At 27.8% G+C, this 121,496-nt stretch overlaps 1 protein-coding gene across 1 annotated transcript; it reads left to right on the top strand.

Moving 5' to 3' along the window:
• The first annotated feature begins 27,611 nt into the window (after nucleotides 1–27,611).
• On the top strand, nucleotides 27,612–107,925 carry LOC134838222 (lachesin-like). Its single transcript, XM_063853702.1, has 7 exons — nucleotides 27,612–27,804; nucleotides 103,146–103,295; nucleotides 103,365–103,883; nucleotides 103,941–104,095; nucleotides 106,531–106,677; nucleotides 107,251–107,647; nucleotides 107,713–107,925. Exons 1-7 carry the CDS (start codon nucleotides 27,717–27,719, stop codon nucleotides 107,859–107,861), a joined length of 1,605 nt encoding a protein of 534 aa, XP_063709772.1. The 5' UTR covers nucleotides 27,612–27,716; the 3' UTR covers nucleotides 107,862–107,925.
• The last annotated feature ends 13,571 nt before the right edge of the window (nucleotides 107,926–121,496 follow it).

Raw genomic sequence — 121,496 nt, 5'->3', positions numbered from 1 at the left:
TGTGACTTAAACTTTTACTTAAGCCTTAGTTAAACGAATATTTTGACTTAATTGACTTTTGACTAAAGCTTAAATTTAAGTAAAAGTTGAATTAAGTCAAAAGTCAAAGGTTTTTGAAATTTTAACCAAATTTTGGGAAAAAAGTCATTTTTTTTTGAAAATTTTTTGAATAATTTGGTAAATTAAGTCAAATAATTTGACTGAAGTCAAACTTTTGTGACTTTTTCTCAAGCTTAAGTCATGTCAAATGGTTTTGACTTTTGACTTAATAAGACCTCAGCCAGGGCTTAAAAAAAGGTTATTTCGTCCCACAAGGCTCTTGTTCTCATTTTTCTCTAAATATAGATTTTATTCATTTCCAATTTATAAAAAAATGACGTTTCTGTTAAAAATAAATTCTTTGTAGACAAAAACGACGATTCATCCATTAAATCCACTCAAAATCCGTAAAATTACTCAAAATGCAGAATAATAACTGATAGAGATATTATCAATGGCTTCTTCCAGTATTTATTCAATTACTGTTCTGACAACCAACAAAGTTAATAATAATGGTTTATTTACGTAGAAAAAAGGGTAAATATTTTCCGAGAAACAAAAAAAAAAGAAAGGAAAAAAATGCAATTTTCCGCTATCATTATTCCTATTTTAATATTTTCATCATAACTTATGAAGAAAGTTAGCAATCACTACCGCTTTAAATGCAATAACGTGCAGCACATAGAGAGACTTGTTATCTAGCATTACTATCTTACTACCATTACACCATGCTATTATTCTTCTTTTGTTAATAATATTTACTTGCACAAGTCGTGTGTGCCGCGGTTTCCACAGAAAATGGTGGTTCATTTTGACGTTGTGTCGACTTTGTTGTGCAACTTTACTTGTGGAAAGAAAAAAAAAGTTTTAGAGAATAAGAAAAATTGAAGAAAAAAGTTTCCTGTATGAAAATATTTTTTGTTAAAGTGCATTTTTTGAATTTTTTCCATTTTTATTTTTTTAAAGTCTTTAAAATTTTTATTAAAAAAAAATAAAAATAAAATAATTTAGGAAAAATCTGAAAATCGAATTTTCTTTGAAAATTTTTAAAATGCACTAAAAAAAAGGAGGTAGAAAAATTGCAACTAATTTTTTACGATTTTGCCTTTCTTCGCTGTTCCTCGCATTGTGCATTATAGCGGCACGGACTTGAGTAAATAAGCATGTAATCAGATATGTTTTCTTCATACTACTAGCATATTACTTCAATGTAATTGCACCGTGGAAGAAAAAAATTTTCATTTCTTCAAATATATTTATTATGCATTCGAGTTTGCCGGAACCGAAGCGTGAGACGTGGGAGGGAAGTTATTAGCAGAAAAATATAATTTATGAAAAAATTATAAAAAATTTCTTCTTTTGTATGTTTTGTTTTAATTACTTGATGAAGACTCTCAAAAAATTATTGACGGACTTCCCTTTTGCAATGAAAAATTTCCTTCCTCAAATCCTTCAAAAATTTGTGTTTTATGCAACTTTTATGAATTTTCACGAAAATAAATCGTTAAATGAAAATTTAATTTCACCACTTTTATCTATTAGCAGCATTTAGCAGAAATAGAATGATGAGTTTCCTCTTTTTCGTAAAATTTAAGTGCATCCATTAACGTCAATTGCCGTGACGTGAAATGCAATTGTTACGAAACACAGAGAAAATTAAGGGGGAGTTTATTATTTCATCTGATTCTTAATCAAATGGAATCAACTTTCGCAATCACTGTATCTTCACTAAATTAATCATGACTTGCATAATCCCAAGATTAATGATGGTTTTTGTACAATTTCTATATCAAGTTTTAAATCTAGACAACTTTTTTGTGTTATTTGTTCAAATCTGTCTTTTTTTGTAGGCAAATATTTGCAGACGACACTCAATGGAAAACAATTTCTTTGGTTTTTCATTATATTTGAATTGAATGAAAAGATATTGAAAAGTCGAATAAGATGGAGGGTAGACGTGTAACTTTGTACTTTTGACATAATTTTAGCGAAGAGTCATAAAAATTTGCACTGGGGCATTATGATTTTTACCACATTTCGAAGAAAAAATTGGTTTTGTCCACATATTCTCTATTTATCCCAATGCCCATTCATTGAGTTTACCCCAGTAGAATTTTTGAAATATCAACTGGGAAGTAATCTCTAAATGTTCGTTGGGGTAAATGAAAAACCGCATTATTTTCTATATTTTTCATTTATCCCAATCCACATTCAAAAACTTCACTTCAGTAAAATTTTAAAAAATATCCACTGGGGTGAAATTTTTGAATGTACATTGGGATAATTTGAAAAATCGTATTTTTACATACTTCATTTATCCAAATGCACATTTAAAGATCGTTATCTTGGATATTTGCCTATCAGGGAAAAATTCTAAAATTGCACTGGGGTGAAAACTTTGATTGTTCATTGGGTTAAATAAAAAGTTGCGTAATTCGTAATCTACCCCAATGCACATTCAAAGAAGATCTCACCCTAGTGGCATTTAAAAAATATTCACTGGGCATAAACTTTGAATGTGTATTGGGGTAAATCGAAAATGTGAACTGGGAAAATTGAAACATTTTAAATATTTGGATGAATAATAGAAAATTTTGTACAAAAATTAAAGAGTTACAGGTTCGGACAGTACTCCAACTCTTAAATATGAGGGTTGAAATAAACATTTTTGTCAAGCACTTTTTAACTCAAGACTCGAAGAGTGAACAATGCAATAAATTCCGTAAATGCCAGGATTGAAATTCCATTGGTCAGGTCAGTTTCCGATCATTTTTCTCTCCAAATGAACTAAACTCACTTGTAGGAAAATTAATTTCATAAAATTGTTTTTTTCTTCATTTGTCAGATTTTATACAGAGAAATTCACTTAATACCCAGGGAAAAAAAGACAAAACGAAGAAAATCGAGGAGAATGAGAAAATACTCTCAAGTCAAGTCAAATAATAAAGATAATAAAACATTAGCTTTATTGCCATTTTACCCATTATGATAGTTGCTACCATATGTGAGGAAATCGAGAGAAAATCAGAAGAAATAGGAAAAAATTGAACGTGATTTGATGTTCATATTTTTTTTTCGTTTCGCTTCTTCTACCAGTCATGCTGGACGTCTCCATGCTCTTATAAATACATAAAAATTGCTTACAAATATATCGTAGATGACAGTTTTTCTTCGGAAACGTATCGAGATAATTGAATGGGGAACTGAAGGGGGATTTGGCTCGGCAAAGATAGCAACGTCACAACACAAGGAAGACGCAAACGAAAAACTTTTACGAGTACATAAATAAATGGAAAAACACTTTAATAATCTATTTGATGGAAAATTTGTCACCTGATTAAATATCCAACCGATAGAAAAGTCGAAAAGTTTCTCTTCCTTTTATTTTGCTTCGCATTTTTTTTTCCTCTTCGCATTACAAGAGAGTTTAATTAACTCCACAGTTACTGTCTCATAATTTTTCGTGTTTCAACAGCGACAAAAGAAGGAAAGGAAAAAAAGGTGGGAAAAGCCTCTTAACAACAACACAATACAAAATTCAGGACACGAACACGGGGGTTTTGCTACTGGCATCGTTTTAATCTCCTAAAAATAATATTTGTCCAATTTATATTGATTAAAAGTGGATGTCCTTGTACAATTTTTCCCTTTTTTTTTTGGCGCGAACGACGCACACAATTTTAATCGTCAAACATAAAACACGGGATTTTGCCTCCAGTGTTCGATGTCGTTAAATTTATTGAGTTTTGATTTCAATATAGACAAATGCTCGATGCTGCTGGCGTTGTTTTTTTTTGTCGTAGTATAACAACTTTTGTAAAAAATGATTATTCAAATGGGATTTGTTTGTCATCGCGATGTTGTTTTTTTTTTGGATTTTTATTTTTGGCTGGCAATTTTCCCCCCAGTCTAAAGGATTTTTTTGTGTGGTGTATGAATCGTCACAAGTATTAAAAAAGTAGATATTGATGAAAAAACAAGAAAAAAATTAAAATACTAACAATGACAAGAGTTAAGAAGGACTTTGGCTTAAGAGAAGAAAATTTGTTTGTTGATATTTGATATTTTTAAATAAAAATAAACTCTTTTCCTTGAAAATTATTGAATTGCGTAGTTTATACGATTTAATAAATTAAAATAAAATAAAATAAAATAAAATAAAATAAAATAAAATAAAATAAAATAAAATAAAATAAAATAAAATAAAATAAAATAAAATAAAATAAAATAAAATAAAATAAAATAAAATAAAATAAAATAAAATAAAATAAAATAAAATAAAATAAAATAAAATAAAATAAAATAAAATAAAATAAAATAAAATAAAATAAAATAAAATAAAATAAAATAAAATAAAATAAAATAAAATAAAATAAAATAAAATAAAATAAAATAAAATAAAAACATAAAATAAATAAAATAAAATAAAATAAAATAAAATAAAATAAAATAAAATAAAATAAATTAAAATAAAATAAAATAAAATAAAATTTTGAAATTCAAAAACTTGAAAATTTTTTTGGGGCAAAACTATCAGTCCCAAGGTCAACTACCTCACATAAGAAAAATGGCCATTTGTCTGAACGCATAACTCCACAAAGCCGTAATTTGATCACATTCCTTCAAATAACATCACGCATTATTTTCTAATATTTCACTTTCACTCACACATTCGCTTTGTGTTGTGAAAGCCTAAGCTTCTCAACGAGACACGCAAAAATTATTGCCATTATCTTTATGATTGTTGCGTTTTATTTTTATTCCGACAACCACAAAAAAAAAGTGGAATAAATGACTCCACGTCCGCCGCTTCTGATGTCATTTTCATTAAAATATTATTTATATGATGATATTGTTGAAATTGATACAAAAATAAAGAAGACAAATTGAGGCACTAATGCCAGCAAATATGTCTTTTTTCGTGTGTTTGTTTTCTCATGACTTTTGATGTGCGGACAAAATCGTGACATCAAGACCAACTAAAGATTAGCTTTGTGTAGGTTATGATTTTCATGAAAAAACTGGATAAAATGGGATTTTCTTTGAATTCAAGCGAAATAGAGAAGAAGTGCAGCAGTAAAGACAAACAAACAAGCAATTAATTTGCATCATTTTTAATCTTTGTAATGGCTGTTGAAGTGCCACGCCGCAGAAAAAAGACACAAAGAGCAAAAAACAATTCAATTTAATTAAAAAGTTGCTCACTTTCCGTGTAATTGACGCAAACACATGCAATAATTACACCAATAACACTTACGTTCATTCACGAGGCACAAACAAGGACATCTGATTTGCGTTTTTTGTTTTCATCTATTTTAATGGGGTTCTCTCCAGTGCCTCGTGCCACTACTATTCGTGCGATCAAAGTGCATGATAACCAACTTAATTATTGTAATAGAGTCATTAGAAAGGGAAAAGCAAATAAACAACCTGAGCTCACCTCATCTAGCCGGCAAATTCGCATGAAAAGAAGAAAAATTTCCAAGTCAAAAATGTCACGAGATAAATTTCTTCCGCGTCGCTCTTATCTAGATCGACCCATTTTTGTGTCATCAGGAAACACTTTTTCTTCGGAGAAATCAGCCAGATGCTGCTGTTTACGGAACGAGGCTAAAGGAAGCGATGAGATAATGCGAAATGAAAAGCGAAGGAGGTGGAAGGGTAGATAGACTAGAATTCAATATTTGTAATGATGATGATATTTTTGTTGCTGTATCTGTAATGTGCGTAACAAATCTGTATATTATCTCTCATGTTATAGCAAACACGCAACGAATCAAGTCGAAATAGTCAAATATCAAGTCAAATTCCGTCAAAATGATGATGGTTATTTGAATTGATATGAATGCGTATCGCTCTTGTTTCCTCTTCTTCTAATGTCAGAAAAATTAGGTCGATTTGAATGAGAAAGTCATAAAATAAGAATGTTACTGGCAAAGAAAAATTGAGATTTAAACAAAAAAAATATTGGATTAATGTGGATTTAATATTGGCTTGAACTAGTCATGAAATTTTAAGAAGTTTCAAAAATCATTTTTTGTTTTTTTTTATACAAAAATTCGAGAAATTAGAAAAAAACGATCTTTTTCAGTAATTTTTGAAACAATTTGAAAAATTTTTAAATACGAAATTTTTCTAATTTTAATTCATTCCAATTTGAAAATTCTTCAAAATTTAATGAACATATAACACTAACACTTCGAATAAGCTAATATGAGAGGACTATATAAAATCACCTTTTTTGTTAAATTTTGTGTCATTTTTGTGATTTTTAGTGCTTCAAACGCGGATGCAATTGCCTTATTTGCCTCCCTCTGGATCCGCCCTTGGTAATTAATAAAAAAATTAAATAGTAATTTATTAAATCAATTAAAATAATTTTTGTTTGATCAATGTGAGAAATAAAAAAATCAATAAAAACTGAAAAGAAAGTTTTATTTTTATTTTAAATATTGGGAAATAATGGAATTAGACTTAAATTTGACAGAATTTTATGCTATTTAATAAATTTCGATTTTTATAATTGCAATAAAAAATAATTTTCAATGCAAATTTACAAACAAAAAAAAACACCGGCTGTTCATGTCATTATATTAATCCTCTTTAAAAGCATGTTGCAATAATTTAATTGAAAATCATTTACACCCTATTACACAAAGTACGTATCACCCACTACTGCCCCATTAGCATCTGACACACAAAAATAACTATTTAATGCCATTTGTTATTATTTAACAGGATCTCCGTTATTTAAAAATAATACTTTAATAATATCGTAATACTACACAAAATGGATATTCATTACAAAACAATCACCGAACAATGCATTCAACAAGCGTTAATGATAAATTTGCCCGAGTGATTTTTGTTTATCTAGCTTTGTTTGGACATGCATTGTGTTATTTGTTTCAGTCAACACGAAATAATTACAGCAGAGTTAGAATGTTGTTAATAAAGTCCCGAATTGCTGACTTCCTTTGATGTGGTTTGGAGCAACTACTACTGAAATGCGGATTTTGGCTGTGACCTGGAAATTCACAAAATAATTTGTAGAACAATTTTCCGCATGGATTTTGACAAGTTTAAAATTTGGCTACAAACGATTTCATGTAAAAAAAAAAATAAAAAAAAAAAAAACATTTTAAAAATAATTTTTTGAAAAAGGCTTTCAAAAATTTTTTTACTTGTACTTGAAGAATTTTTTCTTAAAATTTTAGAGATTTTTCATTTATTTTCCTTTTTGTGGCATTTTTGCATATTTAATTTGTTTTTTAATATCTTTTTTATTTTACGTTCTAGTTACATTTCACCCATTTTGGCATTTAATGTATTTTCTAAAAATTTTTAGGAATTCCGATGAAGCCCAATGCACATTTTCAAAATTTTCCCCATTGCTCATTCCACAAATTTTTCCGATAAACATTCCGAAGTATTTACCTAATGCACATTTTGACATTTGAGTCATATGAGCATTCTGACATTTGACGCCAATAAGCATTTTTAAATTTTGCCCCAATGCACATTCTCAAATTTCTTCTTAATGCTCATTCCACAAATTTAATCCAATATACATTTAGAAAATTTCGTCTAATGCACAATATGAAGTTTGAACCATATAGGCATTCTGAAATTTTACCCTAATAATCATTTTTTTATTTTACCCCAGTGCACATTTTAAAAATTTATTCCGAAAATTTGACCCAATTCATATTTTTTGAGAGATAATCGCATTAAAATATTTTGCCCTAATAAAAATTTTGAAAATTTTAGCCTAATGCACATTTTGAAGTGTCGACCGTTAAAATAAACGAAAAGCAAGAAAAACTTAAAATAATTATGTGTGCTTTGTAAATTATGAGGAAAAAGAGGCAAAAGTAACGAGCACGAATCCTTTGTTAAAACTATATTTATTGTTATTATTTTCCCCGTTTTCCGTTCCTGCGATGTTTACACGACAAACATTTAGATTAGCAGAGTCAAGTGACACTTAACTAGCCGTGGCGCGTTCTTTGGATTAGTTTTTGTCGCGTCATAATCATCAACACACGGACATCGTTGTCGGAACAATCGTTTTCTATTTCGGAAAAATAATTTTCTAATTTGCATAATATTGTTGCTGCTGCGATAAAGCTTTCTTTATGGCTACTTGACTTGTGTATTTTTTTTCGCTATGAACGCGTACTTTTTTTTCACAATTGACTTATTTTTTCGCTTGTTATAACTCAACAAGCTGCAAGTTGGAGCATTAGTTGGAAAAAAAAAATGTTGCGATAAATTTTTACGTTTATTAGTGCTACTTACACTTAAACACTCATAAATACGCACGCATGTGTCACAAAGACGCAGCCAAGCCATCGGGAATGTAACGACATGGAAAAAATTGCGCTCTTTTTACATTAAAATAAACATTTTCTGTTGCTCGCTCGTTTATTCAAGTATATTTACCGTTTGCTTTGGTAGCAGACACAAACGATTTGTTGACATGAAATTTGACGAGGACATGATTGGCGCGTATCAGCGTGAATTTGTAGGTAAACAAAGGCAATAATAAGCATAAATTGTTAATAGAAATTCAATAATTCAATGTTGTGCGGCGAGGCGATGCGTGATTGTAACGAAATGTAAGCTTTTTGTTAATTAAAGTGGATTGGACTGCGACACGAAATGTGATATTTCGAAGCAAACTTTGTGAAATTTAAAACGATTCTATTTTTCCCGCAGCACAACTGAATAGGCGAAAGAGGTGAAAACTAGAAAAAAAGGAAAATAGAATGGAAATAGAATTAACATTATCTTGAAACTTTAGTCGTGCAAAAAAAAGGAACAACAAGGAAGAGGAAATAGCAGAAGACAAGGCATCGGATTTCTTGTCTGACACGACTCTTTTAATTAAAGATAAAGAGAAATGGATTTTTTACAGCATTTCGAGGATTTTTTGAAATAAACTATTTTTATTAAAATTAAAAAAATGTAAAATACATAAAAAAAACTCATGTGAAATAATTTAAAAGATTTAAATATTCTTCAAAAAAAATAAATAAAATAAATGAATAAAAATTTTTAAAAAAATTAATGATGATTAAATAAAATTTAAAAATTTAGAAAAAAATAAGAAATGATATATATACATATAATTAAATAAAAAAAATTATTTTTAAAAGTTTCGTTTATTTAATTTTTTTTTCAAAATTATATTAAATTTATTTTTTAAGATTTCTATTTTTTTAAAAGAAAACAGTTTAAAAAAATTATAATAAATTTTATAAATAAGTTTGAGTATGAATAAAAATTCAATTTTTATTCAAGAAAAATTTTTTTCAAAACAAGAATTATTTTTTTAAAGAAATATTTAAATTTTTTTTTTACAAATTTTGTTCAAATCATGATAAAAAAATATCGATTTTGTTGGATTATTTCCTAAATGTAAAAAAAATAATTAAAAAAATATTTTTAACCCAGGGAGATACGGGAAAACCTATAAATTGACAAAATTTCAACACTTTTCACATTTTTATGAACTTTATGATGTTTTATAAAATTTAACAAAATGATCGAAATTTTAAGAGTTGTTTAAACATCAATTGTCTGTAATTGAGCTCGGATCATATTAAATTTTGAATTTTTAGATTTAGCTTGGTCTTCTCTTTCAAACAATATGTAACACATTCGATTTTATAGTTGAAAACATTGTTAATTTGTTTTTAACTTTTTTTTTTATCTTTTTTACATTTTCCTTTGTAAATCCTATAAAACTTGACAAAATTTTGAAAATTTTTACAAATTTGCCCATAAATCTTCATTCTGCATCAAATGAGCAAAAAATTTCATTAAAATAAGTTTGCAAAGATTTTTTGCAAAAATATTTGAAAATATTTTCAAAGCTTTGCAAATATTTGCAAATCTCGATTTTTAAATGGCTCTCCTGAACGCTACAGAAAGGGTATCGAGCTAAAACCAGCAAAATTCAAGAGAGCTCGCCGAGCACTATCTAACGGTGTAACACACTTAAGCTGTCATGTTTTTAAAACATGAAAAATTGAGGTCCAAAGTTTCGCAAATTTGCAAAAAATCGCAAAATTTGCGAACTTTGACCCCGAGGCAATGCCATATATCATTAGAAAGATCTCGCCAAGCTCTCTTGAGATTTGCTGGTTTTAGCTCAATACCCTTTCTGTAGCGTTCAGGAGATCCATTCAAAAATTAAGATTTGCAAATATTTGCAAATCTTTATTGTAAAGATTTGTAAACATTTGCAAATCTTTACAAATCTTTGCAAAAATTTAAGCAATGATATTTTTATGAAATTTTTTGCTTATTCGATGCAGAATAAAGATTTATCGCAAAGTTTGCAAAAATTTTCAAAAATTTGTAGCAATACATGAGAATTTTATAAGAAAATGTAAAAATTGCAAATTTTTCAAAAAGAAAAATATTTTGAAATTTTAAATGATTTTTTGTGAATTTATATGAATATATCATTTTGATTATTGAGAAGAGCAAATTCAAAATTTAGCATCCTCAAAATTCATTAAAATATATCAAATGTCTTTCAAATTTACTAAATATGTCATACCTCAAAATAAAATGTTCAAAATTTAAAGTTTTGTTAATTTATAGCTTTTCCCGTATCTCCCTGAAAAAACCCTCCAAAAATCTAAAAATTAAGAAAAAAATTATCTAAAAAACAATAAATGATGACCCATCTTGACTCCTCAGGTAGCTTGTTTTTTTTTCTAGGTATTTTATTTATTTTTACTCATATCCCAACATCAAACGTTTTAACACACATTTCCAGACACTTTTAATTCTACCCTAAAGCTCCGACATGTTCTTGGTAAACAAAAAATTTGTGCGGTACATGATTTGACCACTAAACTCATTGTTTTTAAAAATTTTTCAAATACAGAAAAAAAAAGAAAAAACAATAGAAAAACCATAATGAAGAAGAAATAAAAGAAAAAACGAAAACAATGGCATCAAAACTTTTAATGAGGTTCATCTTTTGACGTTCAATTGCTAATTTTTCATCCATAATTTTCAAAAGTTTTTCTTGGGAAACATCCAACAGCGGCTCATTCAGTTCGTTATGCGCTAAAAATAATTATTTCGTCTAATTTTAGAGAAGTTGCAACAAAAAGCAGCAAAGACGGAAACATAATAATAAAAGCTATGGAGAGAGATAAAAGTGGAACAAGAGAAGGTAGTAAAAGTTTGAGTTAAGTACAGAATTGAAATGAAATTGAATAGGAAAACTTTTTTTTTGCGAAATAAAAAAAGAGAATACAAACCAAAAAGAATTTAGTTTTCTTTTCATGAATGATAAAAATGATGATTACAATTTTGTATACATTTGAAATGGTGACCAAGGTAAATTTTTTTTTGCTCTAAGTGACGAAAAACAAAATCGGACGGTTACCGTAAATGAATGCTCTCTCAGTTTAATCAGTAGTGAAAACATTTCCCATTGCAAATAGTTGTAAAAGAATATTTTTGTGGATTATAATCCACTGTGGAAATGATGACAGCCTTTACACTTTTAGTTTATTTTAAGTTTCTTTTTTTTGTGTGCAATCAGCATACTTTTTTTTTATCTTTCGGGCTATATTTAAGCAGGTAAGGATTATAGGGAAGAGAAAAAATTTCTTTTCAATTCATTTGGCTCCGTTTTGCTTTTGTGCATTAAATATAGAAAAACTTTTGCAATTTCTTCCACTTTTTGTGCGCCTTGCAAAAAGTTTGTCGGCCTAATTTTTGTCGCTCACAAAAAAAAAATCAGCAAACTTCATTAGAATGCAAAAAGGACGGTTCAACACATTTTCTAGTCGTACTTCTTCATTAAAGTGCGGCACTCGTATCACAACTACTTAATCATTACTCCGCACTCGAAAGGGTCTCCCTGCTTCTCTCGGTCATGCGAAATAAAAAAAAAACGAACGTCGTCACATGAATACTAAATATTTAATTTTTTAATTAAAATTGACCGTGTTTATGTTAAGTAGAGCTCCATTTTTGAAACAAGCACACAAAGCTTTTAACTGGCTCATTACTTTAAATGTTCGTCTGTCTTTGCGTTCAAACATACGCAAAAAAATGCACATAATTTTCCGTTACTGTAAATTTATGCATGACCTGCTTTTAGTGTCGAAGTTTCACTTTGGTACAAAAAAAAAACAGTTCAGATGCCCAGGGAAAAAATGTTCGTTGGTCATCAAGTGTAAAATGCTGATTGTTTCCTGTTTACCTTTTTTTCTCATTTTTTTTAACAGTAATGACTCAAAGGAGAAGCATTCTTTGAAGAAAGTAATAAACAATTTTTCATTCCATTTAGAGATTATTATTTGCTGCAGTGTTTGTCGTATTTCCAAGTACTCCAAGACTTTCTTGAAGACTTTATTTTTAGAAAATAAATAAAAAGAAACGTTTCGAGTATTGCATTTTAAAGATGATTTGATTGAATTTTCTTGAACAGGTGTGTGACTTCGTTACTGGTGCAGACCTAAAAATTTAAAATAAATTAAAAAAAAATAAAATTATTAAATAAAACTTGAAAATAATTAATTTTAAATAAAAAAATTTAATGAAAATCAAAAATAAAGTTAAAATTTTTGAAAATAAAATTGAAAAAAAATTTTTTTTTGAAATACTTATTTTCATTCAAAATGACAGAGTTTTAGGAATTTTTGATCGTTGATAAAAATTTTTGTTGTTTTTTAATAACTTTCCTTGAAATTTTCAAATCAAAAATTGATTTTAGATCATTTTAAGTTAAAAATTAAAATTTCATAAAATATAAATGTCAAAAAAATTTGAAAAAAAAAATACAGTAATTTTATGGAAAATATTTTTTGAGAAAAAAATTCAAGTTTAAATATGATTTTCAAAACAAAAATTAAAATAATTGAAAATTTTTATAAATTTTTTAGAAAATGTCTTGAAAAATTACACCAAAAAACGATCAATTTTGATGAAATTTTTAACTTTTTTTTTTATTTTGCCCCATTGGATTTTTGACTTTTAAAATGGGGCATCGGATTTTATTTTTGATTTTCATTTGGAGCGGCATTAATAAAAAAAAAATAAAATTTGAAGCAAAATCAATAATAAAAATCAATTAATTAAACTGAAAATTTTACGCTATTTTTTTCTACAAAAATAGAAAAATTTTAATTAAAAAAATATTGCAAAAAATTTTTTAAATTAAGTTTCATAATAAATTTATATTTTTTTCATGATTTTTCTTAATTTTATTATTTTTTTAATAATATTTGTTCACGAATTTTTTGTTTTATTTTTTTAATATTTACAAAAAAAAAATCATCTTTTTCACTTAAAAAATGAAATAAGAAAAAATTTTTGTTTTTCAAAATTATCTTTTTTATTTCTTATTTAATTTAATTAAATTAGATTTCTATTAATTTAATTTAATTATATTTTTATTAAATTAAATATAATTTTAAAAAATAATTTTATAATAAAAATTTTGTAATTATTTTTATTATATAACATTAAATTAATAAATATATTAATTAATTAAATTTTTTTTACTTATTTCTTAAATGTTTTATTAAATATTGATTTTTAAGCTCCATGTTATTTTAAATGATAAAAAAGTATTTTTTTTCGTATTTTTAACTATATTGCTTCCAACTTTCAATCACTTGAAATAAAAAGCGGAAATACTAAAGGTGATATTTGTTATTTTTTTCTCTCAGCGATCGACACGGTCAAAGATGCCTTGAACTAAAAATAAAAAAAAATAATGAAAAGTTTTCTTATAAATCTCGCATAAAAGAAAAATATATTTGATTCACCTGTATTTCTTTTAAAAAGCATTTCATACGGAAAACATTGAGCCTCTCTTTCACATCAGACGCTTTTCTTCGAGTAAATATATAAATTTCACCTTTTTATTTTTTTCCTCGTTACTTTACTTTTGCAACATTTTTTTGCTCCTTGCTGGTTTTCATTTTCTCGCGCTGTGCTGTTCTCGTGTGCGAAGCATGTTTGTTAGTGCAAAAAGTACAAAAATAAAAGAAGAGAGTAAAAATTGGACCAGATGTCTTAAATTAAATTAATTGAATTAAGCTTCTTTTGCACTTGGTTTTCATGAAAAGAGTTTTTCCTTACGTGAATTTCTCTTTCGTTTTTTTTTCTGACGACGGCGAACATGTAAAATGGAAAACATATTGTACCAATCATGTCTTCTTTACGTACTTTTTAGACATTCAAAAGTTGCATGAAGCGAGAGATAAACAAAGTTGCAGTTCGTTGTGAAAAGCCCTTTATAATGGTCATGTTGAGAAAATGCGACCATTCATCATCGTAGCTGTAATTATTTGGTGCTAATAGCGGGTAATTCGAGATTGAGTGCGGCGATAATAAGGAGAAAATACATTTTTTGAGAAGAACACCATCTGTAGCGAAAATTTTCGTAATAGAATATTTTTTTCCGTGTTACATTTTCACTGACCTACTTTCAAATCTTCCTTGTTGTGGTGTCAATTTAAGCATTAGAGCTAAAAATAAACTCAAGTAATTTTCGCCGAAAATCCCTTTTCAATTAATTTTCTTCTTTTCTCGTAATCCAGTTTTATTTCACGTCACTTCCTGCCATGTTTCTGTCATAAATCCAACTTATCGCCATCACACATGACCTTCACCCCTTCATCACACGTTGAGTAGTTGTTGCGAGTTGACAAGTACAACGCACTTTTACCTGCGAACAATATTTTTTGTATTGTCATTTTGAGAGCGTAACCGAGTACTTTGCGGAAGAATTTATCAGATTTTCTGTATTTTTTTTTACGATGGTTTACTGGCTTTTTATTTATTTATGTATTAAGTTGTGTTGTTTTCGGGAAACATGGCATTCATTTTTATGACGATAAGTCTCCGTTGGCGTGATTAAATGAATTTTTGCGTTTAATGGAAATTTTTTACTGCGTTTCAGACTGATTTTGGAAAAAATGTTATTTTTTGTCCAGCAATCGGATATAACTGAAAATAAAAAAAAAATAAATATTAGGTATTTTAAAAAGTTTAGAAATCCAGCAGTTGGATTAAACTGAAAATAAAAAAAAATTAAAAATTATTTTAAAAAGTTTAAAAAAATAAAATAAAATAAAATTTTAATTAAAAATTAATTAATGAATAAATAAATAAAGTTAATTAATTAATAAATTAAATTTAAATAAATTTATTTAATTTTAATAAATATTTAATTATAAAAATATAATTTAAATTAAATAAATTTAACAATTCAAAAATAATAATTTTTAAAATAAAAAAAAAAATTTAATTACATATTTTTTTATTTATTTTAAAAGATAAAAATTAAAGAAAATATTTTTAAAATTCAAATCTTTAATTAATAAATTCCAAATATTCAAATTGACTAATAATTATAAGTAATTATTTTAAATTTATTTAATTAATTTTAAAAAGTTTTTTTTAATTTAAATTAATTAATTTTTAAAGAAATATTTGATTTGTCCAAATAAATTTTATTTTTTTAGATTTAAATTTTGAAAAAGCTGAAAATTGAATTAATAAATTTATTTAAAAAAAAAATTATCATTAGATTAAAAAATATTCAATGACTCAATTCGAATACGCTTTAAATGTTCATTTCATATCAATTTTCAAATTTTCTTTTTGTTTTTCTTTACAAAAAATATCCAGTCGCCCAAAATATCATAAAAATTCGCGATATTCTGTTTTTCATTAATAAAAAAGAATAAAATTGAAAGTTCCTCCATATAAATGATGATGTCATGCTGATTTTATAGCCAAGATTCTTATATTTTTTTATTGATTTGTTATTTCATTTAAATAAATATCTTTTTCAGCGAAAAAAAAAATCTACAACCAAAAAAACCGAAAATTCTTTTTTTAGTGCACCACTGAGAAACCCACACAATCCCTTTATTTGATGCTAAATTATGATTATATTCATGAATTCGATAATACTCTCGGCTTTCTATCACTTCCAGTTATTATAATCACGATAATACGCATTGATATAATCATACTGGTTGCATTGGTGCAGTCATCAAACAAATAATATTCTGAAAAGCGGATTAAATAATAATAAAATGGCAAATCCCAGTTATTTGATCAAATGTGCGTTCATTTGTGTGTGTGTACCTATGCCTTTGAGCAAAAAGACCCTCATTTTAAACATTTTAATATTAATAATATTATGTGTGCACAAAATACCACCTATTTATGGCTCCTCGTCTATATTATGTTGATCATGTTGAATTTATAATAATAAAGTTGATGTGCAAGAGAGACGTACTGTTTTTAAATTTACCTCGGCGATGAAATATTGTGAGGCAGGCCCACATGATGAACTCTTTTCACTTGAATGAAATTTTCTAATTTTCGAAATTTTCATCAACAGTTTTTTTTTCATTCTCGACACAATTTCACTTACATGCTCGACTCCATCATCATCGGGGGGACAAAACATGACAATGATGACAAAGGCAAAAATATAAATGACACAATAAATGAACGTGACATGATTATAATGAATGCATTCATTGAACGGATGAGTATGGAGATTTTTCTCATGTGGCTTTCATTTCACTTGCACACCCACTGTGCAGCCCGATGACAAAATTTCAACTTTTTTTGCCATTTTGTGCAGTTTTGTCGCAAAAAAGTCGGTGAAAAAGATACGGAACTGACGCAGGATGATGATTTTTTGACACAGATGAATAGTTTGGAAGAATAATAGTCGCTTGTCTGTCAGTCATTCACTTTTTTTCGTCATTGTTGTAACTTTTAATTGTTTTTTCGTCGTTTTTTTTGTTCAAGTGAAAAAGTCACAGTTTAGGTGTTTGCATGAAATCTGCAGTTTTCATTTTCTCTCAGATCACTGACTCTTACTCTTACTCAGAATCAATTGAACTTTATTTATTGTTAAATTTTACATTTTATTACTTTTGCTGCTGCTTGTAACATTTTTCCATAACGAGAAGAGAAAAATTTCGTTCGCAATATAAAAGTTTATGAGGTGCATAAAATTGCTTGCAAATCATTTTGCTTTATTGCTTGTTCATTTTTATTATTGTCGTATCAAAAGAAGCTGTCTTTCCTGTCTTCTTTTTTTTCATTCGTCGCCAGATGAAAAACGTTGTCAACACGTGTTCTTTTTAATTTCCATTTAAATGTAAATGTCGCTGATTGTTATCGTCATTACCGAAACAAAAACCTCCCTTAATGAGAATCTTGTTAAAATTTTAATTTATTATTTCTCTTTTAAAATAAACACGAATTTACGATGCAAATTGCAGCAGCAAAACAATGAAATGTTTGCACTCTAAATCCTTATTTCTATATATTTTCATTATTATTTGTGCTGTGTGCATTCGTTTTGGGGTATCCCATTGTTTTCCCATGAGATGATTTATGACAAGTGTAATGGTGGTTTTGTTTGTTACAGTTTTGCACATGGAGTAGAGATAAATGTAGCAGAATTGTGCAGTTTCCATTTTATAACCCATTTATTTATTTTCCCTGTTGTTATCAAGCAATTTTATACTCATTTAATTTACTTCTTCCGATTAGAAAAGGAAGTCGCGTGATGGAAGACGCAATGAAGATAAATTAGTAAATTGCATCTTCATTACTACTATCAGGAGATGTTTGTTGAAATTTCGACCAGAGGCGTGGTAGCCATTAAAATCTGAAGATCTCAAAAATGGCGCCAAAATAGTGTTGTCAAAAAAGTATAAATTCATGTATTGACCACTAGAGGGCGCATGTAAAATTTTTAAAATTCAGATTTTTGAAATTCAAGATGAACTTAATTTTACAAGTAAAAATGGGAAAATTTTTGTATTTAATTTTTTTTAAAATAAATTAATTATTTGAGGTTAGAATACTGATAATTCAAAATAAAATTTTTAAAAGTTTTTACTTCAATGTTTAAAACTAAATTTTAATTAATTTCTGTTCCTTTAATATTTACTTTCCATAAAATTCTATCAACATGCTTATACCAAAAGCTCGTTAATTATTCATTTTAATTTGATTTATTACACAAATGTTGATCGGGCATGGGGATTTACCGGTAACACACTAATCATATTCAATTAACTCCAGTGCCATGCATCTCTCTTGACTAAATGCACTCAATGCATAAATAATAACTAAAATTGATGATTGGCAAATAATGTAGCAGCATTCATTACTTGACACAGTTGCAGTATTCGGTTCAATTTTACACAAAAATTGGATTACTGTAATACGCTTCCAGACATTTCGTTTGATTGTTTGAAACTAACAAAGGATTTAATCTAAGTTTCAAAAGTGCCACAGATAAAGATAAACACGAAGTGATGAAAAAACGATACGATCTTAATGAATTTTTCGCCTTTTTTTTGCGTGAACAAACAAACAAACAACGAGAAAAAGAACCAATTCCATCTTGGTTGTTACATCTCGTGAAGCAAAGTGTTGAAGGTAATGAGATAATGTAAATTTATAAGAACGAAATTGGCTTTTTTTGTGTCGTCGTTCCGTTATAATTGAAAGAAGTGCTGCGATGAAGATGATTTTCTTTGTAGTTTCCTGCATGCAGTTGAAAGAAAAAGAGAGAAAGAGATAAAAAAGGTTTTTTTCTAATTCAAAATTAAATCAGATTATTTACGCTACTTTACAAACAAACATTTTAAGTCGCAGGTAAGGAACACATTTTTTGATCATATTGTCATCAAATGCAATAGATACCCTGTGGAAGAAAAATGGGTTAAGTTTACCTCTAAGGAGATTGTATTAACCTTTTAGTGAATTTTCTAACCTCTAAATAAATTAGTTGTACTTTTTAAAAAGAATCAAAATGGTTAATAAAGAGGATAATTTAACATGTTTTAAAATTGGTCGTCCGTAGATCAAAAAAAAAAAAATAGTCCTACAAGTTGTAGGCCTTCAAGAGAAAGAGTAGGATTTTTGGACTCATATTTTTGTTTTCCTTAAATCCAAATTCATGCAATACTTTTTCGCGAGCATCGCTTTTTTATTATTAATTTTTTAAAAATCTAATTAAAGCAGTATCTTTATTTCGGCTTATCTTAAAAACTACTTTCGAAAGTATTTCGTAAAGTTTAACTTACTCTTCGGATTCTAAATGCTGCATTTCCGTTGACAGCTACTGAGTGTTTTGCATAACAATGACTTGTCGCAGGTCCTGGACCTACTCCTACAATGCTTTTTCTAGTTGAGAAATTCGATCTTGTTCTATTCCGAGGTCTACTTGCTCTGCAGCTGCCAAATGAAAGTATGGTCGTATCCATGAAAATACTTGAACACCCGCATCCATTGTTCTTTTAAGCAACACACTGTAGAGGCCCTGAATTTCAGAGAATAAATTACTGCCAATTCAAATTTCGATGCATCTTACTGTCGGAGGTTCGGCCAGCCAAAGTTCGTGTTGTATTTGCATCCAGGAAGGAAGAGTAAATGTGGTGCATGTTTCTAACTGTTTCCTTTCTTTTCTTATACAGATGTGAAAACAGTAACGTTGACCTCCTAAGTTAGGGTAATTTCTTTTTTGATCTACGGATGACAGATCCTAAGAGAGGTCATATTAACCTCTAAAGGGCTCAGATTGATTCATTTTAAAAATAAATTACTTCCATAAAAAGGGTAAATTCTACCGGATATTTACTACAGGGCACATAGAAAGTGCTTTAGTTCTTGGCAGATTTTTTTTCGTCTTCAATGTTTACACTCACTTAAATATCCCCTTTTTGTATCTCTTTTTCATTAAAAGACGTCCTTAAGACTTTTTTTTTGCACAGTTTGCAAAATATTTGAAGAAGAAATTTAAAAAGGGTTCTCATCTCTACCGGATTTACTCGTCTTTATATTGTGTGCACAGACAGAGATTTCGTTCGCACTCAAGATTGTGGTTCATTTTTTTATTGTTATATTATTAGATTATGATACGCTCGTGAAATCCATTCAAATATGAATTTTCAAGTGGAGGATCGTTTAAATGACAGGAAGAGATCCCTCGGCTTTGGCGATGATAGGCAGTTGGGTAAGTGCGATTGTTATTTCTATACCGCAGATTGCTAGACGGATTTCTGGGAAATTTGTTTCGGATTTGGGATTGTTTTTTGTGTGTTAAGGAGATGCCATTTTTTATAAAATTAGACGTCGATGTGAGAAGATCCTCTTGAGTATTGGGTCACGTTTAAGTGCGTGCAACGACCACAATATTAATCAATGGCCGTCGTATTGGACATGATAATAAATGTGGCATCATTACCATAACCTGTTACAAAACGGCAAAAGCTCGTCGACGTCGTCTTTGTCGAAGAACAAGGCAACATTTTTTGGCATGTTAGATTATCATCACAACATGAAATTCCTTGCACGCGTGCAAAATGAAGGGTCAGCACATCCCTCTGAATGGTCGGAAGAAATTGTACATATCAATTACGAGCATATGTTTAAACATGAAAATTTTGTATCGTTTTATTTTCGTGTGCGTATGTGTGTGTGTGTGCGATGCCTCAATGAATATTCCAAACACACATTCACAATCATCATCGTAGCAGAATTTTATCCGAAATACAAATATCATAGATGTTTTACATCAATAAATAATGTTCCCACTGCTATATGAACTTTACGACTAGAGCAAATAAAAAGCTTACTTTGATAAATGATGTAAAAGCAAGTTACTTTTCTCTCGCACTCTCAATGTTGTTGCAATGACGTGATTCTTTGTTCGGGAAATTCTTTTGATACTTTTTTTTTGCATGAACGATACGAAAAAGAAAGAAGAAGTGATGTGAAGACATTTAACATCGTTCGCATAAAAAGAGGAAAAAAAGGTAGAAAACTCGTAAATGATTGTGTTAAAGGACTATAACACCTTTCGCTTGACTACTAATGAGCAACGACCTGAAAAACGACTTGAGGAGGTGGAAATATCAATTATTATTGGTAAGTATTCTATTGATACATTTTTCTTTTTTTATTTCAGATTTTAGCGGGCCCGTAGATGTGGTCAGGAGTCAGCTTAGTACAGTGGTTAGCATATCTGACTGATGAGCGTAAGGTCGTTGGTTCGAGACTCGAAATCATGAAAAACTTTTCTGACTCCAATGGAGCTTTAAATTTACTGAGATATTTTAGAAATCTTTTGGGGTCCTCTGGGTGAGCTGAGTGAATTTTGAGGGCACCTGCTTGGGATGACAGGTAAAAAGCTAAGACCTATTTCCCGGCATATGAAGTACAATAGGATTCTTTAGAGACCACGGTGCGAGCCATACTAGACCTCTAAGGGGTCTAGTAAGCCCTATGACCTAGATGTCGTTCTACTAAAGATTTTTTTTCACAACGAAGAAGCATTAATTGTTGGAGCTGAATTCTAAGAAGACTTTTAGCATCAGTTGATCAGGCTTCCATGACATATAGAAATGTATGGGCAGCTTAACCACGGCTTAACGACTCCTCTCATGCCAGTTATATCTCTCTCTCTTCACCAAATCTGATCCAAAATCCATCCACATCATATTTAATTCCACCTTTAACATCATCAGCATCATCATCTTTACTAATTTTGACATCATCTTTAATCAAAGGAGCCTGAATTAGCAACCATAGACTGAGAAGACCTTCCTTCTGAATTATCCTTGACTGATTTTCAAAAAATTTCCTAAATAATTTTCTTTCGGCACAATGGAAGACCGTCGAAAATTTCAGTGACTCACTTCTAACTAAGCATGTACAAAACGAAGTTAATGAACCCACGTGACTTGATAGATGTTTTAATTTCGGCTGAAATCGTTTTTATTTGTTATTACGTTGTTGCCTTGTCCAATAAAGGCAAGAGGCTCGTGTGACCAGACATCGTTACGGGATTGACAATTTTTGCAAACAACGACATTTGTTCATGTAACAAAATAATTTTATTCTTGTTTCGCAATACAGAAAAACCTAGTTCCACACTATTGCGAAAAACTTATTTGTGTCTGGCGTGCAAATTAATATACAAAAAGCACGAGCAACAGCATAAAAAACCGTCACACAAGCATATTTCACTCACTTATTACGTTGCCACCGCCGCGCGTTTTAGAATATGTAACAAATGTCCACAATTTAGATCCTGACACCATAAATTATTTACTCCAACTATTACAACGAAACACATGCAAAACGCGATGTGTTATAATATTTGTTTAAAAACCGTTTTTTTTTTTGGATTAGAATGTTAGGTACTCGATGTGAATGTCAATGTGGCGGGTGGGCAACACACAAGTTCGTTGTTTGTGCGGTTAAGTTGGAAATAATTTTCCGGTTGTTACTCGAGTGTAACTTTTGCTAATAAATGTCAAAAGTAAACACGGGGTATGGGTTTTTCGGAAGGTAAATAACTTTTTTTTATCGCATAAATGTGATTAATGCGGTAATTTCACTGATTTTTACACATATGTGACAAAAAAAAAACACATTTCAATAAAAAAGCATTAAAATAATAACTTTTCAAATGTGTTTCGCACAAGTGTCGGAAATAAAAGCTTTATCTTTTTTTTTTGCTTTTGATATGCATAAATGTTTATATTATATTTTAAGTTCACAGAAATATAAGCTAGAATCATGAGATATGTGTTAAAACTTCATATGAGAGGTTATTTATCAAAAGTTTTCTGGGAAAATTTCCATAGAATAATATTTTTTTTTGTAAAGTTTTTGACATATTTTACCCTTCTGGAAATTCTCAATTTCTCTCTTTGAGTGCTAGCTGCGGGCTCCGTTTCTCAGAAGGACCTTTCATAATATCTGTAACAAAAAGCATACCATAAATGCATGGAACAGAATATTTATGTTATTTATTCAGAAAATAATAATAAAAATATAGACAAATTTTACATACGCATTCACATCAAAAATTGTGAATAGAATTGAAAAAGCAAACAATATCTGTGTAATAATAAATATGTTGAGGCATAGAAGCAACAATACATGAATAGAAGGTTGCAAAGTAGATTATTTAAATTTGTCTTCTATTGACTTCCATGACACTCGGATGAAGTTTAACATATTTTTCCTGTGCCACATCCTTTCATAACGGATATTTATGTTTTGTGATATGCAAACTTTTATTGCACAAAAAAAATTAAGGAAAAAAAATCAAAAACTCGTTTAATCCGTAAGATCGTAACTGATTTTAATATTTCATCACTTTTTAATGATATCCTTTAGCACAAAATAACAGAGTTATTTTCGGAAAATTATCATAAAAATATCACTACACTCAATACACCGCACGAAAAATAACAAAACGTTGTACATTGAACTTGATTTTCCCATCATGAAGATGTTAACAACAACCCTCAACCATGAAAATCAAATAAAACAAAGATATTTCAAGTTCATGTATAATTTATATATTTGTTGGAGAAATTCAATGAATTTTTTTCCGTTGTTTTTTCCGAATAAAACAAAATATGAGAATATAATGTAAGCAAGTAAGAGAAGAAGGAGAGAACCTTGAATTATTATTTTGCTTCTTACTGTTGATTTCAACATGTATGTAAGTGTGTGGGGGTGCTTGGCATAAAGAGCTAAGAAGATCACCAGTTGTATTAAAATAATGAGATTGTATTTATTTAAATGACAAAAAAGATAATCACATTCATATGGAAATTCTTTCAATGGGATTTTTTTTATGAATTTTACTTGTTTTCGTTTTTTCTGTTGCTTGGTAAAAATCTGAAAAGAAAGGCTTTTAAGCCTTATTATAGGAAAAATTTTACATTTTTACCACATTTGAAATTTTATTTTCGTTTCTTAAGAAAATTTTCTAATATTAAAAAAATATTTTTTTTTAATTTAAAGAACTTTGTTTAACAAAATTAAGTAAATTTTATTTTTTTTTTAATTTTAAAAAAAAAATTTGTAAATTTCATATTTTTTTTTTCAATTTTTGCCGTTGACCTAAGGGCTCCAAAAAAAAATTTTTTGAACTTTTTTTTCCATTTCAAAAGTCAGAAATCCAATTGAAAATTTCATCATTTTGTCTTTTTCATATTTTCTCAAGAAATTTCTAAAAATATTCTAAAATTTTCAAAAAATTTTGTATTGAAAAAAAAACATGAATTTTTTTTTATGAAAATTAAAAAAAAAAATTACAAAATAAAATTATAAAATATAGAAAAAATAAAATATTTTTAAAAAAAAATAAATTATTTTTAAAATCATTATAATGATCATTATGATGAATGATGAAATTTTCATTTTTTTTTGACTTTTGAATAGAAAATAAAAAAAAATTACTTAAAATATTTTTTTAAAAGATTTTAAAATTTAAAAAATTTTGTTAAAAAAAAAACATAATTTTTTAATTTAAAAAAAAAATATAAAAAAGGCAAAATATTTCTAAATCCTTCAGTCTTTGTTTTCTCCTTGAGTCTAGCGAAAATTTTCATTTCTCAATTTCTAACACAATTTTATCAAACTTTGTCACGAGTCTCATACAATAGCTTTGCATATTTTACGCCGTCATTCTCATTGAAAACTACACCATCCACTTGAGCAAATGTGGCACTACTTGAAACAACATATCGCCAACTCTCCTGGGCATAAATGCGCGCCATACAATGGCATAATCAGCAACAATCCACTCTCCATCATTAATTGAAAAACAATTAATTTACTTTCAAAATAATAATTATTTCGACGTGTCGTTGGCGGTGGTGTCGCGCTCTCTCTATAATTACGCGGTGCTATTGATCGACAAAAATATTGTATATTCATCGCGCGCGTTTTTCAAAAAATAAAACGACATAATCATCATCGGTAGCGCACGTCAGACGAGGAAGGCTTTGAAAAGCTACAAATAATGACAGTAATTTCGAGTTGCGAGGAGACAGGTGCGTCAGCATGTCTATTCCAAAATTGATTGATATTCGAAACGTAGACTGTGCTCCATGAGAACATTTTCATAATCTATTCAATTTTCTACACAACACTTGTCGTTGCTTTCTCTCGAACAAACACAAACACACAATAAAATGAGAAACATGCTAAATTAAATTTGAATATGTTTGTGAGTGTGCATTTTGTGAATTATAATAAAAAGAAAATGTTTCACAGGCAAATATAATAAAAAAAAAATTGTCATCATCATCATCAACGAATGAGTCGAGTACGAACAAATATTCACTCACTTCTTTCTTCTTGTGCCGAACAAGTAGTCTAGATGATTGTCATGCTTTTTGTGGAGCGGATCCGTTGTGTGCGAGAACAACATTAGCACCGTAAGTGGATGTGAGCAATTGAATGCATTAAAAATTTGTCGTCTAGAGAGACACACACGAGGAGGACGTGGAGGAAGAGAAGTGCAATCATTATCATTATTATAAAATAATCCGGAAGTGCAATTGAATTATACGAAAACATGAGCGGAGTTGGAGGCGGATTTACATTTTTGGAACATTTTTTGCTTGATTTGGATTAATTGGAAAATTAAATTATTTTGAAGCAACTTTTCTCGCGCGGAGTCTTCAGCTTTTTCAAGAAAATTTTTCTAAATTTTAACTTTTTTTGAGAAAATTAAAAAAGTGAAAATTTGGATTAATTTTTCATAAAAATATAATTTTTAAAAAATAATTTTTCATCCTCCAAAACTTCTTTGAAAACTTTTCCAAATTTTAGGTATATCTTTAGAAAAATATATTTTTTTAACATTAAAAATTTTTAGAATTAACTTATTTTTTTTTAAATTATTAAAATAATTTTAAAATAAATTTATAAAAAAAAATTAAATTATTTTTTTTTTGTAAATAAAAATTTTGAAAAAATCTTATAAAAAATTTTAAAAGTCCATTTAAAAATTTTCTTGCTTGGTTTGGATTAATTAGATTAGATTTTAAGCTTGAAATGTTCTAAAAATTTCATTAAAAAAATACTTACCTATTTTTGGGGCCCTTTGGTAGATCCACAACTGATCGTAACGTGTATGGATGTAGCTTTGCAGCAAAAAAAAATGTTTCATCCTAATCCAAATCCAGAATATCATTTCATTTTCTCCTATTTCCTCCACTATTTATACAAAAATATTTGCCATATTATTATTGTGTTCGCTCAGAAAGACTCCGACATTCTAATGAAAATGAATAAAACATACTGGCACAAGTGCAACAACAACAACAACTGTTTGTCTGTCTTTTTATGTTTTTGTTGGGGATGGTGGCGCGTTAATGCAAAATTGCTGCAAACATTCTTACACTCTTTATATGCCGACGACGACGATGAGGATGATGAAGAGTGTCGCTGCTGCAACAATGAAAACGAAACAAATTTTAATATGTTTATGTTGCATTCAAAGCACATACGAGATAACTCCTCAAGACTTGAAAGTAGTAGATTTAAAAATTGCTGCCAGAAATGACATAAGGATTATTAAGTCACACATGTGTTCACAAAAATTTTACCTTTTTTCAAAAAAAAAAATAAAAAAATAAAATAATAAAAAATAAATTAATAAAAAATAAAATAAAATAAAATAAAAAAATACTTTCTATTCAACAACAAAATCTTCTTTAAAATTAAAAATTAATTTCTAATTTTTTAGTATTGATATAAAAATTATTGAAATATTTTTTTTTTTTGTTTTTTAATTTAAATAAAATTTTTATCAATAAAAAAAATAAAAATTTAGATAATATTAGTATTGAAAATTTATTGAAAAAAATATATAAAAAAAATTGTTGTTATACAACGTCCAATCGCATTTTCTTTGATATCAAAGAACAAATAAAAATAAAGAGAGCAAAAATAGCATCGAGAGAGAGAATCAACAATTCCCGTACGTCAAACACAAAACATTCCGTATGTGGGAAAAATTTTGTAAACAAACCGGCACATATTCGACTGTTATATCATCGCATCGAACGAACGTTATATAAAAGGAATTTCATTCTCTCTTCCACTCTCGTACGTTCTGATACGAATTTTACACCGAAATTTTTGCTCTCTCGGTGCAGGGCAGAACATATCTTCCGTACGTTCATTCGTCTGTTCGTTCCGTGATATTTCCCTTTCTTTTCGCTACATTCTGGAATTTCGACTCTGTTTACAATCAGTTGTTCGATTGATATTCATATGTGAGCACGTTCGATTGGTCCGATAAAAAAATTGATTGAAACGGTCAAGTCAACTGTCCGTTTTCCAAAAAAAAAAGTTGATTAAAAAATCATTATTGCAAAAAAAAAAATTAATAAACGAAAAATATTATTGAAAAAAAAATTGTTTAATTTTTAAGCAATATTTTTTTTTGTAAAGAAAAAAATTAACGGTACAGAAGTGAATATTAAAAAATAGAAAAAAAATATATTAAAAAAAATATTTAATAAAAAAAAGGAAAATTAAATGACAAAAATTCAAAATTAATTTAAAAAAAATTAATAAATAATTTTTATTGAGAAAATTAATTTTAAAAAATATTTCAAGTGAATCCATTTTTGACAATATTAACTTTTCGCGCAAAAAAGTATTTTAAAAAACCACTATCAAATTAATTTCTAGAATAGAATCATATAAAAAAATTCTAAAAGTATTAAAAGAAATTTTCGTGAATTTTTAAAATTTTCATAAAAAAAAATTGTGGTCCTGGTTTTCAACGAAAAACGAGCAGCAATTGAAGCACAATGTACGGGACCATAAATAAAACAGCGAGAATGCATACGAACAGGATTATAATTTATTTAATGTTGAGCCTGACATTAATCATAAAAGGTAAGAACAATAGAGAGAATTTTGTAAAAAGAGAGAGATTTGGATGAAAAAATTTTGTTGTCTGACCCTTTTTATCCCTTATCACTGACTGAATGAACTGAAATTCAGCAAAAAAATAAATTTTCGTCCATTTAAAAAAAAAGTTGAAAAAAGAAAACGTTTAAAGATAGGCACCAAAAATTAACCACTTTTTCGGATTATTTGGGTGAAGTCACAGGAGAATTATTTATTTATCAAAAAAATACAAAAAAAAGGAAGAAAAACTCGGTCAGTGCAAGATCAGAGACACAAAAGAAATAAATAAGCAAATAAAATGTAGAAGTGAGTAACTAACTACTTTTTAAAGAGTTTCATAATTTTTCACTTCAAATCCCCACAGATATCTGGCACTATAATAAATATTATTTAATGTTTTTAAAATTAATCCGTTTTGTATACGAAATTTATGCAAAATAATGTTTTTTAATTCATGTACATCTCTCATTCTCTCTCCAGTAAGCAGTACTTGGTTTTATTTTCTGGAGCAAAAGTTTTTTGTTCGGTTAAGCTTTTAATGTGGTTTAAATAAACTTTGGAACAATAATAAATTTTACCGTTGATGAGACTGCTTGAGCTACTGTCTGCCATTAAAAACTGGCACAGGATAAAACTAAATAAATTAAACGAGATTCTTCGTTTTTTGTGCCTCGCGTTTTTGTGAGACGATTTTTTTTTTTTCGTATTATATGCCAACAACATTTTTGCTCTTTTTTTTTGAAAATGATGATGATGATATTTCTTACGTTTAATTAAACAGTTTTTTTTTTGTAAAAAAAAGAAAATTTTTTTAAAGCACGAAAAAAACGGAGGTTAATTCACGTGAAAATGGATAAAAAAAAGAAAACGAAAAAGGGTTGTCATAAATATTTTTACTGTCATATTTTCCTGGGAGACTTTAAATACGAAAAACACACAAAAAAGTGAGACCAGAGAAGAAAAAAATGTTATGAAAGCAAACAATTTTCATGATAAAGAAGTGAAATTGCCTTGACCTTTTTTTTTGTGTTTGGCAAAATGTTAAAAAGTTTCAAGATGAAAAGTATTGTCGGTGTCATGAAACTTTGCGTAAATTCCGAACGAATTAAAAGAGAGCATTGTCATGCACTGTGGATCGTCGGATGATGTCGGTGTGAATTCCATCCAAACAATGATCTGATTCATTTTTCATAAATATACCAATCAACAAATAATAAACAACTTTTTACTTTAATCTTCTTATTCGCATGGAAATTGTAACAAAATTTAGCTCATCATCGTCGTTCTATGAATCGTCTTTTTTTCTTCATCTTCAACAACAACAACAACAAATAAATAAATATTCTGATCTGAATATATTATTACCACGTTATGTCTATCATCACGTTTGAATTAAAAGCAAACGAAACGACATGATCTGATCATGTAAATGTGGCGAAGACGAAGAAAAAAACGAAAAAACAACAAAGAAGAATTGTATGTGAATCTCATGGCATATCAATAAACGCGAGGCGAGTGATGATGATGACTTGTAAATGATTAATGAATTCGATTAGATGGAATTATATTTCTCTTTAAAAAAAAAGAAGTGAACAGACACTTGTGTTGCAGATTAAAATTATACTTTTATTTATAAGTACATGGTCTTTTTAATTCACCTAGTTCCCCGTCATCGTTATCGTCGGTCTTGAAATGTCTTGCGATTTTGCCGCGTTTGAGCATTGCAACAGGTTCATGATTTGTGCATCTTTAGAATAATAATATTATTTTATTTAAATTCAGCGGAAAGGTTTCAAGTGAAAAATGATAAAGGCGGATTTTTAGTGATTCATCATGAATTACAATTAAATATTTTTAATTTTATTATTACTTATGATTAAGAGATTTAAAATTTTTATATTGAGAATTGAAATATTTTTCAGTAAATTTAAATTAAATTTTGTAAATTAATTTCGATTAAAAGAAAAAAGTTTTGTTGTTTTTATTTTTTAAATTTTTTGTAAAAAAAATAGAAAAAATTAAAAGTTTTAATTAAAAAAAAATATACGAAAAAAACATAATTTTTTATTTAATTTATAGAAAAATTATAAGAATTATTTGTTTGAAAATTTAATATAATTTTTCACTCGATTTTTTAAAAAATATTATTTTTTAAAAATCAAAAGGATTAAAGTTTTATATATTTTTATTTAAATTAAAAACTTTATTTTAAAAAAATGAATTATTTAAAAAAAAAATTATTTAATAAAAACATAATTTTTTTCATAAAAATTTAAAATAAATCATTAAAATTTGATAAAAATGCAACTCGAATAAAAAATATTTAATTAAAATTCAATAAATTAAAATTAAGAAATAAAGTTAATAATTAAAGTTAAAATAATTAAATAATATTGGTAAAAAATTAATTGAAATAAATTAAATTAAAAAAGGAAACGAAAACCTTAAGCAACTTTTAAAATTATTCATTAAAAATTAACGGACTTAATACTCAAGGAAACGCACTTTTAATTTTCCTTAAAATTTTTAAACGTGTAAAATTATAGCGTGACAGTGAACAAAACTACAAAAATATTGATTCCAGCACGTCGCTCGTCACTGAGTCGTTGTTCAGCTATGTAAATAAACATTGACCTTTTTTCATTCCAACTCTTGAAGCAAAGCTTTAAATTATTTCGTTTTATTGATTTTGTGTTTAAAAAAATTATTCCAAATCCATAAAACACCTTATTAAAAATTTATGAAAGAAAAGTTTAACTTTTGAAAAACTTTCTTTAAAAATATTTTTTTTTCTTCCATTCGTTCCCTTTCGCTCCATTCAAAAACTCAAAAAAGTAATTTACGCACTTAGAAGCATTTTAATTAACTTCCTACTGTGCGATGAGACGGTAAAGTTTAAAGTGGTGATATGGAGAATGGAGAAGACGAAGAAGAAGTCTCACACCTGATATCAATCTATCTGACCTTACTTATAATTATATTTCGTGCTTCGAGAGACATTTATTCAAATTTTCTGTAATGCAGTAAAAATAGACATAAAAGCAATAAAATTTAATTTAGGACGCATTATTGGAGAATATTCTACTTGAAAAAGCAATTTTATATTAAAAATAGAAAAAAACTTGAAAGTGACGCCTTTCTGGTCTCATCTTCATCACTTTAGTTTTTTTTATTTAATTTTCAGAATATTGCAGAAAAAAGAACTTGATTACAAAAAAAGTGTATCCAATTTTTGCTTGACTAAGCACAAACCCAATAATGACTCAACATTATTAATTTTCCCATAACCGTATTTTTTTTTGTAATTTATTCAGGCACTAACAAAATATCAGCTCAGCATAGCTGGAAGAAAAATTGCTAAAATTCTCTGCAAATATAAATAAGGAAAAATGTATTTCAATGTCACTTCCCTTTTATGTTGCCTTCTTGTATGTGGCTTCGGCGGCACAACGGCAAAATATACATAAATATTGAATAAATATAAATTTTAAATCGATAAATTGCGAATGTAATATTTTACAGCAGTAGAAAATTTGTCTATATTACTCCCCGTTCCCGACTTTGAGTGTAAGACAAAGTGCGCTAGAATAAAATCGAACATGAGTAATAATCGTAAATTGAAGCGAAAAATAAAAAGAAGAAAGAAAAATATTTTTGTCCCATTTTAACATCGATTTTTTTCCTTCTTTATTATCATATTAAATTTTATTCTTATGATTTTTGAATGTTTTTTTTTTCTGAATTTACTTCCTTCGCTTGTTATGGCAACGCTCAATATTCTTCCGTCGATGGATAATCCAGTTGAGTTGGTTGCCTTCCAAATCGATTACGTATTATGAACTTGGATTTTTGCTTGTTACGGTGTGATTTCTTACTCATTTCAATTCACTTGAAAATTATTGCTGGATGCTTTGCTCGAGGCGCCCAACTTGGTGACTTGCCAAATGTTCTCGATAAAATATTTTTTGGATTGAGGAAGAAAAAAAAGAAGTGAAAAATATCCACCTGAAGAAACGGAAGTTTATGGATTTTTCATCTTTTGTGAAATGAAATTCGGAGACGAGACAATGGAAATCTAGGAGAAAAATTATTTTTATTAAAAAGTTTTCAAAAGTTCATTAGAAATGTAAATTTTACGCGCACTCACCGGAAAATTTCAACAAAATAATTCTGTTTTTGCCCTCTTTGAAGAAAAAAATATGTAACGAAAATAAGAGGAAATATTATATCCTTGATGTTTTTAATGCATAAGCGTTGAGCAAGTATCATCCATGACAACAATCTTGTGTAAGTAATTCAACTCTATCTACTGCAATGTAGTTTTCATTTGTGAAAATTTCATTTTTCGCAATTTTTTTTAGGCTATTTATATATTTTATATATTTTTTTTTTTATATATTTTTGAAATTATTAAAAAAGTTTAAAAATAGCTGTAATCTGATAACCACGTTCGTGCGTATTTTTCCAAAAATTTTATTTTTAAGAAAAAAAAGTCTGAAATTTCGTAAATTATGTGGAACTTCAATATTTATTTCATAAAAAATAATAATGAAATAAATAAAAAAATAAATATTAAATAAATAAAAAATAAATCAAAATTAAATAATAATTTAAAATAAAATAATTCAATTAAATAAAAATAAATTTGACAAATTTTTGAAGTTTTTCTACTATTTATTTTGACAAAAGTTATAATAATTTTTTTTTTGGAATTAAAAGGAAAAACGATTTCAATAAAAACCATTAAAAACTCACTGAAATTTAAATTTTTAAAAATTAAATTAAAATATTTAATTTAATTTTTAAAAAAATAAAATTTAAATAAAAAAATATTTTTTTTAAATTAATTATTATTTTTCAAAAAATGTTTAAATATTTATTTTTTTTATAAAAACTCGGAAATTCTCAACACATTTTTTTAAAATTCTTCACTTGCCATTTACCATCTCTTAAAATTTTACACCTAAAACTTTTTCACACAAAAAACATCTCTATTTCCACTAGATAGAGACACTACTAGTTGTATCATAATACCGACGACAACGAACTACGGCGACAGTAACAACAACATTTTCTGCTATTATTAAATTTGGGACAAACAAACAAATAATGAAAGTACACATAATAAAAATATCGTGACTTTAAACTTTTTTTTTGTCTAACTTTGTTAATTTTCTTCCTCTGAATTCCACTTTTTTTTGTATTCACTGCTCTATATTTTTGCTTCCTAAAACGAAAAGTTTTAAATATTTTCTGCGTAACGACAAAAGAAGCTTTATCTCAAATGATTATTATTAGCGTAATCATGGAAAATACGAACGAAGTTCTGCAAAAAAAAAAAAAAATAAAATCAAGAAAAATGATTCGGATCAAGGACATGAAGGATTTTGTGTGTTGGATTTTCGTATAGAACGATTTTTCAAAAAAAAGAAAAAAATATATTTTTTATTTAAAATTAAAAAAAAAAATCGCTCTGTAATCGAATTTAAGAGAAAAGATGATTTTTCTTCTTCTCGGTATTTTATTTAGCTTCGAATCATAAAAAATAACTGATTTTTTTGCTTCAGGCTTTCGGAATGGAGCACCCTTTATTGTTATTTTTAGCCATAAAATCTTTCGCAGAAGGTTTAAAAATTTTGATTCACCTTTTACCTCCGCCCCAATGATGAATATTTAAAAACATCTTAATGTTTTTACTGATTTATAAAAACATCAATTACGACAAATTTCCATCTTCTTCTCGCGCAAAAGTGATTTTTCACGTTCTTCATTAATATTTAAACAAAAATTCCGCGTTGTGTATTTTTTCTTTTCATTCTTGATTTAAAACAAACATTGCTCCGTTTTATTTTTTTTGCTCGATTTTCAGTGAAACGAACGCAAATCGAATCGAGCATTTGAAACAGAAACACACCAATTATTATTATCAAAACAACGAAAGATGTGAGATTTTTTTTCGTGTTTATTTACTTTTTGATATTGAGAATGATGATCGAATGCGAGTCTCTTGCGACTGATATCCGACATTTTTGACGTTATCTCGGCGAGTACAAGCGGCATTTTCATCAAAATTCATCGGAAAATTCATAAAGTTCCGCAAAAAAAAAATACGACGAAAAAAAACAATACAGTAAAAATACAATAAGTGGATTGGGAATCCCAACGATGAGAATGAAACAAAGCTTAGATGACACACGAGAATGGCACATGTTACGTAACACACGCGCACGGCAGGCGAACAAAAAATCCATCAAAATGTACAATCAATTCACTCGTTACGTTTCGTATTAATCAGGAAATCTGATTTGACAGGAATTTTCGTTGTTTGGAGTTAGTTTCTCACGTGCACCACATCACGATGATGAAGTTCGATGAGTATTTTGATATTGAATGACAGACGAATGCGAAGAATTCGAGGAAATATTTTCCGGCTTCCATTTTGGATTTTCTTCGGTGCTGCAAAAAAATAACTGTGTAAATGTAAATGTCGATTCAGTGTGATTTTTAGTGCAAAAATACAAACAAAACCGCAAAATCTGTCTCTTAACACGGGAGGAAAACAAGAAAATCCGTCCCTATCATATTGCGTGTGTTTGATGAAGTGGAATTGAAATATTCTTGGTTATGAATACATAAAGGACCGATAATCGACTGCGAATCCCCCTTTCCGAGTTGCATCTCATTACGAGAAAAAGAATGAAGACATCACAAACAGGGACGAAAAAACTTAAAGTCAAAACTATTTCAAGCGTAAGTAAAAGTCTTTTGGTCAAGTTAATTAAAGTAAGTTTTTTTTTTTTATATTTTTTTAAATAATTTTTCTCAACTTGAAACTTGAAAAAGTGATTTTCCTTTCACGCACCAGCACCACCTTTGGATTCTTTTATTGACATGGAATCACGGAGGTATCGCTTGATCCCCAACCAGGCCCATCGAATATTAGAAGCCGGTTAAGGCCCCGCCTGGCAGAATCTTTCGTAGCTCGCCCGCGCTGGGAACCCGTGATCATCCTGGTACCATGGGAATGGAGATTGACACCAGTGCCTATCAGATCCATGATCCAGCCAGGACGTCGCCTACTTATGGCACTGTCGCAGTTACTGCCATCGTGACGCCACCTGCATCCTTACGCCAAGGAATATCAACTGCCATCCGTCCCCGACTCACACCCCATAGATCGCCTTGCCACCACAATTTTCGTTGAAAACCGCGAATCAAACCAAGAGGCACCAATAGAGGAAATTGCCGCAATGGAGATAGGAGATGTCGTTGAGGAGGCAGCCGAAGGACAACCTGCAGTCGATAAACAAGACGAGCCATAAGCTAGCGCCGACCCGATAATGCGACCTCGTATGTGCTACCGGTGCCGCCAACTCGGTCACATCTTTCGAAAGTACCCAGAGCCACGCCGCATAAGAAGCGAAAAGGAAAAGTTACGCAACCGTAGGCGCAATGAGCATTTTTGGGAACGACGATACTCCGGTGATTCATCTCTCTTTATTATCATGATTTTAATTTATATAACTTGATTACTTAAATAATAATACATTAAAAAATTCCAAGTTTTTAAAGATAGGTTAGGTTATTAAGATTACATCCTATGTTTTTCCCCTCCGGAGGAAATGAATTGTGCCATGTAAGGCACTGAAGGTCAGCCGTCAGCCGATTAACTTAATCATTTGACTTAACTCATTTTAGTTTTTCCCTTAAATGGTTGAATTTTAAATTTTACTTTAAAAGTAAAAAGTTTTTTCAACCCTGATCACTAACACCACTCACGAAAATTGAAAATGCGGCGGAAATACTTGACTTTGCAAAAACTGAAAAAAAAAAGTTTTTATGATTAAAATACAAATGAAATGCACCCTCAAAGATAATAAATAAAATAAAAAAGCGGACCGTTTAAAATTCACAGTTTCCCTGACTTTTCACATTTTTTTTTATTTAACAAAAAATAAAATAAAAAAGGATATGTCCCTTCATCTAAAATTTTTGCATGATTGCATCTGACTTGCGTGATGATATTTATTTAATATCATTTTCGTGAATTTATGCCAAAAATAGCAAATGAATCACTTTCCGTTTCGATCGCATGTGGGAGAGAATGGGAAGCTGCAGACGGGAATTTTTCCAATGGGGGAAAATCAGACAAAAAAAAGAAGCGACGATGACGAGCGAAGAAAAGAAAAATCGGAAGCCGGAAATGAGGAAGTTTACTTGAATTGCTACACGAATCATTTTAATTTGATTCCGCGATGATTCGGGAAGAAATTCATTAAATTTAAGTGATTTGTTCGAGAGTTTTGTTGAATTTATGATTAAATTTTTTTTTTCTTTTATCGCGCACGTGGATGATAAATGACACAAATTTGCTTTGTCGAACGAAGGCATTAAATTTCCTTGACAAAGATCAAAAAAGTAGCAACTTTGCTCTAAATTAGTTGTGGAATGCAATAAAGTCTTTTTGAGAGACAATGTTCGACTAATAAGGCAATTTCCCTCGTCGTTTGTCATTTTTAGTACCTGAATCTAAATATAACAACTTTTTTGTTGTATTTTCCATAAGAAGAGAGGTAAACAAATTATTGCCTTTTTTCCGTCGTTCACAACATTTTTTTTTATCGTCGCGAAATTTTTTATCCTCCTTTTTTATGCTCTTTTTCTCCTCAATATTATCGCTGAATAATTATTTTTATTGATGTAATACCTTGCGTTCACATAATAAAGCAATTTATTTTACCTTATCGAACGTTAAAAATTGCATCAATTAATTTATGGCACGGTCGCAAATAAATCGCATACTTTCCGTCATTCTTCCTTATCTTGTCGCCTTATCGGCCGATTCGTTAAATAAAATGTTTGAGTAAATTAATTAGCTCAATCATTCAATTTCCATGCCCTCTGCAAATTTTTCCTGTTTTTTTCCCGTCGTCGTTCCGATGTAAACGAAGGCAAAATGACATTTTATGCGGCATCAAGATAGGAAGGCACGGAAATAGGAGGACGACAAATTTCTCACAAGAAAGAAAAAAAATTGTCACCAGAAGGAAAGTTTTCTTATCATCGCGCGGTGTCTTCTTGTTTTGGATGATAAAACGACAAGGCGACAGACAGACAAGTTGGCCTTATTTCCCATAACGTAAGTAATTTCAATCTCAGTTTGTTTTCGTTCCCTTTACGTCGACGTCTTCCTTACCCAAAGTCTGTTATTATTATTATTTTATTGAGGCAGTCGCGATGTGGTGTCGCAATAAAGCCCTTTTATACATTTAAAGGCATCTCTCGCTCTCTCTACTAAACAAATATTTCATTTTTCTACGTGAGTTTCTTTGGTACGAGCGACGACGTGCGGTAATTTAGTGGCGAATGAAGAATTATGTGCTGAAAAACAGGAAAATCTTTGCAAATGTGGTGGCAATAATGATGATGATGTTTCCTGTTTTTGTTTTTCCGAGCATGTTGCGTATGAGAGTGTCCTTGAAACATCAATGAAGCTTTTGGTAAAGGCAAAAAAAAAACGAGAGATAGCAGAAGACAAGTATCATTCCTTTTTACTGTTATTACAATCATTATTTTAAAAATGTTCACGGAGATCTTGTTATATGAGAAGTTCGAAAAAAGTGGAGAAAGAGGTAAAAACGTGTCTCAGAGCTAAAAATATATTGGAGTGCTACTGTGTGAGAATATATCAATAACAATTGATCTTTATGTTCTTCTACCTTTTTGGGTCTATTACGATAATCTCTCTCATGAAATCCGTTTAAAGTCTTCTCAATTTTCTAATTTCTAGCAAATTTTCGTTGTGAATTAAAAAAAAATACTTTTCATACTGATTTGTCTGTCTGTGATTTTATTTTTTTGTGGATAAAAAAAATCATATTTTCATATTTTTTAATAGTTTTTAGATTTTTTTTTTCATTTTTGTAAAAAAAAAATATTATAAATAATTTTTTTTTTACTTTTAATATTTTTATCATTTGAAATTTTATAATTTTAATAAAACAAGAAAAAATATTTTTTTAAATTAAAAATATTTTTTTTTAATTTTATAATTAATAACTATTTATTAAATTATTATACATATAATTAATTTATTAAACTATTTTAATTCATTTAAATTATTAAACAAAAATTATATTTAACTTCTAAATTTTAAATTCATAAAAAAATTTAATTTTTTTTCTATTTTTAAAAATTTTTAATTAAAACTTTAAAAAATTATTTTTTTTATTAAAATTTTTTAATTTAGAATTAATTTAATAATTTAAATTTTTCATTATAAAATTTAATTAAAAACTATTATTTTTAAAGATTTTTAATCTATTTTATTAAAATATTTCAAAAATTTGTTTTTTGAATTCGTAAAGTTATGAAATTCCATTTAAAGTGATTTAAGTATTTTTAAACTCTAAAAAAACTTTAAAACGCTAAAAATGCGCTTAAATTATGTAATTTTATGTTAATTTTTTAAAAAATTGTCTCTATTTCTTTTTACAAAGCAAAGGCGACTTGAACGAAAAAAAATCCCAAATCGCTGTTCGGTGCCCTAATCATTATAAAAGACACTGAAAAAATGTTACAATTGCGTCTCATTATGATTCTTTTTCGTTTCTTTTGACTCCTTTTTAAAAACGAGTAAAAAAGATGGGCAAAACGAAGGCACGTGTAAGAAAGATGACAAATAACTGTCGTGTCGTGTACTGATTTTTTTTTGTTTCGTTTTCTACTAGAGATTGTATCGCTGTAAAATGCGTATTTATCAAATAAAGTGCGTTACTGTTTTTTTCTATTTTTTTTTTCAAAATTGAATAGAATAAAATTACAAAAGATTGTGATCAACACGGAATTTGTTACAAATGTTGTGGGTTGGGACATGATAACGTAAAAATATTTTTTTTTATTAAAATAAATTAATTTGATAATTTTTGTAGATTCTTCTTTTTTTGTCATAAATCAAGAATCATCATCAAAAAAATGATAATTTTTGACAATTGTACAAGAAAGTAAATTAATAATGAAAAAATGTCCGTTTCACGCTTTTCAAATCAATTTTAGCGAGATTTTTTCCCCTCCGACGACGGTGAATTTTTTTTCTCACGCAATTACTTTCTATCTAATTTTTGCATCATTAAATTTTAACCGTCATCTGTTTCAATCTCTCTCGCGATGACCTGCGTAGGAATGGGAAACGTAATAAAAACTTTTGTGTATCTCGTTGCTTGGCAAGCTGTTGTAACACTTTTTTCATAATATTTTTTATTTTATAACTTTTGATTACATTGTTTTAATAAACAGCGAACGAGCGCGGAAATGAGCGAATGGGGGATTAAAACTCTTCTCTACGGCAAAATAAAATCCTTTCATAGGAAAAAATTTAAAGCCCATTTTTTTTTGCAACAATATTTTCATCATCATCACAATCAAGACTGTTTCATAGACAAATAATCACATTAAACATGGCAAAATGATTAAGCATTCAGTCAGTTAAGCAATAATCGCTTCAAACATCATTTGAGATCAATTATGCAGAACAAATTTCGCCTGTTTTATTTGATTGTAATCGTCTTCGTGGCACGTCGTCGTCGTCACACGTCAAACAGACAACAAAAAGGTAGGCGTTCGAAAAATAATCGGGACCCACCTATTAAATTAAATTATTATTTTTGTGTCTCTTCTTGACTGTTACACAATAATGTCAAAGGAAAAATCAATATTTTTGAAGTATCAAAGGTTTAACATTTTTCTTTTTACAAGTGCATTCTTCTGTTTTTGCTCTATGGACGAAAAACGAGAAAAATTGTTCATTTAAGAGGTCAGAGTGGTTTACCTCATTCAACTTATTCATCATAAAATTCATATGGGGTCAGTTTAACTCTAAGTAATCCATCTTAAGAGGTCAACTTAATTCCCTTGGAGTTGATCATCCGCAGACCCCAAAATCTAAAACCTTTAAGAAGTTCAATTTTACCTTTAAAATGATCAAATAAAGCTCTTAAGGGATTTAATTTTGCAGATGAGCCAATAAGCCCCTTTTTGGAGCTCAAATTAACCCCTTAGGAGTAAGCTTGAACCCTTAGGAGTAAAATTTACTCTTTATGAGTAAAATTTACTCCTTAGGAGCAAAATTGACCTCTCAGTAGTCAAACTCACCTTTTAGGAGTTTAATTGATCCCTTAGGAGTAAACTTGACTCAAAGAAGTTAAGTGAAAGAAGTCATATTGATCTCTTATGAGTCTAACTGCTTTCTTAGGAGTAAGTTGGCCCCTTAGGAGTAAACTTAAACTTTTAGGAGTAAACTTGAACTCTTAGGAGTAAAACTGACCTCTTAGGAGTAAAATTAACCTCTCAGTAATCAAACTGACCTCTTAGGAGTTAAAGTGATTTCTTAAATGAGCTTTATAATCTCTCGAAGGGATTAACTTAGCTCCATAAACTCCTTAAGAGATCATAAAATTCAATAAAAAGGTCTAACTCCTATAAGGTCATTCTGATCTCTCTAGAACTAAATGAATCAATCTTCTCCGTTTTTCATCCGTAGAGCGGGAGAAATTTCATTCGTAAATGCCACGTAAAAGAGATGGATGAGAGATAAAATATCATGTCATATCATGCAAACAAACATTTAAATTGAAGCAAATATTTTACTCTTAGAAAAGAAGAGTTTCTCTATCATTTCGTCAGTGTCTCTGCAACAACATCAACATCGGAGAATAGATAAATAGAATGTGATGGATCATAAAAGTTATTCTCTTTTTATTTCCATTTGCATGTTCTACTTGTTCAACGATGATGATGATGATGTTGTTGTTGCTGGAATAGAAAAATTCATGAAGAGAGAGCGAGCGACTAGATGTTGTTAGATTTATTATCGTCAATCTATATAAATATAAAAAAGTTATGTATAATATAATATTTCGAGTCTATCAGGCCAATTTATATCCACAAACAACATAAAATAATCATAAATCCATATAAAAATGTTTTGGTATGTTATTATTTTGATATAAAAAGATGGGAATGAGCTCACGGCCGACTTTGGTAGCTGCGGCGGAAAAATTGTTGAGTCGTTACCCTTGCCACATATTTGTCATATGTGTATATGCGAATTCTTCCTTCTTTTGTGCTAGACCGAAGGATATATGTATGTAAATTTATGACATACCATATAATGCTTGCACAAGTGTAATGGTGCAGCACGCATGTGAGTCGTGGAGGACTCGGAGTAATAATAATCATAAAAGGGAGTGGAATGCTGTGCTAGGCACATTTCTTCCTTTTTATTGTTGTTATAGTGCTAGTTGGATATGTTTTTGCTGAATTTTCAATGCATATGTTATATGGGAATGTGACGCACGATTAGTTATGAGTGGTTTTCGATAACCAGGTTTTCCGTGAAATTTTGAAAAAAAAAATCTAGAAATTTTATTTTAGCTCCAAATTTATAAATTACTCTTAAAGAATAGATTTTTGAGGAAATAAAAAAAATAATTCAAAAATTTTCAAAAAATAACAACAATTTAAAAATTAATTTAAAATCTTAAATTAATTAATTTAAATTAAGGATTTTATAGAAAAATAACGATAAAAATAATAAAAAAAATAAAAACTTTTATTTTTTTTTCTTCCACAAATTTCTTCAAAATTAAATTTTTACCTATTTAATTTTATTCTAATTTAATTTTTTTAAATAATATTTTAACGAATTTTTTAGTTTTTTAAGTGAGAATCACTTCTAAAAATTTCTTAAAATTAAATTTTATTTAAAAATTATTTAAAAAAAAAATAATTTAAATTTTTTTCGAAATAAATTTTTTGACGAATTTTTTTTTAACCGTTTTATCCTTGAGTGAGAATCACTTCTAAAAATTTTTTAGTAGGTAATTAATTGAATTTAAAAATATATTTAAAAAAAAAATAAATAAATAAATAAAAATTAAAAATAAAAAAAAATAAATAAATTTAATAAGAAATTTATCCCGGGCGAAAAGGAAAAATTTAAACATTTTTCACAAAATTGAGTTAAGAATGAGAAAATATGCCTTAAGACGAGTATTTTAAGATACATTGAGAGATTTTCAAAAAATTTTAAAAAATACCAGTTTTATTTCAATAGAAAGAATACGCGAAAAGGATAAATCGCACAAATGCATGAAAATTGGTAATAAGTCAAATTTTAAAATGTCTCCAAATCGTTTTTTGTTTATTTCCGAGCTCAACGAACTCCTGCTCGAGTCAAGGGAAAATACGAGTCTCATCATCGACATTTATTACATCGACACTCTACCACATCGGAACCCCTTAAGTAACTCTGTCATACTCTATAATTCATTCTAAAACATGGAACAAAAAAATATGAGATGAAATTTATCAGAAGACACCATCATCAACCATATATATGGAGATGTAAATTTATTGCTTGGTTCCGCTGCTTTTTTGTTTTGTTCTCAGATTACTTCGCTTATCGGAACGTCTGATCTTGCGATACGAATGATAAAATTTTAGAATTTTTTTGCTAATCAAATGTTTTTTTTTTCGTTTCATTCTAGGTAAGCAACATGGTGATGTAAGGCGAATTTGTATCAATTTTGCAACGTTTAAAAAAATATGAAAACTATGAAAAAAAGGGAACACCAAAGCAATCATGAGAGCGATCTTCATTGCACTTCGTTTCTGTTATTTGTTTGGAAAAATGCAAATATTATACATTCTGACATGAAATACGACGAGAGATGTGTGAGTAAACTCGGAAAAGTGGTAGTAGATACGACGATAAAAACGAATAAAAAGGAAATATTTTATACAAAAGTAGGATAAATATATGTTCATGCACTATTTTTGTTCCTTCCAGCAGTTCGGTGCTCGGAAAAGTTGTATTGAAATATGAAATTGTTTGCTTTACGAGTATTTGCCTTGAAATAAATTGTCGTTCCGTTCGTTTAGAGGCGGTTGGTGTTCGATGTTAATGGCTGAAATGTTGACAGGATGTTGTTCTTGTGATTGTAAAACGTTCGGTTGGTTGGTCGGGCAATGCCGGATATGAAACATAAACGCACCGAAAATCAATGTTGCAACGTAATTCCAATTATTTTTCCTGCTGTAATTTAAATAACGCAGCAGAAAAAGTATCAATTTGAATTACGTCAAACTTTTGATGACATGTTTCATATCGAAGAGTCTCTTATGCGGAGTATGGAATTAATATTAATAAAAGGAAGACTTGAGAGAAAATCAATCGAATGAATTATTTTATTTTTGCAAAACAAACACAGAGAAATGTACACATGGAGGAAATGTGGTTGCTCGTGGAATAAATTATGTCTTCCAGGAAGGAAATTCAGAATTAATGAAGTAATTTTCGCATATCTGTGTTTTCGGGGAGTTGTCATGCGGAATGAATTTACTCATTCAGATATCATTGGATTTTGCGTTTAAGGAAAATTGAAATCAGTGTCACTTTGCAGAATGGGATGTAACTACGGTTAATATTGATTTATTGTGCATTTTACTCATTCTGAGAGTTTTAAGGAAATTTAGAAAGAATTTAGGATTTTTTTCTTTTTTTAATTTTAAATGGAGAAATTTAATTATATTACTTTCTGTTGTCTAATAATTTTTTAAATTTTAATTTTATTTTAAATAATTTTTTTTATATTATTTTTTTAAAGAAATTTTTCTAATGAATTTTTACATAACTTAAATGAAAACTCAAAATTTAAGAATATTTTTTTTAAAAAAATTGTCAAAATGTGTTGAAAATTCTGATTTTTGTTACATAAATATTTTTTCCAATAACCGTAATAACTTTTTTTTAGTTACAATTATCATCACGAAAAACAAATAATTTCTTCAGTCGTTCCAAGGTCGCAAAACTGATGACATCAATACCCCATCAGGGTATTTTTTAGACCATCAGGGTTTAAAATAAAAGCACTAAAGAGTTTTCTTAACAGTTTTCCAACTTTTTGTTGGTTTTTTGAGAAATTTTTTTTTTTAGAAAAATGAAAGTTTGAGTAAATTAAATATTTAATGGCTCAATAATCCGATTTTAACTCACTAATTATTGTGAAAATTCTACTTTTCGGACATAATTCTATTATTCATACGTTTATTACAATTAAATAGAACTTTGTGACTGCAATTCATTAAATTTACTCAAAATTTCACTTTTCTAAAAAATTTTCTCAAAAAACGAAAAAAAAGTTGGAAAACTGTTAAGAAAACTCTTTAGTTCTCCCACTGGGTAAAAATTAGTTTTAATAAATATTTTACAGTCACTTTATGGACTGGAATTTTTCTTGGTTTTATTTTTATCTTAAAATAGCAAAATATGTCAAAAATTTCCTATTTATTTTTATACTCTTCCGGTATTTTTTTTCGACCAAATTAATTTTTTAAAACATTTTAAACTGATAAATTTTTTGATCAAGATCATTTTTTTAAAAAATATATTTTTAAATGCTTTTTAATAAAAAAATCTTAAAATGAAAATTATTTATTAAAAATATCTTTCAAAATCTATAATTTTTACTAAAAAATTGTTTCTGGATCCAATTTACGTCTCATTAAATAGTTATCCTCCTAACAATGTCACAAACTAATTTTAAATTTTCTCACTCTCTCTTTCTGACTCGTTTCCTCTCTCTTGATTTCGCTGTCTAAACAAAATAAAATTAAAAGAAATGTGTTACTGACATAATACTAGGATCAATGTCATCCTTTTTCGTCCTTTCTCAAACAAAAACACACACACCGATCTCGTCGCCAGTGCCGAAGCAACGCAAAAACAAAAAAGAAGCCAAATGACGTTAAAACTTAATCTACTTATAACAACATTTATCTTTTAATATACACACAAGCAGAAAACAGTCCCAACCCAATGTTCCCGTAGTGTTTCTTAATATTTGTGTTGTAATAAATTTATCCAATACACTTCTTTTGATAATCCTGAAACACTCGGTTTGTGTCGTTGGACAGTAAATAGTGGCTGGATATAGAAAAAAAATATGAGATAGAGACCAAGGAAAAAAGGAAACTAATTTAAAAACGATCAATGTCTTATCTAAACAGGGACGTGACCTGTGATTTAATTAAATTTCTTGTTGCTTTCTTGTCTGTTATCAGTTTATAAGATTATTTGTGAAAAATTGAAGTATTAAATTATTGGATAAAAATATGTTGGATGTCGGATGATATCGGATTTTTACACAATTTTCAACATTTGATCAACGTTAAATCAACCAAGAAGGGGGAAATTCCTTGATTTCGAAGCAAAATCAAAAAAGCAAATTGCAACAAAAGATGAAGAGCGGAACTAATTAACTCGTCTGTGTCTCTGTGATGCTGCGATGATGATGATGTCTTTACCTTGTATAGACAACAATAAAAGTGCAAGAACGTTGATTACCCTCCCGTTGCGTTCTTCCTCATTTTCTCATTCTTTGAACGATTCCTTTGCCATTGCTCATCATCAGCATCAACGTCGTTGTCGCATCGTTATCGTAACACAAAGAATTCAAACGAATTGTTCCTTTTTGAATTGAATTCGTACCATTTTTATTTTTTTTTTCGTGGAATAAATGACGAATCCGTAATAAAAATCCACAATAAAATATTTCAAAAAATAAGAGATAATGAATAATAAAAATAAAAGAGGAATAAAAGTCGAGACAATGGCAATAAAATTTTGTTTCGACATTTTTGTTTGTTCTTGATTGTGTGATTGAAGACCGTCCTTTTACGTTTGTGTTTCATCTCACTTTTTGATAGAACAAACAAATGTAGAACATAAAAGAGCCGTAATTTTCATAAAATATTGAATGACGAATGGCTCAATCGATGTCGATGATCAGCTGAGTGGAAAATTTCGCGATATTGATAAAAGTTTTTTTGCTAGACGCCCAGAAGGTCTGTGCTACGACGGAAAAAAGTCAATAAAGACACCCTTTTGATAAAATTTTATTAAAAAAGTTTTCAAGAGATTTTCGTCTCGAGCATCAATAAAAGCTTGAATAAACATCAAAAAATTTTAATGGTAGTGCCCAAATTTTATCAGATTTTATTTTTATTTAAGGATTTTGTGAAATTTAAAAAAATTAACTAAATTTCTGTGTCGAAGAAAAAAAATTAAATATTTTTTTGAGTTAACTTATTTTTGAGTTTTCACATTTTATTTTGGTCAAAAAAGTTTTTAAATTAAATTCATTTATTTAAAAAAAAAAAATAAATAAAAATAAACTTTTTTTTCAATAAAATAATTTTTTTTTTTCGTCTCTTAGTTTTAGAAAATTTTCTTAGCTTTTTTCATTGATTAAATTTTTAATTTTTATTTAAGAAAATAATAAAGACAAAATTTAATATTTAATAAAAAAAATTAAATTTATAAAAAAAATACATTTTTTCTTTGAATTTAATTTTGACTTAAAAATTGTTAATAACGATGTATAAAATTAATAAAATGGTCAAAAACTTAAAAAAATACCATGAAAAATTTTTTTTTCACCTTCATTAAAATATTGATGTTACAAAAATTTTAAAAATAAATGTTAGTTGCCTAAGTAAAAAAAATAATAAAATTTTGATCTGTTAAATTTACTAAAAAAAATTATCAAAATGAAACTCGTTCTAATTTTGTATGAAAATTATCTGTGAAAAATATTAACATTTTTGATCGCGCTTCTGGGCGTTCATTTCTCAGTACATCAAAATTAAACAAACAAATAAAACATGTTTTGTTCATTTCATTTTATCTCTTAAATACGCTGAAAATACATCATGTGCCAAAAGCTATGTTTGTTATTTTTCCAAACGAATCATTTGAGTTTTTTTTTGTGTGTGCATACTTTGCACTTTTTAACTAACATACAAAATTCACAAAAAAAACTAGCATAAAAATGTGGTTCATTTACTATTTTATTGTGGCTAAAAAATTTCACTGTGTGCATTTGCTTAACTAGACCACAAACCATAGATGAATGGTTTGCCTTTGTTTCAGTAGCAAAACAAAAAAAAACTGCTAAAAATACACAAAACAAAGGTTTTTCATCCTATCCGTAGCAGCAAGAAGAATTTTCTAGTTCATTTACCATTTCACTTCATTTTCCCCACACACACACAGAAAAAAAACATAAACTTTTGTTAGACATTATTTCTAGACATCAAACAGTCAAAGTACTAATTGCTCTGTAAATAAATGTATTTGGAATGCAAATAGCAGCGATGCTTTTGCTCTCTCTGTGTGTGCGAGTGTTTGTTATTAATTTCGAGTATTTAGTAGTCGAGCACAGCGCACAACGTGACAACAGAAAAACTTTTTTGGCTTTCCACATGAATTTTTGAGTGCATGAAACGGAATAAAATAACGAATAAGAGACAAAAGTTTCGTCTTCCAAGACAAAGTTCATCGAAGTTTTTGAATAAATGAAATTATAAGTCTTGAGAATCCAGATCCGTGTTGTTGTTTCGTTTCTTGGCATGTTTTGGGATATCCCGTGCAATGTGCGCATTGTGAAAAATTAACGTTCTGTTAAAAAAATTTATTTTAACGTATTTTTTAATGAATTTAAATTTAATTTTTGAAAAAAAAAATTAACAAAACTTAATAAGTTTAAAATATTTTTTTAAATAATTACAAAATAAAATTTTTCATTTCCCTATAATTTTACCAAAATAAAGAAAAAATAAAAAATAATTTTTTTTTATAAAATAATAAATTAAAAAATAAATTTAATTTAATTTTTTTTAATTCGTATTATTTTATTTATTTTTTTAAATTTATTTTAATTTATTGATATTTTTAATTTTCCTGAAACGTTATAAAAAAATATTTTTTTATACATTTTTATACCTAAATGAAAAATATTTTAATATTTTTTTAAATAATAACATAATATAACATAACTTTTTATTTGTCGGATATTTTTATACAATCAATACATAATTACAATGAAACATATATGAAGGACCTAGCCGCAGCTACTACAATCGTTTTTGAACGAACATTTAGGGACAATGGTTGGTTTTTTTTTTAAATAATAAAATTTAAAAAAATATATATAAAATAATAATGTTTTAAGAAAATAATAAATTAAAAAAAATAAAATAAAAATATTTTTAATTTATATTTTATTCGTATTATTTTATATTTATTTTTTTTTAAATTTATTTATTTATATTAATTTATATTTTATTTTTTTTTATAAATTTTATTATTTATAAAAAAAAATTATTTTTTAAATTTAAATTTTAACGAATTTAATAATTTTATTTTAAAAGGCAGATTTTTTTTAAAAACTTATTTTTTTAAAACTTCAAATGCGAAACACAAATTTTGCACCGCGAACGGATCAAGACAATGCAATGAGTGAGAGACGACGAGTATTTTGCATAAGTTTTCGAAAAGAAAAACTTTAACAACATTTATTTTTGTTTTAAATTATGGAATATATTAGAAGATTGCGTTGCACAGAGTCATCTTAATGTTATTATTTTTGTTGTTGTTGTGTCTCTCTCCAGAGATTGACGAACGAACAAGAGAAGAATTGTTTGCATTTATTATTATTAAAGTTGCTACGAACGAAAATGCTTACGAATTAGACAATAAATTGTCATCGCTTGAGTGACTCCTAATGCTCTACAAGGAGAATTGGCCATAAAAATGTCAAAAATTAATTTTTTCTACTAATAAAAATGTTACAAAAAACCACTTTGACATGATCAAGAGCGGACCCGACCCTCCTCATATCAATAAATATTGAACGGAAAAAAATTAAAAATTCCCCTTTGAACTCGTAAATTACGAAACAAGCATTGTTTATGCGCGAAAAAAAAGTTACAAGCTGAAAAAAATCCAATTTAATTAGCATTTATAAAAATTATTATCGGTCTAGTTAGTGATACGGCTCATAAAACAAAAGGGGTCTTAATTCGCATCCATCTATCAATAAAATAAAAAAAACAATACGAAACAAAAGACCGCAAGAATCCCGCAAAGAATAAAACGAATTCCATTGTTCCTTACGCAAGAAATTCATGAGTGTGCTTCCGTTGAAATATGATGCTAAAATATTCCACTTCCTTTACACTTCATTAGTTCACGAGTGAATGAGTCGGGTGAGTCTTGTTATTATTATTATAGTGGCATAAATATTTTTTTCTTCCTTAAACAATAAAAAGTACATGATCTTATTAATGATCGTATAATAATCATATTTTATGAGGAGAGAATAGTGCTTCACAACATCAACCAGCAAGACAGCGAGAACAACGTGTTTAATGCGAAACAGAAGCGTTAAAGGGAGGAATCATAATAATAATAATTAATAACCATAAATGTGTATTTTGTTTTTATTGCGTGTGTTTGTGTCTGTGTTGTGTGGGGCTATACGTACCCGTTCGTCATCACATGGATAATCAGTGGTGTAGATAATTTTTGGCGCCAAAGTGAGAAAAAATGCGCCAAATTTAGAAAAATGGCGCCAAATTTTGAAAAAGGCGCCAAATTTTGAAAAAGGCGCCAAATTTTTTAAAGCGCCAAATTTATTTTTTAATTATTTTTGAAAATTAAAAAGTTAAAAAATAATTTTTTTTAAAATAATTTTTGAAAAAATATTTTATTAAATTTAAATAACAATTAATTTTTTTATTGTTTTACCGAAAAAGAAACTTTTAAACAGAATTTATAAATAATATGAAATTTTGTTATCATATGAAAAAAAAAATAAATATTTTTATGATTTAATTTCTTTTAGTTTTAAATATTTTAAGTAAAATTTTATTTTAATTAAAAAAATATTTAAAGAAAAAATTAATTGAATTAAAATAAAAATTAAATATCTAAAAAAAATAAATGAAAATAAAACAAGTCACAAAATTTTTAAACAACTACGTCCCTGCGTTCACTACAGCACTACTACTTGATTCGCAGCAAGAAAAACACTCAGTTTTGTTGTTTGTTTTTTCTGCCAAAATGAACATCATCATAATTCGCAAAGGATTTTTCGTTGTTTTTCTCTTCCACCGCAAGTTTGTTGTGATGATTGCGAGAACGACGTGAAAAGAAGTGGATTATTTGTAAAGTGAAGTAATAACATAATGGAGAACAATGGGATTGAGGAAGTATCATACACATCACAATGACAAAAAGAGGAGACAAACAACGATGGCGCACCCCATGACACTGTTGGAATTTTAAGTTTTTTGAATTATTTAGTTTTTAGTTTACGGAAAAAAAGGATTGTTAATTAGGGTGTGGATAGCCTGAGGATGAAAAGGTATATTGACACTCTCTGGACGTGCGAATAATGTGATGTCATTTATTATTTTAATTTTACAGCTCTTCAGTTTAGTTGGAAAAATTATTTTAAAATTTTTGTTTGAAAATTTTCAAGAGCGAGTCAAGAGTTTTAAGAAAAAATGATTTTAATGCAATTTCATGTCCATTTCTTTGGTTTAGTATGAAATCTCAGTTAAAAAGTAAGAATTTTTTAAAATAATTTGAGTTGCTTCTTCACTTTAATGTTGAGCTGAAATTAAAATAAAAACCTTCTAATTAGTGCATTTTAAAATTCTCACTCTATAGTACGAAAACCACAGCCAAAAAAAAAAATAACAAAATTCGTTTTTCTCTTTCAACTGTTAAAAAATGAACCACAAAAAAACCTTCCAACTTGAAATTTTTTTCTTTGATGTGCAACTTGTTATTTAAATTGTAATAGAGTAGTTTTATGGTCTTTAAAAAAAATTGCTCAAAGTTCTCGTAAACTATGAATTTTTTTAAAAAATCGTATTATTGAAAAATGACAAATATTTTTTGATTTAATTCACATAAAGTCAAATTAAGTTAAATACAAAACATTAAATTTGTAAAAAATTAAAAAAAAATCACTTTAACCTAAAACGGTTTTCCTAGCTTTCAAAATCTAATTAATTTTTGAATTAAGGCGTAAGTCAAAATAATTAATTAATAATTTTAAAAATTGTTATTTAAAATCTTAAGCTTGTAAAATAAACTCAAAAAAAAAAATCTTAAAAAATTAATTTAAAAATTTTTTAAAAATTAAAAATTTAAAAAAATTAAAAAAAATAAATTTTATTTAAAATTTAAGAATTAAAAAAATAGTTAAAAAATTTAATTTTAAATTTAAAATAAATAAAAATTAAATTTAATTTTAAATTTGGCTAAAATGAATTTTAAATGTGCGGGCCTTATCCCAATTTTATTAAAACTCATCTTCAATTCTTAATCAAGAATATTTTTGCCTCTGTTAAGACTTACAAACATTAAATTCATAAAATTACTCCACAAAATTCCATTGAAAAAAAAATCAAACTAATTTTTACCTGAACAACAATTTCATGTACAACAAACAAAAAATAGTAAAAGTGACATTGAAACCATCCTTGTTAACGTTCCCTTTTTAACATCCATTCATTCGCATTATTATTGTTATTATCGAACTTCTGTTTTTATACTTTTTTTTTCACGTGTGTTCTATGGCAACCTTATCCCAGCTTGTTGTTGTTGTTGTTGAACTAGTTGAAAAAAGTATAATAATGTTCGCTTCATTGCATTTCCGGATAAAAAGTACACATTAAAATTATATTAGTGAGTGAACAACTGTTGTGAGTTGTTCCTTTCTATTTTTTGCTCATGTTTGAATTTATGATGAAAAGGAATGATTCCCGGAGAATATTTTATTCTTTTTTGTCGAGTTTCAATTGATTTTCAATATTGTGCATATTATTGACTCACTTTTAAATAAAAAAAAAATTATATGAGCTTTAAAAAATTTCTTTTGTTCTTTTTTTCTTGTTGGTTATTGCGTCGGAATTCTAAACTAGAATAATTATTTTATTCGATTTTGTAATCGATATTTTTTCTTTGTTTTGATTTTTTTATCGTTAAAAAATTGATAACTTAATTTTTTTCTCATTATGGTGGCGCCGCGTTGAATAGAAATTTGTTTGAAAATCAATAAATTCTAAAAATTGACAAATTTTCAGTTCGTAGAAAATTGCGTGTTAAATTATTATTCCAGTAATTACATTGATCATTCTGCGTCGTTATAATCCTGCATCATCATAAATTATTTTTAGCTTATCCCGAGTAAAGTGCATGACATTAATTAGCGCATTAAATTTACTTTATCAACTTTGCCGTTGCGTCGCTTCGTCGTCGATGCCACACACACACACACGATAATATGAAATATTTTGCCAAAATTAGATAAAGCTCATTTTGTGCCATACGTTAATTAGCGACATCAGTTATGAGGCATGTAGGAAGAGAAATTTCTCCGAAATAAATCAACGTTAATTTTTCAGTGGCAATAATCACTTTCTGACCATTTTTTGTCGTTGCCGATCGCCGACACGCATCGAGCACCGAAAAATTGCGGACTAGACGTGTTGCGATTTCGGTGCGGAAAATGGCAACAAGTTTAAACTTTTTGAAATTTATCGCATCTGCCGGGTGTGTGTGCGTCCGAATAGAAACGAAAATGAAATTTATGGACGGGAAATGTGTTGCCAGAGAGCGAAGTACCAGCAGTATCATCAATACGGGTGGATAACAATAATATTTTATTTATATCACCTGAGAGTGAGTGAGTGAGTTTGTGTGGGTTTGTCGAAATTGCGTGACGTGTGCCATTTGCCGGCGCGTCGTTTTTGTTGCAAATCAATGATTTGTTGCCCGTCTGTTGGCAAACTCGCTTGGTAACTTAATTTTTGGAATGTAATTACATGCAGTGAATTATTACTTTCGGGATGATTTTCTCTGCTTTCGCTTATAAATAACTTGGACATTTATCATTGGGAAGTGAATTATGCTGGAAAAATAAGGATTTTAAATTTTTTTCATACGATTTTCATTCGAGAAGTATTGATAGTGTTATGTGAAATTGGTTGTTACATGTGTCTTGGCCAAGAGCTGGAGGAAAGAATTCAATAATATTTATATTAAATTTAATGCGAAGGTGAGGGAGTCAGTGACAGAGTTTAAAAATTTCAATATGAGTCAGAAATTTTAAATAAAATTTAATTTTAAATGTCTAAAAATTCAAAAAAATCGTAAATTTAATTTTTTTCAGATATTTTTTACTCATAAAAAATAAATTTAAAAAAAATAAAAAAAAAATTTAAAAAAAAAATTTAAAAAAAATAATAAAAAAAATAAAAAAAAAATTTTTTAAAAAAAAAATTTTTTTAAAAAAAATAAAAAAAATGTTTTTAATAAAAATAAATATTTTTTAATAATTTTTATTTAACAAAATTTTTTAAACATAATTTTAACAACTTTAACTAAATTGGATTTGAAAATTCAATTAAATTTTGAAACGATTTAGCTCAAGTTCCGCTTATTTGATCTCTTGATTTTAAAGTCTGTCAGCATCATGATTAAAAAGCTTAGAAATAGAAAAAAAATCAAAAATTTGCCAGTTTTTTTTAAACATTTCAATTTAAAAAAATTAATGAGTAGAACGAAGTCAATGAGTCCCTTGTTAAAATAAAAAAAAAAATCCAAAATTACTTTTAAAAAATATTAAAAAAGTACAAAATTAGTTTTTACTAAAAAAAAATATTTTTTAATTTATTAAAAACTTTTTAAATTTTTTTTTTCAATTTTTTAAAAATATTTTTTTTTTTTAAAATTGAAATTCCATCTCTGGCAAACAAAGATGTTGCCTAAGTAAGCATCTCCTTACAACGATCGACATAAATAAATTGAATTCAATTCTTCCTTCAATATTCTTTCACAAAAGGTAAAATCTCTCTCGTACGATATTATTATTACCCACTTGCAGCATCTTCGCTGGAATTCTTTTATTGCATTCGAAAGAAACACACGGACAGAAACTATTTTTGCCGTTAGCATAAAATTGATTGAACCATTCCTGGCAATGCATGCAGACAGAGCCAAACGGACAACAGGTGCTCATATATTTTTATTAACTGTCTCGTTTTTGACTTGTGGACAATGTTACGTTACCTTGAAAAATAATAGGCTTGTGCTTCCTCTGTCTTCTTGCCTTGTGTGCCAGTGCTTATCGATGCGAGTAAATTGTTATTTGATCTTCTTCGTTGCAATTTTATAAAAGGGTTAAGCTATTTGCAGTCAATTTGAGGTCAAAAAATTACTTGCCCTGCCCCGAGTTATCGTGTGGCTTCATCAATAGAGAGAAAAAAATCTATTACCTTCTAAGCACTTTTGGTGTATTTGGCAACAATGAAACCTTTAGGCAGTTTTAATTGGATTTCCATGTTCGAGTCTGCAACTTTTAATTGAATGTTTGCGCCGCGCTCGAAAGCAAGAGGAGAAACAAACAAAACGTGGAGATTTTCAATCAACGACAACAATCAAAGAGAGAGAGAGAGAGAGTTAAGCTGTTTAAAATCAACATGAAACAATGAATGAGTGATAAAAAAGAACCCGTTATGTCATATTAGAAGCATTAGCGATCGATCGATTGATATCTTGAAAGGTTTTTTGCGCGCGCGATTGAGAAGAGCTTGACAAGTCATTGACATGGACCATGAAATAATCCCATTGGAGTTGCCGCATGCCGCTTTTTATCGTATTTTGAGATAATTTTCTGCTAAAGATGGTAAAGATGTGCCAGACCACGTGGTTTGAACAAATATCAATATATTTGCAGGTCACGTGGTTTGAAATAATTTTAAGATCACTGGGTTTGATAAAATTTTCAAATCACGTTGTTTGAAAAATTCTTAGGTCACGTGGTTTGAAATATTTTTAGGTCACGTGGTTAAGGAATTTCTCAGATCACGTCGTTTGAAAAGTTTTTAGGTCACGTGGTTGACAAAAATGTTTCAGATCACGTGATTTGAAAAACCCTCGAGTCACGTGGTTTAAAAAAAATTTCAAGTCACGTGATTTAAAAAAATTTCAAGTCACGTGGTTTAAAAAAAATTTTTTCAATAAGGTAAAATTTTTCAGTCACGTGGTTTGAAAATTTCTCAGATCACGTGGTTTGAATTTTTTTTAGGTCACGTGGTCTGAAATTTCTTTAGATTGGGTAGAAATTTTCTCAAGTCACGTGGTTTAAAAATTTTTTGGTAACGAAGTTGACAAAAATGTTTTAGAACACTTGATTTGAAATAATCTCGAGTCACGTGGTTCAAAAAAAAATTAAAGGCAAGTGATTTAAAAAATTCTCAGATTACGTGGTTTAAAAATTTATCAGGTCACGTGGTTTGCAAAAATTAAACATAAAAAAATATTGTAAAATGCAATAACATCGTGGTCGTCCTTCGAATGACAACTTTTGCATATTTTTTGCTGCATCTCTCGAAACCTCATTGAAAAAGTTCAATTTGAATTTTTTCCACACGCTCATTATGTAATTCCGAGTGGAAGCAAGATTTCTGCCGTAATCATGTGGTGAGCGTCCCTGTTGTGCATAATTTAAGTTCTATTCACGCAAGAAACACAATGACGATAATAATGTGGATAAAAATTATTGTGGTTCCGCTGCAATGCTGCGACGAGATGAGATAAAGTGTTAAAAATCATTTCGTTGGTGTACTACAAGAACTTTAATAACAATCATATTATATAAAGGGATCGGAGGAAAAAAAATCCAGCAACAACAAAAAACTATTCAATTCCATTTGAGAACATGTTGTACGAATTCTAACGCAACCCAAACAATTGTTGAATAACAAGAACATGCAATCAAGATAGAAATCTCTTCATCTCCCAACGAACGAACGACTCTACGCCGTGTGTGCTGTCGTCATCCTGCATCGACAGACGGAAAAATATAATTCCATTGTGTGCTCATTTGAATGAATTTCTACAGATGCGAGATGTCTGATTGAACATAAATTAATATTTAATCTCAATTTTAAATCAAATAATGCATAAAAGTATTGAGGCAATCCAATCCCTATAAAATTTATGCTTCGTACGCTCATTTCGAATTCAATTGCGTACAACACACTCTTTTGCGATTGTGGTCAGAAAACTGTGGGCATACTAATTTTACACGCAGAACGTCGTTTTTTCTGCACACAAGATTGGAACGAAAAGACACAGAGGAGAGAATCAATAAAATGTGATAAAATAAAAAAAAGAGAAATTCGATTTTTGCATATAGGAGACGAGAATGCACATCTTTATGATTCATGTTGCTGAAAAAAAAGGAACGAGCAAGAGAGAGAGAATTATAATAAAATAAAAATTAGATGCCTGCAGGAATTTAAATAATAATGTTGTGGAAGAGAATCGATTCGATTGTTATTATTATTCGATTTGATTATTATGTTGATGATGATGATGACTGTGAATCGATTTTTAGTACGCTTTTTTTTCGTGTGCTCATTTGAATGTGAAGGGAGACTTTGGTGTGGTCACAACAACTGGTGTGGTATTCCCGGAATGTAATTGAAGTTCAGTGCATCTTTTTTGCGTGTGCTGGTGATTTTTGTTTCTCAGAGGTCACAACCGCAGGGTTTTCTCATATTGACCAAGAACAAGTTGTTATGGCGGGTGATGAAAACGGGATTTATTAAAAATTTATTATTATTTAAACAAATGAGGAAATAAATTTTTAAAGTTTGTTTAAATAGTTTTAAAGGGGCAATAAAATATTTTAAACCGAAAAAAATATTATAATTCATGAAAAATTTGTCAAAACTGTTTTTTTTTAAATAAAATAATTTATTAAAGTTTCAGTTAAAAATATTTTTATACGAATAAATTTTTATGCTTTTATATTTTCAATATAAAAAAAAATATATTTAATTATTTTTAATAATTTTGTTTTTAAGTAGCTTTAAAGTCAAAATAATTTAATTAATTAATTAATTTAATTTAATTTAATTAATTTTTACTCAAGTTTAAGAATAAAAGAAAAATATGTTTTTAATTTATTTATTTTTCATAATAATATTTTTTAAAAATATTTTCTTCGAAAATTTAAAATTATTTTAAAATTTATTTATTATTATTTAAAAATTTTTAAACTTAAAATATTAATTAAAATACTAAAATTTAAAAAAATTATATTTAATAAATCCTGTTTCTCAAGTGTCAGTTTAGGTTTAAGATAAAATCAAAAAATTTCTAGCCCTGAAAAATAATCTTTTAAATTAAAAAATTTAATATAATTTATTTATTCAAGAGATTTATTTTTAGTTGTTTAGGGGACTTTATATTTTTTCATCTGAAAAATGCATCTGAATGTGCACTAAGATGTTCAAAATGACGTCTAATTAACATGAAAAATTATTTTGAGAGAATAAGGCTGCTCCAAATGAAACTCAATAGTTTTATCCAAAATTTTTGAAATAAAAAAATAAACAAAAAAAAAAAAATAAAAAATTTTAAAATACTGTTTTTCATACAAAATGCCAAATTTTTTAAAATTTTTTAGTTCTTTTGAGTTATTTACATTGATATTTGTGTATTAAAAATTGATTCAAAAACATTTTAATTAAAATTGAAAATAAAAATTGTAAAAAGTTAATATCATAAAAATAAGCGTTAAAATTTTGTTTTTGAAAAATAATTTTCATTAAATTTTTTTTTTAAAGAAAATTTAATGTTGAAATACAATTTTCAATACAAAAATTACTAAAAATTGAAAAATTTTGTATACACCAAAAATCGGTAATTTTTGATGAAATTTTTAACTTTTTTTTTATTTTGCCCCATTGGATTTTTGAATTTAAAATGGGGCATCGGACAAAAATATTGAGTTTCATTTGGAGCGGCCTAACTTCCAAAATTAATTTTTTTTTCTGACAAAATATAACAGAATGTCTTTATTTAAAAATAAAGTAATTTAATATTTTTCATTCAAAGGATTAATTAACGAATTTCTTTTTTATATTTTAATGCATTTTTCCAATTATTTAGACTAAAAAACTGCATAAAACGTAATTTCAGTAATTTTTATCATTTTAATTCCCCTCTTGTCCCACATTAAAATTAATTACATTACATTTGCAGTCTTTAAAGCTCTTCATATAAAAAAATCCATTTAAACAGACTCTTCTTTTAATCAAAATGCACTTCCGACAAACTCATTCATATTCATCTGCCATCGCAGACTTGTTTATAAACACATCTTCGTATCCCGTCATCACACATATATGAAGAGTTCTCACTCATTATTATATCATAATGTGCTTTATTATCCAATTATTCTCCTCTTTTTTTCTCGCTCCGTAACTCACAATGCGTGCATGTCATCAGAGTCATTTCTATTCTTTAGAGTTGCCATTAAATAAAAGAGAATAAATAATAAAAGAAACCATTTCATTATTACTGGAGAGCCGTTTACAACACCAAATGTGTGTACCTTTTGTACGTGTCCGTGCGTATAGAGAAAATGGCATCCCATCCTTGTTTTTATTATTACCTTTTATTGTTATGCGACTTTTGTTACAAATCCTCTCGTTCATTCATCGTTGTCGTCTTTGGATCGTCCCATAAAAAAGAAAATATTGTTTAAAAGCACAAAATGTACCAAACAATAAACTTTTTTAATCCTTCTTGTTGTTTATTGTCATTAAAGTAAAAATTTATGGGACCATTTGTTGCGCTTTTCTGACAAAGTCTTTAAAAAAAGTGACAGACTATCGATTCAAATTTCCACTAAAGTGTTGCGAAACGAAGTAATAAAGCGAAAATTACCCGACCTTGGGAAATAATGATCAAGGTTAAGTGTAAGCAAGGCAGCAAGTACAAGCGTGTAATAGTTTCCGCTATAAAAAAATATTTAACATTAAGTACAAGTACTTACATAAATGCCAAAACACAGCAAAAAAAATATTTATGAATTATTTTTCATGCTGGAAGCCTTTTCTGTGCTGCTCTGTTTTCTATTGTTAAAGTGCGATGAATATTTTGTACCGAAAATTTTAATATTTGTAAACATGAACCTAGCAACCAACTTGTTTCATTAAAAGTTTCGTAACTTTTTCGGTGAAAACGGATACGAGAGCGCCTTTTTTCCGTGAGAATTTCCATGGGCAATAAACGCAAGACACGAAACACGAGAAAATATTCGTTGGTTGGCGCCTTGATGGATTTTTATTATAATTAATTTATTCCGAAAGCCCTTAAATTGAATGGAATTGAGTTGTCTGTGACGTGCGTCGTCGTCGTTGGCTTTCGGAATAAATTAACAACATAATCATAAAAATTATTACATTGTTTCTTTTTTTTCTAATTGTTTGTTACTGCCGAGTGCCATAACTCCAGAAGAACCTCCTTGAATCTCACGTCTTCACGATTATGCAATTAAGACAAAAATGAACCGTGGCAAATCACGTGCGGCCGGCATTTCAAGTCCACACAGAATTATTCACACAATATTCGGGGTTTGAGTAAACGGAAGACGGAATGCACGCATGCACATGCACAGCCACACGTGAAATAAAATAAATAACATAAAAATAACAATCAACCGAAAAAATACCTACATTCAAGTGAGACGAATCGATTTTCTAATATTGCCTGCCCTTTTATTTGTTTTAATTAAGTAAAAAGTAGAAGCCGCAGACCTACGAAGGAGGTTTCTTTGTCAAAAATTAGAGTTCTGGGTTCATAAATTGCAGGAGTTTGAATTTTTCAATACTGAGAAAGTTAATTTTCTTGAAGCTCGAGTTTTGAGCAACATCGAAAAAATTTTTGGGTAAAGTATTTAATTTTGAATAAAAATTTTGTAAATAAAAACTTAATATTTCAAAAAAAAAAAAAAAATAAAATAAAATAAATAAATAAATAATAAATAAAAAAATAAAATAAAACAGAGGAAAAATTTTAGGAATCGAATTTTTTTTTAAATTAGTTTTTTTTTAATTTAATTTTAAATTAGTATTTAAACTTTTTATTTTGCAACACTTTTTTAGAAATCACTTTAATTTTAAATTATTGTTTAAATTTATTAAGTATTTTATTATTTTTTATTTATTTTAATTAAAAAAAAATAAAATTCTTAAAAAATCTTTTACAGACTTAGGTCAAAAGAATTTTTCGTGATTTTACTTATTATTATTAAACTTAAAATTTCATTAAGACTCTGCTAAAACCTAAGATAAATTTTCGAAAATTTGTAAAAAAAAATTTTTTTTTCAAAAGATATAAAAACTTTATATATTCGAGTTTAAAAAATTAATAAATTTATCTTGTGCAATAACTTAAATTTAAGCCGTGGAAAAAGTGTAAAAACCTGGAAACCTCTGAGAAATTACAAAAATCATAAAAAAATTTTGAATTTTTAAGTGAAAAATAAAAAGATTTACAATTGAAAAATTAAAATTTGTAAAATAACTCAACAAATGTAATAAATTGACTCAATTTAGGACTTTTTGCATTATTTTGGGGTAAAAAAATATTAATTTGATTTTGGGAAATGAGTTTGAATCCCGGAAAACTATTTTTTTTCACTTAAAATAAATTTTAACATTAATACTCAAAAAATATGTATTTTTCCTCGTTTATGGAAAATTTTAATTTTTTTTTATTTTAATGATTTTAATTATTTTTTTTTATTTTTTTTTAACTCGACCATCGAGCACTAATCAAAACTCAAACTTGCCATCTCTAGTCCTTTTCTATTGTTCTCTCGTCAAATAATTTCTGACAACTAACCACCGCACTTTTCATTGATTGAAATTGGATAAACATAGCAGCTAATGACGACGATACATTTGGTTCGCTTCTCCTTTTATTTCCATGCACGAAAACCACAATCACGTGAATGCAAAACCACAAAGGATGATATTTCATGTGTACCTATTGTTTGTTTTTTGATTCCTTTTTTCTGTGTTATTTGTATGGATTTGCGTTTTTTTTATTGTTCTGAAAAAAGTTTATTTTGCGGATTAATTTCTGTCTATGATTTCATTAGCTAATAAACACGGGAGAATCGAACGAATTCGATCTAGTTTTTAGTTCTATTTTTTTATCCATGCATGCTTTTTGTCAATCCGTTCCACAGCGGCAACGGCACCGTGCTTGATTGACAAACAAACAAATGAACGCGCGTTCCCTTAAGCAATTTTTCCTGCCAAACAGAGAAAAAAAAATTTAATGAAATCCTCTCGCATATCACTTCACATTCAGTCAGCGTGGTTTAAAATCAGCAGATCCATTGTGCAGATGTCAATCAAACAAGATTATTACATGAAATCCGATGAATATACGAAAGCCGCCACCGAAAAAAGTGACAGAATTTTTTTTCCTCGTGTCAGATGATTTTTCTATTCAGAAATAGTTAAAAAAAAATAACAAACAGATCAAGAAGAGAGAAATAATAAAATAACAAATACTCGAAAAAAAAATTGAATGTGACTTCTATTCAAAGTTAATCCGATGAAATTGAATTCTTCACTCATTTTTCGTTCGTTATGTTATTAAAGCTACTGTAAAATGTCTCGAGCTTAATTTTTTTTCTCTGGAAAAAAATTGCCATTTCATTATTTTTTGTTCTGTGTCACTTTAAATGGCAAACCATAAGTAAGTACGCACCAGAGAATGTATTAATTTGGGGTTTTTGTTGTTGTCGTTCTCCGGCAATAAGTTAAAAGAATAACAAACAAATAAAAAAAAGTCAGGAAAAAAGTTGTAATGGCGTCGAGGGAGAAAGGGAACAATATAAAAAGTGTAGAATTTCACACCAAGCTTGATTGCCTTTTTTTATAATCCGCATCTTTTGTGTCGAAATTAAAAAATCCTTGTTAAAGCTGGACTCCAATTCAATTCAATTTCAATGATTTTTTATCCTTTAACCCATTTTTTTTTTACTTGCCCGGTGCGGCATACTTGCTGCTTGGATTATCGCCAAAAATTCATGACCTGACCAACTAATTGCATGTCGAGTCGTGTTGTTGTTGCTGCTTGTAGGAACACGCAAAAATTTAAACCACACACACACAAACACGACTCGGTGGAATTGCGAGCGAGTGACCCCGTTGGGATACAAAAAGGTGAGGTAGGTACGGTGAAAAAAAAATCATTCATCCGTGGCTTTGTGTGTGAGAGAGACATCAAAAAGGAGACTTGTAGCAATTTTAATCAATGCTAATCGATTTTTATAAATAATGTAATGAATTACGTTTTCGGTCGTGTTTTAACCTATAAATTTGTGTGTGTGTTGTGAAATATGGCTGGGAATCAAGTACAGGTGTTCGGATCAAAATTAATATGACAAAATCATGCTATTTTGTGTTTCATGTCCTTTCTCGTGACATGACTGACAAGGAATCATTTGATGTTTTGAAATTGCGGTAAACAGTGACCGATTGACCCACATGTTAATCATGTCGTCGCACGAAGGAGTTAAATGGGTGATTTGTAGAGAGGCGTTGTTTTACATGCGGTAAATTGGCGCAATTTTATTTTAAAAAAAGGCGCGAAATTTAAAAAATACCGAAAATGAAAAGATTTGAGTTTTTTACAAAGAAATTGTAATTTTTATCAAATAAATTCAACGTTTTTGATTAGAAAAAAAATAAAATGTAAGATTTTTCGATAAAAGTAGCCTTTAAAGAGTTGAGGTTATGTTTTTGAATTTTTGAGGTTATGTTGTGAAATTTTTAGTTGCCTCAATAGTTTGATCAACGACTTTGGGGGTACTGGAATATACTTATTACTTAGCTGGTTTTACATTCAAGACTTGGATTTAGTTGAGCTTAAGATGAGATTCTGAGATCTTGAGATTCTGTGGTTTTGAGATCTTGCGATCTTAAGATCTTTAAGATCGGTGGAGTTTACGATCCAGGCATTTTTGAGGTCTAATCGGGCTAAATGACATGACTTGACTTGCTTTCGGGTCTCGTATTATACGTCGCAGTAAACTTACTCAGCTTAAATTTGTAGGGTTTTAAAAAATGTGACATATCCCAGTGCACAATTTGGGTCCTTTTTAAGACCCTAGGATCTAGAATTAAGCTCCTGCAGAAAATGTTCGTTAAAGAAAGCTTTTTCGGGTCTTAATTTCAGATCCTGAGGATCTTAAAAAGGCCCAAATTTCCCATAATTTAAAAATTTAAACCACGTGGTCAATTGGCATCCCTTCTTTAGCTCACAGGAGAACAAATCTGTAATGAGATTAAACACAAATTTGTTAGTCAATTTTTAAATTAAAGCAATTTGCTTTAACTTAACATTTATTCAATGCTTTTTCAAAAATTCAACGGAAACCCTTAAAAAGCATTAGCTTTTACAAGGACTTTTCCTAAAAATTTTCTCAAGCATGATATTACTGTAAAGCATGTTTGCATCATATTACCGTTACAAAGATATTGTTATCATCTTAACAAAGATTTTTCTTTTTCAATATCTTTCTACTTAACATGAGCTGACTTTGTGCTTTATTATCGTCATTGTTATGACTCATTCACTCTGATTTAACAACGAAAAAAAAGAAGCAAATCTTTTACAAGAACGCTACTCATCATGAAAAATGAAAGAAAATATTATTATTATTTCAATACATTATCAAAATATTGTTCTACTTGTTTTTTTTCCTCGTTCTATGAAACGAGCTCTGGAGGTACTTTTATAAAATGAAGGGGAATCTATGCGCGATGATGCTGTCAAGATGAACGACGAAGGAAGCAAAAACAAAGAGAGAAAAAATATTAAAATCATGAAATTATATTGGGAACGTGATCTTTGGACGAGACACGTGTCATATTTGCTCGTGTTGCCGGTGTCAGTGTGTTGATGACGATGATGATGATGTGATGTTTTAATATTATTAAAAAATAATGTTTTCACCGGTACGATAAACTTTAAGGAGCAGGTCCTCGACGCATCCATCAAATCGCATAATTAGATATGTCTGTGTGTCAAAAAGTATCAAAACATTGTCAGTTCACTTTGATGATGACGATGTTGTTTTACAAAAAAAAAAATTTTTTTTCGTGTCTCTGCATGGAGCTATCAATTTTTGATGCGGTGATGATAGAAAGCTATCAATTATTGAAACGAATTTTTTTTTGTTTTCTTCGGTGTCTCTTCAAAAAACTTTTTTTCGTCGCTGTGAGTAAAATCAATAAAAAAAACAGTTGGTGTCCGTGTGCGTGAATGGTGAATGAACACCTAAAATATAAAATTAACGCTTTTGACTTATTTATTTTTTGATTATGTTTAATAAATAAAACTAGTGGCGACAACCGGGCAATGTTCCCAGTTTTATTTATTATTAAAAACTGAGTGAAGGGGTTTCAGACTCACATCATAAAATAATAATCAAGTCGAGCTGAAACGTGACTTTGCATTCAATCATACACAAAAAGTTAGTTAAGTCGTGTTTATTGAATTTCTTTCGGTTTTTTTTTTATTTAGAAAAGAATGTCACCGATGCTACTTATGAAATAAAAAAAAAAACATAAAAAAAATTCTAGACGTTATCGGGGATTATTAACCTATCATTTCAAACGCACACACAAAAAATGACCGAATATCCATTAAAAAAGTAATCCCTTGAAGCTATGCCAGTTAGCTTAACATGCCTCGAACAAAAAAAAAACAAATTAATTGATATATGCCTCTGAAATGTGATTTCGATGAATCATAACCGTATTTATTATCAGTAATTTATATGCTCTTGTTTAATCTTTCAGCAGAACACAAAAACATGATTATTTATTTAATTTTTTTTTCTTCTTCTTTCTCGTTTCAGGTGAGTTGTCAAAATAGTTGTTCTTCTCGTGTTGTTTAGAGGTATTTGCATTCTAATGGTTATAAATACTTAAACATGCAGGAGAAGATTTTTTTTAAATTCTGATTAATGAACGATTTGGTAAGCAATAAGGTAACAAGATTATTGTTTTATTTTTGACCATTTATGTTTCTCGTTGAGAGACTTTAATGACTTTTGGATGATTTTACAAAATCAAAACAAATAAAAATTGAATATTTAGATACTGGAATGGGAAAAAATTGGTAATGTAATGACCGATTGAAATATATGTATTAGTAAATTGTTTCGATTAAATGTTTCGGTAATATTTGAAAAAAAAAACATCGAAACAGTTAGTGAATAAAATTAAATAATTTTTTGTGTGGGATGAATGTTTTACATGGCAAAGTTCAATTTTATGATAAAAATATTTATTTTTTTTTCATAAAATTATCTTTTATTTACAAAATTTAAATATTGAATTTAATTATGAATAATGTTTCTGAATTTTCATAAATTTTTTTGATTTTTAAGAAAATTTTTAAACATTTTTTCAAAAAATTTTAAAATAAAATTTAATAAAAAAAATAAATATAAATAAAATAGAAAAAAAAAATTTGTCTTAATCTTTGATTTTTTAAAAATTTTCCTGAATGAAATTTTTTATAAGGCCGCAAAATAAAAAAAAAATTGAAATACTATTTTCATACAAAATGACAAAATTTTTAACTATTTTTAAGTGTTAAATATTTTTTATTTGTTTGCTTTTTGATTAAAATCAATTTAAAATACAATTTGATTATTAACATTAAAATTAAAATTTTTAAAAATTTAGAAAAAAATTAAATAAATTAAATTAAATGAAATAAAATTTGAAATTAAGGATTTGAAAGAAATTATATAAAATAATTTTTAATAAATTATTTAATAAATAAATTAAAATAAAATAAATATAAATAAAAAAATAATAAAATGGGGAAATTTTTTTTCGTCGTCTAATTCTTCGATTAAAAAAAATTGTAAATTAAATTTATTTTTTTTAATTATTTTCAAAAATTAAGAAATGGGGCATCAAAAAAAATTTTTATAATAAAAATTAATATTTATTAAATAACATAATAATTTTAAAATAATAATAAAAAATTAAAATAAAAATATAAAAAATAATTCAGAATCTGTTCTACATTAATTTTACCACAAAATATTTCGCCTATAAAAATAATAAAAAAAATGCTTATTCATTAATTATTCGGCCAAAACTCATGTCACGTGCATTCCCGTGAGCATTTCATAGACCTTTGTCTAGTTATTTTTATTTTAATTACAAAATAATATCACACAAAGACAAAATTTTTACCTCACTCATGTTGCTCCTCACTCACATGCCACTCTCCATAAATAATTCAGACAACTCCATGTTTTATTATAAATCTTTGATCGTTATCCCTTTTTCATAAAGTCACCACGAAGAGGCAAAAATAACCCCTTTTTGGCACATATCTCAGTACATCGTAAAAGGAATCCTTTTACAACAACTGGTATCCGATGATATTAAAGATGACGATCAATAAATAATAAGAGCAACAGCCTCGTTTCATTATTTCTATAAAAGAGACCAAAAAATAAACAAAAAGCCGGAAAATGACAAAACAAGAATTTTTGTGTCATATTTTCATCATCATATAGGACTGGAGAAAGAAAAACATGACAAAAAAAAAACAAAACAAATTTTTTGTTGTGCGTCTCCAAGGAAATGCAAACAATCTCGGAATTCGTGTTTTTTGTGTCTTGTGTCTCGCATTGCAAGTAAAAAAGGGAATGTTATTACGGTCAACCTGATGATGATGATGATGACCGGTTATGGGTCATATCTTCACATAGATAAATTTTTCCCTTTTTTTTTTGCTTGTCACAATTTCACGATCCACGATGGAAAATGTTATACGGTCAAATTTCCGGCCGTTTCATTTATTATTAATATTAGGAGCTTATTTATTTGACATTATAATGTGTGGTGTGGCAGAATGAAGGACGTCATAATAAACGAGGATATGATGAGTGAACAACACATAATCCGCTCCTTTTGATATTTTTTGTTTTTTGCCTGAAGAGGAAGAAATTTGATGCCGGTTTATTCATTAAGGAGGATTTGCGTCGTATTGTCGGCAAATTAAGACAATAACCGGGGAGCTAGTCAACGCATTTACGACCGTCAATTTGTTTTGAGAGCAACTTGAGACGATTGTTGTCTTAAATTTTGCATGAAAAGAGGTGGAAAGTGCACACCTTAACGACATAAATTACGGTCCAATTTGACACTTGAGGTGCTTTTCGGTCAAAAACCCTCGGATAAAGTGCTATAATTAAGCAACACGACACGAAAAATCGGTGTCATAAATTTTTCCTGAAAAAAAAATTTTTTTTTTTCACAGAATTTTCTAACAAGTCTAACGCACCAATTGGTGCCATAATTAATTTTAATTATTCAACATAGCTTTTTTTTTGCTGATTTCATCAATATCAATCGCTTCTCAAATGATGATTAATAGATCCGATTTATACTTTTTTTTCTCTCCTCCACTCTCTAGTACTTTCTGACTCATTTGATAGAAATAACGATCTAGAATAAAAAATAATCGAGTATTAACAGAGAACATGATACACACCGAAGATTAATAATAAAAATGTTTCAATCATTTATCGCCTCTGGTTATACATTCAAAATAAAAGTAAAAACATATCATCACTCATAAAAAAAATCAGTTCTCAATATACAGGAATGTCATTCGGAAGATAATGATCGCATACGCACGTTCCATGTAGGATGATACTTAACATATCACATCTCTTTTTATTTTTTACACGCATCGGGGCTTTAAAAAAAAGTATCAAATAAAATATCATGATTTTAATTGATTCAGTTTTTTGTTCGTACATGTCGTGTATTGTGTGGGCATGACATAACTGTAGCAACATTTCATATCGGATTCCAATGTACATGTAAAATTTTAATTAATGTTTGGATCAGTAAAAATTGTTGATATGATATTTTTTTTCGGATAAAAGGCGCGAAGAATCGGATATCAGGGAATTTGTTTGCTCAAATTTTTAGTGTGATAAATATTTTATTTTGTGAAGAGGGCGTTTTGCATTTATTTTTGTAATTTTGGCGCCATTTGTATCAATTTAAATGTGTTTCAACAAGAGGATCAAATTTGAGTTTTTTTTTTATTAAAAAATTGTTTTACAAGAATATTATTTTTTTAAAGAATTTTATTTTTTAAAGGACTTTTTTAAAACATTAAACTCGATTTTTCATTTTTCAAAAGCTTGAAATAAAAATTTAAATAATTTTTTTAACAATAATAATATTTTTTAAAATTTCTGTAGAAAATATTTTTATAAATTATTTTTTTTATTTATAAATTCGTATATTTATTTAAATATTAAATTATTTTAATATTTTCAATATTTCTATTCTTTCTTGATCTTTTAAGATTTTTTTAAAAAACTTTTCAACCTGTAACCCCAATGACTATGAAAACTCAATCAATTAATTAAACAATCGCTTTATTTTTCCAAAATTATCCAGAATATCGCCAGCACGTCTTTCTTCTTTTCTCTCTGCCACAAAAGTGACATCTCTGCCTCGTAACCGACGACAGGTAATAGTGACATTACCTGTCGCCGGTTACAAACCAATTAAAAATGTGAACTGTCACAAAAATTCAAACTACTTGTTTTATACTTTTTAGTGCTTTAAATTGCAAAAGTTTGACAATTTATTAAAATTTAAAAAAATAATATTTTATGTTCTAATTATCTCAAAGTTAAGAAAAATAAAAAAGAAAAATAATTTTTGAAAAAAAAATTAAGGTTTGAGATTTTTGTCAACGAAAAATTTTTTTTATTGAATTCGTTAAATAAATTGACATTATTTGATAAAAAATTATTAAATAGATTTTTTCATAGAAAAACGGTCAAAAAATATTTTTTCAAGAGAAAATAAAATGTTAATTTTACCTTAGATATTTTTTTTTTAAATAAATGTATTAAATTTCTATTCCATCATTTTTTTTCTCGAAACCCATATTTTTATATTTTTCTAACTTGTTAAATTTACCCGAAAAGCCTTTATTTACATTAAATGTAACGTTCTTGAAAGAAAAATTGCAAGGAAAACAAACAAATGACGCACAGAGAAAATCTCATTTTATTTTTTAAAAAGCCTCCTTGATTCTACTTTTATTAAAAAAATATTTCTACTCTTGCATACAATTGTCTCCAATTTTCAATTTTTCCCTCCTAGGTAGACTTATTGTTATCTCTTTTGTATACACACTTAGTTTTCTCTAAATAACTCTATCCATATTTCTTGAAAACAGAAGACTATCTTGTATTTTTCCTTTTTTTCTTCTTCTTATTTATAAATAAACAAATATTTTTGCTAAGAAGAAAAATTTCTTGGTGCCGACAAGAATCAGGCCAAGTGTCTTTACTCCGTTCGAAAATGGGCTAAAAAGCATAGAGGAAAAGTTTAAAACACAATTTCATGCAGATAATTGTAGCCATGGGAGATATTTGGGAAATGTGTGGCAGAGGATTTTGTTTTCCTCGAAAATGAATTTTGCATTCTTTCGCAAAAGTTTATAGTTCGGAGATTGTAAAATGTGGTGAAATTTAGTTTTTGCCCGAAATTTTTGTTGGTTTCTTTCATCATCGTCGAGAGCTCATCACTTTGAGCTAAGTTAAGAGCATATTCATTAAAACATCAATTAATGCAAAAAAATAGATACAAAGTTAATGATGGTAAATGTGTGATAAGAAAGAGTCAAGTGCCTTTTTTTGCCGTTGTACGAACCTCTTAACGTTCTAATGAAAGTTATTCCACTTTTCTATCTCTTTACTCGCACGCTGATGTAATGAAATAAAATTCATTTGATGTTACCATGGAATGTACGAAAGGCACTCTTGCAATAATGAGTTGAAAATTAAATTTTGTACTACTTTACGTTTTTTTAACTCTTCTGCCTGCACGTCTGGATCACATCATATGCTTCGTTCCTCTAAATTAAAGCTTTTGAATGTAATTTTTATGTTCGTTGCTCGATGTTCTCACTTCATGTGGCACATAATGTTGGTTGGTTTTATTATTTTCAGTAAAAAAGTTTTTTTTTCTCTGCATATGCAATACTTCATCATTTTTCGAAAAAAGATTAGTTTTTCATTGAGATGAAGCTGGTGCATGATTGTTTTTGTGGAGAGAACTGTAAGCAATAGAGTGGCATGTTTTAACCTTTTACTGGGTTGAAAAAATTTTATAAGGCTCTGGAGGTTTAAAAATGAGGTCAAAAAAATTTTTAATGAGAAAATTTTTTTGAATTCGCATTTTTTTAATTTTATTAATTATTTATTTTAACATAAGAAAAAAAATATCAAAAATTTGATTTTTTAATTCAAAAAGAAAAAGTAATAATAATAAAATAAATTTTATAATAAATAAAAAATAATTTTGGAAAAACCAATATTTTAAAAATTTTGAGTTTTCTTATTTATATTAAAATAAGTAAAATTAATTCATTTAAATTTGCTCAGTTAAAAAATTTCATTTAAAATTAAATTTATTTTTTTTTAATTTAATAAATTTTTAATTTAATTTAATTTAATTTTTTATTTTTTCAATTTTTGAAATTTTAAATAATTTTTTTTAATTTAATAAATAATTTAATAAAATAAAAAAAAAAATAAAAAAAAATCTCATAAAAATTTGGAGGATTTAATTTTTATTAAACCTTCAGGGCATTAAAAAAAGTTTATATCATCCCACTCTGACTGAGAGGAGAAACAACCCACAAATGCATTTATTTTTCATTAGCCTCCACTCGCTTTTCAACCACTAAATCGTATTGAGTTACAAGCAAAACTCAAATAGTAAATGGATGTGGAAAAACAGAATATCATAAGTAGCTGTGAAAAAGTGTGTGTTGTGAATGTGGCGAGAGGTAAAAAAAATAGTTGTTGAAAGTGCATTCATTTGAGGCATTTTTTACAGAGAAAAACTTTTGTCCATCTGTGGCTGTTACTCACGAACAATGATAAAAACGAACAAATTCATCACATTCCATCTCATAAAATTTCCTTCGAAAATTCAGAGTGTGAAGTTGACATTTTTATTGTCGACATATGCAGAATTTATGGACTCGGTCTTTATTTTTTTCCCCTTTTTCCTATTTTTATGACTACGTTTTTTTCTTCATTTTATATGAAGACCATTAAGACAGTCACCTGCTGAATTGAAGACATTTACAACCCTCAACTAGCGCCATAAAAATAATCATACACAATCCTTGGAAAATGTTTTATTGCATCTACCGCTGGAAAATTGTCAAAGAAAGTACTTTTCGAAAAATTTAAAAATAAACGACAGTGTTCTAATGGTTTTTATTTTTATGGCGCTTCAGTGAAGTCACGTGAGCTGGTTTATGTTTTTACGGTGAAATAATCAAAGAAAACTATTTTTTTTTTAAATTAAAAAAAATAAAATTGGAATAAAATGGTGAATTTATTTTTAATGTGAGAAATTATTACGCAAGATTTAATTTTTTGTGGAAATAAAAAAAAAAATAATAATAATAAAATAATTAAAAATATTTTTTTTAAGATTAAAGCGTAAATAATAAATTTGAGCAAAAAAAATAAACTATTAAAATAAAATTGTTTTTTTACAAAAATTTGCTCCAAAAATTAATTTAAGAAAATTAGGTAATTTTATTTTTAAAATTTTTTTAAAATTAATTAAAAATAATTTCAAAACAATTTGATTTAATTAATTTTTTTTTTAATTTTTTTAAGCCCTGAATAAATTTATCAAAAATATTTTGACTTAAGTTTATTATTAAACTAAGTAAAAAAATCATTACAGTTTTGACTTTTCGACCAAAAAAACATTTTTAAAACATTTTAATATTTTTTTCTGTTTAATATGATTAAGAAAAAAAATTTAAATAAAAATAAAAATTAATGAATTTTGACCTAATTTTCTTTTTTGTCAACAAAAAAAAAAATATTTGCACTTTCACTTGACACAAATCCGCTAATTTTGATTAAAATTTATTTTTTCCTGAAATCTTAGTAACAAAAATCCTTCAAAAAAATTCTTTTTAATTTCATCATTCAAGAAAAACAAAACGAACGTAATTATGACATGCCTTTTACACAACGTTCTCACAAAAAAATTTCTTAATTGTCACGTCTTGCGAGAAAATTCTAGGTGGTGAAAATGAACGTCGACGTGCCGTTACTAAATCAAACAGTGACTTGCAGAAGGAGCAGTGCAAAAAGTAAATGACAACACGTTCACAAAATAAAGGATTCATTACACACTTTGTTAATTAAATCTACTTTTTTTCCTCTCAAATTTAATTTAAAGTCCTTTCCTGAGGAAAAAGTCGAAGAAAACTCAAAGAAACCCCAAAGAAAAAAAGTTAAATAAAATAAATATCAACAAAAAAATACATTAATTTTAATTTATGTCTCAGTTTGCTCGTTCTCACCCTCATTCAAGACTATTTAAAAATCATTTATTTAAACATAAATGGAGTGGCACACACAAAACACAGTATGACACTTGACTACATATAGAATGCTTGAAGTGCATCTGTTAGAGAACCTTGATTGTGGCAGTCAATGAAATGCGAGAGAAAACCGTTGCACTGAAAATAAATTATTCATTTACTGCCGTTTTCTCCCGTAAATCAGCACTGATTTAATTTTCGATGTTTATATTTTGTGTCGACGTATGCTTTGTGGTGCTCCCTATTCGGCTCTAATTGAATTTGAAGTCATGTGTAATTGTTTTAGTAAAATTTGTCTGTGTGTCAGCGGTGTGCTTGCAAAGGGAAAACTTGTTAAACAAGCAATTTTGTGAACATAAATTTCCACTTTTATTTTGTTGTGCATTATTAACAATGTGTGTGAACAATTTTTGTCAATTTATTTACATCAATTATGCAAGTTGTCAATATTTTTGTAAATTAAATTTATTATTTTTGGATTTTTGTGTGAAAAAAGGAAACCTTCGTAATTTTTTTTTGCGGTAAATAAAAGAAAAACGTGACTTTTTGGGTCATTTTGAGACAAAAAATACGATAAAACGGCAATTCATTAATGAAGATTTTCTTTTTTATCTTTATTTTATTATCATAAATCTATTAATCTAATTTTATTGGTTATTTTTTTTTCACAAAACGTGCAAAAACTTTGAGAAAAAATAACCGTAATTAATTTTCTGGTCTTAATAAAGCATTTAAGGAATTTGGACGTAGATTGATGTCAAAAAAATATCGTTAGAAATTTACAAAAAAAAAAAATATTTATGTTGCGTTTCAGACCAATTTGGTGGAACAATAAAAAAAAATTGAAGCCAATATTTAATTAATTATATTGGAAAAAAAAATTCCACCCCAAAAATAAACTTTTTATGTCCTTCTTGTGTTCCCATAAAAATAATAATAATAATGATAACGTCAATTTTGTGTTATTTTTTTTGTCCAAATGAAGCAATAAGTTAGATGATTACAACATTGCATGGGCCACGTTATGGCCTATCGTGAATCAATTTAAACATTTTTTTCCTATTAGTTACAAAATTGACTTAATTTATCGAACGAGAAGGGAAAACTGGGGATTATTAATTAATTAAATTATGATTTTGATGGCTTTCAGCTTTTTTTTTCATTTGAAAATTGATTCACTGTGGTTGCGCAAAGTGTTTGCTCTCGAAGCTGATTGACACTTATGGCAATGGATAAACATTTTTTAAGAGTGATTGAAAATCGTTACAGAGATTTTGCTTGTTAATTAAAGCTCGTTAAAGGAAAAAAATTTATAGAAAAAAATCTAAAAAGAAGAAAATTGATAAAAAAAAAAATTTAAAAGAAAAAAATCGAGTGATAACTTTTTTTCCTTTTTCTTTTCCTTTGACTCGGTGTCCCTTTGATGCTCCATTGAGAAAAGGAATTCATTTTTGATTAGATTCCTATTCATCACTGTGCGAAATTGAAAAGTCAAATCACGTCTCAGGGATTTCCATCAAAGTTTCACATGTGATGTGCGGCATATTGCGTAAATTTGATGAACGCACACAAAAAAATGATAAATTTTTATGAATTTGCATATTTTCAACAGATATACAATAACTTTTTTTTTGTGTTCAAAGACTTTCAAGGGCAACAACGACATGGAAAATACCAGTAACAAGTTCTCGGAAATGAAAATAAATATTTGTTTCTGGTTTCATTTTTTTTTTAATTTAAAAAAAATATTTTATTGTTCAGAATTTTTACTGTAGGTGATTCAATTTCCGACTATCAGATTAAAGAATATTTTTTTGTAACTAATTTTAATTTTTTTTTAAGTTTTGGAATTTTTTATACCAAAATTCAATTTGAAACACGTTCTACCGGTCGACGTTTTTGTTTACAAAACGAGAAATTCCAGGATGAATTTCTGATGAAACTAAAATTTCAATTTTTATTGAATTAAATACAATTTTAGACGATAACATTGATTTTTTAATAATAAACTTTAAACGCCATATTTTAATAATTTGTTTTCAAAAAAAATAATTTGGGCTTTATTTTTATTAAGGCTTTTGAATAAAATTAAAATTAAATTTTTAATTTTTTTAAATAATTTTTATTTATTTATTATTTTATTAATTTATTTTATTAATTTATTTTATTTTATTTTATTTTATTTTATTTTATTTTATTTTATTTTATTTTATTTTATTTTATTTTATTTTATTTTATTTTATTTTATTTTATTTTATTTTATTTTATTTTATTTTATTTTATTTTATTTTATTTTATTTTATTTTATTTTATTTTATTTTATTTTATTTTGTTTTATTTTATTTTATTTTATTTTATTTTATTTATTTTATTTATTTTTATTTTATTTTATTTATTTATTCTGACTGAATAAAATTTTTTTTGATTTTTTTCAATATTTTGTATAAATTTTGAGTTAAAAACGAAAAGAAAAAATCTTAAAAATTAATTTTTATTTAATTTTAAATTGAACCACCTCAATAAAAAAATAGCTCAAAATTATTTTTTTTTCAATCAAGAGCAAAATAACGCCCTGTCGATCATTTTTTTCCAAACGAAACGCGGTAAAAAAAAAACAATAACACGACACTTTACATCATTTTGATGATCAACATCGATTTTTTATGCTTTATTAAAACTGACAAAAAATTGTCAAAAAAAAAAAACATCCGGAAAATACAAATTTTCAGTCCATCATTATTTGGTGTGTCACTTTTTGTGTCGCTCGCCCAACTGGAGACGTCATTTTTTGTGTCGTTAAACGCAATCACGAATGCATCGCTGCACATCATGATAATTATTATTATTGAAACTTTATTGTTTTATTTTTTTTTTCATTCTCGCTCTCTATTATTATTTTTTCACAGTCGCCCACTGTTTTCAGCATTTTTATTGAAAAAGGGGTGTTTTTTATGTACACCGAGATAGATTATTTTTTACAGCAATTATTTCAATTAAAAACGACATCATTTGGTGAATTGAACATGACATTTTGATGTAAAACACACAAAAAAAAAAATTATGACAAGCTGTTTGTGCTTCCTGGGTTCGGCTCGTCGAATATGACATTATTAAAGACTATTAAAAAAAAGTGTATATCGGAATTGTGGATCAAAGTATAATTTAGAGGACATAAAATGCGACTTAATTACACTTTGGGTCTGCAATCTAAATGCAAGGTCGGTGAGTTTATGATTCGTAATTTGATATAATTAATGTTGAAATGATAATTATTAGAAAAAAAAATAATAATGGTTCTTTCAACAGTTTGTTATTTTTTTTTTCGTTGACCTAAAATGCCATTTTCATCATTAAATCCAACAAAATATCATCTTGTTGCTGCTAGTAACGAGTTTTTTCGCAGAAAATATCTTAACAACGAGTTTCGAGTAAATTGAGACTGATAATTAAGTTATGTACTTACAACGATCCCTAATATCACGTACTTTGGCACGCACAAAAGCTTTTTCTCTCGTTAGTGCCATTTCATTAGGCGTCTTATTAGCGTCGTTTCTGCGATTTGACTTGCTTTCACGTCGTGCAAGATTTTTTTTTATTCATCTACATATTTATAGAAGTTGTCTAGACACCACTTTATTATTAATAAAATATTTTTTTTGGGCACCTCCGCTTCAAGTGCCGAGATTTCAGACAATTATTGCTGCTACTCTTCTTATTTATATGAAAATTTGTCTGATACCGAAATAATTCAATGTTTATTTATGGGCCTAAAATTTTTTTTCTTGGTGCACACTGAACACATTGCAGCTGCCAAAAAAATTCTCACGTAAATTACATAAAAAAGTGAGCAAAAAAATCTCTTTAGTACGAGGTATGGGTGAATTATAATCATAATTTTCGTCATGGCTCAACTATTTTCCGGCTTTCCCCATAAAAAAGCCATATAAAAATATTTTAATTTAGAGTTTTTCGTTCGTTCAGCTGTTCGCTCCAAGCAATTCGCAAACTAGCAACTTTTTGATCATTAATTTTTTTTTCACTCATCCTAGATTCCCGGTTGCCGTATGTAAATGTGTCAAGCGGATATACGTTTAAATTGGAGTTTTACAGCAAAATTGACGTTGAACATATGACACAATGACAGATTTATCGTCCACTCTGATCTTAATTGACGTCGAATTGTTGTAAAATTTGCTGATAAACGCTCAAACTCTCGCTCGGGATGTCTCTCGCTCGGAATGTTGTGAAAACAAACAATAAGTTTCTGCCGCCTCTTGATGTCGCACATGAGGAGTTACATACTCCGCAAGCAAAAAACGAAGAAAAATAATAAATAAATATGAAATTCCGTGAAAAGCAAATTTGTTTGTAATTGTGTTATAAAATATTCATTTGTGTGTGTCTACGTCGGCGTGGAAGTAAGTTGGGTGTGCGGCGCACGTTTGTTGGCGAAAAATGAGAATAAATGTGAGATGATATTTGTTTATTATTTGTTGTTGTTCTTTCGGTATATTTTTGTAACATATTCTGCCATGCGATACTAAACAATGGAATTTATATGGCGTGTGCTTATTATGACGCTTTTTACACTGTGAAAAGTTGCTGGCAAGATTAATAAAATTTTAAAATTCAATTTAAAAAAAATTATTTTTTTACTTTTGACTTAAATTTAGGACAAAATCACTAAAATTTGACTTAAAAGTTAATAAATTTCAAAATTATGTTGAAAAATTTTAATTCTTTCGATAATTTAAAAAAAAAAATAAATAAAAATAAAATAAATAAAACTTAAACTTAAGTCAAATAAGTCAATTTTTATATTCTAGATCATAAAAGCTTATTTTTAATTCAATTAAAAAAAATATTTAAATATATTTAAAATTTGAAAAATAAGATTTAAAAATATCAACGTTTTTGAGTAAAATAAATTAAATTAAAATAATTAAATAAAATAATTAAAAATTAATTAAATTATTTTTTTACTATGAAAAAATTTTTAAAAAATTTAAATTAATTGAATTTTTCTAATCAAAAAAATTTTTTTTTCTATTAATAATCGATATTTTTATAGAAAATTAAAAAAAAGAAAAAATCAAAAAATAATGAATAAAATAATTTATAATAATTTTTTAAAAACAAGTTTAATTTTTTTTAAACTTATAAATTAAATTAAGATTATTTGAAAATACGTTTTAATCAGTTAATGTTTTCTCAATATGAAAAAAAAAAATTGTTGAGCATTTTAAGTTCAAAAAAATTAAAAAAAAAAATTTTTTTTTTTACATCAAGATCTCACTAAGTAAATTTTTTCACAGTGTATGCCATGCCACCGTCACCACAGCGCGCCACCACACATAACAGCAGCAACTCCATAATAGAATTTTGTTATTATTATTTAAATAGCAGTCGTTTGTTATAGTACGAGAAAAACACTTTGCTGTATTGGAAAGTTAGTTTTTTGGGGAAAATGTGAATATAATTTGTTATCCAGGAGTCTCTCTGGTATTTTAAATTATAATAAAACGGTTTAACTTGTTTGGAAATTTAATAAGAGCGTATTTTTGACCATTTTTTGCTCTGAAAAAAATTTATACAAAAAATAATTCCGAATTTCATCAAAAAATTGCTTAATTTTTAAAGAAAAAATATTTTTTGAGTAATTTTAATTGTCAAAATGATTCTCAGACAGACTGTTGAATTTTAAAATATTTTTTTGTGTGACGAAATTCACTAAAAATAATATTATTATAAAACAATAGTTAAATATAAATGGAATTATAACAAAAGCTATGTATAAATTTGTACGTTTTCTCATGAGACGTCGCAATTTCACACGCCATGTGTTGAACATTTCCTCAATTTTCGTAAAATTTCTGGATAAATTTCAGTAAAAAAGTACATTATTGATTTGTTCGCAAATAGTAAACCACCATTTTCGCAACAATTGACATTTAACTGTAATCACCGATCGCATATCGATGTTTTTATTGTTGACTTAGTCACACGCGTGTCTCGGCTTTTAATTCGCTTTATTCGGCTTGTGAACAAACAAAACGCCATGCAATCGAGACACAAACCCAGGGGAATTAATCACATATTTTTTGTTGTGTTTAATCTCTGCTACGGGCGATACATGTCCATTCATACAAAAAGTTACTCTCCGCCGTTCATTCATTAGTGCATTAGTGAAATTATATTATTATTATGTTTCGTGTGTGTGCATTTGTGACAAGGGGACGTTTGGCAAAAAAAAAGAAGTCATCCCTTTGATAATTTTTGACAATAATAATGATGTTGATAACTTTTCTTTGTGTTTTCTCTGTTTGTGTCAATAAACCGGCATGGAACGTGAAACGTTTAATTTTATTATTTTTTTTTCGATGTCATTGATCATCGTGCGCTAGTAAAAACATCAGAAAAGAAATAATAATAATCGTATCATAAAAATGTAAATAAACAAATTTTTATGGATTTGATGGCATGGCGCTCTATAAATGGAATTGCCGAGTAAATCGAGTTAGAAGAAGAAGAAGGAGGAGGGTTCTCGTCTCATCGTTTTAAGTAAGCAAGTACCAGATTAAAATATTACTCGTATCGAATTACAGTCATCATCATCATTGTCATTTATAACTTTTGGTAGGATGCGCCCTGTTTGCTATTGTGAAGAGTTTGTGTCTCGCAAAATAAAAAAAAAATCAATTTAAAGTTATTTCAATGCAGTTTTTTCGATTTTTAACAAATTTTGGATGATTATTATTCAAAAAAATTCAATTTAAACAAAAATATTTGTTTTTTTGAATAATAAAAAAGAACAAATCTCAAGTTTTAATAACAAAAAAAATTTAACAATATTTTTTTAATAAAAATTTATTTTTTTCTGAAAATGCAAAAATTATAATTGTAAAATAGTTCCGTAAAAATATTTCCAATTTCGAGATAATTTAATTAAAATTTAAGAAATTTTTACTCTTAATTTTTTAAAATATTTTTTAACAAATAAAAAAATATTTAGATAAAATTTTGACATATATTAAGTTGAAATGCAAAAAAAAAAATAAGAAAAAAAATTATTTCTTAGAAGTAAATATTTTAAACTGATTTTTTATCAATTTTTTTTTCATATAATATTTCATAATATTTTACATTATTCAAAATTTGAAAAATTGATAGATAAAATTTTTCTGAGTTATAAAATATTTCCCTTAAATATGATTTGTTTTATCAAAAATATTTTTTTTTAAATTATTTTTAAAATAATAATTTATTAATTTTTGTATTAAAAAAAATAATTTTTATGAAAAAATATTAAATAAATTATTTTAAAATAATTTTTAAAAAATATTTTTTAAATGCATATAAAAAAAAAACATAAAATATTTTTTTGTCAAAAATTTTAAGAATAACTGTAAAACATAAAAATTCCTTGATTTCAAGTTTTTTTTTCCCCAAAATGCGAGACACAATTTTTTCACAGTGCATGTCTAATTTAACTTTTTGTTTGCATCTAATGTTGAATCATCATCATCGTAATTTTAAATGTGCGATTGAGACAAATTCAAGTGGATTATGTTACAGACAGTGATAAATCCTGGCGTTTTTTCTCGTCATATTTTATTAAATTATCCACAAATGCACCACGTTCAACGTATAAACGTATTGAATTACAAAATTTGTATCGATATTGACGCCGCAAACAACGAATATTTTGACACGTTCAATTTGAGGGGAATGACTTGTATGTTTGTTTTTTTTTTCTAAAATTTTTTCTGCGTCTCACATATCTTCCCACAAAATCAAAATATTTCCATAAAAATAAATTTAAACCGATATAGGGACACGTACCTGCAGTTCACACACATTTAAACGTACACAAGTCAGACTAAGTATTAGGTATCTAAATTACCAATTTAAATCAATAAATGACGTTGCACAATTAATTTAAAATGTATTTCTGCTAAAGTTCTTCGTTCTATGGCATGGCATGTCATGGCAGAGAGAGAAAAGAGGATGTGGGATTACTAGACGTTAATATAACGAGATAGATCGTACCATGAGATATCACTCATGCACGCACAACGTTCTACAACGAATTTTACATAAATCCTGGGTAATTGTTTTAAATATGTTTTGACTTGGTATTCTATTTAATTTATATACATGGCATTCACTCATGCATCGACGAAGAACAATGTCGACTTTTGGCTGTCAATCCGCTTAAAATTTTGTGTACATGCGATGTGTCTCATGGTAAACTGCCAATATTCATTAAAGGTCGTTAAACTTGACCCGCTTCGTGATAAATTTTCCCCAAAAACTGACATGCAGGTTCAGCAAAGAACTTTACGGGTCAAGAAATTAATGATGAATCCATTCCACGATGACTCATCCGATTTTTTATGTTTCTTTCATAATTTATGAAGAAAAAATTGCAAGTCAATGATCCTTTTTTGTTGGTGAATGCATTTGGTGAATGCATTTTTTTTGAATTGATACAAAATTAATCACTAACATCCATTAAGAACGGTTCTCATGTCCATTAGAGAGATCTTCATTTTGTACAAAATTCAACAAAATTAAAAACTAGAAAAATATTGCCTTTTATATTAATTGAATTGGAAGATAAATCGTTAAATGCCCCCTACCGAATTTTTGCCTTTTAGAAATTTTTCTAGGGAAACGAGGGTTTTACAAAATTTACCAAAAACGAGAATTAAACGTTTTATCAAATAGCTTAGTCGCATTTTAATTTGTTCCGTTTGATTTTTTCTTCCTATTTTTTAAGATTTTTTCTAAAGTTTTCTACAAATTTTCACTTTTTAGGTTTCTTATAAGAATATCTCAAAAATTTAAAGATTTTGAAATTTTTTAAGATTTTTTTCTTTCGTTTTTTGTAAGAATTTTTACCAATTTATTAACTTTTTGACAAATTTTCATCGCCAAACAAAAAAAAAACAGTTATTCAAAATTTTTAACGGTAAATTTTTTTTAAAAAAATATTGAATTCGCCTTCTGCTAATTCAAGTATGCTGTCAAATTTGACATTTAAAAGGAAACAGCTGATTCATACTTCAGTTTCATGTAATTGAATTAGAAAATGACAAAAAGACACGACACACGGACAAACGGACAGTCATGACGGACATACCTAATTCCACATTTTTTCTAAATGAATTTTAAAATGCGGTAAAAATCGATATTTTTTTCTCAACTGGCCCCGTTTTATTTGCACTATTTTATTTTCCATTAAAAAAAAACAAAATAATTACAATTAAATTCTATTTTAATATGAAATAAACACGAGAATGCAGTCGTTGTCGTATTATTGAAGACGGATATGACTTTTTTTCTCTCGTTTTATTTAAAAATATAAAAAATCTCATTTTATTCGCTGTGCAGCGTAATTTTCCACCAGGCATTATTTGTAAACTAATAACAACAACATCGCACTCCGAAATAAATGTTATAATAAAAAATTTTTACGATACATTACACACGACAGGATAGCTGAACGAAAGAAAAAACTACTCCTCCTTGCATTTCTTGCTTATGCCTTTTTCTGTTGTTGTTTTTTTTCCTTGTGAGTCAAAATATGAGGAAAGAAACTTTTTTTCCTTATTAAAGATAATTTATGCATCTTTCTTGCCATCGTTTGTAGTCTTTCTTGCTCTCTTTCTCTCTATTTTTCAAGACGACGACGAAAAAACTTCCTTTATTACAAAATAAATGCACATTATTATAAAACCAGGTAGTGGTAATAGTTTAAGTAGTTTACTCTGCTACGACGGAGGAAGGACGTGGAACTAGTGGAGTAGGAGGAGGAGGAGGGAGTAACGGCACAACTACGATGATGATAGTTTTTCTTCGTTACTTTAATATTATAAATTTTATCATTAGTGTGTGTGGAAAAAAAATTCTTGAATAACAAGCAAGAGAGAGTTTTTTCATTAAATTTCATATAAAAAAAACGAACGAACGAAACAGCAAGTCATCAGTTAAACGAGAAAGGAAGGAACGAGCCAATTTCATTAACGAGACTCCGAGCAACCCTGACATAAATTTCAACTTTTCGAGAGAATCTGTTCGGAACAATAGAATTTGTTCCGCTTACTTGACACCCTTTTCCAGGATAAAAGTTAAAAATAAATCTTTTATTGGTTATTTAATGTTTTGTAAATCAAAAGTTATCTGCTAAAATTAGTTCTGCATCTTCGTGTGTCAAGATAAATATTTAAAATAACCCCTTTTTCGAAACTTTCTTCGCGCAAGAAAATGACAAACATTAATTATTTATAAAGAATTAAATTTATAAGTTGAGACGCACGAAATACGAAGAAGAAGAATGACGACGTCAATCATGTGAAATATATATCAGTTTATGATTAAATGTGTATAGTTGCTACCCGGCTGTATGGCTTCCTGTATATTTTGTTTAAAAGTAAGTGGAAAATAACATGGATAGGGTATCACTATGAATTTTCGGTAAATATTTCATTTTTTGACATAAATTCATCATTACAAGGTTGAGTGTTACCTACTCGATATTTTGTAATTTATGGGTTGAACAAAATTTAAAGAGTTATGTTCTCTCATGTTTCTACGGAGGTTGTAATGATTAATAATTGAGAGTGTTATGTGACAAATTGTTACCTGGTTAGACATGTTAACGAACGAGTGATTTTATTTCAGGAAGAGGAGTTTGAATTTCACAAAATATTTTATCGAGTTTTGTACAAATTTGTAATCATTAAATTTTCAATAGGAAAAAAAATTGAACATGAAGAATAAGAACAGAGATCCAAAGCAAAAAAAATATTTCATTAATTTTTTAAAACATTTTTTTTTTATTTTTAGAAATTTTTCACCAAAATTTCTTGTTTTAAAAATATTATTTTTTTTATATGTAAACTATTTAATTAATTTTTGTTTAAAACAAAATATTTAGTAAACAATTATTAATTTATTTTAATTAATTAAAAAAAATAATTGATTTTAAATTTAAAAAAAAAATAAGATTTTTTGTAATTTTTTGTTTAAAATTTATTAAGCATATAATTTTATTAAAAAATTAATTTATTTTAAATTAAAAAAAAAATTAAGATTTTTTTATTTTTTAATTTATTTAAATATTATTTTTTTCAAAAAATTAATTCAATTTTTTATTAATTTTTTTGATTTATTAATTATTTTTTTATTTAAATATTTTTTTGTTTCAAAATTTTTTAGATAAATTTTTGTTGGCAACTTCCAAAAATAAAAAAATATTTTATATAAATAATTTTCATTAAAATTTAATTCATGAAAATTCATAAGAAAATATTTTCAAATAAAATTCAACAACCGAAAAAAAACTCTAGATCATAAACAAAAAATAAATCATTAACCTCAAGAGCAACATTGACAAAATTTTTGCCGAGTCAAACAAAAATGGAATCCGTTAAGCTCTCCAAAATTAATTCAAGTCCTTTTTCCTTAAAAAAAAAACGACAAAAACCCTTTTTTATGTTTTTCAATTTTTGTCATTAACGACAAAAGTTGGGTCTCCCATATTAACTGCGTAAAAAAACTTTGAAAGCACTAATTGAATGGTTATGGCAAAAAGGACTATTCTCATCGAAAATTATTACGATTATTATCCAAGTGCCATCTTCTCTGCAACTCAAAAAAAAAAAACCGAAATACTCAAAAAATTATAAATTGGAGCAAAAACAAATTAAAGGATAATTATATACTGAATATAATTTAATGAAAAAGAGACCGAAAAAAACAAAAAAAAATGGAAGTGAACAGGATACGAATAATAATAACAATAATAATGTAATAATGGATAAGTTACTGATGGGTCGGAACGATAACGCTTGAGAGGATAATTTTTTGTTGTTCTTGTTGGTTACTGCCCGGCCACTGGCTGTTTTAATTTCAATTATTTTGACGTCGTAATAAATGTCTTGACTAATGGACTTTAATGGAATAATTGAATCAGTTAATTTTTTTTTTTTTTAATAAAATGCAGGTTTACGCTTTTTGATTCTCAACGATTTTTTTCCTGACTGTCTGTCTGGAATGAAAAAAAAAATTCCGCCAAAAAAAAAATAAATATTGAGTGAGTGTCAAGTATTCCATAAATCGTCAAACAAATTGTTGAAACATGTGCCTTGTTATACTCCGGAATTCCTGACACAATACCAGAAATGTGTGCGACGATATCGACAAAAGAGACATCACACAAAGTGCTGTTGCTAACTGTTTGCCACCGTTCACTACACAACGCGCGTTCCATTAAAATGATTTATTGAATTTTATTTTCGGGAACAAATAGTCGGCATGTATTTATTTATTATATTACAAACAGAACGACTGTTTGTTCTGTGTGCAGTGCATCCTCTGTCGTTACTTATTTTTTTTTTGTAGAGTGTCATTTTTTTACGCTCTATATTTTTTTCGTGTTAAATATCAAGGAAAAAAAATAAATAAAAATAAAATGAAACCGATTCCCTCTTTATTTCATTATTTTTTCGATATTTTCGGGACTAATATTATATTTACAATAAAGTATCATCCGAATATCGGCCACACATGCACAAAAGGCAATATTTTTTATTTGGTTGAGTGAATTTGGGACAATTTATGATTTCCCTGCGTGGCGCAAAAATATAGATCACAAACTTGTTTACATAACAAATCAACTAATTGGCGCGCGTATGAATGAAAAATGAGTGCACATTGTTGAAAATTTTGTTTGGTGAAGATTTTGTCGTATTTCATAAAATAAAAAATAAAATAAAATAAAATGGAATTTGTTAAAAGGGTTGCAAAAATTTTTTACAAACACCCGACATTTTCTCTCAGATCCCTTTCATCGCAAAAAATCCTTTGTTACGATTTTTTGACATGAAAAAATTCTTTAAAGTTACGTGAGACTGAATGACGCTCGTTTTTTTATTATTTAATATGTGTCTCTTTATTATAATAATAATTTCAAAAGGAACGAAGGAAAAATTAAAAACTATGTAATAAATTATAATGCACTTAAAAGCAATGAAATGACATGCACACACACAACACATGTTCATCAAGGTACATGACTTTCTCCCATTTACAAAAAAAATGACACATCACAGACAGATGACTGCGAAGCGTCTTTTTCTCCGTGTGTTAACGCCGTTAATGCCCTTTAAAAGGATGATTTTTACAAGTCAGTGCACCAGTAAATTTTTTAATGTCATCATATAAACATGAATTACGTTTCACAACAACAACAACGATGTGACTAGAAGAGCACGTTGACGGAATATAATGTGCATTGACATGATATGAGGGATGTGAACGTGCATCAATTAGTACACTTTAAAGAGACACTTGAAAGGCATTTACGTTGGTAACGAGTGATGATAATGCGGCAAGTCATACACGAAGAACAACAAGACCAGGCAGGGATGTAAAAATTAGAAGGAATTAATCCAAAAAAATTTTTTTTGAGTCCAATTTTTTTATTAAAAAATAGTTTTAATTTAAAAATAAAATCTAAACTAAAAATAAAAATTACCTCAAAAAATTTTGAGAAATTTTTTTAATGATATTCAAAAATTAATATTTAAAAAAAATATATTTTTATAGATCTATTATTAAATATTTAATTTGATAAAACTTGATATTTTTGATAAAATCCGTTAAAAGTCAACAATTTAAAAATTTATTTTATTTTTCGTATAAAAAGTGTTTCTTTTGGTTATAAAAATTCACATCTTTGATTTTAATATTCAATTTTTATTTTAATACTTTTAATCAAAAGAAAAATCTTATCAAGCCTAACTAGTTCAATAGGTTTTATTTTTTCCAAAGTAAAGTACAATATGATCGACGATGCGATATCTTTCGCGTTCGGGCCTCAAGTGCCTTTTTTGATGTCTGTCAACCGACGACAGCTGACGAAGACTTGCTTAAATTAAAGTTTTCAAGGTCAAAACAAGGTTATTGTTGCCATAAATGGGTCTCCAAGTTAAAAATTTTCATCAAAAAGTAATTTTCTTAAGTTTAAGTTAATTCTACACATTTTAGCTTCTTTAAGCTTGTTTGTTAAAAGAATCCAATTTTTGTTGTATTTATTAAGTAGCCCCATTTTTGTAACATCTCTGAACAAAAAATGATGGATGTTAACAAGAAGCACTTTGCATCGAACGTTATCCGCATTCACTGCCTTTCCGTCTTTTCGATTAATTCACTTAAATTTCTAACAATATCTACTTGTACACGTTCCATGATAAGCAATTTTTTCCATCAACATATTCTCTTTCTTGATAAATTCTCGTGATTTTGAAAAAAGAAAAGAAAGAAAAAACTTATCTAAACATTGTAAATTTTAAAACTCCTCCATGTAGGAACATTTTGTTATATTATTATTCTAATGGAGAATGCATGGAAAATCAGAACCGACACTTTAGCAGCAGCAGCAGCATCGCACCATCATCATCAATTGCCTGTCAAGCTAATAATGGAATTGAGATGTTACGTAATAATAGTAATAATATAAGTCTTGTTTATGTTGAAATGGATTTTCTGCTGAATAAGGCCGACAAGACTCGCTCTCTCTTCGCATCCGACCCGTATCTGAGTCGAGTGAAAAAGTTTTATCGTTCGTCTTCGCATATGTAGTAACAATACATATGACGACGACATTATCATGCCCTTTTATAACCTCAAAATTATCCGAAGATGACGCGGAACGATAACGTTTTTCTTTATTTTTCTTTTTTTTTCAGGAGATTTGTGTAAAGAAAAATGTAAATTCCATGCGTGTGCCTCCTTCGAATACTTTAGTCGTTATTTAAGTAAAGCATCTTATCATGATGCCATTAATGCCACCACATTTTAACAATGATACCACACATGATCATCGTTCATGATTGTTGTTAATGTTTATTTTACTTTTTGGGAAAATATCTTAAGTGTGTCTAAAGGACCCCCTTTTATTATTGTTTTGTTTGCAAATATTGTGGCAACATTTTTATTACAGAAGGGTGGCAGATATTGATGCTTCTTAATTTCCTTAAAAGTTGATTTCTTGCAATACATTTAGGAAATTATTTAAAGTTATTTTCCGAAAAACGACGAACGAAGGTACCGCATTTTGATTTCGTTAACTATATGCTATTTTAACCACGTGGTTTATTCAAATATTTAGTCACGTGGTTTATTTAAGTTTTTAACCACGTGACCTATTTAACTTGTTATATTCGTAAATTAGAAATTACATGGTTAAAAAAAAACTTAAATAAACTACAAGACTAATTTTTTAAATAAACCACGTGGTTAAAAAATTTAAATATTTTAACCACGTTGTTGAAATTACTCCTCAAAATTTGAAGAAACCACGTGGTTTACAAAAATAAATGATCTATGAGGATAACAAGTTACATGGTTAAAAATTTAAATTAACCACGTGGTTAAAAAATTCAAACAATTTTAAATTTAAATTATTTCAGCCACGTGGTTAATTTAAATTTTTAACCATGTAACTTGTTATCCTCATAGATTATTTATTTTTGTAAACCACGTGGTTTCTTCAAATTTTAAGAAATTTTCAAATTTTATTTCAATTTTTGACCACGTGGTTTATAAAAATATTTAACCACGTGGTTTTTCGTTTATCTCAAGTATTATATTTTTTGAAATGTTTTTTTGATAAGATTTGACTAGACATTTTCTACAAAAAAAATGATTTATCAGCCCAAGTTTTAGTTCATCCACAGATCGCCATCACTCAAAATTTTGGACGTCCCTTCTCCATATTTCCCATCAAAATGCCCCCTGAAAGCATTTAATTGATGATTGTCTGCCACATGTGCATGCGTTACGTTGCAATAATCATTGGTTAGCTGACATTCACTTGTCCATCTCCCCCCAAATGACTATAAATTTTGTAATAGATACGATGATTGTTGTTGATATCCCCCAACAAACTCACTCCTCGCTACCATTGTCTGTTCCCTTGCTCAGATTTCGCCATAAAAATAAAAATAAAATGTGGTTATTTTTAGCATATAATCTGTATCATCACATCTTTTCCTCAAAAAAAGCAGAAAAAAAATCACCAAGACAACTTTCTTCTTCGGCAGATAAAATTGTTACATAAATGTATGATGATCTTTGAACGTGTGTGCATGTCTCCGATTTGCATCACGACGTACCAAATGCTGCATAAAATGTGTGCCTCATGTGTTTTGCATGGTAATGCTTTGAAAGGAAAATTTTCGTGTACGATGACAGAGATTTCTTTTGCCACATAAATTTTTAATACAAACCACTTTTGGAGATGAAAAATTGTGGGGGGAAATCGTTTAGCAGCGCATTTAGATCAATTTAATTTACGTCAAAGTCAGAAAAACCACCATTAAACACAAAACCGAGAAAAACAATTAAAACGAACTTTGGTCTAAAACACGAAATGATATTATTTCGCCGGACCCTCATGAATAAATAATAATTAATAAAATTTTAATTAGCCGCTATATTTTTCGGACAAAATGTTAATATATATCAATAATTAAAATCTTCATAAATATTTTTTTTTTCGAAATGAATTTATTTAACAGAAAAAGTAAAAATTATGACGAAACGGGGTCAGTTCATATAAAATTGAAAATGAGCCGTATACGGAGGAATAATAATACGGTAGCGTTTAATTAGGGACTAAACATTTGTGGCATCATTTGAATGTTATCAACAATTAGCTTCACAATTCATGTCACAGAGCTTCGTACACAAAGTCGATAAGTAATTAGGAGTGTTGTTGTTTCAAATGTGTCTATTTCTCTCTTGTTCTCGATGTGTAATCACAGGGGAGATGTCGTGGTGGTGACGTTCTGACCTGGCTTTCGTACTGTGGATGTTATTTTAAAATGAAAGCCTTTGGTGGAATGATATAATAGAATAACGATTTGTTGTTGTGGTGACACACAGGTCATTTTTAATTATACACTTAGCCTGGAATTTGCATGATACTTTGATGATAATGATGATGAAATGGTTTTTCAGTAACTAGTTTACTGTGGAAAATTCTTGTTTTGCAAGTCACAAGCGAAATTGATAGATTTTTGAAAAATAGGTTAAAATTAAAATTTAAATGGAATGTAAATTAATATAAATTTTTAATTTTAAATAAATTAAATTTTAATTTTTAAATTTATTTTTATTATTTTTTTAATTTTTTTTAAATTTATTTTTTAATTTTTTTAAAGTTTATTTTTTTTAAATTAAAATTTAATATGAGGAAGAAAAAAAAATGAAATTAATTTTAAAAGGCTTTTAGATAAATAAAAAAAATAATTAGAAAATTATTTTTTATTAAAGAAGAAAATTGTAAGAATTCAACAAAAAATATAAAAAATACATTTCATCTTTCAAATAATTTTTCCAAAAGTGAAAATAATTAAATTTATTTGAGTTTTTTTATAAATATTTTAAGTTTTAAATTATTTTAAAAATATGTGAAAATTCTTTTAAAAACAATTTTAGCAGTTTTTGATGAAAATTGAGATAATTTTTTTTTAATTAAGCAAAAATAAATAATTATATTTTTTTATAAAAAAAAAAAAAATTGTGAAAAGTTGCAATTTTTAAAGTTTCAAAATTACATAAAAATTTTAAAAAATATTGACCATTAAGCTCTTTAAATATATTTTTAGTTTGAAATTTGCTAAAAATAGTTTTATTAAGAAAAAATTGAAATTCTAGAAAAACAATTTTTTTTTTAATTTACAAGTTTTATTTTTCTCTAGAATTTCAAATTTTTCTTTTGATAATTTCTATAAAAGTTTTCATACAGATCAATAAAAAATTTTAATTATTTTGTTTTATTTTTTATTAAATACCTGCAAAATCAACTACTATTTTTTTAAAATTAGTTATTAGTTATTAGTTAAAAAAAATTAATCAAAACAATAGAAACGTGAATTTTTCACAATTCAAAATTTACGACGCAACTCACATGACCTTTCTACTCATAAAATTATTGGTTATTACCCTTTTTTCCGTTGAGTGACGGGCGTCTTATCTGATCGGAACCACTGGTTGTCAAGAGCTCCCATCCTTCTTGCCACATAATCATAAATATAATCAACAGTCCGACAAACAGCCACCATCGAATATATATTATTATTCTATCTTATCAGCAATACAAACAGGAATGTTAATTGTTTTCATAATAATTATCGCTACTGTTTTGACAGTTTATTATATAGTACACATGTCACATTCGTTGTTGTGCATACAAAGGAATTTCTCGTATTGTTTGCGAGAAAATGGAATAATTACAGTTGCTGCGAAATTTTATCATATTCATTAACCCACTGCCTCTAACATGACCAAGAAATCCTATCAGATCAATAATAAATATAAATACTAATTAGCTGATTAAATATTTTGCATTAATAAATTCATAAACAGAGTACAAGGAATCCTTCCAATTCTGAGCATATTTTGAAAATTAGACATTATTATGATGATTTTATATTATTCCGTTTAGTTTCGCATTGAATGGCAACAAATATTATGTTGCAATTCGACTCTTTTGTGATGCAGACACACACACGTAATATGTATAAATGTTCATTTATTTCAAAAATTTTTGTTTAAATACAGTTGTTAAATTTTATGTAGCACTTTTCTCTGTGTGTGTGCTAAAATATTGATACAATATTTGCATATTATTAATAATTGTAGACATGAGAAAAAGGAGCTCGGAGCAAAATGTGTCTGCACAGAGATCCGGTGCTTTCATGCGTTCAAAAAACATGAATATATTTTCTAATAATAATAGGCCGACACTGGAATATTAAAACTATATCCATGCAATATCGGTAATAATAATCATAATAAAAGCATTTTGTCCTTATATTATTATTATTATCATAAATGTTTATTATGTGGATTCATGTGATATTCTCTGGTTTGCTTGTAAATGGATACTTTTGTCCTAGTTGTCGTTGCTTGGACAAGTCAGGTTGTATCTTTTTTATTTTGAGACGAAACATTTCGTACATTTATCTGGATATTTTGTTGCGTTTATTGACAATTTTCAGTTGTGTCGGTAATGGATATTTGTTTTCATTTTGTAATTATTGTTTGTGAAAATGATAATTTTTTAACGCATTTCGAGGAAAAAAGTGCAAATTTTTACTGGAAAAGTTGTCCGTGAGTAACAAAAAATTTTAAAAATATTATTAAAAAATTAAAAAAAAATTTAAAAAATTTTTTTTTTAAAAATTTATAATATTAATTAATATAAAAAAATTATAAATAAAAAATAAAAATATGAAAATAATAAAATTGCTTCAAACAATTTTTTTTAAAATATTTTTGACATCATTTAAAAACATTTTTTTAAAACAAAGTGTAAATATTTTTTAATTTTGCATAAGAAAATATATTTTAATTTTATTTAAAAAAATAATTAATTAATTAATAATTTTAAATTTAAAAAAATAAAATTTTTAAAAAAAAATATTTAAAAATCATTTACATTTTTTTTAAAAAATTATATAATATTAATTAATAAAAAAATAAATAAAAACTATTAAAAATATGAAAATAATTTTACATTTATTTTTTTGTAAATATTTTTTAATTACCTATATTTTAATTTTAAAAAATAATAATTAATTAATTATAATTAATAAAATAAAAAACTTTTTATTTTTTTCAAAAATACATTTTTTATTCATTAAAATTATAATTAAATTAATAAAATAAATTTGTTGGATTTTTTTCAACCATAGAAATTATTTAAAAATTTATGAATAAATATATTTAATTTTTTTAATATTTTCAAATTAATTTGAAATTTAAAAAAAAATAATATCATTTTTTCGTTAAAATATTTAATTTTTTTTAAATCATTAAAATACAATTTATTAGATTGTTTTCTCCTGTATCGAATTTTTATTTATTTTTTGTTTTTCTTAATGACTTTCGTTTTTTTTTTCATCATTTTCCTTATTTACATTTTGCAAAACATGGCTGGAAGCCCCTTTAATCGCACCTTATAACGTGACAATTTCTTTTAATATTCTTTCCCTCGCACATTAACTTTTGTCACAGTAGCACAAAAAAGTCAGCAGGAGTGTATTATCACAAAGAAACCCCCCACATTACCAAGTTGTCTACAACGCGCTAGAATTCTTGGCCAAATAAAAAATATTCACGCTGTTCTGTCACATTTCACAGAAGCAGCGACAAAAACTAGAATTTCTCTGTGCAATATGTGGAAATGTGTGTGCGAAAAAAAAGCTATTATTCACACTTTTCCCCTCATTTATCTTATCTGCATTTATTATTGTTGAGGACAACTATACAACGAGCAAGGAGGACACACAGCAACAGCTCTACTATTATTTTTTTTTTCAATGTGTGCAAGACGAAAAGTGTTTGCAGAAATTTTGAACCGAAAAATAGCACCACATGTGTGACAGGCAGGCACTTTTATGTGATTTTTATATAAATATATTTTATATATTAAGATATATTGTTGTGTTAGATAATATTTATTTTTCTCCATTCTTCCTTCAGGGATTTTCGGGATTATTATTCCTTGCGTATGAATATTTGCACTTTGCGAAAACGAAAGGAAAACAGTTGCATTCGGAGAATTTCCGAGTTGCCTAAACATTATAAAAAGATAATGCGATTTTCATTTTCCCTTTTTTATATTTTTTTTTTTTGTTTATGCGTTCAATAACAGCACCAGCTGTGCTCAATTTTGAATTGTCAGGAGTGCTCCTGAATTTTGATCCCCATATCAAAAAATATTAAAGGCAACTTTTTTTTATGATGATGATGGATGATGACGGTCCGCCGCAAATAACAAAGTTATGAAACACTGATCTTTTGGTCAAGGAGCTGTCAATTTTTTTTATTATTTTTTTTTGTAAGATTAACAGCCACTTTTATTTTATTTTAAACGCGTTTTGAATAAATTTGATATAAAAAATATTTTTTTAGTCGTTTAAACGTTTCACAAAAAAATTATTAAAAAAAATACAGAAAAAAAATTCACACGAATTTCTCCGAAAAAATAATTTTTAATTTAGAATTGCAGGGACGAAAACTTGAATAAATATTTTTATAATTAATTTATTCAAGTAAATTTATTTATTTTTTTAAAATTAATTTTTTCAAATAAATTTATTTTTATTAAGGTTAAATTACGCTTAAACTAAGTATGTTTAATAACATTTGTTATTTTTTTTATATTTAAATCAATTTTTTATTATTATTATTTAAAATATAAACTTTCAAGTTGGAATCTTTCAAAAAATATTAATTTGATAAAAAATATTTAACTTATTAATTTAATATAATTTAATTTAAAAAATTAATTGAATAAAAAAAATTTCTTTTTTAAATTATTATTTAACTCATAATTAGGTATAATAAATTATTTGAAAAATTAATACATATTTTAAAAAACCTAAATACTAAATAATTAATAAAAATAAATAATAAATAAAAATAATTACAAAAAAAAATTCTCAACAATTTTTAATTTTTTTTTTTATTTAATTAAATTTTAAAAAAAATTTAATAATTATTAATTAATTTATTTATTAAAAAAAATATAAAAAAATATAAATTAATTTTAAAAAATTCAAAGCTAAACAAACGTTCAAAAAACAAATAAAAACGCAATTTTATTGTTTAACTGCCTGAAAGTTTTCTTTTTTATTCAAATATGATTCGTAAATAAGTAATAAATAATCTTCAAGATTGATTTCATCTTTTTCAAGGAAATGTCCCAAAAAATTCACACAGACCAACTTTTCCTTGTAAATGATACTTACTTGTTATGATGTACCCTGACGCAATAACTCCCGTACAAACTTTTATCCACACTTGAAAATATTTTCTATCAAGAAATGTCGAGCAAATTTTCCAATTCTCAGCATTTTATGCTGGTTTTCGTTTCACAGTGTGGACCAAATCCAAAAATAAAGACAAACCAAATGCACAGTTCACCTATTTATTCTTTTTGTGCCTCCGAAAATGTAATACAATTCATTTCTTTTTCTCGTTTTCTTGTTGTTTCGGGTTATAACTCTTGGCAAAAAAGCAAAACTTTTGAAAAGTTTTGGCCCCATTTCGTGTAGCGGAGACTTACTTCCTCGCATCAATAAACTCATGTTTACATTTTCGCCTTTTTTTCAATTTTCCCAACATCACAAAATAAATCTGATTGACATGATACGAACGTACGTATAAGTTTTCATTTATAAATAAAAAGGAAACTTTTGCAATTTTTTTGTTGTTCGTGCTGGCGGCTCCGAGCGACTGTGAGTTATGGTCAATGCGCACAGGAGGCGTAAATAGGATGCGAAATGTATCATCTTACCCTCGGTGATGGTATAGGAGAGGCATAAGAACAAACACACAAATAATGTAATAAATAGAGAACAACGAGAAAGATGAGTTGACTGGATATAAAGTTTACAAAACAAAACAGGAGGCAACGCAAAACTTTCCGAAGCGCACACAAGAACAACAAAAGGGAATATAAAAAAAGTTGTAAATTACAAGAAAATTGAATGTAATACATGAAAAAAAAGAAGAAAGTTGTGTATTGTGTGGGGATATGGGAGCGGAATCGACATGTACACACTTGTAAGAGACATCGTATTACAATTACATCAGAAAATGGACATAAAATGGTTTTTACTTGCGAGACGAGAAAATAATATCTTATTATTACGGTTTCGTTTTGTGTCCGAGAAACAATTGCGAAAGTACTTTCTTGTGGCAAACACAATAAAACGACGAAGAAAGATAATTCAATTAAATTTACTGCTGCGCTAAAAAAAAGTGCAAGTTGCTCGAATTTTATTGTTCAGAAGTAAACAAGTAATTTTTTCTTGTTTTCAATTTTTTTTCCTTAAAAACAAAAATATTCCAAGAAATTCTTAGAAATAAAATGAATATTTGTCTTTAGAATTTTTATTTTATTTTTTCAAACTTGAAACAAAAAAAAATAAAAATAAAAAGTTTGAAAGAAAACCAGTACTACTAACTTCTTATCTGTGTCTCGAAAATTATCAAGGAGAAACAATGTAAACAAGTAATTTTTTAAAGATATAAAATAAACCAACTTTTCTCGTTGCTCACTTCACTTTTTATTGTGCCAGAACGATAAAAATGAAATTTATATAAAATAGACATTTATACTTTTTCAGTATCGCATTTCGTCTCTGCACAAGCAAAGGCAAGACATTCTACACTATCATAAATCAACAACAAAAGATGGCAAAGCAGATAGAAAAATCCTAATTAATTATTTTCCCAGTTTCTTGTTTGTTTTTAATTGAAACTGATTTTAAAATGAACCATATTTTATTTCTTCTGCGTCGTTTTCTTATTTGTTTCTGTCTCATTTTTTCTTGTTTTTTTTTTTTTGTTTTTCTCCTGAAAATGAAGGCTGTTTGTTTGTGTACATTTTTCCACTTTTAGGCACAATTGTGTGCGAGTTTTTGTCTGGAACTGCAGGCAATCACATCGTTTTTCAATAAAATATAATTTTTTTGTGGATTTTTTTGCTAATTTTTTTTAGGTTATTGGAAGCAAAAAAAAGGCACAAAATGTCAATTGCAAATGTTTTCGTTCCCACGATATATAAAAATTTATCGTTAAAAACACCTTTTTACCCACTTATCTGCTGGTTTTTTTTTGCTTGAAACTGATGTCAGTGGGTGATGATGATGGGAACCAAAATTGAGCCTATTACATATTTTTTAAGGCATTTTGGGAAATGTTGAAAAAAAAAAATATTTCAAAGGAAAATTTGTGAAATTCCTTAAAAAATTCGAATAAATTAATTTTTTAACAGTAGGAATTTTTTAAATAATTTTCTAAAAAAAAATGTAAATTCTGACATTTTTTAAAATTTAATTCCTAATTTAATTTTTTAATTTAATAAAAATGAATCATATTTTTTTTTAAATTAGGTACATAAAATAATTAAAATTATAATTCCTTTTAATTTAAAAATGGAATAAAAATTAAATTAAAATTTTAATTAAAAATTTAAGAAAATTTAAGAAGAAAATAAGTTTCAAGAATTTTTTAATATGAATTTATTTTGTTAGAAAATTAGAAGAAACTAAAAAGTTTTGGAAAATTAAAAAAAAAAGATTTTTTATGAAAATATTTTTTTTTTTAAATTTGTAAAAAATTACAAAATTTTAGAATTTTATATAAATTTAATTCCAAATTATTTTAAGAAATTTTTAAAAAGTTTATCAATTTTTAAAAATTAATTTATTAATTTTATTTAAAAAAAATTAAATTAAAAATTATATTTTTTTAAAAAAGTCATAAAAAATTAATTTTTTTGTTAGACGCTCTCAAATTTTCTTTTTATTCAAAAATTTTTATATCTTACTCTTGTTGTTGTTGTAACAACGTAAAGATATATATTGAATGCTCACGAGCCACCAAACCATAAGAGACTTTTTTTGCTCAGTATTAAAAATGAATGATAATAAAAATGATAATATTACACTTATTCCCATCGCTTCAGATAGCTAGCAAGCTCTCGTTAGCTATCGTTTTTTCCATTAAAATATCAAATTACCAAATAAGCAAAAAAAAATATCTTATCATCTAAAAAATTGTTTATGATGGAGAAATTAAGGGTGGAATAGCGATATCGACGCCGCCGCCGCCGCGCAAATGAAAAAATATGTGTTAAAATCGGTTTTTGATCGAATAATTTTTGCATATCACATCGCGCCTTCAAGGCATCTGATTTTCAGTTAGCTAGTGTTTAAAATGCGAGACAGGCCATTTAATTTTCAATAAATTTCCTTGCCTCACATGAATAAATTTGATAATCTGTTAATTTGACGTAGTTATAAAATTTTTTTATGTCGTCTTCGTCCTGATATAGCCAAAAAATTCAAATTTGCACCACTTTCCTGCAGTATTATCAAAAATTATGGTAATTAGGTTAGAGTATTTGCCAAGTTATCACATTTCCTGCCGAAAAAAAATGATTATTTTTTTATCATGTGCCTTGCGAAAAATGCTTTAGTGCAGAATTTTTATTCAAATTAATGATGCGTTCGTTTGTGTGCTTGCTGCTGTGGCGCCGGATATAAAATTTCATTAAAAAATGAATTTAATGGCGATCCTCTAATTCACCGAAAAAAAAAGAGTTGCCTCGCATTTCATGCAGTAAAACCACATTTCCACAAATTCTGTCTCTTTTTCGGTCTTTCATCGAAACCGCAAAAAAGAGACAAGCCAAAGCACAAAAATTTCAGCAAATTTTACGGGTTTTTTGTGTGCGTGTGGGCGGCATACATTTGTTTGTCTGGATTCATCCATCACGTCACCACAAAAGTTTCGTCGGGCGGGCGGCGTCTTGTATCAAAGCGAACGAGTGACAAGCCTGGCACAAGCAAAATTCTCAAAAGCATCAAAAAACTACACAAGAAAAAATGTCTATCAGATTTAGACATGAAGAAGGCACAGCACCAGCAGCAACAACTTTGCTATGAGACAAAACAAAAAAAAATCAACCCATTTCAACATCAATTGACATGCAACTGTATCGTGCCAAGTGTTTTCAATGTCTTCGCTGAAGTTTGTTTTTAATTTTTATTGAAAAGAATTGTCATGGCAGTAGACAAATCCACAAAAAATGGACAAAAAAAAAGGATAATGACCTTGATGTCATAAGAAAAAACAAATTTGAGTCCTTTTGAGCCGTTTTTGTAATTTTTATTCATCTTTCATCCATATTTCCCTCAAACTTTCCTGTTTGCTCAACAAATTGATAGTATTGATGAGGGAAACCGGAAACATTTTGATAGATGCTCCATTTGCGTGTTGGTTTCCTTTACCACATTTAGTTCAATTGGGTTCTGAGAAAAATGTAATTCGACAAATTTTGCGGTAAAAATTAACTAAAACGCATTTTTAGGAGATTCTTCTAATTTTTTTATGTTTTTGAGGAATTATTTTAACAATTTTGATAAAAATTAATTATTTTATTTTTTTATTATTCATTGTTTTTTTTAATAAGAAATAAAAAAAAAATAATTTTTATTATTTTCAAAATAATTTCCCGGGCGAAAAGGATAAATCGCACAACTAACATTTTTAACAAACTGAGAAAAATCGATTTAAAGTTTTTTACGGTTTTTGAGCTGTAAAAAATTTTTTAAAAACTATTTCTTCATTTTTAAACTTACAAAAGTAAATATTTGGCCTATGAAAACAATTTTTGTGCAGAAAATTTTTTTATCCAATCTCTAAGGGGTAGTTTTGGGAAATTTTTTATTGAGAAAAAGGATAAATCGCACAATTGCACAAAATTTCATATAAAAATGAGATTTTTTAAGTTTTCCAATTTCAATATTTTTCCAAATTTTTTTGTTCAAGTTGACTTTTTATGTAATAACAGAGCATAAACAACACAAAAACATGAACAAAAACCGATTTGGAGAAATTTTTATATTTGACTTATTACCAATTTTCATGCATTTGTGCGATTTATCCTTTCCGTCTATTCTTTCTATTGAAAAAAACGGGTATTTTTTAAAAATTTTTGAAAATCTCTCAATGTATCTTAAAATACTCGTCTTAAGGCATATTTTCTCATTCTTAACTCAATTTTGTCAAAAATGTCAGTTGTGCGATTTATCCTTTTAGCCCGGGATTTTTAAAAACTAAAATAAGTAGGAAATTAAAAATTTAATTTTTTTCTTAATTTTAAATTTTTTCGATAATATCGATGACTAAAGTAAAACTCTTTAATTTTTTTTCATAAAATTTAAATAAGTCGATTAGAAAATTCAAAAAAAGAAATACAAATTAAGGTCATTTTTTGTCCATTTTTTATCATAACGTCTCAGACTAAAATATCTCAGACGTTACGATGAAAAATTGGACGAAAAATCGACCTTAATTTCACATTTTTCTCTTAATCCGAAATGCGGTAAGGAAAAAAATGAGGCCTCATTTACTATGAGCGATGAAGAAAAACATAAAAATGTGTGACCAAGTGAAAATTCTTTTGAATCACTCACTCAATTGACATTCACTTGACTAGGCACACTTCCGACCCATTTCTCTCTCTTGCACATATATCCCGTTCGCTAACCTACATGTATCATGTTTTAAGTAAATAATGAACATTTTTTCCTTGAAACATTTTTTTGTCATCATTTTCCTATTAGCAGTAGTGCGACAAGAAACGAGAGGAAAAAAGTATGGAAATTCACCCTTTTACTCAAATGCGCATATAAAACTCTTGCATGAATGAACAACATCATATAAAATTAAATTATCGCATGCTTTGTCAGCATCGGGTACTCGTATATCGTCTCACTAAAACTTGCATAGGTGCCCATATTTGCTTTGACTTGACCAAATAATGGGAAATTGGAAGCTTGTTTATTTTACTTTGGCAAATATTTGTACCCACTATGTTTGCGCTCGTTCTCGTTCTTTTTTTTTGTGTCCCTCGAGAGAGTATGAGTCTATTTTTGGCAGACATTTTTTTTTGCGATAAAATTTCTCCAACTTTTCACAAGAGATAATCCTCATCACTCGATCATGCTTGTTAGATGGGAACAAAAAAACCTTCTTACATGCAATTTTATTAAAGATAAGATAAATGTTTTGAATATTTTTCACTCTCACATTGTTGGCAAAATCCCATCCGACACACACTCACTCTCTAATCTAGATCAAGTGACGAGCGCAGCAAGAAGACGGAGACGAAGAAAACTTTATTACATCACAATTTGCATTCATTCTAGCTTTTCCCTACCTCAATAGGGAAAATGTAATGTACCCAAGGTTTTTCACAGTGCCTAGTGTTTTGTTATGAAAAAAACATCTCTTGAGACAGTGACGGAATTAAAAAGTATCGGCCCTTCAAAAATTTCATCTATTTTTGCTTGGTTTGGATTAAGAAGATAATTTGAGAGGCTTTCATTACCTTACTTACTTACTACTTTGACTTAAAAGCCAGCACTTGGTCTTGGTCTGTTGAAGAATGTTGTTCCATTTAAATAGATTTTGAGCTAATTCAGTTCAGTTCATTACATTTGGCGCCCTCTACTTTGCCTTTAAGTAATCAATCCATCTTGCTTTTGGTTGCCCAACACTTCGTTGACCTTCTGAATCGTTCTGATCTGCCTATCTCAGTCGGTTAACCTTGATGATCGCAACAATGTTTGCTTACACGAATTCGCACTCAATTTCAAATTTGTTTCTACGTATTTTATATAAAATTTTACTATAATTTCTCTTATTTTTTTGGTCCTAAACCTTCTCTTATCTAAGACTGACATACTACAAAAATCCCCAAAAAGATTTGTAAAGCAGAATTTGAGTTATTTCGTTACAAAGTTCATAATGAGTTTGAGTTTTAGCTCAATGTTGGTCTATTTTTAACAAATTCATTCTAAAAAAAGTTCCTCAGGCCCTAAGACTTTAAGTAAGTCTAAGTTGTAGGTCCGCCCCTGAATATAGAAACAGATCTAGAGTAAATAAAATAATTTTCTTGGCAAGTCAAGTCCATGTTGTTGTTGTGTCGCATTCATGTCGTTTTGATCATGAATATAAGAGGCTTCTTTTGTTTTTTCTCTGTCTATGTGTGTTTGTGTGGGTGTGTTGTAAACTTCCGGAAAAACAGAGTGAATGATGGTTTTTAATAAAGAAGCTTATTTAATGTTTTAATATGAGAATGAGAATGAATGAAAGTGCAATAAATAATAAATCTGCATGGATTTAAGGTGCTTTTAGTTAATGTAGTGTGGTAAATTGTGCAAGTGGAGATAGGAAAATTTATGATTGTATGTCCGACAGTTGTTGTAATAATAATTATTATCATTCCTCGTCTTCTCTCGGTATGTGCATTACTCTGTCTATTTTTATGCACTTTTCGTTCAGAGAAATCCCCAGACTTGAGGCAAATTTTCTGACACGAGTCACAAACAGATTTACAAACAAACAAACGAACTACTAACAAACAAATAGAAATGCAATTTGCTCCAGATACTAGGTCAAGTGTTAAATAAAAGGATTGCAATTTTTCTTTTCTAAGCACTTGTCCTCTCTTTCGTTCTCGTCGTTTGGTTCAGTTGGTGGAATTGCTGCTGCATTTCACGTCTCTTGTGCAATTTTCCACTTTACAACTGCATAATTCCAATATCTTTACTGACTCATTTATTATTCATTTGCCTCATTCACTTGTTCTTCCTCGTTGTCTGATGCGGGCTGCTGGCATGCATGATACACAATTCCATGCACACGGAGATGTGAGATGCGAAGTGGATGAGCCTAACAAAGATTTGCATTATTTATTATCATCAAGTGTTGACTTTGGTTTGAATTGATTTTGAATATTTTAATGCAGAAAATTTTTCTCGCATTTTAAAGAGATTTTGGCGGTATTTTGATATTTAAATTTATCACAACAATTGTCGAGCAATTCGTGAGCTTCAGAGCCTTAAATCTAAATATAGTTGAATATACAGAAAAAAATATAGAAAAAGGATCAAACACTTTTAAGATCAGGTTTGATCTGTTTTTAGATCACTTAGATCCGTTGATCTGTATTTTAGATCTTACTGATCTCCATGTTAAATATACAGATCTACAGATCAATACTAAAGATGGCGATCAGTTTTCATGGATCTTAAGATCAGTACAGATCTTTAAATAAAAGATCAGTAAAGATCTTAAGATCATCATCAAATTTCAAAAATATTTTAAAGCTAAAATGCGATAAAGGTTTGACAACACAAAAAATACTTGATTTTCAACCAATACTATTATTGAATCATGAAATTGTAGAAAATCGATTTAAGGATTGTTTATTTGTATTTTTTGTTGCTCTTTCACACAATAGAAAAAGGTCATGGTCTACATATCGGCATTTTATTATTGTACATTTATCCTTTGCGCCACGACAACGAAAAATGGGTTAATGATTTATTATATGTTTTTCTATTATTTGTGTTTGCGTTTCCATTCATGCCCAATCTGGAGCACCTTCCGAACATTAATTAATATTAATTAGGCAAACTGATGGGACAGACGCTCCCTCTTTTTTTTTTTGTTAGTTAATGTTGGCTATTTTTGCTATTTTTTCTCTGTTATTTTGGGGGTAATTAAGGCGATGACCTTGTACTTAGTTCATGGCATTGTCCTTCGTTGCCGAATATCGCCAACATTTGAAATATATTTTCGTTTCGATTTAATAAGAATATAATTTACGCGAAGGAAATTACTTTCAGATAAATAAACATCGAAAAATAAATAAAGTAGGAGATAATCAAAAATTGGAAAATAAATAATTATGTAAAATGGAGGAGAAAATTACGAGCACGCACAGCTCACCGATGATTAGGCAATTAAACTAATGAGAAAAAAAATTACGATTTCGAAAGAAAATTATTTGTAAATTGCTAATCTGTTAAATTACTGTGTGCAGGATAAATGTTCCCTAGAAAATTCAGAGCTTAGTTGTTACGGCGACTAAACTTTTGAAATATTAAAATTAATTTTGCCCTGTGGTATTTTTAATTTTGCGCAACTCGAGTTTATGCATTTTGTAAATTATTCCAGAGGTGGACTTGTTTTCGAGGAACATCATAACATATCAGTGTCGAAAAATTTTGAGTTCAACCGAAACTGGTTCGTTGAAAATTATGCCATAGGATTACGCTCAGTAACGAACACTCAGAATAAAATATGATTTCTGTGAAAATAGAACTAATTGTTCAGTCTGTGTTAAATTTTTAAAATTAAATTTTTAGTAATGTTGAAGGTCAGAAATTAATTTTTGCTAAATGATGTCTGGATGTGAAAGCGCAGAAAATCGAGAAGAAAACGATTTTCAAGTAAAAATTTTTTTGCGGAAACTCAACCAACACAAAACTTTGTAAAAATCGAAAAAGTTAAACATTTCTGCCTTTGACAACTTTTGACAGCCTGTTAGCACTTGCTCGTTCATTATTATCAGAAACTTGTTGTGCCGTACCGATTGTTTGCGTCAAAAGCTTTAATAAAGTCTCTTTTTGTTTTGCAGGCACCGAAACATCACCCAGTAGCAGTAGTAGATACCAAGACAATTATATTGAGGAAGACAAATACACGCCGGGATTTTTAACGCTGGGACAAAAGTACAGCATCGCAATTGGGTCAACTGTCATCTTACCCTGCAAAATTAATGAAACTGGTAAAGTAGAGAATTTATCGCCCATTTTTTTGACACATTTCTTAATGACTTTGATATTTTTTTTTGCAGACAAACCGGAAGATTATGTGCTCGCCTGGAAGAAAGACATTGCCATTCTCACAGCGGGTCCCGTAAAAGTCAACATGAATCCCCGTTATCGGCTCATGCCGTCGACAGCGAGTCCCGGCACTGTGGGCGCGTCGCATGGCTACAACTTGGAGATTAAGGACGTTCGGACCTCGGATGCCGGCGAATATGTGTGTCAGCTGGGAACAATTGTGCCGCGTGAAATTGTGCATACGCTCGAAGTGATGGTGCCACCAAAAATTGATTTTGTTTCGCCACCAAGTCGCTTGGATGCTTCGAAGAACTCGGCAATTCGGTTGGAATGTCGCGCTTCGGGAAATCCGCAACCGAAGATAATTTGGACGCGCAAAAACAACGTAATGCCAAACGGTGAAGCGAATGTCACGGGAAATGTACTCGAGATTATGCATGCGACACGACACACTGCCGGACATTATCGGTGCACAGCTGACAATCGGGTTGGGCAAACAGACACGCGCGAAATTTTCGTCAATGTTTTGTGTAAGTTTTGACTTTTAAAGGATTTTTAGATGATTTTTAAACATTTTTTTTTAACAGATGCACCCGAAATCGAAGTAGAACGAGGATTCGTACACACTGGAGTCGGATTTGAGGCACAACTGACTTGTGTAGTTCATGCCGAACCACAACCGCATGTAATCTGGTACAAAGACACTACACAACTCGGCACGACGGAACAACATTCCCAACAGGTAAATGCTAAATTTATCTCCATTTCTTGTTTATTTGAGTGTGCTAATCGATTTCATCTGGATTTTACTCCTTGATCGTTTGAAGTGTTACACAAACCAACAAGTGGTTATCCCATTGTTTATTTTCTCAAGACACTTGAAAATCATCTTCAAAACAATTCATTGCGAAGAACTCTTGAACGAAATTGCGTCACATTAGGCAAGGACAATTTTTAAAAATATTTCACAATATTTTAACCTCAAAATTCTAGCAAGTTCATTTGAGGTTGATAGAAATATTGAGATTTTTATCACATCGTCTCATGGTCGTAGTAGCTCATTGATATTATTCATCATCATAAATAAAAGCCTTTTTAAGTTTTAAAGTAGTCTTTTGTAGATGTCATTTATTTTACTCAAAAATTTCACTACAAATATTGGGCCAAAGAACTAGCAAAGAATGAAAATCTCGATGGCTCAATAGTTCGATTTTGACTTAGCATTATTGAAAAAATTTCATTTTGGAGCCCAAATTCAATTAATGATACAATTATTACAATTAAATATATTTTTCCATGGAAAATATAGAAATTTTTGACTGAAATCATTACTTTTATTTTTTATTGTAAATTTTTTTTTTTTTTAACAAAATGTTAAAAAACTGTTAAGAAAACTTTAAAAGGCTTTTATTTTAGCCCCTGAGGATCTACAAAAGGCCCGAATTTCCCACTAGGTAGTAGCTCTTTGATATAATTCGTCATAGTAGTCGAAATATTCAAAATTCTGGAATGAGCTTCAGTTTTTTAAGCACTTTTTGTTTTTTCGATTACTTTAGGCATAGGCTTAGTACAGTGGTTAGCGTATCTGACTGATGAGCGTAAGGTCGCCGGTTCGAGATTCGAAATCATGAAAAACTCCAATTGTGCTTAAAATTTACTGAGATCTTTTAGAAACTCTTTGGGACCTTCTGGGAGAGCTGAATTTTGAGGGCGCCTGCTGAAATAAATAATAATAAGAATGAAATATAAAGTTGTACTTACCTTATATCTTAATTTCTATTTGAATGTCGTTGAACCTACAGAAAAAAATCCATTAACGGAATTACTTTAAAAAACTGCAAATTTTTACATCTTGTTTACCATTCTAATTCCAAAATTACATAATTGACAGTCGTCGCGTCATCGTCGTCGCATTTACTGCGTTTTATCCTCTTTGTTTTCCATTAAATAATTCATTTTTCATGAAAAAGCAGAGGAATTTAATTAAAATTTAATATCAACAGTTGGCAGTTCTTTTCAGACGACTATTTGCATATATTTTAGCATATTTGTGGTGAAGTTCATCTCTGCCCTTAATAATATAATGGAATGAATAAAATGACGTTGTTAAAAGGAATTTTGCTGAATCAAAAAAAGTAAAATAAAAAGTTTGTCTACCTTTTTTAATTCAATGACTTTTCATGTCGGTTATGGAATTAAAAAACTTTTTCTCTCTCTCTCTTCTATGCTCGGCTCGGCACTCTTTTACTCGGTGTAGGCTTTATTTACAAATTGTTTTGTGATGCTAAGCTGTATGTTTGCCCAATTTATTTTGAATATTTTCATCTGTTCGTTCAATTAATTCTCATCCGAAAAAAAAGACAGAAGCAATGAATTTTAGACAAATCTGTTTGTCTGTAATTTGCTTTCAGTTTGTACGTTCACCACAAAAAGATCTTTGTACTCGGGAATTATTTGTGCAAAAAAGTTTTTTTATGTGTGTTTGGTTTGAAAAGTGTTGCTTTGTGTGCTGCATGTTTGTGAGTGGTCCTTAACCTCTTCATTATTGTCATTTACATCTATTTCTGACGTTTGTTGGGCGGACAGGTTAATTGGCGACATCTTTGCTGGCGCAGTCAGAGGAAATTGATATAATGATAAAGATATGAAAAGGTAGAAAAATTGTCAAAAAGGACCTTGTTCGTAAATTAAATGTTTTTTCGTGGAAGGTTTGACTGCGGAAGGACAGAGAAACAGAGAAAATTTTAATTTATTTATCAAGTTGGTTAAGTTTTCATATAAAATAAACAATACACTCGAGTGTTCCATGCCATGCAACGTCTTGTGTGTCAAGACTGCAGGCTGCCATGGTAAAATAATTTAACAAAGTTAATTATTTTAAGCCAATTTATGCAACAAAATGCAAGGAGAAGCAGCATAATAGCTCTTTTCTACGGCAACGGCATGCAGCAGCAGCACTACGGCTCATTAAACTCAATTTTCATGTCGTGTCAGACTTTGTTGTAAATAGATTATTCTTTGGGCTTAGTTTGAAAAGTGGTTTCGTTTTGTACTTTTCCTGCTATCAGGAGTGCATGTCTAAAGAGAGAGAAAAAAGTTCATAAAGTTTCGTGTGAAAAACTTTTTCTTTAACGAGAGATCCATAAGAAAAATATATTTTATTACATTTTTTTGTAGACTCGAGGCAACAAGTACAGTTTGATCATTCGAAATGTGACGCACTCTGACCTCGGTAACTACACTTGCCAGGCATCGAACAACCTTGGACGGGATCGTGGCTACTTGACCTTGAGTGGCATTCCATCGATTTGCATTTTTGATTCGGTAAGTTTAATTATTTTTAAATGTAAATTTTTTTGTATAAGAATTTAATTTTTTTCGCAAAATTTTTATTTGGTTTATTTTAAAATCTGTTTTAATTCTATTTTAATTGTCTTATTTTAAAAATAATTAAAAAATTTAAACAATTTTTTTTAAAAAAAATATTAAAAATTACAAAAAAAAAATTATTTTTAAAAAATATTATTAAAAAAAATTTTAAAAATTAATTTTAAAAAAAATTAAAACAATTAAAAAAAATTATTTAAAAATTAAATTTAAAAAAAAATATTAAAAATTAATTTTTAAAAATAAAAAAATTATTAAAAATTAATTTTTAAAAATTAAAAAAAAATATTAAAAATTAATTTAAAAAATTAAAAATAAAAAAATTGAAAAATTAATTTAAAAAAAAAATTATAAAAATTAATTTTAAAAAAATTATTAAAAATTAATTTAATAAAAAAAATTATTAAAAATTATTTTAAAAATTAATTAAATAAAAATTAATTAAAAAAAAATTATTTAAAAATTAATTAAAAAAAAAATTAAAATAAACTATTTTTTTTTAATTTTTAGCCCTCCGTCAGTCACTATCGCGATCAATACAACATCACGTGGACCGTTCAAAGTTTCTCTCCCGTACGCGAATACCGCCTCTTCTACCGCAAACAAATCCCCAAGACTTTCCCGGACAAGGAAAATCACATTATCCCATCGCATGCATACCAATTCGGTGGCTCGAATTTGGACAATCAATGGGAAAATGTCGTAATCCCTGAAGTTTATGACGAACAAGGTTTCCGTTATCGCAGCTATGCGGGATACGAACACGTTCAAAACACCCGACACCGAAGAAGTTTCTTGATCAAAGCATTGACGCCAGCCACGAACTACGAAGTGCGCGTTCAGGCACGCAACGACCACGGATGGAACAAATTGTCAGCCATTTTTCACTTTTCCACGGCTTCTGAAGGTAAATTGAAATTTTTATCACAAAAAAAAATTTTTTTTTTCTAAAATTTAATTTTTTTTTAATAGACATGGAACCATCTGCTCAACCGGCAGTCCTCAAAGGTCTCCTAGACAAGGGATTTTTAAATAGCTCAACAAGCATTCAATGTACCTTCTTACTTACCACCATCACCACTTTAGCATCAATTTTAATTGCATCAACATTCTCAACGTGATTATCTCGTACTGCAAGTTATTTTTAAGCCAACACTTGAGATTACCTTTGAAAAAAAAAATTAATGAGACTTTTTTTAAGTGCGTAAAATTAATTAAAAAAATTAAATGTACTAACTGTGAATGAATGGACATCATTTTTAGGTCTCTTTCGTATGCGTTTCAATTGTAAAATAATGCTTTTATATACTACTAAAAAAAATTACAAAAAAATGTTACGTAAATGGGAGCACTTTCAACTAGTTGGTAAGTAAAAGTCACTAATATTATCACACAAAAAATGTATTTTAAAAAATTGTTGCTGTTAAAAAACGACAAACAAAAAAAATATAAATGTAGCTACCGATTATAAATGACAGTGTTAATGATAATTAAATAAGCATAAGTCTTTAGGTTAACGACTCTTATTTTTCAATACTTTTTTTTATTAAATATAAAAGAATAAATGTGTTTTTACTCGTACTACGTCAATACAATTCATTTTAATTTAATTTTGGTTTAATTTTCTCCTTGCAAAGTGCATTCATGAATAAAATTGTCACTTTTTATTATTTTTCGTGTGTTTCAATTAAATAAAAACAAAAAATTACCTGAACCAACATAATGAAAATTAAATAAACAACAAAATTCTCATAAATTTATAATTTTTAAAATAATAAAAAGAAAAATTTTTCTGTCACTTTTGTACAAGAACAAATATTGTTGTTTATTTTTTTTTTGTCAATTTTAAATATTTTCACAAAAAAACTTTTTTTTTACTTCGGAGAAAATAAGTTTTATGATAAATAAAATCAACAACAATGTAATTTATTATTAAACTAAGATAAGGTAGAGCAGTTATGAATGAAATATGAGTGTAAAAGATGTAAAAAAATAAATAAATAAATTTAATGATAATATTAATAAATAAATAAGAAACTTTTCGAGAGGATAAACATGATGATAAGGATTATAATTATTAATATTATTAATTATATATTTTAGCGCTACCATTAAAAATAATAAAATATTGATGATAAAAAAAAATATTTAATTATAAATAAACTAAATTACGCATAAGAGTAAGATTAAAGTATAATATATTCTACTATGTAGGTTAATATTAACGATGATGAGATAAAAAAATAATATTATAAACAAAAAAAAAGAGAAAATAATAAAATAAAAAATTATGAGATGTAAGTCTAGAATTTTCCTTGTAAGGCCGTTCCAATTTTTTTTTCGATTTTTTTGTCCCAATATTTTTTTTTTCGTTAAGTTAAAAATTTTAACGAAAAAGATTCATCAAAAAAATTAGAAAAATATTTTAAAATATTTTTATAAAAATAATAAAATTAATTAATAATAAAAAAAAATAAAAATATAATTTAAATATAATTTTTAAAATATTTTTATAAATTTTTTAAAATATTTTTAGAGAAAAAAATTCATGTTAAATTTCGTTTTTCAATACAAAAATTCTTAAAATTAAGAATTTAAAATTTAAAAAAAAAAATTAAATTAATTTTAAATTGAAAATATTTTGAAAAATCTTTGAAAATATATGGAAAAAGACCAAAAAACGGTAAATTTTGATGAAATTTTCAACTTTTTTTTTAAATTTTGTCCTATTATATTTTTGACTTTTGAAATGGGGCATGAGACATAAAAAAAAATTTGGAGCGGCCTATTTTATATTTTTAAACTTCAGGTAAGTTTTATAATTAATTCAATTTTAACTTCTTAAAATATCCAAAGCCAATAATTATTTATAATTATATATTTTATCTAATTTCAAGTTTATTTTAGGATTCAATGAGAACGGAGGCATCTGGCTTTCAGAAATATTAACCATTCAATTATAGCAGTTTTTTATTGTCAACTTTGTTCGGAAAAGTTAACACCTGTTTCGGCCTTCTTTGTCATTATCACTATAAAAATACGGAAATTCCGGTTAACTGGGTTTAATGTGAACGTTAACATTAATGGTGATAATTATAGTGGTCGTTGTGATGACAAATGTAATTCTATTTCCTATTATTATTTTTATTATTAGAGTCTTTCTTTTTCGTTAAATGTTGCTTTTAAATGCTAATTTTCCGACACGTGTATTATTTTGTGTCGGGTTAAATTGAAAGGAAGCGTCTGTTTTTGAATCCTCACTACCACAAAATGTTAATCAACTTATTATTGTGCGATGCTGATTACTTTTGGGGACAATAAATACGGTACCCGAAAAATATAAATTCGCCACAAAATTACGCAAATACGTGACACACAAATGTGCAAATAATTTATTTTGGTTTAATTTGAGGATAGATAATGGCGGCCCGACTATGACCATTATTGCGATTATTTTCGTCGGCGTAGGTACATAGTTTTGCGAAATAGAGGAAAAATAACTAATTTGTCCGACGACTAAATATTTTGTTGTGCCACGGTCCCAAATCGCGAGAGATAATGTTATTAACGCAAAATTACGATGACAAACTCATTTGCCATACACACACACACAATATTTTATTTTATTTAGATTCATGAGTTCGCGGGAAAAATCCACTCGAATGTAATTTATATTCTAATCTAATAATATGTATGATTTATTTATGATCCTACTGTGGCATCAGTGGTCTGTGTGGCAAATTTGTCGAACCAGCACAGTAGTTAATAGCATTTATAAATTTTACGAGTTTTCTCTAAAAAAAAATTTTTTTTTGTTGAATTAGCACAAAAAACCATCAACTCTACTTTGTCGAAATTAATGCATCACATTAATTATTATATCGCTTTCAGCCGTTCTTTCCCCTTTTTTTCGTTCGCGTAGAGGAGTTAAGGAATGGTAATTATGTGTGCTTACCATATAATGGTGCAAGGTTATTAATATTTGTCAGACATGCAATTCATATTCCCGAACGTGGCGCTATGAGGAAGCCAAACTCGTCTATTTTAACTAACTACTTTGATTAATTACTGAATTGATGAGAGAAAAACAGTTTGAGGGGAGGAGACGCCTGGCTTGTTAGTTTTTGGCGGGTTTTTTGAAGAAATTTTTGAAAATGCGGTATTATGTGAGTTTTCATGTCCAGATTTATATTTTTATTCATTTTTAAAAAATAAAAAAATAATAAAAATAAAAATAAAATAAAATAAAAAAAAAAATTAAAAATTAATTGAAAAAAGTAATTTAAATTTAAAAAAATAATGCGAATTCTCATATTTTTTTCTCAATTTAATTAAAATTTAAAAAAAAATTAAATGTATGTTAGGATAAAAATTTAAAACACGCAATGGGAATTATTTTATAAAATAAATTTTCCTTGATTTTTGAGCGAAAATTCCAAGCATTTTAATTGTTTATTTGAAAATTCAGTGAATTTAATTTTGAATTAAATAAAAAAAATTTTAAAAAAAATTATTAAAAATTAAAAAAAAAAATTATTAAAAATTAAAATAATTTTTTGAATTTTCATATTTTTTTAAAATTTATTAAAATAAGTTTAAAGTATTAAATATTTAAAAATAAAATAAAATTTAATTTAATTTAAAATTAATTAGTTAATAAAAATAAATTAATTTAAAAAAAATTAAATTAATTTTAAGTTCAATATTTTTTTGTTGCTTTAAATTCATTACTTACTTTAAATGAGAAATTAAAAAATATTTTTTTTTAATTTTTAATGAAGGTAAAAAATTATAAATTAAATAAAAGCAAATTCACTGAATTTTTTTAATAAATCAAATTAAATATTTGGAATATTCGCTTGACACTCGAGGAAAATTTACCTTATAAAATAATTAAATGATTCCCATTGCGTGTTTTAAATTTTTATCCCAATGCACATTTTAATATTTCGCCCCAATGCATATTTTGGAAATTCAAAATGCGCTTAAGTGATATAATTTAAAAAAAAAATCAAGACGAAAACTAACGTTCTGTTCCCTCCAAAAACGGGCATGAGAAACACAAATTTAGTTCCTGTAACACACAATGGGAGTAAAACAGGAACATTATCTTGATATACGATCTCACATTATTGCACTAATTCTCCGCTAATAAGGCTCTGACCTACATTCAGACGCAAAATAACTGACTTTGTGGCCTCTTAAATCGCAAAATTGATCATCATAACGACATAATTCTTTGTTGAAACATGCTTCGACGCGCTTTCAATCACTTCTGCCTTAACAGCATGTCGGTAAATAAAAGTCTCTTACGCTATAACAAAATATTCAGTGCCTCTCTTTTATTTTTATTTATTTATTTTTTATAGACGACGTTTTATTAGTACGAGTATTGTGACGAAAACTACGCCGCACAAGAGAACAACGTAGAAAGAATAAAACATTCACTGGATCGGATATAAATAAATGAATCATTGATAATTCGATCAATATTATCGTGAAAATTCGAAAGAAAAACAATTCGTCTTACTCTCGAGGCGTTGTCGAATGACTGCGAAACAAAGTTACTTATTTTTCGGACAAATTTTTGTCACAGAATTGTTCAAATATTGATTTTAGTAATTTAGAAATTTGTTTTAAATGTCGCTCATTTGACCTCGAACTGAAATCTTGTTTGTTTTCATACACGATAAAGTTTATTTCCACAAGTTTTCCCTCAAGAAAGAAAAATCGCATGAAAAAAAGTTTTCTTCGTCGCATTGATAAGTTGGAAGTTATAGTATTGAATGGAGCGGCATAAGCGGTTTAACTCTTTAATACTTGATTTTCTGGTTTTAACACGTCGTCTTATCATGGCAGTGCGGTGACATCAGTGACGTTTCGTTTTTCTCGTTGGTTTTGTGAAAAATTGAAATAAGATCTGGACCTGATTTTATAAGCGTGATTATTTGAACGAGAACACTTGATTTCAGTTGCAAACACATTTTAATCTGAATTTGTCTCGATTCGGGGAATAAAAATGATTTTTTATCGTTCTTTGTCATCATTAACAGGCTCAGAGATATTTTTCTGATGGCACTTGAGAACGCCTTTGCAAGAAATTATTTTTTTTAAAGAAAATCATTGGATTACATAAGAAAATAACACACAAAAAAAACTTGTGAGAAAAGTTTATAAATTGTGCTCTTAAAAATATAGTTTTGCTCATTTCTTAGACAGACTTTGCTAATAGTTTGGCGGAGTGAAAAATTCAATCGAATATTAGAGAGATAGATTTGTAGGTCATTTGTATTTCAATAACAGACACAACTTTGTGTGTGTGTTGCATTTTCAATCAACTTATTGCTAGATGGCTGGTTTGCTGGCTGCAGGGAACTTCGAAAAAGGAACAAACATTTTCACAAAGTGCATAAATTTCCGTCGTCTTTAATCAATTGCTGCTGCTGCTGCATTGAAACATCGCAATAACACTGTGCGAGATGAAACAGCTGCCATTGAAACCGAACAAAAATAATAAAATGGAATGAATGAATAAGAAATTGGGATTCTTTTTCGATAAAAGTTTTTTTTTTCGGTGAAGAAGGGAAAACACGCGCGCCACCGTGAAATCCAAATGGAGATAAAACGAGTTCTTTTTTCACATAAATAAATTTAAAAAGTTTATGAAAACAACTTTTTACCGCGTTTTGAAGAATAAATTGCGATTTCTCTGTTGGTTTTTAGGTCACGTGGTTTGCAAATTTTTTAGGTCACGTGGTTCGTAGATTTCTCAGATCACGTGGCTTAGAAATTTTTTAGGTAAAGTAAATTAATTCTTTTGGTCACGTGATTTGACGAATTTTCAGGTCTTTTATTTTGAAAATTTATTTTAAGTCACATGGTCAAAAAATTTAAGTCACGTGGTTTAAAAAACTTTCAAGTTACGTGGTTTGAATTTTTTTTAGATCACGTGATTAAATTTTTTTTTGTCACGTGGTTTGAATTTTTTCTTAAGTCACGTAGTTCAAAGATGCCTTAAGTCACGTGGTTCTTCAGGTTTTTTAATTTTTATTTTATTTATTTTTTTTTTAAAGCCACAAGGTTCGAAAAATTTTTAGGTCACGTGGTTTGAAAATTTTTTAGGTCACGCGATTTGAATTTTTTAGGTCACGTGGTTTGAAGATTCCTCAGATCACGTGATATTAAGATTTTTCATGTCACGTGGTTTGAAATTTTTAAGGTCACGTGGTTTCAAGATTGCTCAGATCACGTGATATGAAGATTTCTCAAGTCACATTGTTTGCAATTTTTTTAGGTCACGTGGTTTGAAGATTGCTCAGATCACGTGATATGAAGATTTATCATGTCACGATGGTTTGAAACTTTCTTGGGTCAAGTGAATTTATTGTTTTAGTCACGTGGTTTGAAAAAAAATTTCAGGTCTTTTAATTTAAAAATTTATTTTAAGTCGGTTTAAAAAAATTTTAGGTCACGTGGTTTAAAAAATTTTTAAATTAATTTTTTTATGTTTGAAATATTTTATGTTACGATGATTTGAAACTGTCGTAAGTCAAGTGAATTAATTCTTTTGGTCACGTGGTTAGAAAAATTTTCAGGTCTTTTAATTTGAAACTTTACTTTAAGTTACATGGTTTAAAAAAATAAGGTCACGTGGTTTAAATGTTTGAAAAATTGTTTTTCATATTTACATGTTTTTAATTTAGAAAATTTTAATGCCCACGTTTACACTTGTTAAAGAAATTTAAAATACGATACAATCATTGGTTTTTCTCGTAAGGAAAACTTTTTCCCCTTTTTTCGATCACATTTTGTCAGACAAGAGCAGAATATTTTCTTCACATACTTTCAGCTTTTTTTTTATTTTTGATTGGAAACGTATCTCATACAACAACCTCGAGGCATAAAGTTTGATCGGTCACTCCGATTCGTTTCTCAGGCCTAAAATGTTTGACTGAACGAACAACTTCTAAAACCAAAATGCATGCAAAATATTTGTTGAATAAAGAATAGATTCAAATCACTTCCTTATAAACTTTTTCCTTTTCATCATTATTTTGTTGCAAAGTACAATAGGAGAGTTCGCAGAAAAGAAAAGAAAGAAAAATATAATTTATTGCTTGCCACGATATGATGAGGAATGTAAAATGTGAAATTTAAATTCAAAATGAAAAGTTATTTTTGTCTGGTTCATTTTTCTTGATTTTTATATTTTTCTCCTCTCTATCTTTATTATTTTATCTCTCTTGCTGTGTCACTCGAGCTCCGTGCCAGCAAGTGCAAATCAATGCAAATTTCTTGCTTGAACTAAAAATTTATTCAGAATTTTTTTTCCCTCTTGCACCGAAACATTGATATGTGTCACAAAATATCAATATCAGTTTTTGAATGATCGCAAATTGTGAAAAATAGTTTTTTGCCTCTCGAAACTTTGTGTCAAAATAAAATATGGTTTGAGAAGTTTTATCTTGGCGAGAAACAAGGTCGAAGTAATCAATTTCTCAAGAAATAAAATAAAAAGGATTGATGAACTTTTATTGATTTCTCGTAAAAAAAATAAAACTGAAAAGTAATAAATTATCCAATTTGTAAAAATACACTTTTCTTCCCTTTTTTATTAGATTATGTCAGATTTTATTAAATCCTGCTTGTAAAAAATTAACGCAAAGCACATGAAAAAAATTATTACCTCTACACTTTTTTTTCTCATTTCAAATAAAAATCTAGCCAAAGCTAAACGGTTAAGTAATAAAATTTAAACATTTTTCATTAAAATAATGAGAATTGCCGTGAGGTAGGAAGGTACGTCTAGCAATGAGGAGCAGCAGCGACCGGAGTGAAAAAGTGTTTAACAACAAATATAAAATGTTTTCCATCATCATGTTTATTAGTTTGCACGACGACGACGACGTACCGCCTCCAGATGAACATTGCTTAAAAAGTTGTTGGGCTCCTTGTTATACCAACTTTGTGTATAAGCTTAAATATGAGGTAAAAAAGAGGATAATTTAATGAAAAGCACAGTAAATTTTATTAGCTCTGCTTTGAGGCAGGCAAGAAACAAAGTGAGTGAGTTATCGAAATAATATTTTTTGCTTAAAAAGTCTTTTCTTGTCACGGTTTAAGGAGATTAAGATTGTAAAAAATTCTTTTTCAACTTGGGATGCTATTTTTTTAAATCTGTACCTACCTAATTTTAAAATAAAACAAAAAAAATTAAAATATAAATTATCTTATTAAAAATAGTGAAATAATCTAATGGTATAGAAATTAATCAAATAATTGAAAAAAAAAATTAAAATGTAAATCAATACCTACCTAAAATGAAAAATTTTTAAAATTAAAAAAAAAAATTACTTCTTATTAAAAAAAAAATAAAAATTTAATTAATGATAAATTTGTTTATTTTTCAAAAATATTAATATTTTATTATTAATAAATTATTTTATTAATTTATTTCATCAATAAAAATTAAAAATAAATATAAATAAATAAAATAAACAAAAGAAAATACAATAAAAAATTAATAAAATAATCCAAATAATTAAATTTGATATTATAAATTAAAATATATGAATATGAATATGAAATATATAAAATATGCATATTTTTTAATAAAAAAAAATATAAATTTAAATTAAATTTAATAAAAATTTAAAAAATCAATTCAATAAAATTATTTATAAAAAAAATTAAAAATTAAAAAAAAAATTCTAATTAAAATCAGAAGTGTTGATTAATTTTATTCAATTAATTTAATTATTCAATCATTAATTCATTTTATTTAAAAAAAAATAATAATTATTGTTTAATTTTATTCAATTAATTTAATTATTCAATCATTAATTCATTTTATTTAAAAAAAAATAATTTATTTTTTTTGCATAAAATCAAAAATCTATAAACTGTCAAAAATTTTTTTTTTATATTTTAAAAAAACTTTTTTCGTCCCTTTTTAATAAATTTTTCCTGCGAAACGTATTTTTTCGCCACTTTATTAACCAGCTAGACCCTACGACACTCGATTGTATCCAAATTAGGCAATTAAAAAGATTAACTAGACAACAGCTTGGTCTATCATCGAACGGAGCGACGAACAAAATTTATGCAAACACGCACAAAGTACTTAACAACAGACAATTATTAAATTTATTCGTCTTAGTCAAAATCGTCAAGGAAGTGATTTTCTCCGTAAGTACATGTAACGTACGTATACGAAAACTAGACTATCGCTTTAAAATGAAAACTTCTTGCGAACACACCAGGCAACGATGAACACAACAAAAGGATATTCTTAATTGCCTTTATAATTACTTTTTTGCCTCGTTTCATAATATGCAAAGTGGAGAAAAAAATTATTATCAATAAAGCCAAGTAGATTTTGTTCCATGTTAATTAAGTGTAAAAGTAGCTTCGATGAAGTGTTATTTAATGTACAAAAGAACGGCTTGTGTCTTGTTTTTTTGCAAGCTAATTTTTTTTTTTCAATAATTTTTAATTATTTAATGTGACGAGTGGATTCAAAATTAATTTCATCTCATTTTCAGATTTTTTTTTATTTATTTATTTGTTAAATCATGATTTAATTCCTTTTAGCCAATTAAACGTGAAGCGTTCACCTGGAAATTAATGTGAATTTAATTGTTTTTTATTTTCATTTGTTCTTTCGCATTGCACAATGGCACTCGTTGGACTTCTACCGACATCCGTTGAGTTGAGAAATGGTGGAAAATTTGCAGACCAAACACGTTTTTCCATCCGTTCAATTCATTTTGTTCAAAGAAAAGTTGCAAAAGTCCCGTAATGGCCGAGAAAACTTTCACGTTTCACTGAAAAAAAAAGTCTCCACGTGTGTTCGTAATCCTGCTTTCGTGGGCACTTCAAGCCGTTTAATGGACTGAAGTTCGAGAAAAAGAAAAGAAATGAAAAAGATAAGACACAGAAAATAAAAGTTTTGTTATGTGCCAAATTTACAAAGCGAGAGAAAGGGTTTGGTATCTTTTACTATTGTGTTCCCGCTCCAAAGCAATATACATTTACAAACAGAAGCCACACATTTCTGATTAGAAAGTTAACTGATTTGAACTTAATTGTTATGGCTTATGGGTTTCGTGATGGAGATAATACTATTTCAGTCCAAAACTTTTATTTTGTTTCTTGTGGATTTTCGTTTGTTCGCTATATGAAGATAGTTTTCAATAGATTTGGTGCCCCGTTTGTGTAATATAATTACAATAATAACTAAATAAATGGAAAATCTTGTCTCTTTCAAAGTCAGTTAATTCGGTGTGCGGTGTCCCGGCATGAAATGATCGCAAGTAACGGTTATTATGCGAATGATTAGCCTTTTAGTTTACGATTGGGACACGTGTAGCAATTATGGAGGCACGGTATCACGACTAATTTGGGAAAATTTTTGAAATATTAATTAACAGGCGAAATATTTTCAAAGCTAATTTCGCACGACAATCAGTGTCAGTTATTGCGATGTGGAAAAAAATTAATGAACTGCAGCTACAGGGAGTTTTTTTTTTATTATTTCAGAAATTATTTAAAAATAGAATTATAGTTTTGAAAAATTAAAGCAAAAATTAGTTTTTAAAAAATATTTAAAAAAAAAATTTATTTTATTTATTTTTTTTTTTTTTTTGATAAATCATCAATATCTGCTTAATTTAAAATTTAGATTTTATGGATACTTTCTTTTTTAGACCCTCAGAGTCTAAAATAAAAGCCCTAAAGAGTTTTTTTAACAGTTTTCCAGCTTTTTGTTGGTTTTTTGAGAAAATTTTGAAGAAAAATGAAATTTCGAGTTTTTTTTTTGGTTTAAAAAAAAGGACGAAATTTCCCACTGGGTGATCAAAACTGTTTTTTGATTACCCTCTTATCTAATTTTTTTTAATAAATTCTCAGAATTGATATTTAATGTTAGAAAATGTTTAAATTTTAGTACATTTTTTAATAAAATTCATTTGAAAAATATTGAAATCGATCTCATAACCAAATTTTTTTATTTTAATTTTTTATTACTGTAATTTAGATAATTCAAATATTTGTTTAACGAAAATAGAAGTCAAAACTCGTTCTCTTAACATTTATTGTTTCAATTTCTTTTATTTTGATAATTTTTCAATGGAAAATTTTTCATTTTTAACAAATTTTGTTTTTTTTATACATTTTTGATTTGCAATTATTTTGGTATCAAAAATATTTATATAAAAAAAAAATAAAAATTGTTAAAAAAGAATATTAAAAAATGTAAAAAATTTAAGAGAAAGAAATTTAATTACTTTCTTTTATCTTTAAAATTAGCCTTTTGTTGAATTATCCTCTTGTTAAGTTATTTTCCGTTACATTTTTTCCGTTAAAAAATTTTTTATTGTAAATTTAAAAAAAAAATATTATGTTAAATTTAATATCAAATAATTAAGATTCAAAATAATTTAATAAATTAAAAATAATAAAATTGAATAAAAAAATAATAATTAAAATAAAAATATTTATTTATTAATTTAAATTAATTATAAGTTAATTTTAAATATTTTTTTTAATTTTCCATTAATTTTTTTTAATACAATAAAAAATAATGACTTGATTTAAATTTATTATTTAATTAAAAAATATTTAAAATCTATTTTTTATTTTTTTTTACTTTTAGGTACAAAAAGAAAAATTCCGAGACAAGTTTTTTCCTTGAATGCTCTGTACTGAACGCACCACCAAACAAATACATGAAAAAAAAACTATAAATTATAATTTGTGTTTTTGCAAATGGTGCCAGTCCTCGCACCTGCTGTGTATTCAACGTAAGACTTTCCTACATGAAGCATCATGGGGAAACAAGCAACAAAAAAAAAAGAAACAACATGAAACTTCTGTGTTGATTATTTTTGCATTGTTTTATCAGTTGTTTACATTACAAACCATTCGCAGCGCAAAAGAATTTTCCCGTTTGTGTTGAAAAGAAATTTCGCTGGAATTTTCACAGTAAACTACGTAAATAACAATAAACAATGCAAAATAATAATAACAGTTTAGTTGTACATTTTTTTGTCTGCAAAACTTTTTAAGCCTTTTTGAGCGACGAAAAAAAAATTTCGTGCCTTTTTTATGACTGGTAGGTATGAAAAGTTTTTTCCTGTTAAATTTTAATCACTGCTTGCTGGCAAAACACACACACACACACACACTCAACAAATAAATAGTAAACAATTATTATTCGTTGTCCACAGAGACTTGGAGCAATCTGACACATGTCCAAGCGACGAACAAACACACGCTCTTTTTTTAATATCCTGGACATTTGCACATGTGTGTCAACATTTTGTTCGTTTTTTTTTGTAGCAATCAAAAAGTTTTTTAAAAGCTTCCTGGGACACACGAGCAATGATGATGACATGATTATTATTTTTATACTCCCGTTCTGACAGATAAATTTTAATGTGTGAGAGAGCATAATGAAAGAATAGTGTCATAATCATGGTTGAACGAGCAGATTTATTGTTTTTTCTCTGTGTGTGTGTGTCTGATTGTGTGTGAAAAACAAAAAAATACATTAAGAGGAAATATAATAAATTGGATTATGACATCGATACAAGTTCCGAGCTCCAGCTTGACGAGAAAATCGAAAGCGAGCGAATGGCTCGGTGAAAATCAAATAAATAAATCGCGAAATTATTATTTTTCAATTTATCTGATCACTGAATGGCCTGGAATCGTGTGCGTCTGATATGATTAATTTTAAATGTTTTTAATTGTTTTATTTGGACACGTAATGCGAGAAGTAAACAAAATATTTTTTTGCACGCGTCATTTTTTTTTCGACGGGAATTTATTTTTTTAAGAGGATTTAATATAATTTTAACAAATGCCTGAATTTTGGTAAACAGAACAATAAAGGAATTAAATTTCTATGGATTCGAAATTCGAAAAATTAACTGGGTCACTGGTTAATTTATTACTTTTTCAACGGAAACAAATATTATTGACAGAAAAGGAAGAAAAAATGCATTTTCGGAGCACTTTCAATAAATTTCGAAAAAATACGAAGGGCACTGTTGCTCACCTGGCAAAAATTAGATAAAAACAAATTCATGAACATTATTTTCAATTAAACTTTAATTTATTGCGGTTATCGGAAAAATATGTCCATGCATTTCCTTTTTAAATCGCTTTCTTCGGGTCTGCTTCCAGCGCACACACACAAGCAGAAAAACATTAGAATAGGTCAGACTTTTATTTTTAAAGTGAAATATATATGGAAAACAAATGAGGAAACCAAAACCACACAATCAAGGTGGAATGTAATAAAAGACCAGAGGCCATATAATCGTTTTTCCTTCTTTTCGTTCTTTCCATTTCTGCTGTGATCGGTCATTGCGTGAAAACATGCATGATTCGTAAGCCAAAATTGCTGCGAGGCGAGTAAAATATGGAAGCAATTTTAGTGATTTTATATTTTGACCCAATGCATATTCTGAAGCTTTGACCCTTTAAAACATTGTACCCTTTTTAAAACGTTTACCCGAATGCACATTTTAAAAATTTTCCCATATGAAATTAAGAATTAAGCCCCAATGAACTTTCTAAGATTTTGTCCCAGTGTACATTTTGAGATTTTGACCCAATGCATATTGTAAGAATTTACCCCAATGTATATTTTAAAATGGTGCCCTAATGCAAATTCTAAAACTTTAACCCGTTAACATTTTAAAATTTCCATCAAACGCACATTTTAAGAATTTGCCCTGAAGTACTTT

The sequence above is a fragment of the Culicoides brevitarsis genome, chromosome 1, assembly GCF_036172545.1.
Source record: "Culicoides brevitarsis isolate CSIRO-B50_1 chromosome 1, AGI_CSIRO_Cbre_v1, whole genome shotgun sequence".
NCBI classification, from domain to species: Eukaryota; Metazoa; Arthropoda; class Insecta; order Diptera; family Ceratopogonidae; genus Culicoides; species Culicoides brevitarsis.
The sequence above is the reverse complement of the archived record's forward strand: the minus strand, read 5'-3'. Positions and strand labels throughout refer to the sequence as shown.

Excerpts from the sequence above, each read along its gene's own strand:
- LOC134838222 (XM_063853702.1), top strand. The coding sequence starts at position 27,717 with ATGTACGGGACCATAAATAAAACAGCGAGAATGCATACGAACAGGATT. Across the intron at positions 27,805-103,145 it reads CCTGACATTAATCATAAAAG|GCACCGAAACATCACCCAGT; the intron begins GTAAGAACAATA and ends TTTGTTTTGCAG. Across the intron at positions 106,678-107,250 it reads CGATTTGCATTTTTGATTCG|CCCTCCGTCAGTCACTATCG; the intron begins GTAAGTTTAATT and ends TTTAATTTTTAG.